The sequence below is a fragment of the Choloepus didactylus genome, chromosome 18, assembly GCF_015220235.1.
Source record: "Choloepus didactylus isolate mChoDid1 chromosome 18, mChoDid1.pri, whole genome shotgun sequence".
NCBI lineage: Eukaryota > Metazoa > Chordata > Mammalia > Pilosa > Megalonychidae > Choloepus > Choloepus didactylus.
In genome coordinates this window covers 48458195-48584729 of record NC_051324.1, presented here as the reverse complement: position 1 = coordinate 48584729, position 126535 = coordinate 48458195, and the positions used below count along the sequence as shown (strand labels likewise).

At 48.7% G+C, this 126535-nt stretch overlaps 6 protein-coding genes and 3 non-coding genes across 19 annotated transcripts; 6 read left to right on the top strand and 3 right to left on the bottom strand.

Annotated features, from left to right (window-relative positions):
• Positions 1 to 1954: 1954 nt before the first annotated feature.
• C18H17orf98 (chromosome 18 C17orf98 homolog) lies at positions 1955 to 4711 on the top strand. The gene is made up of 3 exons (XM_037810040.1): positions 1955 to 2162; positions 3534 to 3633; positions 4454 to 4711. Exons 1-3 carry the CDS (start codon positions 1956 to 1958, stop codon positions 4609 to 4611), a joined length of 465 nt encoding a protein of 154 aa, XP_037665968.1. The 5' UTR covers position 1955; the 3' UTR covers positions 4612 to 4711.
• Positions 4712 to 5826: 1115 nt separating this feature from the next.
• On the top strand, positions 5827 to 5898 carry TRNAC-GCA. The gene has a single exon. It is a non-coding gene; the product is annotated as a tRNA-Cys (tRNA).
• Positions 5899 to 20726: 14828 nt separating this feature from the next.
• LOC119515068 lies at positions 20727 to 20830 on the bottom strand. The gene has a single exon (XR_005212963.1). It is a non-coding gene; the product is annotated as a U6 spliceosomal RNA (small nuclear RNA).
• A 5008-nt stretch (positions 20831 to 25838) lies between these two features.
• Positions 25839 to 46708, top strand: CWC25 (CWC25 spliceosome associated protein homolog). 3 transcript variants are annotated; one of them, XM_037809465.1, is made up of 10 exons: positions 25839 to 26003; positions 28287 to 28459; positions 32807 to 33043; positions 34257 to 34326; positions 35355 to 35482; positions 36173 to 36233; positions 36925 to 37136; positions 37532 to 37630; positions 44604 to 44765; positions 45278 to 46708. In XM_037809465.1, the coding sequence occupies exons 1-10, from the start codon at positions 25986 to 25988 to the stop codon at positions 45390 to 45392; spliced, it is 1275 nt and encodes a 424-aa protein (XP_037665393.1). In that variant the 5' UTR covers positions 25839 to 25985; the 3' UTR covers positions 45393 to 46708. The 3 variants fall into 3 exon arrangements, with proteins under 3 accessions (XP_037665393.1, XP_037665396.1, XP_037665395.1); XM_037809468.1 differs by lacking the exons at positions 25839 to 26003; positions 28287 to 28459 and adding an exon at positions 28471 to 29933; XM_037809467.1 differs by lacking the exons at positions 25839 to 26003; positions 28287 to 28459 and adding an exon at positions 28471 to 32564.
• Positions 46709 to 47586: 878 nt separating this feature from the next.
• Positions 47587 to 74827, top strand: PIP4K2B (phosphatidylinositol-5-phosphate 4-kinase type 2 beta). The gene is made up of 10 exons (XM_037809093.1): positions 47587 to 47863; positions 58121 to 58218; positions 61744 to 61840; positions 64267 to 64419; positions 65361 to 65507; positions 66497 to 66535; positions 67005 to 67118; positions 69239 to 69497; positions 69918 to 70021; positions 70699 to 74827. The coding sequence occupies exons 1-10, from the start codon at positions 47705 to 47707 to the stop codon at positions 70777 to 70779; spliced, it is 1251 nt and encodes a 416-aa protein (XP_037665021.1). The 5' UTR covers positions 47587 to 47704; the 3' UTR covers positions 70780 to 74827.
• Positions 74828 to 75988: 1161 nt separating this feature from the next.
• Positions 75989 to 83906, bottom strand: PSMB3 (proteasome 20S subunit beta 3). Its single transcript, XM_037810248.1, has 6 exons — positions 83781 to 83906; positions 83297 to 83481; positions 81002 to 81109; positions 78647 to 78824; positions 77079 to 77173; positions 75989 to 76112 (listed from the first exon to the last, which is right to left on the bottom strand). The coding sequence occupies exons 1-6, from the start codon at positions 83781 to 83783 to the stop codon at positions 76064 to 76066; spliced, it is 618 nt and encodes a 205-aa protein (XP_037666176.1). The 5' UTR covers positions 83784 to 83906; the 3' UTR covers positions 75989 to 76063.
• An 838-nt stretch (positions 83907 to 84744) lies between these two features.
• TRNAN-GUU lies at positions 84745 to 84818 on the top strand. The gene has a single exon. It is a non-coding gene; the product is annotated as a tRNA-Asn (tRNA).
• A 3036-nt stretch (positions 84819 to 87854) lies between these two features.
• Positions 87855 to 99919, top strand: PCGF2 (polycomb group ring finger 2). Of its 6 annotated transcripts, none has more exons than XM_037808099.1 (10): positions 87855 to 88056; positions 94458 to 94609; positions 95208 to 95304; positions 95612 to 95667; positions 95766 to 95816; positions 96030 to 96168; positions 96353 to 96407; positions 96494 to 96592; positions 97560 to 97640; positions 98199 to 99919. In XM_037808099.1, the coding sequence occupies exons 2-10, from the start codon at positions 94462 to 94464 to the stop codon at positions 98574 to 98576; spliced, it is 1104 nt and encodes a 367-aa protein (XP_037664027.1). In that variant the 5' UTR covers positions 87855 to 88056; positions 94458 to 94461; the 3' UTR covers positions 98577 to 99919. The 6 variants fall into 6 exon arrangements, with proteins under 6 accessions (XP_037664027.1, XP_037664030.1, XP_037664029.1 ...); XM_037808102.1 differs by lacking the exon at positions 87855 to 88056 and adding an exon at positions 88403 to 88555 and having other exon boundaries at positions 96060 to 96168; XM_037808101.1 differs by lacking the exon at positions 87855 to 88056 and adding an exon at positions 88403 to 88555 and having other exon boundaries at positions 96497 to 96592.
• A 137-nt stretch (positions 99920 to 100056) lies between these two features.
• MLLT6 (MLLT6, PHD finger containing) lies at positions 100057 to 125458 on the bottom strand. Of its 4 annotated transcripts, none has more exons than XM_037808094.1 (22): positions 125229 to 125457; positions 123914 to 123993; positions 123407 to 123461; positions 123056 to 123165; positions 121821 to 121924; positions 121475 to 121568; positions 119246 to 119395; positions 118549 to 118647; positions 115890 to 116106; positions 114733 to 115347; positions 113955 to 114136; positions 113614 to 113722; positions 112424 to 112490; positions 112086 to 112231; positions 111404 to 111589; positions 111217 to 111305; positions 109711 to 110060; positions 109174 to 109264; positions 107975 to 108331; positions 102563 to 102598; positions 101884 to 102003; positions 100057 to 100413 (listed from the first exon to the last, which is right to left on the bottom strand). In XM_037808094.1, exons 1-22 carry the CDS (start codon positions 125335 to 125337, stop codon positions 100234 to 100236), a joined length of 3546 nt encoding a protein of 1181 aa, XP_037664022.1. In that variant the 5' UTR covers positions 125338 to 125457; the 3' UTR covers positions 100057 to 100233. The 4 variants fall into 4 exon arrangements, with proteins under 4 accessions (XP_037664022.1, XP_037664023.1, XP_037664024.1 ...); XM_037808095.1 differs by having other exon boundaries at positions 115971 to 116106; XM_037808096.1 differs by lacking the exons at positions 100057 to 100413; positions 101884 to 102003; positions 102563 to 102598 and adding an exon at positions 105534 to 107467 and having other exon boundaries at positions 125229 to 125458.
• Between the last annotated feature and the right edge of the window lie 1077 nt (positions 125459 to 126535).

The following is a 126535-nucleotide window of genomic DNA, read 5'->3' as shown; positions in this document are numbered from 1 at the left end:
GGGTAATTAATGCAAAATGAGTGTAGGGTTTCTGTTTGGGGTGAAGGGAAAGTTCTAGTAATGGATGGTGGTGAGGGTACTGCGACATTGTGAATGTGATTAATCCCATTGAATGGTACGCTTGAGGGGTTGGGATGGGAGATTTATGTTGTATATATGTTCCCAAAAGATAAACCAAAGAGATAATGAAAATGCAATACATGATATATGGAAACTAAGAATGGAGGGTGAATGGATGGAATCTAAGAATGGATGAGAAAAGTCTCAAAAGGACATTTTAGGGGCATAAGGAAAATTGGAATAGACAATGTAAGCTTTGTATCAATGTTAAATTTCTTGAACTTGATAACTGCACTTAAGGTGAATATCCTTGTTCATAGGAAATGTATATGGAAGTATTATATGTTAAAGGAATATGATGTGTGCAAACTGCTCTCAGATGTTCAGAAGATAGAAAGGTAGGTAGAGAGAGAGAGAGAGAGAGAGAGAGAGAGATGGATGATAGGGTATCTGGGGTGGTGAATGTATGTTGGAGTTCTCTGAATGGGATTTGTATTATTTTTGCAACTGTCCTGTAAGTTTGAAATTATAAAAAAAATAAAAAATTAAAAAAAGAAGCCATTTCCTCATTTTCATCTTGTACATGTGTATGTATGTGGGTGTGTTTGTGTGTGTAGGGGCATGTGTGTAATGCCTCATATAATTTCTCTCACACCTCCTGCTGCTTAGGTTGTGAGGGCTGGGGCTATGTCATTTATTTTTATATCCCTAATAGCTGTCATTTGAGACTTTGCCCTATAGGGATTGATTTCTTGACTTGGATTGAAACCTTGGTGTTTAGATTTTTTTATTTGTCCTGTTAGGTCCCCCATGTTCTTTCTAGATAAAAGGTATTAACAGAATGGACTCGAGGCTAGACACTTTTTACTTACTAATTTCAGATTTGATTTATAGGACCTTGCCTGCTATTGTGTATGAAGAGATGAAATATTCTGAGTAGTGAATTGCCAAGATTATTGGATTTTGTGTATAGATAAAATTTAATCTTTTTCTAATTAAAAAGTAGTGGAGGTACCTCATACCATAGCACCTCATGAGCTCGATGTGAGCAGCAGAGAAGTTTATATAAGGCATTTTGATATATAAAGCCATCTACATAGAAATGTCTTACTATTCAGGGGGAAAATATGGGAAATCAAAAGTATGAAGAAGAAAATAAAAATGAATAGTAGTCACAACCACTTGAGAAAATAGTTGTTCATGTTTGCCTGTATCCTATACGGAACATTCGCCAGAAGAAAAATTTGGTAGTAAGTGTCAACCTACTGTTTTTGCTTTTTTACAAGAGGAGGAAAACTTGCTGATGAAAAGAATTGAGGTGAAGTGGGGTGGGGAGCAGTGCTCTAAGAAAAATTACCTGACTGGAACCCAGGAGACCTGAACTCTAGTTCTGGCTCTGCCATTAACTTGGATTTGAGGAGTCTTAGAAACTTTCAGAGCTTCAACTTCAGCTCTGTAAAATGGAGAGGTGGAAGAAGATGCCAATCTGAACTCTTCTCTGGGTACAAGCTTTTCAACAGAACAGAGTTGAGGGGAAATATAACACCGTGGGAGAAGAGAGCACCGACCTTCCTCTCTTAAAGGAAAACTTGGAGAGCTGGGCCGCATCGCGCTCCACCTGTCCACAGGCGGTCATTTCCTCCTCTCCTCCCGTTCAATCTCTGATTCCTCTTGCGTGGTCAGTCTGCTAGTCACCTCTCACCTCAGAGCCATGCCGGCCACTTCTCCCACCGCCCTGCGGCCCACCCTGTCAACCCAGGGTGGAGGGGGAACCTTAGGGTTTGTGTCGCCAGGGTCCTTGCTCCCACGTAACAATGTGCGCGATCTCGGAGGCAGCCCCCGCCCAGGTTCCTCCACTCACACAGGAAGGCCCTCCTCGGGCTGCGGGGCTTGGGATGGCGCACTTGTGCGAGTGTCCTCTGCGGCTGGAGAAGGGCTTCATCTTGGACGGGGTGGCCGTGAGCACAGTGGCCCGCACCTATGCCAGCCTGAGGCCCAAGCTCTGGTCGGCGATCCCACCCTACAACGCGCAGCAGGACTACCACGCCCGCCGGTACTTCCAGAGTCGCGTGGTCCCGCCCGTTCTGCGGAAAACCGATCAGGTAGAGGAGCGCCAGGAGGACGCCGCTGTCTCCGCGCTCAGCGGTTGGCCCTGGTGGCGGGGCCGACTTCCAGGCACGCACTTCCCCGAATGCCGGCGTCTCCCTCCAGCGCCCTAACCACCAGCGAGGCGCCCTCATTCCCACCCTCTCGGTTTTCCTAATGGAATCCCGGAAAGGAGGAGCGGCGTGACAGGTGTTGCGCCTTCCACTCCTGAATAGGAGACGAATTTTATTTGGGTTTCTGCGGGGCGAAAAAGCCTCTCCCAAATTCCGCTTCTCCCAAACCAATCGGTTCAGTTGTCTTTTGTGACGTCAGGGACCGGCCCTCCGGGGAGACCTTGCCTCGGCAGATCTCCTAAAAACGCGAAAATCCGCGTGCCGTCTGTGAGCGAGACAAAGGAAACTAACGTGACACGCCAGGCCGGGCGTCTCGGTGCTGTGACGGCACAATCGCCGGGGCGCTGGCTGCCTGGGAGCTTTGTTCCTCCAAACTTTGCGGGCCCCAGCTCCCCCCAGGCCCTTCCCTCGCCCGTGGTGGGCCCCACCCTGGCCGAGATGTCCATCGGATCAAAGTCTGAGGCCGTGTGCTGATGGTTCCGTTACCCCCTCCACACACACACACACACACACACACACACACACACACACATTTTTGCCTCCGTTATTTGCTTGTTTATGTGTCAACGTTGTGGGGAGGGGAATCCTGGGTATTTTGTGTCTGTGTGTGTGTGCAGTAAAGGTACACGGACACACATTTGTGGGTGCCATCCTTGAGTGTGCACCTGCTGTCCACTCATGCAACTTTTGCAACAGAAGAAAGGAGCTGAGTGGGATGGGGGTTGGGGGGTTGGGGGGGTGGGGAGGTGGAGGGGACTTGAGTACTTAAAAACTTTAAAGTATTATGGTGTACACACTTTTGGGACTTTTTACATTCAATTTTATAAGCATTCTTTAATGCTCCTAACTACCATTTGTGGTAGGTATTATTTTCAATTAAGTAATGTTTATTGACCCTTTATTATGCCAGGCCCTTTACCTGAACTATCTCATTTAAATCTCACAGCCATCTTTATTTTATTAATGAAGAGACTGAGGTCCAGAAAAACTGTGTCATTGCCTGAGGTTGTGCAGCTTGTTAGTGGCAAAGCTGAAATCGGTCCCCAGTCTTTCCAGCAGCAAATTGTACCCTTAACTGCCAAGCTAGGCTGCCTTTCCCTGAGTAGGAAGAAGGTGAAAGGTATATTTAATCCATCCAGCCCAGTTCCCCCTGACTCCCACCTCTCCCCCCTCCCCTCAATAAGCTCAGGGGCTTTTGTACTGCAGCCCCCTCCACACCGCGCTGATGGGTTTCTGTATCTTCCTCATCCTCAGGATCATGGCGGTACAGGAAGGGACGGTTGGATAGTAGATTATTTCCACATCTTCGGTCCAGGACAGAGATACCTCAACAGGAGAAACTGGGCAGGGGCAGGCAAGTGCCACCTGGTTTTCCAGCTTCACCATGGTCCCTCCTAGGAGTGGTGTGCTTTCCAGAGTTGGGAGGGAGAAATGGCCGAGAGAGGCCTGGTTGGGGGGAGAGGCCCAGGGACTGTATCCTCCAACTTTTCTTCTCACCCATGGGAAGACAGTGCCCCAGAGCTTCCTGACAGTTAGTACGCACCTACTGTAAGTCAGCTGCTTTTTACCTTCCCTCTAGCCTCATGGTAAAGCTGGGAATACAGGTTTAGGGAGTTAAAGTGATTTGCTAAGAAGCTGAGCTGGGATTCAAATTCCATTCTCTAAAACCTGTGCTCCTTTCACTGCTCTGAAAGCTGGTTGTGTCCTGCTCATTTTCCAGGACTAATTTAGCAGAAATGCTCTTCTGGCAGGGCAAGCCCTCTTCCCACCCCCCACCTTTTGGCTGGACCATTAGTCATATGCTCCTTTGCACCATTTGGCCAAATTCATCTCAGCCATTCTCTCCAGTGGGTCAGAGGCAAGGGTGAGGTTTTCTTGGTTCTCCTGGGAGCCAGACCATTTCAGCCAAGCCCAGAAGATCCTGACTCCTCCTGTCTCAGCACATAGCATTCACCCTCTTCTTGTAACTATTTTTGGAACAAGGGTTGGTTTCTAGGAAGACTTCTGTCTCCTCAGCTTCACCAGCCTTTGGATTTCCGGTCAAGAGGCTTGGGACTCTTGAGGACTGAGGGGTCAGCTCTGGACATGGGATCCCATACCGGCGCTTCGGGCGGGTAGGAGGAGGCAAGAGGGGGCTGAATACAGGCTCAAGCCTCTATCTCTGCCCCCCCAAGGGCATTCCCTCCAGCAGGTGACCGGGCATGACCACTATAACACAGATCTGAAACTGATCAATGGGTACAACGGTCGATTTGGCTACCGCCGGAACACCCCAGCCCTCCGTCAGCGCCCATCTGTCTTTGGAGAGGTCACCCAATTCCCTCTCTTCTAACAACGTCTGTTTCCTTCACGGCCCTCGATCCGGATTTCTAAGACAAAAGTTTAAATGAACTCTCAAAGTTATGTTTTATTAATATAAATTTTTATTTGTGCCTCCCAAGTGTGCTGTTTTTTTCTGTGAGGTTGGGGCATGGTGGTCAGGCTAGTGTTCCCACCCCCAGCTCCTTTACCTTTTGGAGACAATGTGAGAGGAGAAAGGGCTTCCCAGGTCTCCACCCTTATAGTCCATGCCAGGGAATGCCCGGCTTGAAAGGATAGGCCCCAGCTCTCCCCTGATGGTGTGACAAGAAGGAACCACACTACTTAGCTCAACAAAGCACTTCCCCAGGCATCAGTAGGGCCCCAGGTCAGGAGCTGGCTACTGTACCCATCTAGAGGAGCAGGCCTTAGCTGTATCCCTCTACCCCATGATGTCGACACCCCTTTCCAACACCATGACGTTAGAATGGTCATTGCCCAAATATCCCTGAAGATTGAAAGAATGATCAAATGAGAAGGAGGACTTGTAACAGAGAAGATAGGATTTAACAATTGATTATGACTGCTGAATCATTATATAGATACTTCTCTGTCTCTGATGTATTGGAACAGCTAGAAGGAAACCTGAAATTGTGTAACTGTAACCCATACCATACTTTGAAATTTTCTGTATAATGACTTGTTAACTGTACTTTGAAATCTATCACTTTTCTGCATATATATTTCACAACAAAAATGTTTAAAGAAAAAAAAAAAGCAGAAGAGCAGGCCTTAGCCACAGGGATTCGCGTTCATTGACCTGAGAAAGATTTCCTGATTTTCCTGATAGATTCATCCCATTCAAAATAACTGACATCTTCATTTTCCTTCCCACCCTCAATACATCAGGAGGCAGGGAGTGAACAAAATGACATCTGGGGGTGTTTTTTAGCTCAAGGATTCTGACACACTGATACTGAGCTTGTGGACAGCTAGGGACTGTGGAACGTAATTTCTCTGCTTCTGTTTATGGCAGTTTCCTTTTCAGCTATTTTCCAGGATGTCATTTTTCAAGTGCCCCCACCCAGTTTATTGGTGGCCAGGAGAAAAGCCAAAGCACATGATGGCTACAAAAGAAGGTGGAGCTTTAGAACACAAAGCTTGCCAGAATTCTGAAGTGGGTGGAACTTGATTGTATTGAGTCACCATAAGTGGACAAGGAAGACAGAAGTGACAAAACTCAGAGCCAGGGGGTATAGCTCAGGGGTAGAGCATTTGACTGCAGATCAAGAGGTCCCCGGTTCAAATCCGGGTGCCCCCTTCAGGTACCATTTTCGTTCCTTGAATTAAAGTAAGATTAGTAAATGCCTCTTCCTCCCAGCTTCCTGACCTTCGCCAGAGTCCCTAGAAAAGGCAAGAAATTTTCAACTCATTCTTGTCCTTAAATATCAGTCCTTCCCACATCCCAAGTGACCACTTAGGACAGGCCCCTGTAGGATCCCCCGGGGTCTCAGTTAAGTCAAAACCCCTGAGGAAATTCTAAATCTAACATTAGGTCTGAGGGCTGTGAACACGATTTGGTGATCTGTCGTGTGGCAAAGTAAAAATGCATACATTCATTCAACACATATTTTTAAGATCCTAAAACATGCAAGGTTGCCAGCATCAAAAGATGAAAGAGGAGGACCCTGTCCTCAGGGAGCTTTCAGTCTGATGGGAGGTGACACATTCACACACAGCTGTGACAAAAGTTCAGAGGAAGAGCATTTGTTTCTAGCGGAGAGATATTTTTTAAAAATACTCTTTCCAGATATAATTTCTAAGCTAATCCTAAAATTCGAAGGGATATTTCTGTTTGATCCGAAGACTGTTATTAACCCATCACTTGCTTTACCTCTCTACAGGGTTAGGGGCACTTTATTCTTGGTTGGTTGTTACGCTGGTCAGAGTTCTTGGAATGGAACAAATACCCACTCTGGCCACTCTAAGCAGTAAAGGAATCTACTGGAAGCATAGTGGGGACTCACAGAGTTGAGGGGAAGGTTGGAGAACCTAACTGAGAGAGCAGGAACAATGAGGGGCCGCGGACAGGGAAATCCCGCCCAAGTCTTGTGACCGGAAGTGCCTGCTGCTGGTGCCGCCAATCCCGGGCACTCAACACTGCGCATGGATATTGTCCCAGCAGCACCTGATCTGCAGGACAATCCCTTGACTTTCAGGTGGGAGCATGTGATTGGCTGAGCCGTGGTCTGTCGCATGTGCCATTTTCTGCCAGGGAAGGGGAGGAGAGGGGGGTGGGAATGTTACCTCACCAAGTTCCCAGCTCAGGTATTCCCCCAGATTAGAGAGGTGTTCGGGTGTAAAAATAGACATATGGCCCCAGCATATTTTTCCTCCCCAAGCAACAATTGTAGGAAAAGAGAGTGATCATTTACCTACTGGTTTCCAGTTCTGACAGGCAAGGATTTGCTCCCTCACACCCCTTCCTTGCTACCTACTTGCTAAAAATAAACATTTTGTATTGACTCAGTTATGTTCACCTTATCGTCAACATGTAAATACTGCTGTCAAGTTAATCCATATCTACCAGGTAACAATATTTTCTTGTACAGCTTTTTTTTTCCTGAATAAAATTGCCACGTTTTTCATTTGCTTGTTTGTCTTTGTGCATAGTGACCATTATTTCCAAATCCTTCAACAGCCTCTCAGAACAATCGTGAATCGGTCCAAACCTATCAGATAATTCATCAGTTTAATTTTTCGAGGCAGCCTTCCTCCTGACACCTTCTACCCCCTGCTCGGGCTGTCCCTTCTCCTTATTGGGTTCTCTCTGTTTCCTGGACCAAATCTTCCTTTTTCTTGGTTTTCTCCTTTTCATTGGTGGAGAACAATCCCCAGGAGTTTCCTGAGAAAGAATATATGGGAGGTAAAATGTTTGGGTCTTTACACATCTGAAAATATCTTTATTTTACCCAAACAGTTGAGAGATCGTCTGGGAATAGAATTCTTAGTGACAAAAAAACAATTTCTCTCAGAAGTTTGAAAATCTCCTTTGTCATCTAGCTTCTGTCGAGAAGTTTGATGTCATTCTTTTTCCAGTGTGTGAACTGTTTCTCTAAACCCTTGGGCTCTTTGAACTCTTGATCTTCTGAAACTTTTCAATGAAATGTTTGGTGATCCCTTGCAAACTAGAGATTCAAGTCCTATTTTAAGAAGTTTTATTAGGTCTTAATTTCTTCCCCATCATTTGCTCATTTGGAGACCTATCTTTTCTCTTTTCATCTATCTTTTCATCTCCTTGTCTTTTTTTTTTTTGTACTTTCTAGATTTCCTAAACCCTATCTTCCAACCTTTTTGTTGGCTTTTTAATTTCAGTTGTCATGTTTTCTGATTGTTCCTTTGCAACCACATCCTATTCTTGTTTCATGGGTACAGTTTTCTTTTCCTCTTATTTTTCTAAGATTATGATTGGTTCTGATGTATTCTTCTTCTCCCAGTACTGTCTCTGGGTTCTCAGTTTCCTTTCTGCTGTTTGCTTTGGTCCTGGACTCTTGTATTGAGGGCATTTGCCAACTAACTGGCAGTCCACAGGGTAAAGGCCATTTGAAGCTCTGTGTGCTCTGGCAGGGCTTGTAAACTGGGCGACCTCCTTGTGGTTACTCCAACAGTGAGCAAACCTTTTCATTTGGGAACTTCCAAATGTCTGTATCTGTGGATTATGCTCTTCCCCTCCCCGAGTCATTTAGTTTCTCCAAAGAAAAATCCCTAGATCTCCAGCCTGGAGTATATGCCTTGATGCTGGCATTCTGGGAGTAGGACAAGGAGTAGGAAGGGAATTGGTGACCCAACTTTTCAGTAAGCAGCCTTTCACATAATCTCCACTGCAGTCCTGAGAGTTTGTGTCCAGGTGGAAGTGAGGTAAGGAGCAGGGAGCATTCAGTTTTGGATTCAGTTTCTCCAATAAATAAATCTTTCTTCTCTGGGAGTTAGGATCTTAACTGCTCCTTACAGTCTTTCACCAAACTTCCCTATTTGCAACCCAATTCCTCAACCCTTCCTGGTGATACCAAGTTCTTAGCTTTCCTAGGGTTCCTTGGGTATTAATCTTGGACTCCTCTATCCCTCTCCACAGTTCTCATTCTTGAAATCTCATCTTTGGAATCACCTGGAGAGATTTTTAAACTTAAAATGCCTAGTAGGATCCAGGCCTCAGGATCTGTTTATCTCCCCAGGTAATTCTCACGTCCACCCAAGACTGAGAACCACTGCCAGTGCCAACACTTAGGTTTCAGCGTCCTCTTCTCTACAGAGTCACCCCATGCCCACTGCTTTCCATCTCCAAAAGCTGTTTGACATAGCTCTTTTGCTGTTGTGCCCTCTCATGTTGTCTTTGTCCTTGTAGGACTATATGCTACTGTCATTTTTGTTGAGTCTTGGGAAGCAGTGGAGATAAATATACCTGTTCCATCAAATTTGTTTCTTGATGAGAATTATTTATATGTGAATATTAAAAATGTACACAAATGTGGCCTATTTCTTGGGGCTGGAATTCCTTAGGACCAACCACTTCAGTGCACTTGCTTTCCTTACACTGCCCAGTAAAGAATTTTCTTGCATTCTTGCATTCATCTGTTCACTCACTGGTTCAGAGTCACCATGATACAGATTGCCTACTACATGCTAGGCACACACTGGATGCTCCATACACAATGGCAGTTGTTGGCTGAACGGTAGACGTAACTCCACCAACACACGCATTTGGTCAAATGAAGGCTGTCTTCATCTTCCTACCCTGTTGGTGGTGTCTCTGTATTGACAGACCCATGCCAGGACAATTTAAGAAGTTGCTTTCGACGTGCTGAGTTACCTCCACACTTTCACCTTAGTAATTAAAAGGCCACTCTATTAATTAAGTGCCGCAACACTTAACACAATCTCGGCAGATTGCAGCAGAAGTAGAATCTTTCACCATACAGCAGGAGTCCTAACTTCAAGTCCTACTATTCCCTATGGAATCATGTAATCCTTTTGCCTCTCACAGTCTCCAGAAACCATTATGGCTTTGAGTCCAATTCTCCTTGGTGTTGCTAAGAAAGTTGTTGTTTTTTTTACAGGCCAGCTCATTTCTTTATTTCTCTCATTTACAGTACAAACAAAACCCTTACACTTTTTTTGGGCAATAGAAATGTATACTGCAAAGAATAAGAAAGTACATTGGGTAGAAAACAGTGTTTGGTAAGCATTAAGGTCTAAAATAAGAATGATTCGCTGCAAGCATTGGATATAGCCATCATTAAGGACCTCCTTATCCAGGCATCCAACTGGACTGTCCCATGGGGCAGATTATTTATACCTTCCTCATCTACAGATGCTAAGGATTATTTGTAGCTTACACAAGATTCTGATCTATGGTCATCTCTAAACAGTAGGTTAAATAATTAGTTTGGGCATACAGAAATCTCTTTTTTGGGAAATTGATTCACTGTCAACAATATTTTACTAAACTTTTTTTTTATAAAGGAGTATAAACTCACCCCCTTCCTTCTTGCTCTTATTGCAAAGAAAATTTGCTGCTAACCCACACACAAATTTCAAGAAAGAATACCCTTACCACAAATGCAGGCTCTCCAGCACTATTAATTAAACCAAGAAAATTTTCCCAAAATTCAAAAATCTTAAAAATCCACAAGCTAAGAAAGGTTTTGAGAAAGGCACGCTGGAACTCTTGCAAGTTATCTAGTAAAAATTAAAAAATGAAGTGTAGAAGAGGAGACTTGCTGTTCCAATTTCCTCTCCTTTTGCTCTCTCAAGATCCTCTTGGGGAGAGAGCACTTCCTTTCAATATTAAAATGATGAACTCCTCAGGAAACCCTTCACTGGCTAGCCAAAAAAAAATGAAGGTCCTCTACTTGTCTCGTTTAAAAGTCTTCAACTGATTGGATCAAATCAAGCTGATTGAATTCTCTCATTGTGGAAGACGCACCCTTCGTTGATGTAATCAGACACAGCTGCAGCCAATTGACTGATGATTTAATAAACCAGCCTTCTGGTTTATTAACCAGCCACAAATGTCCTTGCTGTAATGGTTAGGCCAGTGGTTGCTTGACCAGACACCTGGACACCATCACCTGGCCAAGTTGACACATGAACCTAACCATCATCGTCCACCCCTTGTCAACTTGGCAGTTATACATATCACCTTAAACCATACCTTATCTCTAAGTAGGGAAAAATAACATATATTTCGCCTAACAATACTCCACTGTCCTGCATACAACCGGAAACACACTAAATCTCTCTAGAATAAGGTGCAAGTCCTTGGGTGACATTAACTCTTAAATGTGATTTCATTTAATTTAAATACTGCAAAATGAACAATACAGCTTATGTCATATGATAAGGGGATAAGATAGGGAAGAAAACAAAGATATTTGCTTTACAGACAAATATAAACATACTCATAAAAAAAACAAAGAAGAAATATTCATGCCATCATAGTCATCGTTTCTGTAACTGGTCACATGGTCATAGTTCATATTTATCACGACCTTCTTCCACTATCCATTCCATGTTCCCTTTGCTCCCAGCAAGCACTTCAGCTGGCAGTGGTTCTTTGCCTGGTGGGTTGACCCAAATCTTCATTCCTGAAGTTTCTTGGCCATTGGTAGTCCTGCCTGGATTAGGTTGTTGCAGTTTTCCATTGACTTTAAGCACAGGGCACCGTAGTACTAAGAGATGCCCTAGGGGATCTCTTGTATTCCAGGAAAACTCTTCTTTACCTCCATTTTGTATTTGCAGTGCTATTTCCCCTTGATAGGATCAATCACCCCAGCCAGTATAGTAATCAATCCCCTTCCTTGCCTGTTGATTCAGAGGCCTAAGAAGCCCAAAGTGGCCAGGTGGCAGTCTTATCTTCCAGATCAATGGAATTATTGTTGTGTTTCCTGGTGGAAGCACTCCTCCTTTTGGAATTAAGACTTGTAGACCATCAGAGCTTAAGCTTGCAGGAACAGGAAGCAAAAATTTTCCTAGTGGATCACTAGGAGTGATAGTGAGTGGTGCCACTCCTGTCTCCACCCCTTGATTCCTGGACCGTGAATCCTGGCTATGGGAGAAACAGCCCCATACAGTGGACACTGATTCAGAGCATAACAGCCTGCTGGACAACACTGTCCCTGCCCTGCAAGGTATTGCCACCTAGTTGGCACCATAATTGAGTCTTCAACAGGTCATTCCACTGTTATATCAACCCAGCTGCCTCTGGGTGATGGGGAACATGGTAAGACCAGAGAATTCTATGAGAATGTGCCCATTCCCTCACTTCATTTTCTGTGAAGTGGGTTCCTTGGTCAGAAGCAATGCTGTGTGGAATACCATGATGGTAGGTAAGGCATTCGTAAGTCCACAGATGGTAGTTTTGGCAGAAGCATTGCATGCAAGGAAGGCAAACCCATATACAGGGTATGTGTATATTCCAGTGAGAACAAATCACTGCCCCTTCCATGAAGGAAGTGATCCAATGTAATCAACCTGCCACCAGGTAGCAGGCTGATCACCTTGGGGAATGGTACCATACTGGGGGCTGACTATGGGTCTCTGCTGCTGGCAGATTAGGCACTCAGCAGTGGCCGTGGCCAGGTCAGCCTTGGTGAGTGGAAGTCCATGTTGCTGAGCCCATGCATAACCTCCATCCCTACCACCATGACCACTTTGTTCATGAGCCCATTGGGCAATGACAGGAGTTGCTGGGGAAAGAGGCTGATTGGTATCTACCAAACAGGTCATCTTATCTACTTGATTATTAAAATCTTCTGCTGAAGTCACTCACTGGTGAGCATTCACATGGGACATAAATATCTTCATGTTTTTTGCCCACTCAGAAAAGTCTATGCACATACCTCTTCCCCAGACTTCCTTGTCACCAATTTTCCAATCATGTTCCTTCCAAGTCCCTGACCATCCAGCCAAACCATGAATCAGTATACAAATGCACCTCGGGCCAGTTCTCCTTCCAAGAAAAGTGAACAACCAGGTGTACTTCTTGAAGCTCTGCCCGCTGGGAGGATTTCCCCTCACCAGTGTCCTTCAGGGACATCCCAGAATGGGGCTGCAATGCTACAGCTGTCCACTTTTGGGTGGTGCCTGCATATCTGTGCAGAATCATCTGTAAATCAGGCCTGACTTTTCTCTTCCTCAGTCAACTGATTGTAAGGAACTCCTCAAGGCACCATAGCTGTGGGCTGGGAAAGAGAAGGTAAGGTGGAAGGAGTGGGTGCCATGGGCATTTGGGCCACTTCCTCATGTAACTTACTTGTGCCTTCAGGACCCCTTCAAACTATCTCGTATATACCATTTCCATTTTATGATGGAGTGCTGCTGTGCACGCCCAACTTTATGGCTTGGTGTGTCGGACAAAACCCAGCTCATGATAAGTAACTCAGGTCTCATGGTAACTTGCTGGCCCATGGTTAAGCATTCTGTCTCCACTAGGGCCCATAGCAGGCCAAAAGCTATCTCTCAAATGGAGAGTAGTTACCTGCAGAGGATGGTTAAGGCTTTACTCCAAAATCCTAAGGGCCTGCATTGTGATTCTCCTATAGGAGCCTGCCAAAGTCTCCAAACAGCATTTCTATTTGCCACTGACACTTCCAGCACCAATGGATCAGTTGGATCATATGGTCCAAGTGTCAGAGCAGCTTGCACAGCAGCCTGGACCTGTCACAGAGCCTCATCTTGTTCCAGTCCCCAATCAACACTGAATGCAGAATCTCTGCTTAGTGGGCCCATATCAGTAAATTCAGCCTGATCCAACTTTTTTTTCCTTCCACCATTATCTCACACCCTTAATATCCATTCCCACACATATTCCCCTGATTTCTGTCTGTATAAATTGGGAAACTCATACAGTTCTTTTGGAGTATAGTGTACTTCCTCATGGGTCATACTCTGTACCTCACCCTTTGGGGCCTGTTGGGAATTTAGTCTAGTTATAGGTCTTGAAGCAAAGACTGGTGGTAGGGGTGGGTCATGAAAAGAATTAGAAGTATCCCTCAAGCCATTTACCACAGGACATTCTGTTGCAGTTTCACCTTGTGAAACAGGATTAATCTCTCCAGACAGAGAAATGAGGGCTGCTTCCTCAGGGGTGGTGATTACAGGTTTAGCAAGCACGGAAGAGTTAATCTCTTTAGGTGGAAGTGGAGGCAGGCTCCTCAGGGCAGACTACTACAGGTATATCTAACAAAGAGTCAGTAGAATCCAGGGTTCTAATGTCCTCACTGCCATTATTATCAATCCATATGTCCCCATCCCAAGTTTCAGGATCCCATTCTTTTCCAATCAATGCCTTTACTTTAACAGCAGACACCCTGCTAGGTTGAGATTTTAGTTTATGTTGTAAATCTACTCACACAATGAGACTCTGGGTCTGGTTTTCAGAAATCTCAAGTCTTTGGCCACAGGAAATAAGCTTTTCTTTCAGGGCACACATAGAAACCTTTACATCTGTCATACAGTGCTTAAGTTTCAAATTGAAGCCTTTGTCTCATACTTTATTCTGTGTATCTAAGAGCATCCAGCTAACATCATTATACTTCTTAACTCTGCAAAACTCAGTTAAGGTATCAAAAACACTGACACCCAGAATCTTGCCTTGTAGAAGAATATGATTAGGAGAATCAAATGGTGATATTTTGCATATCACCATTGCCAACTCATGCCATGGACTGTCAGTGCCATCTTGATTATTGGAAATGGAGTCATTAGTGCCTTTGAAACTAATCAGAGTAGAAAACCAATTGTAAAAGCCCATTCTAAGATTCTGTTTCTCAAGAACCACCCCACTCTGATACCAAGTTGTATTAGTTAGGGTTGCCTAGGGAAACAGAATCAACAAGAGATATCTATAAATATAAGATTTTATAAAAGTGTCTCACGCAACTGTGGGTATGCATGAGTTCAAATTCTGTAGGGCAGGCAGCAAACAGGCAACTCCAATGAAGGTGTTTCATGAACTCCTCAGGCAGTGAACTGACAACTCCAATGCAAGTGTTTGATGAACTCAGGAAATGCTTTGCTCGGCAGCCAAAGAAGAAGTGAAGGTCCTCTATCTGTCTCGTTTAAAAGACTTCAACTGATTGGATTAAATGCAACTGATTGAATTCTCTTTTTGTGGAAGATATGCCCTTTGTTGTTGTAATCAGTCACAGCTGCAGCCAACTGACTGATGATTTAATAAACCAGCCTTCAGGTTTATTAACCAGCCACAAATGTCTTGCAGTAACAGGCGAGTGCTTGCTTGACCAGACACCTGGACAACATTACCTGGCCAAGTTGACACATGAACCTAACCATCACAATTTATTAGCAGCAAACAACTGGAAAATAAAATTTAAAACACAATTCCATTTACAATAGCATCACACAAAAAATAAAAATACTTAGTAAATTTAACAAATTTAACAAAAGACGTGCAATACTTCTACCCTGAAAATTACAAAATGTTGCCAAAATTAAAGAAAACCTAAATAAATGGACGAATATGCCATGTTAATGGTTTGAAGACTCAGTGGTAACACAGGAATTCAAATCTCAAACTCAGATTCAGCACAATTCCTATCAAATCCCCACAGGCTTCTTGGTGGAAATTAATAAACTGATTCTAAAATGTATATAGAAATAGATGGCTATGCAGCAGTAAGAAGGAATGAGGTCCTGAAACATATGACAAAATGGATGAAACTTGAAGACATAATGCTGAGTGAAATAAGTCAAACACAATAGGCTAGATATTATATGTTATCACTAATATGAACTCCCTGAAAAAGGTAAAATTAGTGTCTTATAATGTAGAGTATAGAGGACCTAGAGCTAGACAGAAGCTAGTGAAGGGGGATTGATTACCTAATATGTACAAACACATTAATGAAGATAAACTTAAAGGTATGGGAATGGACAGGGGTTTTGATAGTTTGTTAATGGCATTATAAGAATCAGTGTCACATTGAAGGCAAATACGATTGAAAGGGGTTATTTAAAGGCATGTATCCTACAGATTAGCACTACAAATATAAATAAGTGTCTGCATGATCAACTTCTAAGGTATGACACTGGCACAAAGAGTTAACAACCGAGTGGTATATGGGAAAAACTACCTATTGCATATTATAGGCTATATTTAACAGGAATAACTTACCAGTACCACATTAATACTAGGGATAAAAAATCAGGGGCCTATAAGAGCTTTGGGGTTCTTTGGGTTATGATAATTGTCTAAAATGGAGAGTAATGATGATTGTATAACTAAGTGAAGATAATGTGAGAGACTGATTGTAAATCTGTGATGGAAAGTATGCTATATGAACTTAGGAACCCCCTACTTAATAAGTCAAGCCCTCGATCTTGAGGCTTGCTTTTGTGAAACTTATGGCTGTAAAGGGGAGGCTAAGCCTACCTATAATTATGCCTAAGATTCACCTCCAGATAAACTCTTTTGTTGCTCAGATTTGGCCTTTCGTTCTCTAAGCCCAACTTGGCAAATAAATTCATTACCCTACCCCCTACATGGGACATGATTCCTTAGAGAACCCTAACTAATACATCATTTTTCTATGTATATGTTACATTGCATAATAAGGAAATAACTGAAATTGTGGAACCGTAACCCATAACATTCTTTGAAATTTGCTCTCTACCCACTTGTTAAATTGTATTTTGAAAGTTATCACTTTTCTGTATATATTGTTATATTGCACAATAAAAAATAAAGGAAATACATGGAACCTAGAATATCCAATGTAGTCTTGAGGATGAGGAACAAAGTTGGAAGATTTAATGTGATCAGATTTCCATACTTACTATAAAGCTACAGTAATCAAGACGGATAGTGTTAGCTTAGGGATCAACAAATAGATCAGTGGAAGAGAAGAAAGGGTCCCGAAATAGAACCACATTTATATGGTCATTTGATTTTTCTTTATTGTGGTAAAATATGCATAATGTAAAACCTAACCGTTTTTAAATAGTATTTTTAAATTGTAGAATATAACATATATACATAAAAGTGATAACTTTTCAAGTTCAATTTAACAGGTTGTTAGAGAGCAACTTTCAAAAAATATTGTGGGTTACAGTTCCACAGTCTCAGTTATTTCCTTATTGTGAAATATAACATATATGCAAAAAGGTAATGTATTTCAACGTATGATTCAACAAGTAGTGATATAGGAAATTTCCAAAACGTTATGAGTTACAGTGCATAGTTTCAGTTATTTCCTTATTGTGAAATATAGCATATATACAAAAAGGTGATAACTTTCAAATTACAATTTAACAAGTAGCTATAGAACAAATTTCAAGGGATGCTTTGGGTTGCAGTTCCACCATTTCTATTCTTTTCTTCTAGCTATTCTAATACTCTAGCAACTAAGAAGAAGAAAATTATATAGAGATGCAGTATTCATAATCCTTTGCTAAATTTCATCTTTTCTGTTGCTACCCCTTCCTCAAGTTTAATTACTTTCCTGATCCTCAGGGCTGTCTAGGCAGTGACCACCCTAACTTGTTCATGTTGGAAAGGGGTGTCGACATTATGGGAAAAGGGGACACACCTAGTTGAAGTTCTTGAAGAGACTGTTGCCTCTGGGTGTTGGGACTTAGCTGCATAGGAGTTCTATGGAGGATTTAAGTTTCCAGAGAATAAACTTGGTGAGTGAAACTTTTATGGAGTCTTAGATAGGGATCCAGGTATTCTTTAGGGTTTTTGGGACTACTGTTGACTTGGGCTTATCATACTGTGGTCATTCGGCTTATCTAGCTGAAGCTTGCATAGGAGTAACCTCCAGGACAGCCTCTTGACTCTATTTGAATTCTCTTAGTCACTGAAACTTTATTTTATTGCTGCTCTTTTCCCCCTTTTGGTCAAAAATGCATTCTCAACCCCTCGATGCCAGCATCAGTCAGGCTCATTGCTGGAATCCATGTCCCACGTCATCAGGGAGACTCATTCACCTGGGGGGTCCTGTCCCTTGCCAGGGGAAGGTGATGAATTTATTTGCAGATTTAGGCTTAGAGAGAGAGAAAGTCCACATTTGAGCAACAAAAGAGGTTCTCTGGAGGTGACTCCTAGGCATAAATATGGGTGAGCTTAGCCTCCCCTTTACAAACATAAGCTTGACCAGAGCAAGCCTTAAGATTGGGGGCTTGACTTATAAAGTATGGCTTCCTAAGTTCACATAGCATATGTTATGTCCGTGATAATCCATTTGTATCTCATATTATCATCACTTAGTTGTATAATCCTCATCTCTCTCCATTTAAAAAACCTAACTATTTTTAAGGGCCCAATTGAGTGACATCAGGTACATTGACAATGTTGTTTAAACTTCACCACTATTTCCACAGCATTTATATCATCCCAAACAAAAACTCTGTACCCATTAAGCAAAGCTCCCCATTTGTCCTTGCCCTGAATTCCTGGTAACCACTATTCAGCTTTTTGTCTCTAAGAATTTGCCTATTCTAGAAATTTCATATAAATGGAATCATGCAATATTTAATCTTTTGTGCCTGGCTTATTTCACTCAACTTGCTGTCTTAAGTTCATCCATGTGGTAGCATGTGTCAGAACTTCAGTCCTTTCAATGGCCAAGTAATATTCCATTGTATGTTTATACCACGTTGTGTTTATCCATTCCTATGTTCATGGACACTTGAGTTGTATTCACCTTTTGGCTACTGTGAATAATGCTGCTGTGAATGTTGGTGTGCAGATACCTATTCAAGTCCCTGCTTTCGATTCTTTTGAGTATATACCTAGGAATGGAATTGCTGGGTCATATGATGATTCTAATAACTTCCTGAGGAAGTTTTCCACAGTGGTTGCACCATTTTACATTCCCACCAACAGGGCACAAGGTTTTCTATTTCTCCACATCCTCACCAAAGCTTCTTGTTGTGTGTGTGTGTGTGTGTGTGTGTGTGTGTGTGTGTTTAAATAATAATCATCCCTAGTAGGTGTGAAGTGCTGTCTCATTGCGGTGTTTTTTTTTCTAACTTTTTATTTTTAAATACTTTCAAACTTATAGGACAGTTACAAAAATAACAGAAACTGCATACAGAGGACTCCAACATACCCCTACCCCTGCCCTAGATACCCAGATCCACCATATTTAACCTTTTGCTACATTTACCGCATCATTCTGTCATGTATCTATCTATCCAATATCTATTAATCCATTTTCTGAACACCTGAGTGTAGGTTGCATACATCATGCTCCTTAAACACAATACTGCCATGTGTATTTCCTAAGAACAAGGATATTCACTTTTGTAACCACCTTAAGGGCAGTTATAAAGTTCAAGAAATTAAACATTGATATGAAGCTTACAGTCTACATTCCAATTTGTCATATGTCCCAATAATGTCTTTTTTGTGTGTGCTTTTCTCCTCTTTCACTAGATCCCATCCAGGATCACATATTGCATTTAATTGTCATTGTCTCTTTAATTGCTCTTTCTTTCTTTTTTTTTAATTGTGGGACCATATATATAACATACATTTTCCCATTTCAACCCCATGCAAGCATACCATTCAATGGGATTAATCACATTCACAATATTATGGTACCCTCACCACCTTCCCTTACTAAAACTTTCCCATCCCCCCAAACAAAAACTCCACACACATTGCCCCTGCCCCCAACACCTGGCAACCTGTACTCTAATTTATGTCTGTATGAGCTTGTAGATTCTCTGCTATTTTCTTTGTAGTTACATGGGGCTTAAATTTAACATTCTTAGTCTGTAACAATATCATTTGTTTTGATACCAACTTAACTTCAATAGTCTACACAGACTATGTTCTTACCCCCTCCGTGCCCTCACCTTTATGTAGTTCTTACCACAAATTATGTTTATACATTTTTTTAGTTCAAAACCACTGATTTATCATTACATACATGCATTTGTGTTTTAGATCCTGTAGGGAATACTGGATGTAAACCAGAAATACAATGGAACTGGCATTTACATTTACCCATGTCATTACCCTCACTGGAGATCTGTATTTCTTCATGCAGCTTCTGATCTATTGTTCTTTCCTTCTACTTGCAGAAATCTCTTTAGCTTCTCCTGGAGGGCAGCCTAGTGGTGACAAACTCCCTCAGCTTTTGTTTATCTGGGGTGTCTCAATCTCTCCCTCATTTTTGATTGAATTCAATTTTATTGAGATTGTTCACATACCATACAATCATCCAATGTGCACAATCAGTTGCCCATGGTATCATCATATAGCTGTGCATCCGTTATTCCAGAAAATAAATAAAAACAAAAAAGAAAACTCAAATCCTCCTATACCCCTAGCCACACCCCTCCATTGTTGACTCACAGTATTGGTACAGTACATTTGTTATTGTTGATGAAAGAACATCAGGATACTATAACTGTAGTACATAGTTTGCAATAGGTATATTTTTTCCCTATATACCCCTCTATTATTAACTTCCAGTTATAGTGTCATACATTTGTTCTAGTTCATGAGAGAGATTTCTAATATTTGTACAGTTAATCATGGACATTGTCCACCACAAGAGTCACTGTTTTATACATTCCCATATTTTAACCTCCAACTTTCCTTCTGGTGACATATGTGACTCTGAGCTTCCCTTTTCCATCACATTCACACACCATTCAGCACTGATAGTTATTCTCACAATAACATGCTACTGTCACCTCTGTCCATTTCCAAACACTTAAGTTCAACCTTGTTAAACAATCTGTTCATAATAAGCAACTGCTCCCCATTCTTTAGCCTCATTCTATGTCCTGGTAACTTATATCTCATGTCTTTAAGTTTAGTTATTATAATTAGTTCATATCAGTGATACCATACAATATCTGTCCCTTTGCGTCTGACTTATTTCACCCAATATAGTGCCCTCAAGGTTTCTTCATCATCCCGTTTTTTGTTTTTGTTTTTTTTAAAGTCGGTTTTGTACACCCACCATACATTCCATCTTAGGAAACAATCGATGGTTTCCTATATAATCATGTATTTATGTATTCACCACCATCACCACTATCTGTATAAGGATATCTCAATTTCTTCTACAAAGAAGGAGGAAGAGTCAAAGCAGGTAGACAGACAAAAGAAAAAAAATATAACACTTCACAAATTTGCATGTCACCCTTGCACAGGGGCCATGCTAATCTCTGTATTGTTCCAATTTTAGTATAAGTGCCGCTGAAGTGAGCACTCTCCCTCATTTTTTTTAAATTCAGTTCTATTGAGAAATATTCACATACCATACAAGCATCCATGGTGTGCAATCAACTGTTCACAGTACCATCTTATAGTTGTGCATTCAAAACCCCAATCTATTTTTGAACATTTTCCTTACACCAGAAAGAATCAGAATCAGAATAAAAAATAAAAGTTAAAAAAAACCCCACCCAGATCACCCCCCCCCATCCCACCCTATTTTTCATTTAGGTTTTGTCCCCATTTTTCTACTCATCCGTCTGTATACTGGATAAAGGGAGTGCAATCCACAGGGTTTTCACAATCACACTTATTGTCACCCATTGTAAGCTACACTGTTATACAATCATCTTCAAGAGTCAAGACTAGTGGGATGGAGTTTGGTAGTTCCAGGTATTTACTTCTAGCTATTCCAATATATTAAAACCTAGAAAGTGTTATCTATATAATGCTTAAGAATGTCCACCAGAGTGACCTCTCGACTCCATTTGAAATCTCTCAGCCACTGAAGCTTTATTGCGTTTCATTTTGCATCCCTCTTCTGGTCAAGAAAATGTTCTCAATCCCACGATGCTGGGTCCAGATTCATCCCCAGGAGTCATATCCTGTGTTGCCAGGGAGATTTATAGCCCTGGGAGTCAGGTCTCACGTAGTGGGGAGGGCAGTGAGATCACCCGCCAAGGTGGCTTAGTTAGAGAGAGAGGGCCATATCTGAGCAAAAAGAGGCACTCAGCGGGTGACTCTTAGGCACAATTATAAGCAGGGTTAGCCTCTCTTTGCAGCAACAACCTTCATAGGGGCCAGCCCCAAGACAGAGGGCTCAGCACATCAAGCCGTCAATCCCCAATGTTTGTGAGAACATCAGCAACAATCCACGTGAGGAAGTCCAACACTTCTGCATCCTCCCCCAGCTCCTCAGGGGGGTCCCAAATATATATTTTTATACTCCATCCAAATTACTTTAGGATGTGTTGTTATTTCATTCTAATCTATACAGACCTACCATAGCTCACTTCCTATTCAAAGTTCCATGTAATTGTAGTGTTTGAACTAACTGACTGTAGAAGTTACATTGTTTAGAAAATATAGATCCTACACCAAATAAACACCTCTTCCCTTGGTCTCACATGGAAGTTGAAGTTTGAACACAGTCAGTTGCAACCTTTACCCTTTGGCCTGATTTGCTCTAGTCTTAACCAGAACTGCTTTATTCATATCTCTCCCTCATTTTTTAAATGAATTTTTATTGTGAACTTTAACATATGTACATAACAGTGATAACTTTCAAGGTATGATTTAAAAAGTAGTTAGAGAGCAAATTTCAAAGAATGTCATGGGTCACAGTTCCACAACTTCAGCTATTTCCATTATTGTAAAATATAATATACATACAGAAATGTATTAACTTTTGATGTACAGCTCAACAAGAAGTTACATAGGTAATTTCAAAAATTGTTATGGGTTACAGTTCCACAGTTTTGGTTCTTTCCTTATTATTCAATACAGGTTATATACAGAAAGGTGAAGACTCAAAGCACAATTCAATGAGTAGCTATAGCGCAAATTTTAAAAGATATCGGTTACAGTTCCACCATGTCAATTACCCCCTTCCAGCTATTCCAACACCCCAGCATCTAAAAATATGTATATATTTATATAAAGTTTCAATATTCATAGACCTTGTTAAAGCTTATCTTGTTTGTTGCTACCCCTTCCTCTCACTTAATCTCTTGCTCCGTCTTCAGGCAGTGAGCACCCTAACTTGTTCATATTGAAAGGGGGTGTTGACAGTATGGGGAAGGGGGCTGCATCTGATTGTTGTTCTTAAAGAGGCTGTTGCCTTTGGGTTTTAGCACTTGTCTGGCATAGAAACACTCTGGTGGATTTAAGTTTCTGAGAGAAAAAACTTAGTGAGTGAAGCTTTTATAGAATCTCAGTAGGGACCTAGGTATTTGGGGACTACTTTTGGTAAGGGCATGGCATACTGTGGCCATTTGGGATGTCTAGCTGGAACTTGTATAAGAGAAACCTCCAGGATAGCCTTTCAACTCTATTTGGGATCTCTCAGCCACTGTGACTTCAGCTTGTTGCCTCTTTTTTCCCCGTTTTGGTCAAGTAGGCATTTTCAATTCCTTGCTGCCAGGGTCAAGCTCATCCTGGGAGTCATGTCCATGTCCCCAGGGAGATTCATTCCCCTGAGAGTCATGTTCTTCATGGCTGGTGGGGTTGGGGGAGGACTCTTCCTCATTTTTGATAGAACTTTTTGCCAGATATAGATATCTTGGTTAGCATTCTTTTTTCCTTTTGGACAATGAATTTACAGAATAGCTCCAGGCCAAAACGTAGGGGTTTCCCTGATTCTTTCTGCCCATGCATCTTGTCTTGGGCATGCATGTGTTGCCCTAGGAATTTGGTTATGAATGTCCCTGCTTTCCTAAGAAATAGTTTCCTCATTGTCCCGGGCACTGCCCTGGATGTCCTACAGCCAGCATTGCCTTGCCCAAGGCAGCACGACTCGACTGCTCTCCCACAGTGTTGTGTAGGAATGCTCTATGAGCCACCTTCTATCTGCAGGGCAACTTCTGGGACAGTGAGTCCCTCAGGCCACCACCATAAAGATTGGGCCAGACACACATGCTCCCACTATGTGTACAAGTGTTACTCTGCTCCCTCTGGAACTGGGACCAGAGATCTGCATCGGGAGCATGGGCTGTCTTTGTAGTAGTTAGTGAGGGGTGGAGGAGGGGTCCAACAGAGCACCACGAGATCCTACTGGCTTTATGTGGGCTTTTTCTTGATTTTCTTGATTTGAGAAAAATGTTTTTTGCCCCTTCTTGCTGGTTGTTCAAAGTTTCTGTAGGGGAATGGAGCCCTGGAGTGTCTAAGTCTGTCTTGAATGGGGCCGGGTCATTGTGGTTTTGATTTGCATTTTCCTAATGGCAAATGATATAAGCATCTTTTCATGTACTTATTGGCCATTATGTATTTTCTTTGGAGAAATATCTATTTAAGTCCTTTGGGACTCTGAAGCACTCTGAAGGATTTAAGTTTAACAATTGTCACCCCTATCCATTATCATACCTCTGAATTCACCATCATTACCATATCTGAACATATTAGATTGTCATTCCCCCTCACTAGCTACTAGCTCATAAAGTGGTAACATACAATTTCTCTCCTTTTGTGTCTATTTCACTCAGAATTTTATCTTCAAGTTTCATTCATGTTGCCATGTTTCAAGACCATGTTTCTTTTAAGAATGTTTTTAGGAGTGTTTAATCAGGGAAACCAAAGTGTGGCTCTAGCATAGGGAATGAGGGGTAGGAATTGCATTTAGGTTGGAGAGGTAATAAGCCGCAGACTGTGAAGGGCATTGACTGCCTCATTAAAAACAGACACTTTACAGTATGAATAACTGGGAGGGAGGTGCTGGCGAAAGGTTTGAAGCAGGGGAGTGATACGATCAAATTTGCATTTTAGAATGATGTCTCCCAGCTATAAAATAGTGAATAGATCCATAAAGGATAAAACTGAGATCAGGGAAATAAGACTTCTACCCCATGAGATATTATGGTTGCCTGAACAGGCTAATGATGAATGGTGATGGAGAGGTGGATAGATTTGAAAAATTTTTAGAAGTTAGTATCTCCTCGATTAGATGTTGGAGGTAAGGGAGAGGTTTAGAATGATGCCTAGATGGAAAAGTGGTGGAGAAAAGAGATGGATCGGGGCAATGGAGATAGGGGAAATAATGAGTTCAATTTCAGTGCCTTCCCATGGATGCCCAATTGGAAATGCCTGACAGCCAGGTGTAAAATCTTGGAGCTTGAAAGTGAGATGTGGCTGGAGATGATGGACTTGGGAACAGCATATGGAAGGTAACTAAAGCCCTGTGAGTAGATGATATCACCTTGGGAGAGCACAGAGTGTGAGATGACCTAAAATTGAGCCTATGAGACAGAAGGAAGAAGAAGAAAATGTTCCCTGAAGAAGGGTCCCGAGAAATAAAAGGAAAAGCTGTTGAGCGTTGGAGAGAAGTCAAGAGAGGAGTGTTTCAGTAATGAAGGAGTGGTCGTAAATATTAAACGCTACAGAGTAGTCAAGATGAGGATGAAATGTATCCATTTGATTTAAATACAAGGAGATTACTGAATATCATGGGAAGAATAGTTGAGTGGAAGGATGAGGTTCAGCGAAAGATGAAGTGGAGGCAGGCCCTGATTGGAGACAACTTGTTTCTAGTTTGGTTAATAAGAAGAGGATAGAGGGCAGAAGCTGATAGGAAGATATGGGATTTATTTTTTTTTTAAGGATCGACTGGACATGGTTAAAATGGTAATGACAAATAGCCAATATGGAAGGGGATTGATACAGTAGAGAGGAAGGAATCTAGTAATAGGGAGATCTCCCAAGATGTGAGAGATGGAATCCAGAGCACAGAAAAGCCCCTGGAAATAGACATGAGGGATGTCTCCTTCAAATTAATCGAAGGGAAAAGAAATAGGGAAGCTGGCAGATTCTGCAGGTTTGGTGCAGAGAAGCTGATGGAATTTGGGTTTGATGGCTTCTATTTATCTCCGCAAAGTAGGCTTGGAGCAAGGCAGCTGGCTGAGGGTCAAGGTTTGAAACGGTGCTTCGGGTAACCGGGGTGTGGAGGCGTGGCGGTGTATGTGTGGGGGCGGGAGGAGCGGCCTTTGTCGGTCCACAGTTGGGTCTAGCCCAGGAGATGCTGGGTCAACCTTCGAGAAAAACACCATGGCGTGCCACGGCCGTAGATTCGCGGAGGAGGTTCACGGCAAACTGTAACTTTACGGCGTCTTAACATCAGATCAGGCAACGTGCCAACCTGAGGCGGCCAAAACACAACTACAACTACAGAGGAAGCGGAATTAGGGCCTCCAACACTGCAGAACTGCACGTGACGCTACGTCACACAGCGCGACGGAGAGCTCTTGCGTCATCGTTCCGCGACGAAGACGCGGCAGTATGACGCTTTCCCGGAAGTGGTCTTTAGATCGGGCTGTGAAAGTAGCGACTGTAGGTCCCCGGGACTAAAGTCGGGGAGGCAGTACAGGAGCTATTTCTCTACGTTTTCTCTTGATCCTTCCTGATTCTTCCTATTCACGTTGTGAGGAAACGTCTCCACTATCATGGGGGGCGGAGACTTGGTAAGTGAAGGAAGGCCTTGGCCGGGGAAGACTGAGGCCGAGACCGACTGGGACTTGGGACGAAAATTGGCGGGGGGGTGGGTAACCATGGCAACGGAGCCTGTTCTTAGGCGGAGAGGACCCTAGCAGCAAATGCGCGGACAGTGCGCTAGGGCCATGGAAGGACTGGCTTGAGACTTGGGAAGGTGTGTCACGAACGGTGGCAGGTGGTGTTTGTGTGTTGGTGGCTTGAAGTTCTGGAAGGGTCGGGGAGAGGAACGGTTAGAACCATTGCTAGGAAAGGAGGGAGATATCCGGATGTGTCACGCAGGCTTTTGTATATCTTGTCTTGGGGCACATCTCTTTTCCTCAGCGTGGGGTTCAGAATCATGTCCTGGACTGTAGCAGGGGTATTTTGTGCCTCATTCTCCTGGCCCCTGAGCCATGCTCTGGGATTCATTTTAAGCTTGAAGGGATCTTCATATCCACTGGTCCTTTAGTGGTGCATCACGATCTGTAGAAACAGACTGTCTTTTTAAGTAGTGGCACTTAATATAAGTTACACGGCAATTTCTCTTAAACTGTGTAGTTCATTAGTAGTGGTCTAAGGCCCAAATAGGGTAAAGTTACCCACAAGAGTGTGGAGCAAGATCAGGAAAATGCCAACCTCCTGAAAGTGGAGCTAATTGAATCAGCAAATAAATCAGTTTAGTCATCTGCCAGTAATCTGCTCTGTTATACTCTGTCACTTGTTCTTGAGTAGTTTGAGTTCCAGGACTCCATCAAGGATAGTCTAATTTAGTGTATTCTTCAGGTTAAGTATATTTCGAGACAGGAAAGCTCTAACCCAGGGTTTCTCAACCTTAGCAATACTGACATTCTGGCTGGATAACTCTTTGTTGTGTATGTGTGTGGTGAGATATTTGGTAGCATCCCAGGCCTCTAGCCACTAGATGCCATAGCATCCCCCCCCCCCACACACACACAGTTGTGACAACCAAAAATGTCTCCAAACATTGCCAAATGTCCCCTGGAGTCCAAATAGCCCATGGTTGAGAACCACTGTTCTAATCTAATCAATAATGGCATGATCCAAGTTAAGAATATGTTAACCTGAGTATAGAGTTTCCAGATTAAGGAAAAGTAAAGAAAAGAGAGAGGGAAAGGAGGGGGAGGACAAAGGCTGGGGTGGGGGAAGAGGAAGGAAGGAGGAAGAGCTGGACAAGGGGAAAGGGAAGGACAAGGGGGGAGAGAAAAAAGAGGAATAAGGGAACTCTTGTTGGCTGAATACCTTCCACATGCCAAGTACTTTGTGTACTTTATGTGTTTAGACTTCTTAACTGGTCTGCTTGTCTCCAATCTTGTTCCTCTCTAATCCATTCTTCACATGATATCCAGTCATGCTACTCACCTGTATTTGACTCTTTAGTGTTTCCTAGTGCCAACAGGATAAAGCCCAACCTGTTAACACGGCTTGTGAAGCACTCAATCTGTTCTTTCTTAGTTGACTTCATCTTGTGCTCTCTCCCTGTGAGCTTGTACTCCCATCTCCAGCCACACTGAATTATTTGTGCTGTGTTTTTTCTCATTACTGGGCCTGAAGTGGGTTTGCTGTTCACTCTGGAAACTACTCCCTACTCTCCCCTTACCATCTCACCAGGATAATTTATTAATAATCGTTAAATGTTATGTCCTCCAGGAAACCTTCCCTGACTGGGACCCGAACCAAAGCAGAGGAGAAGCATTCCTTGAGAGTAAAGGGGAGATCAGAACCAAGGGGAGATTCCTGGGAAGGGAAGAGAGGAGAAACTATTTATTCAAGGTTGAAAGAGGCATTAGGTGGGGTTGTAAACTATGCAAGTTGAGGGCAGGTTAAGTGCACTCAAGTAAAAGAAGGTTGCGTGTATAAGAGTGAATGTCCAGGGCCCAAGGCACTTGAGGCCTGCTGCCTTTCATAGTATATACCCTTCCCCTTCCATTCCCCATTCCTTCTGGATTGTCATCACCACCCCCCACTTCAAGTGTGGCCAATGGAAGTCAACTCATATGCCTTTAAGGTTAAAACTTCTTAAAGGGAACCTAAGAAAGGCCTCTTCTATCCTGAAGCTTTATGTACTGGAATAAGAACTTCCCAGATATGTGGCTGTTACTGGGTGCAAACCTTGCCATTGTTAAGGACTTCTTGCCCTTTCCACGTCTGCCTTGGCATGAATGAGAATTAGAGGGGTGGGTGAGGTAAGGCCAGCTTTACCCACCATCCACCCACTCCCCAAATTGTTTTCTCCCTTCTTTCGTTTACCATAGAATCTGAAGAAGAGCTGGCACCCGCAGACCCTTCGCAATGTAGAGAAAGTGTGGAAGGCCGAGCAGAAGCATGAGGCCGAACGGAAGAAGATCGAGGAGCTCCAGCGGGAGCTGCGAGAGGAGAGGGCCCGTGAAGAGATGCAGCGCTATGCAGAGGATGTGGGGGCTGTCAAGTGAGGGTGCAGCAGGGAGATTTGGGCTGGGGAGGTCCTGGTGTGTCGAGAATTGCAGGACTGGCCTGCAGGTGCAGCCTCTGGTTTGTGTCTTTGTAGCTGAGTGGTTACCAACATGAAATTTGGATTCAGGCTGACCTGTGTCCTATGTTACACCTGGCTTTGCACCTACTAGCTGTGTAACTTGGGGCAAATCTGGGAGCCTTGGTTACCTCAGTAGAACATGGGAGTGATAATAGCCAACCCCTTAAGGTTTGTTGAAGATCCAGTGAGGTGACATGTAAAGGACTTAGTATAGCCAAGCCTGTAGGTGACTGAGGATGATTTAAACCCCAGGCTGCCTCTACCCTGCTCTCAGTTTGCATTGAGCTTCACTGTCCTGCTTTGTGTTTGTTGATGTATTGCAGGCTCATTTCAGGGGTCAGTGAGGGCCCGTGGAAAGAGGTGGGCACTAGAAGTTAGATATAGATTCAGATGGTGTGTCTGTCAGTAAAAGCTGTGTGACTATGGACAACCCCACTCAGTCTTACCCTGCTTCAGTTTCTTCTTGTGTAATATTGAGGTAGCAGTATACTCCTAAATCAGAATTAAGCCAAAGCTGCAGATAGATTAAAATGAAATAATCTCTCTACTGTCATTCCCCTTGTTAATGACAAGACTTGAGGGCAGGTTTCCAGGATGGTGTGTGGGACACCCCCCACTGGGACTGTGGGGCTTTTCCTTAATAATTTCATGACAGGAGGATTTGTGACATTTAGTTGTTTTGTTTTGTTTTGTGTGAGACTTAGTTTTAATTCATGGAAATGGTATTTTGGAACTTCAGGAGGAAAAAGAATCACATTCTTTCAGGAAAATGAATTGGGAAGAAGTTGATTCTGACTTAAGAATGAAATTTGGAATGTTTAAAAATAAATGGAGTTTCAGACATTAAATACCACACAGTATATTTAGGGCATTAATAACAAATGTAATGGGATAAAAAGAATGACATTTTAAAACTTTTTAAAGAACATAGATCCATATTAAATAATTTTACATAATTTAATACAAATAAAAGATCTATTACATTAGAATTAATTGCTGAGCACCTTATAAAGTAGACACACATTGTGATATGTGATGATTTAGAGTTTGTAAACCCTTGATTTTAAAACAGACACTGATTTTAGACAGAATACACCTTAGTCATAAGAGTTTACTTTCCCACTAATACTGAAGGGTAAAAAATTAGTTTGAAGTTTTTTATTCAGCAAAGCATCACATACCATGTTCCTGATACGTCAGAGATTTGGTCTTTGTGAAATCTAATTAATGATGTCAGAATGTAGATGAACAGCGTTTGGGCTGGAAATCACGTGTGGGACTGCTAGCCGACCCTTGTGCCTGCTTTTCTGTTGTGAGTGGGAGGAAGATGATTTTTTTATTCTTTTCATTGTTGCCCCATTCACATATCCTCCAATATTAAAACACGAAGGTGAGCATGTAGGTCTTTTTTTTCCCCCGTCTGTCTTTACCCCAGATGTATTTGAATGATCTGCTTTGAGATGACAGAGACTTGTCCATCTGGCTAGTTTGTATAGTTCTTTGCATGCTGTCATACTTTTAGGATAGTTTATCAAATGAAACACCAGTTAAAACCCTTTACTATTTAATAATTCACTTCGACTTAGGTTCAGCACATCCTTTCTATGTTTGTAATGCTTCTCTCTCTTTTTTAAAGTTAAAGCAGCACTTTATTCTTTTAATTTATTTTTTCTCAGATTTATTTTATTCATTGATGCAGACCCTGCACTGTTTTAGTGTTTCTCTCTTAGAACAAATAGAAACCTTAATACACATATTCTCCTGATTCTCCAAATCCCTCTTTGCAATAGTAGTTAAGTGTGAATCTTAAGAAATTGTGTTTCCTACACAGTGGTCTATATGGGTGTTTATTAACCCTTGCTCTTTGGAGGGCACTTGTAAGCTTAAAAAAAAAAAGAAAGATAGAAGTGGTTCCTACCTCAAACTGTGTAGGGCAAGAGCATCTGTATGTCTCAAGAAGTCCCCAGGCGAGTCTGATGTGCAGCCTGGATTGAGAACCTGGTCTGTATCCTTAATGATAGAAACAGCCAAAATCTGTAGTTCACTTAGGCTTTCTCCCTAAATATGTTCTCATTTAAACCTCAGAGAAACAGTGAGAAACGGCAGTTATTAGCTCCATTTTAGAGATGAGGATACAGAAATGCATAGAAAAGTAACTTTCTCAGAGTTACCTACCTGGTTAATGGTGGAACCAGAAGCCAAGTCCTGTGGCGTTGGATCTCAATTATACAACCTGTTCTTTTACTAAAGGGCCTGAGTACAATTAATATTAGTTGAGTCCTTTTAAGATTAGGTAGAGCCATACAAATGACTACTTTATGGAAGTATCTGTCTTCATTTACCGTATCCTTTATCCAGTTGCCCTTCCTCTAGAAACTTTTTCCTCCACCTACGGGTTCCTGGTCCTCCTACCTATTCATGTTATCCTTTCTCTGTCCTTCACTTACTTAGCTTCCTTCCTCTCATCCCTTAATTGTGAATGTTCCCTAAAGCTTGTCCTCTTCCCCCTTTATTCTCTCTCAGAGCTCCTTTCCTCTAGCACCAGTTTTCTACTTCATGCTGTTGACTCTGTCCACACAAACTGCAGTGTCTCTATATTCAGCTGTCTATCAGATAGTTCTACTTTGGGTGCCCCAGAGTCACTTCAACTCAACACATGCTTAGCTCTCAGCTTCGTTTTGTGATTTGTTCCCAGGGGTCTCATCCAGTAGCCTACAAACAACTCCGTTGCTCAAATCTTTTTCATCCTTCTGGCTTTACTATCTGCCTGACATAGAGAAAGGGTGCTGAGGAAATGGTTACAAATGAATGAGTGACTATTCATCCCCAACTTCTCCATAGCTGTTAGTGTAAGGCACACATAGGCATAGCCCCTTAAGTCATCTTCGACATGTACTTTTAAAATTTTAAATTCCCCCCAGCCCCAATCACCGAGACCTGCTTTTCTTTCAAAAAATACTGCCCAGCTCAAGATCCATTGCCCATAAAATGTCAACAAACATTGAACACATGTTTTTTAGGCAACTAAAAACTGCTGTCTAGGAGTTTAAAATCTGATGGGAGAGCCAAGCACATGCATAAATAATAAAAAGCAGAGCTTACACTTATTTAGCACTTACTTTGTGCCAGGTGCTTTTCTGGAATGCCTGAAAAATCCATTAACTTATTAAATCCCCTAACAATCCTCTGAAGTAGGCAGTATTTTAACTGTTTTACGTTACCTGGCTTTGAAGCCAGGATTCAAATCCATGTTTCCGGACTCTAGAGCTTGTGCTTTTAACCGTTATGTTAAGAGCTTTGTGGAATATTCTAGTCACCGCTGATCTTCCTACACAGACCTCCTTACTATCTGATGTGGACTGCCCTTCACAATCATTCTTAATTATGCACTATAGTAGTTTTCAAACCAATTCTTTTTTTTTTTTCTTTTCAAACCAGTTCTTTTAATAGAAAAAAATTCTAAAGGACCGTGGATCCTCTATTGTTGGTTTAAATTATTTTTATTTAAAGTGTTCAAAATACAACTAGGAAGACATTCTTTATGCTTGTAGTTGTTATACAACTTTAATACAATAACAAATGTACAAGTGAAACAAAAAAGGTAACATTTGAAGAACATTTAATTGAATGTTATGGATGATAATGTTTTGCTGAAATTAGATTGCTGCTTGCAGTGTGAGTGTGGTATTGTCTGCTTCAACATGTGCTCTTAGGAATTCAGCATGTCTTACTGTCTGTTGTATGAGAATTCAATTTTCTCACCACTTTTTTTCTCACAGAACCACAGGGAAATATTTATTTGTCATGAAACTGTGACATAATTTGGCCCCCCTTTTTGTCTCCAAAGGATCATTTACTTATAATGTTATCTCTTGTCCTTTTTCATTATCCCCTCCAAATGCAGTATTACCAGTGGCTCCAATGTGACAGTAAGCACCCAAACACACAGTAAACACAGCTGCAAATGTGGTGACAGAAATTGTTCTTGGTGATAAGATGATCCAGAACATCCACATCGCAGGTTGGGGAACACTGTTTTTCCTCGTAAATTACTTTATGTGCATGAGAATTATCTCCACGCTAAGTTGTAGGCTCCGTATGGGTAAGCCCTGTTTCTTCATGCATGCCATGTGGAGTACAGCATTTAGCCCATGGTAGGTGGTAGGTGACTGCTCTGACTAACTGTGGTTATCTCTCTGTGTTGTAGGTTTGCAGGGAGTATACGTTTCCTTTAACTGTATTTGGGATTTTTTCTTGAACCAGGAAAAAGGAAGAAAAACTGGACTGGATGTACCAGGGTCCTGGTGGGATGGTAAACCGTGATGAGTACCTGTTGGGGCGTCCCATTGACAAATATGTTTTTGAGAAGATGGAGGAGAAGGATGCAGGCTGTTCTTCTGAGACAGGACTTCTCCCAGGCTCTATCTTTGCCCCTTCAGGTGCCAATTCCCTTCTTGACATGGCCAGCAAAATCCGGGAGGACCCACTCTTCATCATTAGGTACTGATGAGGGGCTGGGAAGGGGGTTTTGTTACAGAGATACTTTGAGACTGCTAAGGCCATTGATTCTCTTGCTTTACAGTTGGTTTCCCCTGGACTTTCATCTGCCATGCAAAAGGATTTGTCCCCTTGAGCTCCTAATATTGGGAAGGAAGCTCCATTAAGGGTGTTTGATCTAGGCCATATGGGAAGATATTGACAAAGGTACCATACCAGTTGAGATTTGTTCATTTACCTTTGGTCGGTCCCTTAAACAATAACAGGGCACAGAAGCAAGGCGAGAAAGTCTAGCAGCTTCTTGGTGATTTGGATATGTTTAGAGTTGGCTAAGTGGGTGAACAGCCCCCCTACCCTGCTTTATTTTTACAAAAGAATCCTTTAAAAAGAAACTTTAGGGTCTTACTTGAAACCCTAATTTGTAAGCAGGGTTGCTCTTTGGGTGCAGGTGCTGAATGGGATCATACCGTGCATATTATTTTATAATCTTTTTTTTTAATCTAAAAATACATTTTGAACATCTGTGTCACTAAATATGCTTCTATGACTTGATTTTAAATGTCTGTATTGTATGGATATACCATCATTTATTTTATTGATACCCTTCTGTTGGATCTTTAACTTGTTCCCAAATTTTCATTGTTACTATAAACCAATGTTGTATTGACCTTCTTGGTTATTTGCTTACAGTAACAGAGTCGAGAGGTAGAATATGTGGGATTAAAGAGTATATGCAGGCTGTGATAAGTGTTGCCAAATTGTCTTCCAGGAAGGTTGAACAGTTTACCTATACAATGAGCAGTGTATGAGAATAAAAATTCCTGAAAGAGAACTCTGCTCCCTATATTTCCCCGATGGTTATCATGCTCCATAATAAAGGTATTATTTGAAATGTTGCTTTTCGGCAACCCCTTGACACATAGGATGACACCCATTTACCTGACCAGTTGGGAACCTGAGCATGAGGTAGGTGTAGCAAGAAGCAGGCCAAGTGCACCTTCTTGTATAGCCCAGAGCCGGTGTGGACTTTCCTCCCATATTCAGTCCCTTATATCAATGTGGGAAGTATTTCCTCCACACCATCATGTAGACCTCGATGAAGGACCTGTCTCCGTGCAGCTGGAATAAGATTGCTGTGTAGGCTTGTGGAGATGAGAATGACTTAATCACCTTTGCAAAAGAAACGGTCATGATTTTTATAGTTTCTTCTCTTTAGGAAGAAAGAGGAGGAGAAAAAAAGAGAGGTGTTGAATAATCCTGTGAAAATGAAGAAAATCAAAGAATTGGTAAGTAATGCATCAAATAAGTACTAAGAATAGCTTTGAGCAAGTTCATGTAAGAACTTCTCTCCACTTACTGTTAACTTTTGAAGGGTAAACAGAACGGCTTTTTTGATTTTTGTCTTTTAGAGATGATCTCCTGGTGATTTTATACAACCTTTATTAAGCTCAATTCCCCCTTTTATGTCATTTGGTTGGTAAAAGCAGCGCGTGATAGCATTTTCCCAGAAAAAGAGGCATGTGGGATATGCCTGTGTAGAAAGAATGCGCATAGAGACTGTTAAGGATATCGCAGCGTGACCTTGGTTGTGGTCTAAAGCTTCTAGGCCCCCTTATCATTCACATGACATATTATGAAAGTGTTTCTTGAATCTTTTGGTAAGGAAAATTTAAAGATTAATCCTACAGTCCTTGATTCAGTGGAGTTGGTGTCCACAACCCCCCCCCCCAAGTCAGTTTTGTTTAAAGTAAACTTTTTATTTTGGAGTAAGTTTAGATTTATGGGAAAGTTGTAAAGATAATACAGAGAGTTCCTGTATGTGTCTCACCCAGTTTTCCCTATTGATATCTTAAATTACCATGTTAGATTTGTAAAAACTGTGAAACCACCAACATTTATACATTACTAGTAACTAAACACCTAATTTTATTTGGTTTTGACCAGTTTTCCCGTTAGTGTGCTTTTCCTGTTTCAGCATCTAATTCAGGCTACCACGTTATATTTAGATGTCATGTGGAGTTGGCATTCTTTTGAAATAGAGTAGAAACTTCTTGGCAGTGGTTCTGGGGACAGTTTAAATATATAAATTCCTAGCCCCACCCTCCAGAGATTCTATTTGGTGGTCTAGAATGGGTCTGTGTACAACCAGGGTTGAGAGCCACCACTTTGTCAACAGGGAGCCCCTGATAATGTCCTGGACCCCAGTAGACCCAGAGACATGTAGCTGGGCAGTTTGTGCATGACCAAGTCCCCTCAGAGGGGACTGGCAAGGGATCTCACGAATCTTGTTGGGTATGTTCTGGGCGCTTTCTAGTTGCAAATGAGTCTGGAAAAAAAGGAGAAGAAGAAAAAGAAGGAGAAGAAAAAGAAGCACAAGAAGCACAAGCACCGAAGCTCGAGCACTGAGCGTTCCAGCAGTGAGGATGAGCGTAGCCGGGGGAGGTGAGCATGTGGATGGGCCTCCCTCTTCATTGAGTCACTCGCTTATTCACTCATTCACTCCACAGATACTAACTGAAAGCCTGCCCTGTGCCCGGTACCGCCAGGTGCTGGGGTCTCAGTGGTGAACACTCAGAGGTGGGCCTGTGCCCATGGAGCTGACCACCTAGCTCTAGAGTTCCTTGGAGATGTTTGAATGTGAGTGAGCCTGTTCACATTCTACTGGAGAGAGACCCTGATGGAGCTGACTTCAGCCGTTAGGTCTTGGGTCAGACATCCTGGGTGTGACTCTAATTCATCTCTACCTTGTGACTCCTCCAAGACTGAAGTGGGTAAAAAAAATGGCTTAGTGGACCCACTTGGACCCAACCTGTGTTTCTTCCCTGTGGGAGCAGTCGGTGTCACTGCTGACTCACTATTTGTCCTCTGAATAGCAGCTTGAAGTGAGAGGAGAATGTGTTTGGGGGTTGGGGCTGAGAAGCTGAGCCCACAGTTTTTCACAGGAAAAACATAACTGTGCTGATGTATCTTATGGCAAAAACAGTCCAAATAGAGAAATGAACTCCCAAGTAATAGCTGGGAAGTGGGAAAGGTCACCTTTGAAACAGGAAGCATGTTTCAGCCTGAGAGATTTAAACTGAATCTTTATGCAGTTTTTTTTTCAATGAACGTGTGTGCTTTTTAATCTCTTAGATCTCAAAAAAGGGTGGCGAATTCTTCTGCTTTGTCGCGAGTCCCTGGATATGGCTTACAGGTAGGGATGTGGGCTTTCCAAAGGGGGTGACTGTGGGATTGTGGAATGTGCCAGCTTGACAACCTTTCTGGAGAGAGAGCATTTTTTAACAGCCAACCAGGCATCATGCTGATGGCAGGGAGTTTGGGCACTGAGGGTTGGGATTGCTGGGGAATAGGCTCATTCCTTATCCCTCAACTTCTTGCCATGACTGAGGCCCTCTGAGCTGAGCAGCTAAACCACCACCAGAATGTTCACACTGTATGCCAGGCATTCTGCTTATCCCTCTGCGTACATAAAATAAAATATATAAAATGCTCAAATAATTTATATAAAATACTCAAATTTTAAGTGTACAGGTTTGACAAATGTACACCATCTGTGTTCTTTTTGTTTTCCTCCTCAGTATTCTTCATTTTAGGTCCTGTCTTCCACACTTGCCTCTTTTGCTTCTCTTTAGGGTGTAGTGAAGTGCCAAACTAGGAAGCCAATATAGGTGGATGGGTGGGTGGATTCTTTTAGGGGGTTCTGAAGCTTACATTGCTAAGTTGGTATGGTTCTCTGTGATAGCTCCATGTGATCAGATTGGTGTGCCTGTGTTTGTCTCTTTACAGAGTCTTGTTGCTCGTTCATGTCCTTGTTTCTCTGAATTCTCTCCTGAATTACTGGGCTTTCTTATGAATAGCCTTTCTTCCTTTCCTTAATGATTTAGGTCAGGGACTCTGACCATAGCAAAGGACGGCATGGTCCTCTGATGGCCGAACAGAAGGGAGTGCAAAGGTTGAAGAACCGTTCCAGGTCCAGAAGCTCCTCTCACTCACCCCCCAGACATACCAGCAAGAAAAGTACCAGGGAAGCAGGGTCCCGGGACAGGAGGTCTCGGTCCCCTGGCAGAAGATCACGGTCCCCAAGGCCCAGCAGACCGTGAGTGTGGGAGTTCCCTGGGAAATAATCTTTGAATGTGGGGCCTGGTCACAGCAGGCGTTTACTTCTAATGATGCCCATTTATCGAACTTTCCAAATGTCTTTGATTTGTTACTTCTTTTATATCATTTTTTTTCCCTTACCTCAATGTAAAGCTCAGGTCCCTAAAACCACGTATTTATAGCTGTACTTTGTGCTAATGGAATTTCTCGGGTCAGTTTTATGTGAAATCTTATGTATTCCTGTGCCTTTGTTTTTCTTCTAGTTCTGCCTTCTACTCCTTTCACTTTGTTTTAAAGTTTTAAGTCTATTAGCAACTTGTGGTGTTTGAGGGACGTAATATAAGCTCCTGTGTTGAAAAGGTTTTTCTTCCCTTTGTCCTCTGTCCATTACAGGCACAACTCCAAGTTAAACAAGGGAGAGAGAGGACAAACTAAGAGCCCATCACCTAAAAAAGAGGTCTACCAAAGGCGACATGCTCCTGGATACACCAGGTAAGTCAAAAACTTCAGACTGTAGTCCTTACTCTCAGAGTGGCTTAAACCAAGGCAAGTGGATAATGTATAATCACCTTTTTGCCAAACCAACTTTTACTCATCTTGTCAACTTTTTTGTTTTTATTAATTTTATTTACACACAGTCCATATCTAACAAACATACACACCACCTTTCCCCCTCCTCCTATCTCTTGGGAACCCCTCTAATCTATTTCTGTCTCTGCAAATTTGCTATTTTTAGAGATCTCTTATAAGTGACATCATACCATATTTGTCCTTACGCGTCTTGCTTATTTCATTGAGCATGTTTTCAAATTTATTCCCTATTGCAGCATGTATCAGTACTTTATTCTTTCTTATGGCCGAATAATATTCTATTGTGTGTTTATGTCACATTTTGTTTATCCATTCATTTGTTGACAGATGCTTAGGTTGTTTCCACTTTTGGTTATCGTGAATAACATCTTGTCAACTTTTAACGGTCTGGCCCCAGCACTGTGCCAGACACATTGTAAGGACAAAATAAATAGTTTTGACTTAATAGTTGATTAAGTGACTGTTTCAACGTCTGTAAACATGTTAATTCTCATGGAGTTTTCCACAGAGAAGCTTTTCTTAAGACAGTGTTTCTTGAGGCATCAGCTGAAAGGAAAGTAGAATGCTTCCCTTGAGGGTAGACATCCTAAAGCAGACTTGCTTGAGTTTGGTGTGGAGTAGATCAGAAAGCACAGGGCGTGCAGCCCTGGGCCCTGAGGAGAGTTGGCTGTGCCTGTGAAAGGCTGTCCCTGAGGGTCTAGGTTACCCTTAGGAGAAGTTTAGATGAAGTAGGCAACTTTTGTGAACTTCCCTATACTGCTCCCTGGGACCAGTGTTTTCCAACAAATTGGCTGTCCATTAGAATTGCCTGCAGAGCTTTAAAAAAACAAAAGCAAAAAATAAAAACCATTACCTCTGCACCCTGGGCCATTTACATCAGAATCTCTGGGGTGGACCCAGGCATCAGTATTTTTTAAGCTCCCCAGTGATTCCAGTGTGCAGTCATTGTTGAGAACCGCTGATATCTACAACCACCTCTTTTTCATTCATTTTGTTAGAAGAGAGATGGACCCTTAACATCTGTTTCAACTCTAAATTGTCTGATTCACTAAATTTCCAGAGAACAGAAACTTTTTAAAAAGGTTTAGTTATTTTGATTGGTCACTTGTCAAAGTAAGTTACCTATTTCCCTGCCTTCCCTGACAGAGTATATTGAGCATAATTTAATCTTTTATTGGTGACTTGGGGTCACTTCTTCAGTCATGCTGCCCTTAGAGATGCTTATGAGTGTGTGTGTTTTTTTTACATTTATATATTAAGGCTTTTGGTCAGGTCATGATTATGCCTTCTTAGATCCTGCTTTATGTTTTTGGTTTTTCTGTCTTGCCATCTGCCATCATTTGATTTTGTCTTCCTTTGTCAGCTTCCTTATTTCTCTTAGAATTTGTGTTGAATTTTGTGATTTAAAATGAGTGTGAGCACTCCAGTCCCCTCTCTCCCAAGAGTAGAAACACAGGAATTTTAATGCATGGATTTTGGGGATATCTTTTTGTCTATTTAAAGGTCAATTTTGGTTTGGTTGTTACAGGTAGTTGAAGTTATTTTATGTAACTAAGGTGTTGCTGAATTAAGACAAAAAGAGAAAAATTACGGCTGTAAAACCTTTCCTAGCAGTCCAGCACTGTTTAATCAGCGTTTCTCAGATTGAGAGTCACTGGATGTTTCTTCAAGGGACTCAGAGTCCCTTGAGAATTTAAAATTTTTGTGTTTTCTTTTCATTGGTGATCTAAAACAAGTTTCTTAGCAGTTGAAAAATTGAAAAATAAAGTTTCTTTTTTGTAGTGAGTTCTCAATTTAAAGCTATTTTAATCGATTATTTTTTCTCTTAAAATTCTTTGATCAAGTTAGACAGGTACATATTTTAAAAAGTCAAACAGTATTAAAAGTCTTATAACAAAAAAAAGCTGTTCCTTGCTCTGCCCAACCCCACTTCCAGTCTTGCTGCCCAAAGGCAACCACTTTCAGCTTTTTGAGTTGTTTCTTTTGTTTTCTATTTATAAAAATATGCATACCTTGCTGTTTCTTAATTTATCAGTTTTAGATATTAGATCTTTTCTTACTGTTATAGTAAATGAGGTCTTAGAATAAATGAGCTCTTTTTTTTTGGAGAAGAAATAATTTCTTTTTATTGAGGTGAAATTCACTTAACATAAAATTCACCATTTTAACTATTTTAAAGTATATAATTCAGTAACTTCCAGCACATTCTCAATGTTGTACAACCATTGCTATTTAATTACAGAACACTTTCATCACCCCAAAAAGGAACCCCACACTCATCAAGCAGTCACGCCCCATTACCCCTTTCCCCAGCCCCTGACAGCTACTAATCTGCTTTAAGCGACTGGATTTGCCTATTCTGGAAAGGTCATATAAATGGAATCCTACAATATGTGGACTTAGGTGGCTAGTTTCTTTCACATAACATGATGTTTCCAAGGTACCAAGTTGTAGTATGTATGCCACTATTTGTGGCAGAATAATATTCCTTTGTATGATGTGCCATACTTTGTTTATCCACTCATTAGTTATTGGACATCTTGGTTGTTTTCATTTTCTGGCTATTGTGAAAATTGCTGCTATAAACATTTGTGCACAACTTTATTTTCAATTCTCCTGGGTATATATTTCAGATTAGAATTACTTAGTCATGGTGTATAATAATCCTTTTAATATGTTGCTGGATTGAGTTTCCTGGCATTTTGTTAAGGATTTTTGAATGTGTACTTGTTAGGGACACTGGTCTATCGTTGTCCTTTCTGGTGATGTAGTTGGTATTAGGATAACATGGGCCCTACAGAACAAGTTAGGAAGCATACTCTCCTGTATTTTTTAGCAGAGTTTGAGAAGGACTGCTGTTTTTTATTCACCAGTGATGCCACCTGGTCCTGGACCTTTTTGTTGTTGGAAGGATTTGTTATAAACCTATTCAAATTTTCTAATTCTTCTTGAGTCAGTTTTAGCTGTTTGTTTCCAGGACTTTGTCCATTTCATCTAGGTTATCTAATTTGATGGCATAATTTTGTTGCTCAATTCCTCCATTGCTGCCTTCCCAGTTGTTCTGGTTTACTAAATGCTGCCATTAGGCAAAATACCAGAAATGGATTGGCTTTTATAAAGGGAGTTTATTTGGTTACAAATTTACAGTCTGAAGTCCATGAAAATTAAGTCCAAATTAAGGCATCAACACAAGTATACCTTCACCAAAGGAAGACCAATGGCGTCCGAACCCTGTTAATTGGGAAGGCATGTGGTTGGCATCTGCTGATCCCAGCTTGTGTTCCAGCTCTTCTCTCAGCTTCTGTGTGTTCTTCAAAATGTTGCTCTTGGGGCATTTTGTCCTCTCTTAGCTTCTCTGGAGCAAACACTGGACTAGCCTCTCCAAAGTGTCAGCAAAAGTCTGCTTTCAGTGGCTGTCTCCAAAATGTCTCTCTCAGCTACTCTGAGCTCCTTCTGTTTGTGAGCTCTTTTACAGGACTCCAGTGATTAAATCAAGACCCACCCTGAATGGGTGGAGACCATATCTCCCCAGAGGTTCACCCATAGTTGATTGAGTCACATCTCCATGGAAACACTCAATCAAAGCATTCCAACCTAATCAGCACTAAGTCTGTTCCCACAAGATTGCATTAAAGAATATGGCTTTTGGTGGGACATAATATATCCAAACTAGCACACCAGTTTATACAAAAACTGTTCCTATATAGATCCATCCCCCACCCCACTTATTGTTACAAATTACATCTTTATATGTTGTACATCTGCTGACATTGATTTATTATTTTATGTAGCTATCTTTTAAATAATGTAGGAAAAAAAGAAGTAAATGAGCTCTTATACACTCCTTGTTCCTAGCTTTTTCTCCCCCTATCTTCCATTATGGTTATATAACAAGTTCTGGTTTAATCAGTATGTGGATTCATGTTGTTATGACTATGTAAATATTGTTCACTGATACTGTTCACCGCTACACCAAGCAAAATACTGAAGTTATGTTTCTTTCTTAATATTATTTTAAAATTTTTTCTAGGGTCAGTATTTGCCTTTTTCAATCTGACCCATCAAGTCTTACATAGTTTTGGGAAATTTTCTTGCATTATTTCTTTGATAATTTCTTTGTTCTCCCTAAATTCCAAGAGCTCTTCCAGGTTATCCAATTGTTCCTTTTTAAAAGCCTCCTATTCTTATTTCAATGATGGAATATCTTTCATTTGTTACTTCTGGGTGAGATTTGTATTTGTAATTAAAAAAATAGTTTTGTTTTTTTCTGTGCTTTGTCTTAAACCTTTAAATTCCCTTTTCCATTTATTGTACACCATCTTTCATGTTGGGGGCTTTCCTGAAATGTCTGGTGATATTTCACTGTCTTTTGTGTTTTAAGAGTAAGGCAGGCACTAAAAAGCTGAAAGCAACATATGTAAGGGCAGAGGGTGTCTACTGGTGGGTGATTTGGTGGCAACTGGCTTTTTAGGTGGGAGACACTCAGACGACAGTGTCTTTAGTTCTTTTGTCAAGCAACATTCACTTTCTCCAGAGAAAAATCCTCTTGGTTGCCTGACCGAAGAGTTTAAGTCTGGCTGCTGGCATTCTGGAAAGCAGTACAGATCCCAGGGGATGCTTAGTTTTGGTGTTGAATATGTGGACTTCTACTTCATCCCCTATCTGCAGTCTGTCTGCCCTGCCAGCTCAGCTCCTTCTGCTATGCCTGATGCCTCTGCATCTTTCAGTTTCCTGTTTGTTTGGTTTCTCCTGAGAGTAAAACTTATGTCGAGGAGAGAGACTTTCTGACTTCCCCAAGTTGGGGATGAGGACCCAGGGGCGTCTTAATTGCAATTTATACAGACTTTATAGTCCCTTTGTTCTCAGCACTAAATCTTACCATCATCCTCTGTAGTACGCAGGTGCTTCCAGTCCTTGAACCTTTCCTGAATTTTGCAGTGTGAATCCATTTGCATCTCATCAGTATTAGGTGCTCAGGATTCACTTTCCTCTAATCTGTTAAAGTAGTTACCATTCCTCATCCACTTCCATATTCCAACAGTTTGTTGACATTTGTGCCAGTTTGGATGTATTATGTCCCCCATGTTCTTTGATGCAGTCTTGTGGGGGCAGATGGATTAGTGTTGGCTAGATTGGGATTCTTTGATTGAGTATTTCCGTGGAGATGTGACTCAGTCAACTGTGAGTGAAACGATTGATTGTATAATTTTCATGGAGGTGTGACCCCGCCCATTCAGGGTGGGTGTTAATTGGATCACTGGAGTTGTATAAAGGAATTAACAGACAGAAGGACCCCAGAGCAACTGAGAGACACATTTTGAAGAGGAGCTGCAGCCAAGAGACACATTTTGAAGACCGCCATTGGAAGCTGACACTGACATTTTGGAGAAAGCCATTTTGAAACCAGAATTCCGGAGCAGAAGCCAGCCACGTGCCTTCCCAGCAAACAGAGGTTTTCCAGATGCTATTGGCCATCCTCCAGTGAAGGTTACCCGATTGTTGATGCCTTGCCTTGGATACTTGATGGCCTTAAGACTGTAACTGTGTAACCAAATAAACCCCCTTTATAAAAGCCAATCCATAATGACAGCATTACCAAACTGGAACATCTCATCCGTTGTTTTATCCTTTCCCATTCTTTTTGTGGTTTTATATCTTTTATTTGGTGGGGTTTTTGAAAAGAAGCATAGTCATTTCACTATGGATGATCAGATGTCAGGTTTTAATATCTTAAGTTGGTTTCTCAAAATGCAACTCCTAGTCCTTTATGGGCCTCCAATAATTGTTTCTTTTTAAACGGGGATCCCTTTATTATATTTGAGAAACAATGGATTTGGATGTCTTAGTCTCTGAGCACTGCCATAACAAAGTATCACAAACTTAAAACAATGGAAATTTATTGTCTCACAGTTCTGGAGGCTAGAAATCTGAAATCAAGAGATTAGCAAGGCCATTCACCTCCTGACTCATGTAGGGGAGAATCCTTCCTTGCCTCTCTAGCTTCTGGTGTTTGCCAGCAACCCTTGATGTTCCTTGGCTTGTAGATGCATCACTGCAATTTCTGCCTCCTCCATCTTCACATGGCCTTATCCCTACTTTCTATGTCTGCATTTCCTCCTCTTAAAAGGGCACCAGTCATACTGGATTAGGAGCCACCCTAATCCAATCTGGCTTCATCTTAACTAATCATATCTTCAAAGACTCCATTTCCAAATAAGGTCACATTCATGGGACTAGGGGTTAAGACTGAAACATACCTTTTGGGAAGACACAATCCAGTGTCTGACATTGTTAGTGATCGAGCTTGTTGGTTCAAGCTCTCTTCTTCGTGCTCTAGCTTCATTTGGAGTGAGTGTGAGGGAAGAAAACCTAGCTATTACTTTCAGGCATTCTGACTGTGGCTTCATCCTAAAGTGGTATACTCAAGGGTCTGTGTCCATGAATTTCTAAGCATCTCTGGTGCATACATGATAGATACCAACAGTCAACATGGATAACTTAGTCCTCTGTTCTTCTGTAAGTTGTCGAGCAAACAGTTGGAATATAATTGCTAGAGATTTAGGCTCTTGATTAGTTCTCAGTTTATTTCATATTAAATGTTTCAGAATAATCATTCCAGAGATTACTAAGGGAGATCATGGACTCCTTCACTAAAAGTCTTCGAAATTTGGATGAAACCACCTGACTAAGGTGTTAAAGGAAGACAGGAAACTCATGCTGGGGTCCTGGGCTGGGTATTTCCTTCGAAAGAGAGTAGGGAGCTGGAGAACCAGGAGTTCTACCTGATTTGTGTTCTCCTTGTGCTGTTTGTTTTTCCTCTTTCTCTTTTGCTGGGAGAGGAGACATGAGAGCATGGGGTTTTTGTGTTCAACAGAAAACTCACAGCAGAGGAACTAGACCGAAAACGTCAAGAGATGATGGAAAACGCCAAGTGGCGGGAGGAAGAGAGGTTGAACATCCTCAAGAGGCATGCTAAAGATGACGAGTGGGAGCAGAGACTGGAGCGGCTAGACTCCCGGGATGGGAAGTTTATCCAGTGAGTGCCTCTTCTCCTGCCCAGGGGCTTTCACCGGGGCTGTCTCAAGGAGGCAGTTTAGCAGCTGGTTGATTGTGTTCTGCATTTTTTGGTGCCTGTGTAGAGAGAGCACTCCTCTCAGCATGGAGCTGTCTCCAGACTGCCTTTGCTACTACTCCCAACTTCCATCCAGACATGGGGATGTTTTTTATTTGAGAGGAAGAGAAGTGAATTAGGATTTTCTAAATCATTGAAACTTCTTGTACATCCATTAAATTAATAATAAATGGCTCAGGAAGTCTTTTTCCAACAAGGCTTTGACTTATTTTCCAAAAATGGATATATTTTCCCTTATGGACACTGGTTTTAAGAAATTTGATTCCAAGTGACTCAAAAGTTACCTATATGGGCTTAAAAGAGATTATATTTCTACAGCTGCTTTATGGCTAGCAAACTTTCTTATAATTCTGTAAGATAGTTGACCAGTTGAAAACAAACGTTTTAACTTACATTCTCCTGTCTTGTCTTCCTAGCCGCATGAAACTAGAAAGTGCATCTACTTCCTCCCTGGAGGATCGGGTAAAGAGGAATATCTACTCTCTACAGAGAACCTCAGTAGCTCTGGAGAAGAACTTTATGAAAAGATGAATGTCATCCTCTGTCTTGCTGGTTTTCCTGAGTTTTCCAGGGAGGCTGCTGACACCTTAAAAATTCTCTTTATAAGAGTTCAAATGACTTCTTTCAAAGATGTCAAACCACCACTGTTCAAAGTGACCCTCCTCCATCAATTTCTGAAACAGTTTACTCCCTTTGAGAACCAGTGTGACTTGCCTTGCTGGGTGCAGAGGGGGTTTTTATCAAGTTTTTTAATGGGTGAGCACTAGACCATCTTGGTGTTCATACTTGTCCTGCTTAGGAAGGCTACTCCCTGTGGTCTTGATACTTAGCATGCCCCTTCCCTCCCAGCCATGTGTGTAGATGCATTCCATGGTCTTGTTGTAGACTGGACCTTTCAGAAACCTCTCCAGAGTCACTCAGATGGCTTGAGCTTACTGGGGTGGATGAATATGTCCCTGATTTAGTAAATAATGTGAGAGACTGATGTCAAGTTAATAAAGAGCCAAGAGAGTGAAAAAGAATCTGAAAGGAATAATAATACAAAAAACCCTAAATGATCTTAACTATTTAGTCTTTTGAACTGTAAACGTAGTGTGTATATGTACAAAAGAATAATTTTTACATGCTTTTTTAAAAAATTAGCATTGTAAAAATATCTTGTTTGAAATGACTTTACTATGTTCTGGAACCTCATTGAACCTTGTTAGCAAGCAATACAGTAAGGCAGGTCAACTCTTTTTTTTTCTCTCTGAACCTGGCTGGCTTTGGAAGAGCCCAGGTTTATCTGTAGGATCTGTCTTAAACTTTGCCATGCGGTCAATGCAGTGGTGAAATCAAATGATTTTAGGAGTCAGGACCAAATTGCCAATGTGTTTCCTGGCTCTTAAAGTAAAATAGAAGCTGTTTATTTCATGGCTTCCCTTTTATCATGTAGTAACCTTATTACAATTCTAGCTTTTCAGCAGTTTGCTACTATTTTTTAGTCAGGTATTAAAAACAACAAAAGACCTTAAGGGACCAATTTCCTGTCTTTACTCTTTTCCCCTGCTGTCTTCTTACACCAGAAGCTGTTATTTGTCTGTGAACTACCAGCCACTCACTCTTGACCCACCCATTAGCTGGACTATTTGCTTATTCTGCCAATAACTAGTTCTTAAAAAGTATCTGGATTCCTATTTTTGCACACTTACACCAAACCAGATAAATCTTAAAACCCTGTCTTTCCCCAGAGAGAATGTAACATTTGCTTGTTGTTCATTTAATTACCTCACCCTGCTTCTCTATACTAGGGTTACTTACATTTTCCCTTTTACTACTTGGTAATAAAGGCTACATTTAAAGAGCGACCATGCCAATTCTGTGCGGAGTACAAGTTTACGATTCCCGTACAGAACGATGTTGACCCGTACTTGGTGTGGAATTCATGGAGATCCTTCACCGGAGAGGAATTATGAAACAATGCGTGGGCAGTTTACTCAACGATTTCACGAAGTGAGCCAGAGGACAAAATGATTATAATTCTCTGCTGTAGCACAGCCGTCTTAAGGTGCTAGCGGTCTCAACTCGACCCTTTGGTAGGAGGAGACCGGGCAGCAGGTGGGTGGGTGTGGGGTCCATTCATAAAACGCAGGGTTCCCGGCCTGCTCCTCTTATTGGCCCTGGGGGAAAGGGGCGTGCCCCGCGGGTCGCGCCCCAGGCCCAGGGGAGCGGGAAAATCCACACTCGGGTGGAGCGAGGGGGCGTTCCTTGCTTTTCCAGGGTGGACTTCCTTCTCCCCTTGCTGTGATCGTTCTCTCTCCCCCGGGGTGGGGATGGTACGTCCCACCCTCTTCGCTTTCCCGCCCCTCCTCTCCTCCCGGAGCCGCGGCGCCGCCGCCATCTTGGCACGTCAGATTCAGGGAACAAGCCAAACCCTGGCTTTGGGGGCCCCGGACAGGGCGACCCTCCCGCGGTAGACAGCGAAACCCTACCCATTCCTCCTCCCCTCCCCGCTCCGACGCGGAGCTTAGAGGCGTGCGGAGGCCAGCTCGACTCGGTTCCTGTCAGGCCCGGGGAGGAGGGGCGGGCACGGTGGCCGCTGCCTCCCCGGGACCGGCGGTACTAACCAGGCGGGGAGGGAAGGACTGCCGGGGGGCGGGGTGCGGAGCGGGACGGGCTGGGAGGGCGGAGCGTGGGGCGGACGGAACCACCGGGGCGGGGTGGGGAGGTAACGGGACGGGCGCGACCATGGCGCGGTGAGGGAGCGGGGGTGGGGATCGGTCCCGGGGAGGCCTGGGGCCGCTGGGTTGCGCGCGGTCTCTGCCGCCCCCCCTTTCGCCGCCGCCGCCGCCGCCGCCCCGGGCATGTCGTCCAACTGCACCAGCACCACGGCGGTGGCGGTGGCGCCGCTCAGCGCCAGCAAGACCAAGACCAAGAAGAAGCATTTCGTGTGCCAGAAAGTGAAGCTATTCCGGGCCAGCGAGCCGATCCTCAGCGTCCTGATGTGGGGGGTGAACCACACGGTAACCTACTCCCCCGCGCGCACCCCTCCGAGCGCGGCCCGGCGTGCTCCCACTTCCCCAGCAGACCCCACAGTCCCCGGCCCTGGCCCTGCGGGCCCTGCCGGTGACGCTTGCAACGCCTCGCCAAGTCACTTGCACGCCCACCCCACCCAGGCGCGCCCACCCCACCCTTGCGCGCCGTCCTGGCTGGGTGTGCATTCCCCGCGCACCACGCGAGGCCTGGTGTCTCGGTGGTATGCCTTCTCCCCCCTGCCCCGCCCCACCCCCACCCCCATCCCCCGTCCCTGTGTCTTCCTGCGTCTGGTATCTTGTCTCTGAGCAGCCCCTGGAGCTCAGAGGGAAAGCCTGGGTGCGGTGGAATTGCTTTCATCTCTTCTCCCTCTTTTAGCACCTCGCCCCGCCTGCTGCATGTGTTTTCCTCTTGTTCCTGTGACTGCCAGCGCACTGTCCAGTCGACAGTGTGAATGGCATTGGCCTGCCTGAATCTTTCTTTCTGGTTGTTTGGTCGGCATGGCTGCTCAAAGTTTCCCTTCTTTCAGGCCTTCTTGCCCCTGACTCTGGAAATCCTCCCTGGGTTTCTTTTTTCCTTCTGGAACAAGATAGTGGTATTAACTGGAAAAAGCACAGGCTTCCTCGAATCCCTCCTCCCGACCACAGACACTTTACCAGGGTCTCCCTTGGATTTAGGAAAAGAGAGAATGTAACCATTTGAGAGAAGAGGAGGTCTGATTGTAAGGAGGACTACTCACAGTAGAAATAACGTGTCTTCCTGTATTCTCCTATGGTGTGCATGCCAAAGATGTTGACTTCTCATTTATTGAACTTTCTGTTGTATGGTCCTGAAGGAGGTGATATGGATGGTGATTGGGATGAGAGAGAGGGCCCCAGGATCCTTGGGATTAGTTGGGATTGTCCAACAGCCAGGAAAGATTCTAGCACAGAGTTTGAGCTGGATGACTGTTAATGTGCTATTGGTTTCGGACCTTTCTTCTTCCCCTTCCAAACATGTGTTCCTTGTCTTCTGACCATTTCTTTGTCTGCGAGTCAAAGAACAATGAACAGAGGAAGTAAAAGGACCTGAAACACCAACTGCACCAACTAAAAGTTGGGGATGAGAAAGATGAAGCTAATGGCTTTGAATGACTTGAGCTTTCTGCAGAATCTGGCTTTTCTGAGCATTTGAAATTGCCCACAAGACCAAATGAGGACAAAGCCAGCAAGACTTCCTGCTCTGCTTTGGTAGAAGAACCTTTGGCTGAAGATTGATGAACTATAGTCTGAGCTAGGACTTTAGGTCTTTACATCTGGTATGGAAAAGCACACGTGTATGGTGAGGTCTTTGTTGGTTTCTTGGTCTTGGGCAGCTTACTGCTTTCCTTGTCATCAGTGGGGTTAGTGAGGGTCTTGGCCACGGTAGGGAGTAGGGCTTTTGCAATGCCCAGACCTCCAGGAGTTGCTTCTGGCCCAAAGTCCAGCAAGGTTTGTTCCTCCTGCTTCCTGCTGCCTCAGGGGTCATCAGATAGCATTGCATAGGAAGCTGGGTCATCAGAATGTGCACTCTGCCTGGAAGTCAATCCTTGATTTTGTTCTGCTTTCTCACTAGAAAGCATCCTGTCTTTGTGGAGAACTGGTAGAGGTCCGAGAGTCAGGAATATTACAGCTAGCCAGAGGGGATCGTGGGTCCCTTATTGTACACATGAAGAAACGGAGGCCCCAGGGGGAGGATTAGCTTGCCTGTGGTGACAGCAGAAGATGTAGCTCATTGTCCAGCACTGTAGGGCTGTCGGCCAGTGGTAGTGCTTGAGTGGCAGGTTTTGTTTTCTTTGGTTCCCATTCCCTGTCTCATCCCTCAGCCAAGTCCCGGGACAGATGGGAATTATGGTTGTGCGAGAGGACCTGAATGTATGCTCAGGTATGTGTGTCTGTGCTTGTCAGTTCCTTGGAGTGTGTGTGGTGCTTGCTTTTCCCATAGGAAGGTAGAGTCTGCCCAGTTGTGAGCATCAGATGAAAGAATGCTGAATGGCAGATGGAAAGGTGTCTGTGGAGATTCTTCCTGTCTTGCCACGGCCTGTTGGACAAGGCTTTCACTTTCTGTCTTTGCTAACTTTAAGAATGTTTGTTTGAGGTTTAGCTAAAAGGCACTTAATTTAAACAAGACCCATGCTTCTGGGCATAATGAGCAAGTACCTCGGAGGAAACACACTGAGTGGCTACTGCCCTCGACAGGCTGAGCTTCTGAGGTCAGTTAGTCCTGAGTTTTATGACTTCTTCTTGACCTGCAATATGATCTGGTACTTAAGTGTTCCCATTTGGGAATGCAGACATCTCCCAGAAGAGGAGTGTACAATCTCACAACTCTAGGGGATCAGGACCACACTGTTTGTGGTGGATTACTAGCCTTTCTGGGAGCTGACCTTCCTTCACGAGACCACTGTTGCAACTTATTGAAATCTGAGATTTCAGATACTACCTGTTCTTGGATTCTTTAGGTTCACACCCATTTAGGCTGGTCAGCCACCATGGTCTACAGCTAATAATCTCAGATATGAAGGGTGGATATGTCTTTATCTTAGTGAAGGCCAGTTACTCCATCATGAGGTGGTTGTTTTACTTCTGGCTGGAAAAAGGGGCCTTTGAGCTCAGTGCTGTCACAGGAGCTCCTCTCAAGGACAGTAAATGCGGCCCATGGGCCTTGTGGAGGAAGAGTGTAGGAAAGGAGAGAAATCAGAAGACTTGGGACCTGTCAGGGGAGTATTGTAAAGGGAGAAAACCAGTGTTTTAGTGGATGAGATACAGTTCAGGGGGTCTGGAGTTAGAGAAGAGATGGCCTCGGAGAGGAGAATGGGGACCAGGAGAGGCAGACCTGGCTTGATACCTGTTGGCCACGTTAGGAACTAGGTGTGTGTGATCAGAAGGAGCAGGGGCAGTTAGGTGGTGGTAACTCTATGTGTAACTATTTGAGGAGTTGCCAAATTGTTTTCCAAAGCAGCTCCACCATTTTATGTTCCCACCAGCAGTGTGTCAGGGTTCCCAATTTCTTTGCTTCCTCAACAACACTTGTTATTGTCTGTTTTTTTTTATTATCACCATCCTGGTGGGTGTGAGGTTGGTATCTCATTGTGATTTTGATTTGCATTTCCGTGATAGCTGACGATGTTGAACATCCTCTCATGTATTTGTTGGCCATATGTATATTTTCTTTGGAGAAATGTCTATTCAGATCCTTTGCCTGTTTTTAAGTTGGGTTATTTGTCTTTTTATTATTGAGTTGTAAGAGTTCTTTATACATTTAAGATGCAAGTGCTTTATCAGATGTATGATTAGCAAATACTTTATCTCCCATTCTGTGAATTGTCTTTTTCATTTTCTTGATGGTATCTGTTGAAGTACAAACATTCTTGATTTTTATCAAGTCCAATCTGTTTTTCTTTTGTTGCTTGTGCTTTAGGTATCATATCTAAGAAGGCTTTGCCTAACCCGGTGTCACGAAGATTTACTCCTGTTTTCTTCTAATGTTTTTATAATTTTAGCCCTTATATTTAGCTCCTTGATCCATTTGAAGTTAGTTTTTGTGTGTGGTGTGATGAACAGATTTGTTCTGAAATTTGCTCACTTTCTCTCTTACATTCCACCCCCATGCTGTCCAGGCATTTTCTTTGTTTATTGCAAAGAAATACCTCTTCTCTATTCCTGCTCCTTTAAAAGTTTTCGGTAAATATTCCTGTTCTATTGAGGCCTTTCGATGAATTTGTCCTTTGGCATGGCTTCCCACCTCATAGAGAAGAGTGTGATTCAAATAAGAAGAGAAGGAAAACCCAGATGTAAAAAGGAGGAATAAACACAGGGGTGAATTTATTGGCACCTGTGGCTTTCTTTTCTTCCCTTTTCTTCTCTGAAGTTTCAGGTCTTGCTGAAAGTCTTGCTCTTTGGTCTTGGGAGTATGTTTCCTAGCACATCATGTTTTCTAATGGGACTACGTACCAGATGATCTCCAGTGGTGGCCAGCCCATTGCTAAGCTGAGCTGCCAACGGAAGCCTGGGGCATGCCAGAAAAACTGCATGCCCAGCCCATGCCTCTTGGGTAACATATCCTAGGAAGGTCACACAGGGAAGTGGAGGCTTCTGGAATCAGAAGTTCGCAGACTAGCTCTAGCCGCTGAATTTTCATCTCTACTAGGATCAGCATAGAGTGGACTCTGGTCCTAAGTCTCTTCTCACTCAGCTGGTTTCGCCTCTTCATTTTTTATGCTCATAAATACCATTAATCATGTGGAAAATCCAAAAACCATTTACGTGGCTGTGAGTTACAACAGACTTTCCTTCCTAATATCTTGCATTTAACCTGATATTCCAATGAGTTTGCATTCCACAAGGGCGCTCCTGTTGAAGGTGGGAGAGATTGGCCTAGAAGCATGCTAGGTAGTAAACGAAAGGCAAATCTTCCTAAAACATTGCTTTAGTCATGACCTTTCATGCTTCAAAACTTTTAGTCACTCCCCTTTGTCTACCGAATAAGTTCATTCTTCTCTCCCTTTAAGACTCTCTGCAGTCTGGTCAGAGCTTCAATAGCTAACCTAAATCTCCCCTACTCCTCCAAACCATGAGCCTTTGGCACAATCACCCCAGCTTTGCTGCCTCTTTTCTCGGTTCATTCTAGTGTTAGCCATCCTCCAGTCCCCAGCTCCCTCCTTCTTCCATCTGCCATCCCTCCATCCAACATGTGCCAATCATTGCCCTAGGGACATAAAAATGGGTAAGGCAGAGTCGCTTCCTTCTAGGGGCTCACAGCCTAGTGGAAAAATCAGACATGTAAGCAAATAATTATCCATGTTTAGGATGTAATAGGGTGTAGAGATGTATAGAGGAAATGTGTTATTAATTCATTGTAGGGGTACAGGGAAGTTCTTACAGAGGAAGTGTCATTAGCCAGATCTTGAATGATTCTCATCGCTTTTATCCCTTCTTCTATTCTTGCTGTCCATTCTATCACTTGGACTATTGTAATGGCCCCATAAATGGTCTCTCTGCTGCTTATCTTTGCCCTTTCCAATCCTTCCTTACTTGATTTTGATCCCAGAATTCCCATTCAATATCGCTCATCTGATCATGTGAATTTCCAGCTTAAAACCCAACAGGGCTTCCCAGTGCCCACATAGTGAAGTCCAAATTTCTCATACAGTGGACAAACCAAGGTTCAAGGCTCTGCCACAAGGTATGGCTTTGGAGCAGTAATTTTTTTTTTCCTCTGAGCTTCCTTTTCATTTTCTGTAGAATGGGCATAACACTTTCGTTTCAGGCTTATTAGAATAGAGGCCAGGAATAGAAAATGCTATTTGAGTCAGGGTAGCTCTCCAAAGGAAGGACTGTACAGTACAGTACCAAGCCCAAGTTTTGGCAAGAGACAGACCCGGGCTCACATCCTGGGTCTGCACACACTTTGTGGCTTTCAGCAAGGTACCCAACTTCTTTGAGCCTCTTTTGCAAAATCAGATTAATAGTATTTTACATGACTATTGTTAAGTATTAGAAATAATAGCATAAAATATATACATATAAAATATATGCAATATCTATAATATAAAGTGCTGGCTACTTATAAGCATTCAATAAATAGAAGCAGCTGTTGTCTATTAATAAATAAATAAATAATAAGGGCCCTTCACCTATCTTCCCAGTATTATCTCTCTCTACTCATTATTACCTCTGCCCTACCCTGTTTCTCTCCCCCGCTCCCTGACTCCCCACCCCACTCCTAAAATAGGCAATGTAATTTCACAACTCTGAGGCTTGGTTCTGACTGTTCCCATGGCCTGGAATTCCCTTCCTCTCGCCTATTTGGAGAACTACCAATCTAGGCCTTACTCAAACGTACTTCTCTGTAGCTTCCTCTAGCAACCAACTCTCTCACTCCCATTGCCAGGCAGAATCAATCATTTCTTAATCTGTTTTTCCGTCCCCCTTTATATATAACTCAGTTATAGCTCTCATCACATTGTATTAGAGTGATTTGTTGTCTGTCTTCCCAGCTAAATGGAGACCAAGTCTTTTCAGTTTTGTATCCCCGGCTTCTAGCACAGGACTGGCATATAGCAAGGCTCTCAATAGAGTAAAAGTTTGGCAGAATCTGAGCCAGATCAGGAAATGCCTTGAGTGTCAGGCTAAGGAGTTAAAACTTTATCCTGAGGTTGTTGAGGAGCCATGGAAGATTTTTAAGCAGAGGTGTAACATGATCTTAGTGTGGATTCTTCCAGTTGTCCAGTGCTGTCGGCAGCACTAGGGGAGGCACTAGGTGCCCTGTCTGTGTGAGCGCTGTGAGAGTCTGGCCTTGCCCTCCTCTGAGCCTCTGATCCTGTTCTGGGCGTCTATCCCTCTGTTCTCACTTAATTGAATGAATACTGCTTTGAACTCAAGTTGCACCGAGTCGTGGGTTTGTCTCATCTCCCTGTTAGGTGGATAAATGATAAGCCTCCTGTTTCTTCCGTGTGCACACCCTTTCTCCCCTTGTGCCCCTCTCCTCCCACACGGAATGAAGCACGCGGTAGGGATCTCAATAAGGGCTTGTTCAATTGAAATTCAGAAGAACTCTGGGGATATAAAATTTAGCCCAACTGAAAAATTTGTATATAGTAGAGCTAATCCCTAGAGTGAACCACTACATATGGCCCAGTGGAAATGAGAGGTGAACTCCTAAGAGTCTCTCTTATTCACATACGTGGATTATTCACCAATGTATTGTCCAAGTTAGAAGTTCCTGGTATCAACTTGCATAATCAAGAATAGAGATGAAGTTGAGTACTAAAAGCTGACCAATTTACAGCCATTCACCCCATGTTGCGCCAAGGGTTGTAGAGAGTGAATAAATAGAGCATTCCTGAATGGCTGCTGTTGGAATAATTCATCCTGGCAAAGAGCAGTTGGCCCCTCTCAAGCAGATAAACATCTTTTTAGTCTTTTTAGTCTTTTTCAGTTCCCCCATTATCAAGCCCTGGCCTTGGCACCAAGTCTAGATTTTGGACTAGCCCAGAATCAGTTTGTAGCACATATATTTTGGTATAAAACCATCCTCTTTGAACCCTGAATCTTTTTGTCCCTATTTCCCCTTTAACTGTCAGAGCCAGGCTTGATATGCCAGGAAAAAGGAAGTAGGATGGCCACCATAAATTGTTTCTGTTGGCAGAAAGACAAGGAAATGGAATTGTTTCCTCTGTAGGCAAGGAGTGAACAATCAGATCCTCTTGTGAGCACCCCTGGAATGGAACCTGGCGTGTCAGCTCTTCTCTTTCTTTCTTTCTTTTTTTTTTTTTTTGGCTATAGGGAGGGTTTAGCCAATGGATGGCATCATGGACCTGGATGCTGGGGGCTTTTAAAATTGACTTTATTGATGCATAAGTTACATACAGTAAAATGCACGCTTTTTAGGTGTGCAGTTTGATGAGTTCTGACAAATGTATATACTCATGTAACTATCACTCCAATCAACATATAGAACATTTCTACCACCTTAGAAAGTTCTCTCATGTCCCTTTACAGTCACCTCCCCAACCCAACCTAGCCAGCCTCTTGACTGATTTCTTTCACTATAGAGTCCTCTTCTAGACTTTTATATAAATGGAATCATACAGTATATACTCTTGGGTCTATGCCAGTTAGATTTTAAAATTTTTATTTTTTTTTGAAAAGAAAAAGTAAAATCTATATTTGTAGTGGACATGATTTTCTGTACATAAAATCACAATGAATTTACCAAGTCATCTTGAACAAATAAATGAGTTTAGCAAGTTTACAGTATACAAGGTAAATATACCAAAAAGCAATTGTATTTCCACATGATAACAATAAACAGTTGAAAATTAAAATGTTTAAAGTAACATCATAGCAGTTTAAAAAACATGAACTATTTAGATATAAATCTAACCAAATTTGTGCAAGGTCTGCATGCTGAAAACCCAAAACAGATGAAATAAATAAAAAAGACCTAAATATATGGGGAGATATGTGATGATCTTGGACTGGGAAATTCAGTATTGTAATAATGTCAGTTCTCTCCCAAATTACCTACGGATTCAACACAATCCCAATAAAAATAAGAAAAGGATTTTTTTTCTAGAAATTAACAAGCTTATTTTTAAATTGTGTGAAATGACAAAGAAACTAGAATAGCCAAACGATATATTTTAACTTTTTGTTTTGAAATACTTTCAAACTTAGAGGACAATTACAAAAATAATATAAACCTCATACAAAGAACACTAACATACCCCTACCCTCCCAGACACCCAGATCCACCAGTTTTAACTTTTTGCTGCATTTACCATATCATTCCATCTATCTATCTGTCAGGACCTTATCAGACCATCCATCCATCCATCCATCAGTCCATTTTATGAACTCTTGGGTGTAGGTTGTATACATCATGCTCCTTGAACACTTAATGCTGCCATGAACATTTCCCAAGACCAAGAACATTCAGTTATGTAACTCCCTTAAGTGCAGTAATCCAGTTCAAGAAATTTAACATTGATACAAAGCCCACAGTCTTTATTCCAATTTTTCCAATATGTTCTAATAATGTCCATTTGAGCCTTTTCTCTTCCTTTGTTAGTTAGATCCCATCCAAAGATTATATATTGCCTTTAATTGTTGTTGTCTCTTTAGTGGCTCATTTCTTTTTAATATGGGAACACATATGCAACATAAACTTTCCCATCTCAACCCCTCCCACGCATAACATTAAGTGGGATTAAGTACATTCTCAATGTTGCAGTATCCTCATTACTCTCAATTACTAAAACTTCCCATCTCCCCAAATGGAAACCCTATATCCATTATGTATGCCAGTCAGTTTTTGCCAGCAGTTTATTGAGTCTCTGCCCCATTACCCTTCGCCACCCCACCCCCTCAACTCCTACGCCTTCCTTGATTTCCCCATGAGTAAGTTGGGTTTTTCACCAGCTCTGGGAAGGCATGGTTTCCCAGCTCAGTTATTGTATTAACTTGAACTTCCTCTACCCTCTGGCATTTCTAAAGAAAAAAAGATTTGGAACATAAAAGGGGCAGCAAATTAAATGCCCTTTTCTCCATTTATGCTCCTGAAGGAGCCCTAATGACTCCAGGTTATTCCCTCACTGCCGCATGGGGCCTCATTGAGATAACAGGATTTGGAAGGAAAGTATCTGGGAGACGCAAGGCTGTGCCATGACCCCGCCCTCCCCATCCATTAAGTCAGGACTAAGGTTTCCTAAATCCTGAATGCATTAGTGGCAACTGGGTTGAGGGTCAAATGTCAAATACTCTTCTGTGATGGGAGAGGACATCTGTGGCTAATCAGGCTGCTACTAAGCTGAGGCTAGGGAATGGCAGGGTCTGCCCTCTCAGCTCCACCCAGGTGGGAACCCAGCTCCCTGTCCGGGATCCAGCTCCCTGAAGGGGGATGAAAGGCAATGAGATTTGTTTGCAGTAAGTGTGGGGCAGCCTGACCCATCTTCTCAAGGTCAGGCCAAGGCCAGACCTGAGCTTGGGGAACTGGCCCTGCTTCCACCAGGAGGGTCAGTGAACCGGTGTCCAGATCTCTACCTCTTTTGCTCACTTTAAAGTTAATCCTTTACTTTGGAAATGAGAGTTATGCATCCACAAACCCATCCAGCTTTTTTTCTGCCCCAAGTTGATTTCTTGGGTGACTCACAATTTGTATGAAGATGTTCAGAGGTTTCAGTTAACACCGACTTAGGTTGGGTGACATTTATTCATCCACCCATTTACTATTGCACTGGTAAATATTGAGTACCTGCTCTATGCAAGTCATGGTGCCAAGCATAGTGGGGCTCCCCACATCAGGTAGATGATAATCGCCTTACAAGGATCAGTGAGATGGTCTTGCCTAGTTTATAGTCTAGCAGGGGTATAAGGTTTATAAGCATTAGCTACATTACAAGGGAGGCTGAGGGGTGGCCAGAAAATGGTTACAGACAATGCTTTAGCAATTCCAAGATGGGAAAGAGCATTTATGGTCTAGAGAATCGTGGAAAGCTTCATGGAGGAGGTACCTTTTGAGCTGGACCTTATCAGGTGCAGAGAATTTAAATAGGTGGAGGTGAAGTTGGGAACTTATTTGAAGAGAACAGCAGAAATAAAGACAAGGAGACTTTGTGAACATATTCGTGGTGAGATGGTGGCATCCATATTGTAGTCCTTTTAAAAGCTTCCCGGTGAGGCAGGTGGCCTCCTGGCTGAGAACCTCACTTCCCCCTTGCTTTGCAGATCAATGAGCTGAGCAATGTCCCCGTCCCTGTCATGCTAATGCCAGATGACTTCAAAGCCTACAGCAAGATCAAGGTGGACAATCATCTCTTCAATAAGTAAGTTGCCTGCCAAGTGGACTCAGGCTTTGTGGGCAGTCCTTTCCTTCCAGTCAGAAAGCATTCAAAGTCCCATCCATGGCAGGGGCCACGCCAACACCTGGCAGGGTGTGAAAGCGACACCTGGATCACAAGTCATGCTTTTATTTATGTGCCTCTCCCCCTCGCATTGTCTTGTCATCTCACTGCTTTATTGGCCTCCCTCCAGCGTCCCTTGGGGAGTGTGGCTGGGCCCAGAGTGATTCATCTAGGGCCAACTCAGGTAAAAATGAGCTGCCCAGGAGCTGGGATATCTAGTAGAAGGCTGACAGCAGTGGTCCTATCTCGATCTTTGTCCGAGGCAGGAAGCTGCCAGGCATGTTCTTGGCTTGGGATGCAGCCAAGCTGCTCTTTTCCCCAGCCCGTGTGAACAGCAGACTGAGCATGGTGCCCACTGGTGCTACCTGGACTAATCGTTCCCAGTTTGAGTCGTTGTGGCTTCTTGGATTAACACTGGTGTCTGAAGGTTGTGTCAGACTTTGTTGGAGATGCTCCAGCAGCCATCTCATCTGCCATCGTTTAGAGGCCTTGCTCTTTCATCCAGCCACGGGTCACCCAGGAAACATTTGCTGCTCACACCCACCCTCCTCCTTTCTGCATTTGAATCCTGGTTCCACTCTCCATTGTCCCACAGTCCCCACCACCTCACCAGCTGGGCTCTGTCACCCCACCATTTCCAGATATTAGCCCAAAGGAGAAGCTTGATTTGAAAACATCACTAGCAATAGAGAGCAATAGAGAGCAATTAAGGAAGGGGGAACAATAATCCAAGAAGAACAGATAAACTATTTAACGTTCTGGGGATGCCCAGGAATGACTATGGTCTGTTAATTTCTGATGGATATAGTAGGAACAAGTTCACAGAAATGTTGCTATATTAGGTAACTTTCTTGGGGTAAAGTAGGAACATGTTGAAAGTTAAGCAGTTATCTTAGGTTAGTTGTCTTTTTCTTACTCCCTTGTTATGGTCTCTTTGAAATGTTCTTTTATTGTATGTTTGTTTTCTTTTTAACTTTTTTTTCATACAGTTGATTTAAAAAAGAAGGGAAAGTTAAAAAAAAAAAAAAGAAAAGAAAAACAAGGAAAAAAAGATGTAGTGCCCCCTTGAGGAGCCGGTGGAGAATGCAGGGGTATTGGCCTACCCCACCTCGATGGTTGCTAACATGACCACAGACATAGGGGACTGGTGGTTTGATGGGTTGAGCCCTCTACCATAGGTTTTACCCTTGGGAAGACGGTTGCTGCAAAGGAAAGGCTAGGCCTCCCTATGGTTGTGCCTAAGAGCCTCCTCCCGAATGCCTCTTTGTTGCTCAGATGTGGCCCTCTCTCTCTGGCTAAGCCAACTTCAAAGGTGAAATCACTGCCCTCCCCCCTACGTGGGATCTGACACCCAGGGTAGTGAATCTCCCTGGCAACGTGGAATATGACTCCCGGGGAGGAATGTAGACCTGGCATCGTGGGACGGAGAACATCTTCTTGACCAAAAAGGGGATGTGAAAGGAAATGAAATAAGCTTCAGTGGCAGAGAGATTCCAAAAGGAGCCGAGAGGTCACTCTGGTGGGCACTCTTACGCACACTTTAGACAACCCTTTTTAGGTTCTAAAGAATTGGGGTAGCTGGTGGTGGATACCTGAAACTATCAAACTACAACCCAGAACCCATGAATCTCGAAGACAGTTGTATAAAAATGTAGCTTATGAGGGGTGACAATGGGATTGGGAAAGCCATAAGGACCACACTCCACTTTGTCTAGTTTATGGATGGATGAGTAGAAAAATAGGGGAAGGAAACAAACAGACAAAGGTACCCAGTGTTCTTTTTTACTTCAGTTGCTCTTTTTCACTCTAATTATTATTCTTGTTATTTTTGTGTGTGTGCTAATGAAGGTGTCAGGGATTGATTTAGGTGATGAATGTACAACTATGTAATGGTACTGTGAACAATCGAAAGTACGATTTGTTTTATATGACTGCGTGGTATGTGAATATATCTCAATAAAATGAAGATTAAAAAAAATGGAATCAAACTGACAAAAAAAAAAAGAAAAATGGGGACAAAAACTAAATGACAAATTGTGTGGGATGGGGGGGTGATTTGGGTGTTCTTTTTTACTTTTATTTTTTATTCTGATTCTGATTCTCTTACGTAAGGAAAATGTTCAGAATAGATTGTGGTAAAGAATGCAAAACTATATGAATATACTGTGAACAGCTGATTGTACACCATGGATGATTGTATGGTATGTGAATATATCTCAATAAAACTGAATTTAATTAAAAAAAAAAAAAAGAAAACATCTCTTGGTGGCCTCCCTCTACCATAGTAAGTAATAACAACATCTTGTTCTAGAACCTGCTGCCTGATGACTGGCCACCTAAGGAAGGAGAGGCAGCCCTTGATTCCGAGGCAGGAGAGGAGGTGGTTCTGTCCCAGAAGTCAGGGCCTAGGAAATGGGCATTATGTTAGTGTCCATTTCAGGGTCCGTGGCCTCTGGTGAAATTTCACCACCTTAACATCTTGACCTAAAGCAGAGCAACCAGCCTCTTATTTTCTTTTATCTTCCTTTACTCCCTTTGCCCTTTCAACAAGGGTTTATGTGATATTTATTAGACTACACTGCTATTTATTAAAAGACAGGATTAAATAAGGCATTCTAGGCTCCTGCCCTCACAAGAAGCCATTCCTTTTCATTTCCTTGGGGCCAGTGGGACATGCTGCTGAAAGGGAGTCCCAAAGCAGGGCAGCCGTGGGAAAGATGGAGGGTTTGGCGGAGCCATCACTTCCAGATGATTCTTTTCTCTCCTGAAGTCTGTGGTTTGACTGAGGAGGGGGAAGAATGGAGATTGATGCCGGTAGCCTGCTAACAGGGTTTTGTGAAAAGACAGGATCTCTGTCAATTGACTGAGGACCTCTTCAGTCTAAAGCCCCTCTCTTCCTGTATCCCTGTGGAAGCTAAAGCCAGGGCTTCCTGGATGTGACCGTCTCCAGGATGTTTCAATAAGAACATCCCTAGAGAAGAGGTACATTTCAATGAGAAGCGTCTTTCCCTTTAGCAAGCAGACTGATCTGAGCAGGTGGGCACGTGCAGCTACCCACCTGTAGCAAGTGGGGTGGGGGCCTCTGCTCAGTCTCACTTCCCAGCAGGTAAGGTTTTTTTTTCTCTTCAATGTAAATTTTTTTGGAGGCTAATATACACAGAGGAAAGGAAGCATATCATAAGCATTCTGCTAGATTAATTTTTAAAAAGTAAACACAAGGGGGGTAAAGTATCTAAACTTTTATATGCATCAGAATCACCTGAACTGTTTGTTAAAAATGTGGATTTCTAGACTCAGCGCTAGAATTTCTGGGACCTAAAAACCTACATTTTAAACACTGCAGATTTTTCAGATCCAGGTGATCTGCAGACCATGGTTTGAGAAGTTCTGATGTAAGAGTTAGGATGAGTAAGAAGTTCACAAAGACATTTCTCTGCTTTTCCCTAGGGAAAACCTCCCCAGCCGCTTTAAGTTTAAGGAGTACTGCCCCATGGTGTTCCGAAATCTCCGGGAGAGGTTTGGGATTGATGATCAGGATTACCAGGTATGAGGTGGTTTTTTGCCAGATTGGAGGACTGTGGGTTCAGGAAGCCACAGACAAGTGGAGTGGGGTTGGGTCAGGAAGCCACAGGACAAGTGGAGAAAACAAAAAAGTCTGCTGTTCTTGTGCTGTGTTTTCCTGTCATGTTTAGCTCCAGCCCAGGTCATCTTTTCCCCAGGATGTGGTGGGCTCTTGGAGGGGCAAGGGCCTTAGTAGCGCTTCTGATAATGCCTCACAGGCTCAGGCTTCGTTGAGAGCAAGACCTCAGCTCCTCTCCCTTGGGAGGGAGAGCAGTGGGTGGGAGAGGGGTCTTTGGAAGCTGCTTCATTTTAGTCTGACATTCACAGTCTAGGCTGAAGAACCCTTTTCCTTCGTAGTTTGGCTTAAAAGAGAGAGAATTGTTGCCAGCGAGGGATGAGGCCTCTTAAAGCAGATAAGACAGATTAGAAAAGGAAGACTTCAAGGGTAGTGTAACCTGTTGCCAGGTATGCGTGCCACCTGCTGAACTTGTCCCCTATCTCAGTGGAGGGACGGGGGGATAGGCACGGCAGGGCAGCTGTCCCCTCCAGTGTTTGGCAATGTCATAGGGGGACTGTGGGGTGACAGGTCAGACACCCTTGGCCTGTTGGGAAGAATCAGTCGCAGTCTCAGGGAGATGGTGGTCCGAGGCATGGTCCCGATTGTTTCAGGTATTACTTTTCCACCAAGCAGCTCTCCTTGGACCTTCTTCCCCTGGCAGACAGCCTGGTGGGAAAGGTGGGAGAACTCCCAGTCCACCCTTATAGCAACAGGAAATATTGCTGACTTTCAATTGTCTGTGGGGAAAACAAGGAGGGCACAGCCTAGTGAAATCTGAAATTGATGTCCACATCTTTTTAAATACTGTGATTTCTCCCATCCCACTCCCAGTAAGCCTCTCACAGAGTAGTTCACAAAAAGCAGGGTCCATGTCTATGTGGTACTGGGAGGTTCCGCCACCCCCTCTGTTAGGACCGAACCCTAAATTAAATCACAACCTGATTGGAGCCTGAGGTTTTTTGAAAACTCGCCACTGTTGCAGCCCCAAGTTGCTTGGACTCTTCCATCCGTTGTGGCTCCTTCCCCTCCCCTACCTGTCTAACCACATCCTCTCAGTGTCTGCACTTTGTCTCTAATAGCCTTGTGGGCAAATAACTGTGCTCAAGACTTATGGGGGGCAGGGAGGATGGTGTTCAGGGAAGGGCTCAATACTCTTGAGCTATCAGTGATTTAGAGAGTCAGAATATGCTGCTAGGATATGAGGCTATGAGACAGGGATAGAACTATACTTCTTTCCACAGCATGTAGGTCTCCTGGTAGAAGGGCCTCCTGGTAGAGAAAGGCATGCAGTCATGTGGCCTACTCAGCATTCTGGATGGGGGACACCCCCCCCCCATCCATTTGCAGGTAGGGCAGGTTGCTCCTTTCACTTAGCACCTTTGCCAGGGAACTCTCAGAGCCCTTCAATGTGAAGGAGGCGCGCCCTCCTCTGCCAGAGTTTTCTGAGGAGGTATTAGTTGAAGGATTCAGAAAGAGCAGCTCCCTTATTAAGTAAGAAACAGAAAAAGGGCTTGGGGAGGAGGCATTTCTGCAAGCCCATCCCCATAGGGTCTTTCTTAGCGGTAGGGACATCTGGGGCCTCCCCTCTGCCTCCCAAAGCTCTGCTCCTGCATCTGCTTGGTGAGCACCTTTGGTTGACACACCTTTCCCCACCCTCCCTCTTGAGACCCCTCCTGCTGTCCGGTCCTAATGGGAATGGGCCCTTGAGGAAGAGCAGGGACAGAACCAGATTAGCGCCTGAGGACTCCCTCCTAGCCCTGCACAGATAAGCAGGAGGCTGAGCTGAGGAAAAGGTGTCTGGCAAAGAGATGAGAACCAACTTACCCTTTGGGAAGTTTTCCAGCATCAAGGCCCATGTAGGGAAAAGAAATGACTGTGGCTATTGTTTGTTTTATGATAGACCTCTTGAATATTTCCTAAGCTTTGTCTTTGTCACCCCAAGAGACTGGGGTATCAGCTTGGTCCGCCTCCCTGTGTTCATGGCTCACCCGAAGTCATATTACATGTGAAGGTCCAGATTAGAATCTGGTGCCCAACATCTCGGGCAGGGTTTAGTTTCTAGGGCAGCCCTTGGGTGCAGGATGAAAGGGAACTGCTTCACAGTCATTCCTCCTCCTGTCTCGGTCCAGAAGTAGGAGCAGGTGGTAAGGAGCAGCTCTTGCCACTCTTGAGGAAGACTTTGGGGAGGGATGAGAACTTCCTAGAAAAGGGGTGGGAAGGTCCCAGAAGGGCGTCCTTCTAGTCAGTACTCTTGGCTTTAGAGCAATCGAGTCCTTAAGAGAAGACTCAGGGTAACAGTCAGGACCCTTGTTCCCTCCCAAGACCAGCTCACTTTTGTCTCGGTCCATCAGAATTCGGTGACACGCAGTGCCCCTATCAACAGTGACAGCCAGGGCCGATGTGGCACGCGTTTCCTCACCACTTATGACAGGCGCTTTGTCATCAAGACAGTGTCAAGTGAGGATGTGGCTGAGATGCACAACATCTTAAAGAAATACCACCAGGTACGGTGAGTCCCAAGCCTGGGCAGCAGAGAGATGGGATGGATGGGGGAGGAGAGAGCCCCAGCGGAGCTTTATAGGGAGGGAGTGGTCCTTTCTGGTGCTGGCAGGTGCCTCCTGATAACCAGCAGGTGGCCTGCCCTTGGCACCTTGTTTCTGTGAGGTGAGATGCCCATTTTAAAAAAAAAAAGAGGAGAAATGAAAACACATGGCTGACTCAGTCCCCGCTGAATAGCTGTTTCTTGTCAGAGTTAGGACATTTTCACACTCTGGCACCTGCTTCATTCCTACTAAAAGAGGTCCGTCAGCTTGGCAGATTTGCTTTTTTTCCCCATTCCCTCTTTGCACTCATCTGGAACTTGCCCGTGTGGAAAGCAGGCGGTGGTGTGTTACCATCTGCCTGCCAGTCCTGAGCCTACTCTGGGTCTTCAGGGAAAGCCGGCTCTTTTCTGGGGCAATGAGAAGTGGTGAAGGGAACTTCTGGTCTCTTGGGAATTACAGCCGAAAATCCTGGGGTGTGGCATGAATTCTTACTTTGGGCATGTAGCTGTTCTGTTTTCCCAGGCAGCTGGGTCACAGCCCTGCCCCTGCATCCCCCTCTGCCCTTTGACTTGCCCATATCAGGCCACAGAGGAGAGGCAAGGCCTGGGTCAGGTTTTGCTGCGGTAGAATCCAATTTTAAACAAAATCTTAGGTGGAATCCCAAGAATCTGAAACCACAGGGGCCTGCTCATCTTGCTTCTCACGTTGCCATGCCACCTGGGGTGGGATGGGGATGTAGTTGCCTGCTGTATCTCTGAAGAACCCCTATTGCTTCACTAAAGCCAGTTGGAAAACCACTAGAGTGGGGAGTGAGGGAGTGTTTCAGCCTGTGGAGAGCCCCACCATCCTGCCCAGTGTCATGTGTTTCTCAGCCTTCCCTCCTTCCCTCCCTTCCATTCTAGTTCATAGTGGAGTGTCACGGCAACACCCTTTTGCCACAGTTCCTGGGCATGTACCGCCTGACCGTGGACGGTGTGGAGACCTACATGGTGGTGACCAGGAACGTGTTCAGCCATCGGCTCACTGTGCACCGCAAGTATGACCTCAAGGTAAAGGCTCTGGGGATCCTAACTCTATCACTGCACCCCATTCGCAGCCTGGAGGGGCCACTACTCCAACTTCCACATAGTTGGGAGAGCCGTAGTGTATGTCTTGGTATAGACATGTGACTCTGGAGTTGATATGCCTAATTCCTGTGGATCAGAGGCTGTTTGAAGTCCAAGTGACAGTGACAAGAGGCTATTTCAGCCCTACATATACCTTATTTATGTCACAATCGATGTTCTTCAACTCCTGTCAGGGGGATGTGCACACTGAGGGCAGTAGTACGGGGACTGGCCGTGCTGACATGCACCCTCTGGCAGCTGTCCAGGCCCCTGGGGACTGGCAGCACAAGTGTGTTTCTGGACACTGAGAAGGACACACTTATGGCTGTGAACTGTGGCCTTTTGTTGCTCTTGAACTAAAGCCTTGGCTTTCTAACTTCTTTCACCTCACACCACTCCTCTCAGTCTCTGCTGCAGCCGCGCTGGCTTCCTTTCTGTTTCTGAAGTGTGTGCTCCTCCTCCTCCCCAGGATTTCCAGGATGCTGGGACTGTTTTCCCTTCCAGCCCTGCCTGTCCCCACTGCCTTCCCCACTCATAACTCTGCTTTCTCTCACCTAATTACTCCCTACTTACCCTTCTGAGGTCAGCTCAAACATCACTTCTTGCAGGAAGTGATCCCTGGCCACTGCCCCTCCCCAGTCGGGGCCAGGTCTCCGTGTTATGTGCCCTCCGAATAGCCTGTCTTCTCCCTTGTCCTACTCAGTCCCATTGTAATTAATTGATTAATTGTGTGAGTGCTGCTTAATATCTGTCTTCCCTGTTAGAAGGAAAGTTCTGGCAGGGCAGGGACTGAGTCTCTGGTGTAGTCCTATTTTCTGAGCATCTAGCATGTATTTGTATAGTCAGAACTTTCTAAGTGGTTTGTAACAGAGTAAGTCAGTGAACAAGTTGCTCCCTCCTGGCCTCTCTAGGACGGCTCTTATTTCTTTCAGGGATCTACTGTTGCCAGAGAAGCGAGTGACAAGGAGAAGGTACGCTGGGACCTGTGGTGCTCATGTCTGGAATGGGTCACTTGGAATCAGAAACACCTCTCTCAGCCATCCTGTCCCTTCACCCACTACAGCCCCAGCATAGCTCCCTCAGACATGTCACCAAGCACCTGGTCTGTCCTCGTCCTCGGCCTTGGCTTCTGGCCCTTTACCTTGCCCACCCTTCTGAAGTCCTGGCTGGGTCCTCCATAGTCCTGGAGGGATGGCAGTTTCCATCTTGTGGTCGGCTTGAGTCAGTTAGCGGCTGTCTGAGCCCTGAGTTAGTCTAGGCTTAGTGGAAAAGAAGTCTTTGAGCAGCCCACATCCCGTCTTCCTCAGAGCCTGGGACTGGAGCCTCCCGCACTGAGCTGCTCGTTTGGCAGTTTGCACATCTTTCCCCTCTCGGTACCATCGCCCCAGCAGAGGGCTCCCTGGGTGAAGGCACTAGCCTAACACTGCATTGCTCTCTCAGGCCAAGGACTTGCCAACATTCAAAGACAACGACTTCCTCAATGAAGGGCAGAAGCTGCATGTGGGAGAAGAAAGTAAAAAGAACTTCCTGGAGAAACTGAAACGGGATGTTGAGGTACTTACTAAGCCTCGTTTTCACTTTGGTTGGTCAGGGCCCCTTCTTGTGCCCAGAGCAAGAGACTCTTTCACCTTAAGAAAAATTAAATTCACTGCTTTCCAGCAGCGTGGACACAAGGAGGGACCATGATTTAGGCAGTATGGGTACTCACCTGCACCTAAACTAAAGCTAATGCAAAAATGAATATTCCATTTTGGTGGATGTAATTTGTGGCAGTATAACTTGTGTAACTCACTTTGGAGTGCTGTCCCCTCACCTTTTCACTAATGCAGTCCTCTTCAAACTCCCTTTCAAAGTCACCTTCTGTCCCCACAGTGATGGGGGCATCGGGCCGGCAGAGTGGCACAGTGACCAGCAGGCCCTTCACTGGCTCTGATTCTCCACTTACCCAGCATCTTCCGGTGTAGTGGGATTTCCTGTGGAGAACTTCTCCAGGAAAGGACAGGTGCTGAATAGTGAATGTGTTATTTGGATTGCTGATAACCCCGTGTCCCCTTCTATTTTGATAAATGGGGAGCCTGCTCATTAAAACCAAATGCTACAAACTTCTTTTTGCTGGGAAGCTTTTCCTTAATCACACCCAACCAGGTTCATTCCTGTGTTCTGTCTTCTATGCTCTGATACTCAGTTTGTCCTGAAGTCTTCTCATCCACTTTCTGCCTTTCTCCCTACTCCCTACTTTAGTTCAGAGAAGAATTTTAGGCTGCTAACTCAATTCATTTGTTTTGACTTGTATGTTGCTTTTCAGATGTTCCCAGGTGGGTAGGAGGGGGTTTAGACAGTGCTGTCTCTCTCCTCAGACCCCAGGCCCTTTGCCCTAGGCCTTGAGAAGGCTTTGTCCAGAGGTGCCTAGCATGGTGCCCTCCCGCCTTGTCTCTGCCGAGGCGACTACTGATCACCTGTCTGTGGACTTGTGCTTTTAATTCTCTTCTAGGCCTGCACCTGCAGCCACTCTGATCCTGTTATCATTCTTCTCCTAGTCCCCTAGTCACAGTGGTTGGTCCAACAGTATCCTGGTGCGACAGGCTCGACTTGTGATCATGGCAGAAAAGCCTGGCACATGGTGATAGTGGCTGGCTGGCTGGTTCGCTGAAGATTTGGACCAGAGGCTGTAGCCTCATTAATAGCTAAGCTGGAAAGCAGGTTGGCCATTTTAATTCCAGTATCATTCTCATCCTCTTTATTCTTTTCCAAGTGAAGGAATCCTAAAGGATGGGACCTGAGACACCATCTGCTCCCAGCACTCATTACAGGGATGAAGAGACTGAGGCTTGGCAGGAGGAAGCCCTTGGTGCTGGGGACGGGTTCCGTGTTTTTCCTCCCCGTGCCAAACAGCGTCTTTTGTCCTACAGGGAAGGAGCTGAGAATGTTAGTTGGCTCTAGCTGCCATTTTCGTGTGGTGCTCCTTTTCTTCTCACCGTTTTCACCCTGACTGATAAAGAAGCTAACTTGGAGTTTTTCAGACTTTGATGGTGGCCTCCAGTAAGAAGTACATTTACTTGCAACCCACCACACACACACACACACACACACACACACACACACACACCGTCTACCTTTACTTCATGTGATGCACACTGATATTTTCTATTCTATTCCATTGTATTTAACAAGTAAAAACAAACAAAAAACCATAGTCACAGCCCACCAGCTGGAGTTCAGGACTCATAATGGGCTGAGAGGCATGGTCTGAGAGACACTGCTGGGTTGTATCCATCTGTCCAGCTCCTTCCATGGTGTAACACTCCAGTGTTTCTTTCCTCATGCTCGCCATGGCCTCTTGATCCCAGACCATTTTGGGCTCTTCCCTCTTCCTGTAATGCTCTTTGTACCTTTATTCTCACAGCTTTGGCCCCACAGGATCCTCCTCATCCTTTGGGCTCAGCCTCAGCTCCTTTCCTCAGGGAGGGCCCCCCCCCCCCCCCCCCGCTGCTGCCAGCTGCAGACTCCCACCCTTAATGCTCCTGATACTTGTTGAATGACTGTCTTCCCCATCGGATGCTGAGCTCATTGAGCGCCTGATATCTTTTAGGAATGTCTCGTTCCCTTTTCCATCTGCCGCTGGGATGCCTCTTGTAAGCTCTTCCTTCTGTCTTTCCTTTCCTCACTTCCCTCAGTTTCTGGCCCAGCTGAAGATCATGGACTACAGCCTGCTGGTGGGCATCCACGATGTGGACCGGGCAGAGCAGGAGGAGATGGAGGTGGAGGAGCGGGCTGAGGACGAAGAGTGTGAGAACGATGGGGTGGGCGGCAACCTGCTCTGCTCCTACGGGACCCCCCCAGACAGCCCTGGCAACCTCCTCAGCTTCCCCCGGTTCTTTGGCCCTGGGGAATTTGACCCCTCTGTTGACGTCTATGCCATGAAGAGCCATGAAAGTAAGTAGGAGCCTGGGCCTCCCCTGTTGGGAAGGGTACCTTTGGGTGCCTGGGGCCTCCACCTCCTAAATCGCTGATTTTGGCCTCTTTCTGCCTCTAGGCTCCCTTACCAGGTTTATACCAGTGACTTCTGGGGCCCTGGGTTCCTCTCTGCCTGTCTTGACTGACAGAGGCATGGCACTGCTCTGGTGCATGGGATAGATAAACCCTCATAAATAAATGCTGTCATGTCGCCCCCACAGGATGACTTTGAAAGTCAAATAAGATAAGAGCTGTGGAAGCTTCTGAGAAGGGCCTGGTTGTCATCCCTTTTCTCAGATCCAGAATGGCAGGGGTGGATCTGAGTCTCCTAGCTGAGGGCTGCCTTCTCCTCTTCTCCTTGGCATCCCTTCCTTTTCTCCTGTGTCTCCCCACCTTCAGGTGCTCCCAAGAAGGAGGTCTATTTCATGGCCATCATCGATATCCTCACGCCATATGATGCTAAGAAGAAAGCTGCACATGCTGCCAAAACAGTGAAACATGGGGTGAGCTCTCCCAGTCCTTGTCTGGGGCCCAGCCTGGTGGAAGGTGCAGAATGAGCAGCTGTACTCACCCTCAGGCCCTCTGGGAGGGTGGTCTCAGGGCTCCTACTCTCTGGGAACACTCTCCCCACTTCTCCCCAGCAGAGAACAGGAGGAGCACCTGCCTGCGCTGCCTTATGTTCTCCACCACCCAGGCCCACTCCTCCCTGCCAGCCTGAGTAATGTGCTCAACTTGTTTTTTCCCCAGTTCTTTGGCCCTTGGAGCCCTGAGCCCTGAGCTCCTTTCCCCTGGGAGCCCTGAGCTCATTTCCCGCAGGGCTGCTGGCTGTGCTGTGCACCTTGTTGAGCCACTAGTAATAGCTTTGTTTACCTGCCCGCCTTGCTCCGCAGGGGCCCGTTTCCCCTGGGCTTCAGTCTGCTGTTCTCCAAACAGGGCCCCACCACCTCCCCACCCCCTTTCCCTTACTTCAGAGGCTGCAGGCCTGGGGTTGTGAGTCAGAGGAGTGGGGCCAGCGCAATTCTGAGATGTGAGAGCTGCTTCCTGAGGTGGCCTGCCCAGTCTGGCGGGGTAATCTTCAGCCCTTACACCGATACTGGGTAGCAAATGCCCAGGCTTCTAGGTACATCCTCCTGATTAGGGCCCAGGAACTCGACCTGAAGCTGTCTCTTGTGTGTTACAGGCAGGAGCCGAGATCTCGACTGTGAACCCTGAGCAGTACTCTAAACGCTTCAACGAGTTCATGTCCAACATCCTGACGTAGTTATCTTCTCCTTTCAGCCAGAGCCAGAGAGCTGGGTGTGGTGTCGGGGATCGGGATTGGGAGAGGGTATATTTGGGCTAGAGAAGAGGGTGGGGAGCCAAAGTGGGAGGAAGGGGAGGGTTTTAGCCATGGGGCTGCGGCCTGTGACACTGAAAGGTACACTCAAGCTGAGGGGGAGGTGACTGTGCTGTGTACACGTGCTCACAGGATGTGACCTCCCTGCTGCTTACCTTTGATTTTTTTCCCCATTTGACCCAGGTTTAAAAGGGGTTCCCTTTTTGTTACTAAGATACCTTGGGACTAGAGACGGCTATGTGGGTTTATTTGGGTTTTGTTTCTGAAATTTCATTGCTCCCAGTTTGCTATTTATAATGATGTGTGTATCACCCATGCCCCTTCCCCATCCTTGCCCAGCTCTCAGTGCTCTTCGGTTAAAGGGTGCCCCATAGACCCAGCACCGAGGGTCCTCTCTGAGCAAAGCTCTCTGATGCCAGAGAGGAGAGGTCAGACACCCTAGCTCTGCTGCATTTGATCTCGTCTGGACTAACTTTTTAATTTTATGGAGTATTATACACAAGTTCCTCTGCCTTTCCACCCTGGTTACAAGTGAAATGTTACATTATTCCTCCATCTAAATGCTCTCATCCTGAAGGAACACTCCAGGTCAACACCAGGCATCTTGGATCAGGATCAAAGATCTCCAAGGGGAGTGAGCTCCTCCTCATGGGGCCCCAGGGGCTGGGGGAGCCACTGAGCTCCTGGACAGCTGGTCTCTGCGAGCCTGTCATCATCACCCCAGCCTGTGGGCTCTCAGATGTCTTCTCTGTAAAGCCTGCCTCCACTGGGTCAAGAGGAACAAGAAAGCACCTTTGAATATAACAGGACCTTTGTGTTTTTAAAATGGTTTTTTCCCTTTGGGAAAACCCCAAAAGCTGATGAATATCAAGAGGGGTTTGCACCCTCCATCCATTTCCTTCCTTCTGACCTCCTCCCAGGAATGCTCACTTGTAGCTGAGCTTTTAGCTGGGGGCAGATCTCTGAGCGCCTTGGATGCTCTCTGCAGAGGTACCTCTTCAAGCCCCAGGGCTACCATGTAGATAATCTGGCTTCCTGTGCCCATGTTTGTCACTTGGACAGTTACAGAATCCTGGAACTCCTCAGGTCAGCCAGCAAGGAGTGATGCCTCCCCACCTTGGGTATTGGGGTGGCCAAGCCTGAAGTTGCTTCCAAATCCCTTCAGGACCTGACCTAGGAAATCCAATTTGGAGGCTTGTGGGGTTTCACCTGGCCGCAGCCTTGGGGCTGTCTTTCCTTCATGGCCCCCGTCTAGACTTCTAGTGAGTCTGCTGCCCACTGGCTTCCTCAGCAGAAGGCATCCTGCAGCTTCCTTCAGGGTCTCCACCCACCTTCAGCGCTTGCCTCCCAGGCCCTCAGAATTGAGCCATGAATGGTTTGTGATGCCATCAGAGTAGTCTTGCCTGGCTAGGAGAGAAAAAGGCCCTGTGGCTGTGCAAGAGATGGTAAAACTTGTAGGTATCCCCAAAGATGCGAAGATGGTTTGTAGAACCATTTTGGATGAATGATCAGTTTCCTGTGGCTCCTCCCAAAGCTGGCCAAGCTCAGCTTCTGGAACAGGAACCAGCACTGCCTCTGGTGCCCTCTCTTTGGGAGTCTTTTCACAGCATTTAGATCAGAAAAGAATGGAGACAGCATTCTTGGACTCTGCTGGGGCTGAGAGATGGGGTGGGATTCCTTCCGAAAGAGACAGACCGGGGCAAACCACTGCCCCAGGAAGGGGCCCCATAGCTCTGAACATCTGCAGCACGATCACGAAGTAGCTTGGGGAAGGACTTGGAACCAAGTGGCTCATGAAGAAAACAAAGTTGACTAAGGAAAGGGATTGTGTAGGAATAATCTTTGGACTTGATTCCCCCCATTTCATAATCAAGAATGAAAATTTGGATCTGCTCCTAGTCAGGCCCAGCATCTCCAAAGCTTGGAAGGCTGCACTCCAGTTGCCACCACAGCCTTGGACGCCCACCTGGTTCTCCACCTGGTCTGCGGATCATGTTGCCATCGTGTGTAGGAAAGGTGTAGCCTGATCTTACCATCTAAAGATGAACTACCAGGCATCTAACTTCTTTAACATTGAGTTTTTGTTTTTATGTGTTTCTGTTTTTTGTTTTTTTTGTTTTGTTTTGTTTTGTTTTTGTATATTGTTTACATTTTGAGAGGTAGCACTCTGTTTCAAATGCTCTTTTGTTTTTCTGACAGTATTGTTGATTGGTTCGCGACATTTGAGCTGTAGTTTGGTGGATTTCAGGTTTTTTTTTTAAAGGTCACTCACCTTTTCTCCCTGTACTATCTTGAAGACCTTGGGTTTGTCCCTCTAATTCCTTTGGCATTCAAATGTTTAAAAGCTATTTATCTTGGTTTATACAATTTTATTTTCTTCTTTTTGTAATGATGAAGATACTCTATTTGGTTTGCAATCTAAAGGTAGAGAAAGTGAACTGATCTCCCAAGGTTTTGTCTGCCCCCACTCTTTTCTCCTTGAGTGTCCCACCTTTCCTTTTCTGTGAAAGGCATATGAGGGACAGTAGCTACCCTCACCTTCACCCTCTGGGGCCATGATAGAAAGCTGAAGAGTCTTATAGCCTCCTAGAATAATTTTGGGTCCCCCAAGAACAAAGGCATAAGAACAGGACATGACTGGTTGGCTGAGGCCTGGATGGGGTAAGGGCCGGGCTCCTCACCATCCCACTTAAGGAATAGCATTCAGTCACGACCTCTCCAGTTCCCACCTCCCTTCTTCCAAGAGTCTATGCTGAGAAAACTGTCTCCCAGATCTCCCAGCCAAAGAGTGGTGTTCTCTGAAGACTCCATTTGGAAGACCACTAGATGAAGGCCTCTGGCCCTTCTTCCTGTTAATTAACCACTAAGTCTTTGTGTCCCCAGCACCAGCTCATTCTCTGCACCCTGCGGTTGGGGGGACACAGCATGCTGGGAGCCCCAGGAGTGTGGACTGAAGCAGTGCTCAGTCTCTCCTAATCTAGCTCAGGGCTTACTGGTCTGTGGCTGGGACCAGGAGTCATCCCTGTGGCTGTTTTCAGTGGCCCTCTAAAAGTTCCCACCACAGGCAGCTCCCTCCCCTGTCCCTCTTCCTATTGTGCTTTTCCCTCTTGCCTGCAGGCCTCAGACAGGTCCCCTGGTAGTGCTCAGGGCAGTGCCCCAGACTCCTCCCCTGGGGAGGTGGGCCAGAGACCCAGGACTTTCTCAGTAGCCAATCCTACTCTCCAGTTGTCTGTTGACCATTTCAAGTTGGGAGGGATTCAAAAACTTCAGCACCCCTCTAGCACGTAAGCAACTCAGGTGTTGGGGGCTGGAAGGGACAATGTGTTTAAACAACCCTCGGAGCTCTGGCCTTACACCTGTGTCCTCCACCCCACCCCACCCCCATCCCCCAAGTCAAGGGACCTCACCTCTTTCTGGCAGTAATGTGGAGTTGGGCCCCGCCTGAGCACAAGGATCAAAGGGAAAACAACATTCAGGCAACTGCCCCCAAGTCTGCCAGTTATTCTGTAGGGGGCAGTGACACGGCCCTAGCCCTCCTCTGAGATGTGCCACTTAACGAAGAGTGCCCCTGAGGGGAAAGGGAGACTTAGCCATCCTTCCACAGGCTGTGCTGAGATCCCAGAAGGAGGCTTGAGAGGAAATTTCCAGTGAGGTGAGAGCCACAGGCTTTGTGGGAAGGCCCCATGCTGCTCAGCACACCCCAGCGGCAGGTGGGTCACTGCAGTGAAAAACTGTGAACGACGATGTAGAGTCAACTTTTGAGGGAGCTGGATAAACTACCAACCCATCATATGTATGTGACTTCTTGATTTCCCACTGCAGTTTCCATTTTTTAAATAGGAATTTTCAACCCTCTGTGCTTGTCTAATGTCTGCTCGGAACAGTTCGAGACCCTGTTACTGTTTTAAAATGCATGCCGGTTAAGATGAATCTCCAACCCGAGGGAAAAATAAAACTCAAAAAGCTTTGTGTATATCTCTTGTTACGTGTGTCCTTTGAAAGTGAGCCTTTATTTCTTCAGAATTAAAGGTCTTGGTCCCAGTTTGCAAAGGCAGCTTCGGCTACATTGATGTGTAGCTGAGTCTGGAGAAAGACTGTGACCGCCATCCCACTTTCAGATGCAGTGTAGACTAAGCAGTGGTGAGGAGCACAGGTCTGCCTGTTAGCTGTTACTACCCAGTGTTAGCACACAGAGGCATGGCCAGACCGCCAACCCCTCACCTTTCCAGCTGTGCAGAAGAATGAATGCTGGCTAGGGGCCAGACCCCCTGACTTTGAGGCCCAGCTCTCCCACCAACTAGCTGCGTGGCTAGTCACTCTGAACAAGTCACCTTTGTGTACCTCAGCTACATCTGGACTCTTTCATACCCTTTTAGCTTAAAATCTAGCCTTTCTCAAAGTGTGGTCCCAGACCAGCAGCAGCAGCACCTGGGAATCAGAACTGCACCTGTTCCGATCTCTCTCTCCAGCTACTGAATCAGAAGGTGTCTTAATTAAAGCCCTCTAGATGAATCTGATGGAGGCTGAAGTTTGAGAACCTCTGTACTATGCACAATTTCCACTGTTGCACATTAGAATCATTTGGGTTACTTTCAGAAAAGACCGATGCCAATTAAAGCAGAATCGCATGGAATAGGACCAAGGCATCACTGTGTTTCAGAAGCTCCCCAGATTATTCTTATGTGCAGCCAAGGTTAAACACTGATCTAAAAGGGAAACTACTTGTGAGTACTTAGTCAAATTTCTACCTGACCGATAAAAAGAAATTTAAGGGTTTGCCAGTATAGTTTAGTGAGAAGGATTCTAGGCTTTGGAGTCAAATGGAATATGAGTTTCACATCCTAGCTCTGTGGCCCTGGGCAAGTTATTTAAGTGCCTGAGCCTCATTTTCTCACTTGTAAAGGAGAATAAGGTCTCTACCCTGCCTCCTGGTGACTCAGTTCCAGTAGGTGTGCAGCACGGGGTACAGGGTACACAGCAGGCACTCGGCCAGTGCTTTGTAGACTGGCCACTGGTGTACAAGTAGGAGAGGCTGCAAGGCAAGAAGAGAACCTGAGGGCCAAGCAGCTATTTTTTAGTGCCCAGCTGGGGACAGATCTGCAGTAAAACCACCAAAGACAAAGAGGCAGGAGTGAAAGAAAAACTATTTTATTAAAAAAAAAAAAAAAAAAAAAGTGGGGCGGTGCTCTGGCAGTGCAGGAGGAAGAGGTTAGTCCATTCGAGCCTTCAGTGTCCTGGTGGTGATTTTGTCCTTCTCGCTGCAGAGGGAGAAAGTCACAAGAAAACATCTACACCCGTCTAGACTGCCTCCCTCTCCCGGCCCTTGGCTCCCATCCTCAGCTCCCTCACTTGTTCTAGGAAAGGGAGAACCTCCTGCTACTTCGGGTTAACTATTTTGCTCAGCTGGTATTAAGTAAGGGGAGGAGGGAGAAGGGGAAGGAAAAGGAGAAACAGGAAGACGAGTGAAGGTTCTCCAGAGTTGCAATCCCTAGGGGAGACCTTCCCAGAAGTGAACCACCCAGAATGGAGCTCCTTCAGGCCTAGACTGAGAAGCCCTCAAAAGAAGGGAAGGAGCTCCCCCAGGCCTAGAGAACACTAACGTAGGAAGGTGTGATGCGGTTCACTGCAATGAACATAAATCATCCTTGGGGTCATAAATATGGGTGTCAGCACCAAGCTGTTTTTCATGGTAATTAAGCAGACTCTCCCATAACAATGTAACAGAAAGGGCCTTATTCTGAGATACACCCAAGGAAAGCAGGTGGGAGGATACTTTCTACTCCACCCAATCAGATTCCTGGTGATCCCTCCAAACACATGAGGGGAAGTCAGCTAGAGGTTGGAAAATAGTTCCCAGAGTTCAACACATCACACACTTCTGGGTTCCAGAATGGTGGGAGTTGGGGAAGAGGAGGGGAACCACCGAGGATGTCAATCAGTCCTGGTAACTGCCATGGCTCACCCCTGCACGTATTCCCCGAGACCCCAGGGACACTGTTAAGGAAGGAAAGAAATGTCTATTGTGAGCAAGGGTCTAGAGCCTCACCTGACAGGGGGGAACCTGGCCCCCCAGAGACAGCCTGGATTTCTGCTATCCAATGCCTGCCACAGGCTCTTTCTTATCACACCTGACCGGGGAGTGGGGAAACCAGGTGCATTTTTGTGGGGGTGTAGGTGAGGAGGGTGCCTGCAGAGATTCTAGACGTCTCCCAACTCATACTCACATGACATGGACGATGACCCCCATCCCTGACACCGCATCCCGGTCCACAGCATTCAGCATGGCTTGGGAGATGGTTTCAAACAGGTGTTCTGGATCCTTCCAACAGAGTAGAATCCTTTCAAACCCCAGATCCTTGGGACCCTAACTTGGCCTGGTTCCTTAATTCCCTTTTTTCTAGGTATAGGGCCCCTAGTTCTGGACCCTCCTGTGCCTGAAGGGACAGATGATTCCCTAGATGTGGGAAGCCGCCTCAGCATCTTCCATGGAAGGAGATGGTTATATAAGGAAAAGTGGAAGAGACCCAGAAGACTTCAAGACTGAATCTCCTCCAATAACCAGCAGTGTGACCCTAGCCAAGTCATGTGTCCCTTTAATGAGCCGCAATACCTCTTCTGTGAAATGGGAAGAAGAATCTCTATTTGGTTCTCATGTGCTTTATCAGCTGCCTTACACACTCCTCCCAGTTTCCTCAAACTCAATGTACACATTTCCCCCAAAACTTGTTCCTCCTCCTACTTCTCTCTTAGCCTGGCCGGAAAACCTAGCCATCCTCAATAACTCCACCTCCCTCCCTCCCTCCTGTTTGAATTGACCAAGTCCTCTTGACTCTGGCTGTCCCCTCCTGTCCCCTCCCCACTGCCACCAGCTTTGCTCAGGAGCTCAGGGCCTCCTGCAGGTGACTCCAACAGCCTGGCTCCTCTACCTGCAGCTCTGCAGCTCCTCCGGCTCCTCTTGGCTTTGGCACCGTGCCTGAGGGAAAGGTCCACACTCCCTGGCACAGCACTCCAGGCCCTCGAATGTCTCGAACCAATCCCACTCTCCATCGTCATCTCATCCCACATTCTGCCCACACTCTAGCCCACCCAGAGCTCTCTCCAGTCACTGAACACACCAGGCCTTTCCTGTACTTTGTACAAGTTGTTCCTTGTGCCAAGAAGTCTCTTTCTTCCCTCCTCTTCCCAAAAAACTGCATTTTAACAGGTATTTGGGTGTCTGTCTTGCTTTAGCAGACTGCAGGAAGCTCCCTGGAGATAGAGACTATACCTGGTTTCTCCAGAGTGTGGCAGAGCTGGCATCCAGTAGGAACAGCCAACCTTCACTGCCATGCACAGTTCTCATCTGTCCACTTGTTTCCCTCTCACAACAACACTTTAAAAGTAGGTTCTACTATTATCCCTAACTGAAGCACAGAGAAATAAGGTAAGAAATAAGAACATAACTAATTAATTGGTGGGTGGACCCAGGTTTCCCACCCAGACAACCAGCTCCAGGGCCCACTCTGTGGTGCCACCTCCAACCCTACACCTTCTTAAATGTTTGTTCAATGAGAACCCTGTAAACTCAGAGCGAGGAATTGTGTGTCATTGTAGCAAATATCTGCTGGGGTCTCCTAAGAGAAGGTGCTGCCTCTGGAGCCAGCCAGCCCACACCAAGACCCTGGGCACATGGAGTTTCTTTCTCTCCTACCCACACCAGCCTTCTCATCACCTGCCATGCAAACACATCTGTTCCTGATGGCCAAGGGGTGAGTACCGCAGAGCCTAGCCCCGCTCCATGCTACCAACTCACCATGTCGGGCTCCCAGAGGGACTCGCACATTCCGTGCATTTGTTCAGTGCAGGTGCCACTGACCACAAAGTCGTCGGTCACCATAGGGCAGCCGATGAGGTCCAGAGAGCAAATGAAGGGCTTAAAGGTCTTCGGGTCCAACCCAGCAATGACTGGCTCAGTGTAGTAGGGGCCGAATCTGTGGGGACCAGGACCAGAGATGGAAGCCAGAATTCAAGAATGTTCACCTCCATGTTCAGGCCTATTCAGACCAAACCCTGGCCCAGACACAGGGAGGAAAACAAAGGACCTGCTTGGGAAGATCACCTTTCCCTAAGGTCAGCTGGATTTTAGTCCTTTCACCCTTTCCTGGCAATGCTCTAAGACTTTTCTCTGACACTTACCTTCATATCCTGTTCCTCTCTTCTTCCTCCTTTCTTTGAGAATCCTGCTTTCTTCTAATCCTCCCTAACCCAATGTCCTACCATCATGCAAGCCTCTATTTGTAGATTTATACCCCTGATTCCTTTAGAAAAAGGATTTGGGATGGTTTATAGGGAAAACACTGCAAAATAAAACTAAACTAATAACAGAATACAAGACAATTAGGCTAAACACAAAGTTTTATAGTGAGTTTCCTAGCAGGCAAGGCGAAGAGGGATACTCAGTGGCTGGGTTACTCTCATTGTCTGCACATCAGAAACTTGTTCTAGATCCTGAGCTTTGAGAAGAATCAATTTTAGCGATCTTTATGTAGAAAATAGTCAATAACTCATGGACAGTATCTTCCACAGAAACAGAAAGCAAAGAGAGGCATTATCAATAGGCTTTATCTCATCCATCTCTCAGTAATTTCTAAGGGCATGATCTTAAGTTATAGCTCTGTAAGAAACAATTAAAAAAAAAAACCAAACAATTATAAGGTGGAGGAAGGGATTGCAGGTGGGGTGCTGTGATCTACTGTTTTCTCAAACCCCTGGGTGTCAATTTCTATAAGAAATTTAAAATTTGGTGCTCTCCTCTCAATAAACTGCAAAAAAAAAGTTAATTGTCCAGGTAACAACCATAAAACCGAGTATTACTTCAAAATCAGGGCCTATGTTTGTACTTCCAATCATGTTGATGCCAAGGTATCACCTGAAGGTCTGTTTAACTTTTATTGCAGTATTTCACACAGAGGTGGCAGCATGGATTCTTGTTTAAAAAAGAGTCTATGCATTGCTCAAGTTTGCAAATCACCGCCTCAGCCTGTCCTGCTGGAAAACCAATGTTCTCAGCTAGGCTTCTAGAGGAATGGTTGCATAACTGGCTGCAGCTGTTAGAAATCCAGAATTTTCCAAGTCAGTTTCAATGTCCTGTACTTTTATTCCTTTCAATAAACATGAGCCATTACATATATAACTAAATGTGAGTTGATTTTTACAATTTTGTAAAACTTATTTTTCATATAAATCAGTTTAAAATCCTTTTTTAAGCCCTTTTCTATTTTGGATTTTCATAAACATAGTTCCACATTTGTGAGTATGGCAGATAGTTCTCAGCTAAGGATATTAACCAATATTAACCAAAAAAAGGTAATCTTTTTTTTTTTTGTCTTTTTTGTTTGTTTTGTTTTTAACTTTTTAATACTAAAAAGACAGTATAATACTGCTCCAGGTATGGAGATGGCAAGACTTAGTTTTGAGAGCTAAAGAGTATTTTTGTAACTTCTCAGTACAAAAATTATAGAAAGAAAGAAAGGAAAGGAAGGAGGGAAAGGAGGGGAAGGAGGGGAAGGGAGGAAGGGAGAGAGGAAGGGAGGAAGGAAGGAAGGAAGGGAGGAAGGGAGGAAGGGAGGAAGGGAGGGAGGAAGGAAGGAAGGAAGGACTGGTCTTCTGTTCTTGCCACCCAGTTTTGCCCAGAGGGGTGGGGAAAGTACCTGTGCTGTTCTCCCTTCAATTCCTTCCCATCCTCTGTACTGAATTCTAATTAGGCTCCTTCTTCTCTTATTTTTAAGGCCTCAAGGGGAACTGGCAAAAATGCACATATCCATTGGTAGGTTCTCTGCTATTCCAGAGAATCCAGGGCTGACAGAATAGCTCCGGCCTAAGGGTGGCTCCTGGTTGGGAGACCCCAGGGCAGCCATAGGTGGGGGCTAATTCTGTTGCTTAGATGCAGGTGCATCTGCTATTTACATTCCCAGTGTTCTTCTGAAGTCCCTTCTCTTCTGTTTGTCAGATAGGCCCAGAGAAATCAGACTCATAAAATAAGGATCTCATCCCGGAAATAAGAAATGGGAGAACAAGGAGGAATCCCTTCCCTCCAGACCAATACCACAGGCCTACTTTGCCCCCAGCCGAAGACTTCTGGACTCCCCGGGTCCTAGGCTCCACTCACCGCTTCTCGTACAGGAGGTTGGCCACCATGCTCATGAGGGTGTGAGGTTTGATCGGCCGACCCTCCTTCAGCTCATACAGGTTCAGCCGGAACTTAAGGCGCTGGGCACTGTGGTGGGAGGAGAAAAGTGAATTAGGAAGTCACTGCTGAATGTCCCCTGATGTCCAAGGAGGCAAAAGGGAGACACACAATTTCAATCCCCTCCAAGACACCTCTGTTTCCCTCCCTGAGTTTCTCTCACCAGAAGTCCACCCTTACTTCCAAGTTCAGGGCTCCCTGCCCCAACACTTATCACCTATAAACACACCACTCTGTTAACCTTTCTTTCCATGCTTTATTTATTTATTTATTTATTTTGGAGGAGGGGGTGAGGATGGGGTGGGGAGGAGGGTATAAAATGGATTATTTCCCCTCCTGTTTCAGGTATAATTTGTATATGATAAAATGCACAGCTCTTTCTACACTTTGGGAGGGAGTCTGCCTGCACATATAGTCAGGGAAGGCTTCTAGGAGAAAGGGCAGACCTGGGCTAAGCCTTCATCCTCCCACATAGTTTTTCCATCTATAAGACAGGGACAAAATAAATGACCTGGCAGTGAGATCATATATGGGTGGATGACATGTCCTATACATGTTAATTAGCATAAGCTGTCGCACTAATGGCCTAGCCAGCACCTAAGAAAAAGGGCCACACCTCCTCCCTCCTCCAGCGCTTTCTCAGAACCCCAGGACAGGCCCCTGCATAGAGTAGCCTGATGCCTTACCCGTCAGAAGCAAAGCAATGAGGCACTGGACACCAGACCTGGAGAGAGCCCTAGACACGACCTTATCGTCATCTTACAGGTGAGGAAACTGAGGCCTAGTGACATTAGCAATTTATGCCCACAAGCAAGAAAACTCAATGAGAAAAGCCTCCTGAAGAAAAGGAAATGGAGTGAGCAGAAGAATGTCAGTGACTGGGAGAGAGGAAGGCTGACAGGGAACCCTGAACTGACATTCTCTGATTCCATCCAGGACTGGAAAATAGGGCAGGTTGGGTTAGATCTCAGGAAGGACTTCCAACTTATATGTTCTAGAGACTTAGGAAACTTTAAGGGAAATGAAAGAGAAAATATTCAGTCAAGCTTCCACGTATATTAGTGAACTAGTCTCGACCTTTTAGGGAATAAGTCAAGAGACTGCTGCTCCTTAGGCCAACAGCTTCCTGCAACACGTGACACCTGTGACCACAGTTTTCCTCTTTCAGCCCTATCCTGATTCTTTTCCTCTCATCTCTTCTGGCTTGTCTTCTTCCCCCAGTGCTCAATATAAGATCAGGCTCTGGAACTACAGCTTATTTTTTTCTCTCTACATACTTCATTTCTCTAGAATCTGTTCCCATGGATTGAACAAAACATTAGTGCCTCTCCAGCCCTGAGAGGTAATCAAAACTCCAACTGCTTACAAGATGTTTCTACTTAGCTTGCCTCATCACCTCAAAATTGGTATTAAAATCAAAGTCATCAGCTTACCCCCAAAGCTACTTCTCCCAACTTCTATATTTCAGCCAACATGTTCAAAACAGGAACCATCTTTGAAACATTTCTGGATTGCCCATATGCCAGGTACTATTCTACACAGCAGGAATGCAAATATTAAAAAGACAGAACCTGCCTCAATGACTCTGTCTTTGGCCCTACAATACCCAAGTAGCCACTACAGCTTGTTAGCAACAATGCTCAGAAATTCCTTCCTTTCCTTTCTTAGCACTACCACCCTATTAGGACCACAAACCTCACACCTGGGCCATCACAACAGCTATCTATTTCATCTCCAGTTGCATAACCACTGTGAACTAGATAACTAATGAGGCAGTTAATTAGCACTAGTTCATTGTGAGTTAGTTATCCTTCCATATGTCTGCCTTGCCACCCAACTAGATCTGAAGCTCTTTAAAGACTGAGCTGGTTTTGGTCTTAGGAACACCATTGTTTGATCTGGACTCTGATACTTGCACTTTGGGCAAGACATTTTCTGAAGCCCACAGTTTCTTCATCTGCAAAATGAGACAGCAATATGGTAATGTTGTTAAGAGGATTAAATGAGCCCACGGATGCAAGGTGCTTTGCACAGAGCCCGGCACAAAGTAAATGTTGGTAAAAGTTGTTTAATGTGCATCTCTGAAAGACTGTGGTGTTCAGCAAAGTCTCAGACTCACCAGACGTGTTTAGCAGATGACACCCAGGCCACTCAATCCGCCAAGAAAGGCTGGTCCTAGAAGAGGCCCGGGTACGGGCGAGGACCCCCGACACTTACACGGTCTGGACGTCGGTGGCGAGCCCGGCCAGGCCGATGTACAGCCGGTCGCCCATGGGAAAGATCTTCTGGAAGTCGGTGGTCACCATCTGGGCCTGGATCCCGAAGCGCCTGTCGGCCGCGATGGCCACACAGTTCTTCCCCTTCATGGCCATGACGGCCCCTCCGTTATAGGACATAATAGACTAGGGCAGACAGAGGTGGAGGGACTCAGCGCAAGAGGCCAGACACCACCATAGCCCGCGACCCAGCTCCTGCTCTGGACCCTCCTGGACGCCCTGTGCTCCGCTCTGTAGGTGCCTGGACCGCTCCGTGTGACTGCGAGGGGTCGCACACATCCTCTGGATCCTCACCGCAGACCGCTCCCCTTCAAACTGAAGCCGCTTCCTTCCAGTGACCACCAGGCCCCCTCCACCTCCCAAACTTCCCCCGACCCCTTCCTCAATCTCTATCCCATGTCCCTTCTCCTTGCTCCCCATCTCACCATGATTGCGGTGCTCTAGGACCCCCAATCCCCGCTGCGACTCTAAGAAACCCGCTCTGGACCTCACTGCACAACCATCCTCGCTGCTTTCTCTCCATTGGCTGAAAGGCTGACTCTTCCGGGTCATTCTGACTTTCCGTTCGCTGTATGTCCCTGTCAGTCACCAGTACAGGATAGTTTGAATGAGAAGCCAAAGCCCAGGCAGAGGAAAGCCGAAAGTGAAAAGTCACCGTGAGTGCGGAAGAGCCTTGCATGCTGGGATCGCGGAGGACCCGGCCTAGGGCGACTGTAGACTAGGGGCGGGACCCGCGCGCACGTGGCCTGGTGCAACGAGGATTCGCTTGGGATGGGGTGGAGGGTCTACGGGTTTTGATGATTATCAACATTCTTGTGGGTCGGATAAACTCATGTCGTTTATCCATTCCAGAAATCTTTACTGATCACCTGTTGTGTGCCAGGCACTATGCTAGGTTCTGGATGTACACAGCCCTAGAACAGTGCCTGGCACCTAAGGAAGCGCCCAATAAATGCATTTTTAATGACGCGGTAGTGGGGCGAAGGGAAAGGGTTGCCGGGGGTATTCCCGCCTGCAGGGATTCAGCTGCCAAAGGAAGGTTTGGAGGCCGGAGTTCGTTCTGCTTTTCGGGAACGCCAGGAGGCCGGCTCCACGTGTCACCAAGTCTCAGGTCACCCTAAAAAGGGATGTTCCGAGCCTCTTCACATCGAGGATAGTTCCCGGCGTTAGCGGGCGCTGATCCCTCCCAGAGCCGATGGAGGAGAGGTGTATACATCCTATTTCCTCCTCTCCCATGGCTCCGTCGCCCCTCTCTAGCGATGAGGCCCCCTCTCTAATACTTTGGGATCAGGTTATTTCCCCCCATTTGCCACGTTTGGATTCTGGCCCGTGCACCGTCACGACCCACTTCCATTGACTCGACTCTGCGCCACTCTAGTAGTCACCACGGTCTCTGTGGCGCAATCGGTTAGCGCGTTCGGCTGTTAACCGAAAGGTTGGTGGTTCGAGCCCACCCAGGGACGCTGTACCTTTTCTTTCTCCCGTTTCAGGGGAATATTTGCCCCTTTCCACCAAAAGGAAAAAACAATCTAAGCATTTTGCTTCCAACGCTGAAATACCAAATTTTGTACTGAAACAACAGAGGCAACACTTTTTCGATAGCAGATCAGAGGGTCATTATCACTGAAAATTCGTTGTTTACATAATGATGGGATAATTCCTCTGCCACTTCCCGCAACCGTCCCCTCCCCGCCCCCACCATCACACCCTCCCCCCCTCCCCCAATACAGCCGGGGTCGAATTGCTGTAAAGGCAAAGACAGGTTTTTGTCTCCCTGTGCAATACGTTTCAGCTTGCATTTTTCGTAGATTTAAGATTAAATTTGTACTGCAGGCTGGGCAGTTTTCCATTGTCTGCCTCAATCGATGTTACAGTCTCGAAATATTGCATTTGGAAGGGAAGAAGCTAACGAAAGAGAGAATGGCAAAGACAAACTGAGAGATGAACAGAAACAAAGGTGAGAAAGGAACAGCATAGCTGGGTGGGGGGGCAGAGGGGGACACGACGACAGAAAAATGGAGGAAAGGTCCAGAGAACATGGAGAATGGAGAGAGGGAAAAGGGATGCATTTAATATGAGGAGCATCAGAAAAAGGAAAACAGCAAAACAATCTCTTTTTTTCCTCAGAAATACCGCACACAGCAGTGGGAGGAGGATGGGGGGAAAGAAAGAAGATACCAAAAAAGGCACCGTTTGGGGGAGAGAAGGGCTAAGTAAAGGACAGAGAGCTAAAGACTGTCATAAAAGTACAAGGAGGACCCTCCCCCTCCTACCTCATCATCATCTTTATGGGGTGTCCTTAAGGGTATGTGCCGGAAATAATTACCTGGATTTCCCAAGTTCCTGCCCTCTGGGAGTTTCTACTCTGTGACAGAGTGATTGTCAGCTTGGAGGACCACGTAAGATACTACGATTAACACAAATCAAGGGGAAGCTTTGATACCCAATGACTGCCAGAGGCACATCCCAGGGCACAGGGTGGGAGCATTGGCTTTTGTGGGGGGAGAATATAGCAAAGGGCTCTCTCAAGCAGAGCCAGAAGCGTTCCCTCCCACACTTGGCCTCTCCTCAATCGGTAGCTCAAAGGAGGCCTCTTCTGGAAGCTCTCCCCGCTGCTCACTCACCTTCAGCCACATGAAGGTGGTTCTTGCAGCCCAGCCTGTCCCATTTGCTCCCATGGCACTGTGTAACCCTTAGGGTTTGCCTCCACCAGCCTGTGAGCACACAGAGCCAGCTCATCTGCTTTATGTCCCCTGGGCCTGGTGCAGTGTGTGACACTGGCACACAACAGGTGCTTCTATATAGGGTAATGGAATAAAGACTGGGAAACCAGAAAACCTAAGGGAAGGGTCAGGTCAGAGGTTCTCTTGATATATCAGAAAAGTCAGGATGTGGGAACTGGTTGCCCAGGACAGAAAAAAATCATTAAAATCAGATTCCGGTAGTGGAAGTCTTCATCATGTTTCTTCTCTTTAGCAGCTTCCTCATGTTAACTGGGCACTTAATAACTGAGGAATAAATGAATGGACCCCCAATGAGCAAGATGGCCCCCTAGGAACCCTCCAAAATTAATGGAAATCAGTGGGGAGGCAGAGGGATGTCAACCTGCTTCCCACCAGCCAATACTCCCCTGAGGGGCAGCCCCTGAGTGCACGTGTGGCTCGAGAATGGGGCCGAGATCTTCGCGAAGCCCCTACAAGTTTCTCTTGCCTGGAGTCCCCTTCTAGCCCGAAAGGAGTGGGAGACCGAGAGTTCTTGTTGCACTTGGTCGACCCTCTCTCCAGAGCGATTGGAAGACAGAGGAGGACGCGCCAGTCTTCTTCGGCAGAGTCCAGGGTGTAGACGACACACTTGCCCTGGGGACAAGAGAGCAGGTCACCTCCCGGAGCCCTTCTCCCGCCGGTTCCCGGACCACCCCCTATGGACGGAAATCTCTCCCGCCCTTCCTCTTCCTCCTTGCCCCCATTCAGCTGCTGTGGGCAGAGGCTGAAGCTGGGGTCACTTTACGGCCAGTGTCTGCAGGACTCCTGGTCGCCGGCCAGAGGGTGAAAGCATTCAGTTCGGGGCCCCGGAGTCCCTGACCCTGGCTCCAGGTCGGCCTGAGCTGCGAGCAAAGAGGGAAGACGTGCAAGAAGCAGGCGCTCCGGAGCTTGCCGAAGATTCGTTTGTTAATTTAACTCGAGCCACCCATTCCCGGGGTGCTTAATGGCGCTTCCGGCCGAATAATCGACCTCTTTGGAGGGACAGACGCGGCGTCCATCCCTAATAAATCTTTAAAAACGAATACACGGATCGACTGTCCTAATGAGCCTCACGAGCGGTCGCGGTAACGCAGTATCAATTCGCTTTCCCCGCGCCGCCCTCGGCCGCTCCTCCCGGCTTTTCCAATTCTCCCTCCTGGTTCTCTCTCCCCGGCCGGAGCCACTAGGGACCGTAGCGCCAGCACTGGGTGGAGCCGGGAGCGACAGTCAGAGACGTTTGGCACCAGCCGTCTTTGAGCTCGCCGGGCTCCTCCCGCCGCCGCGGCGAGGGAGGCGCGCAAACCCCGCGCAGCGCGCCTCGGGTGCGCGAGTGGCGCACAAGCGACAACTGCGCTAATGAGCGCTAGGCAGGAAAAAACGCGGGCCCAGTTTCGAGCGCTCGCGCCTCGTTTTCTAGTCCGTCCTGGCCTCTCGCCTTCGGCCGGGTTATTGTGTCCCGGGCGGGGAGACTGAATTCCCATCCCTCGGCTGCGTTCCATTCTCTGCCCGAGTACGCCGGGGGCGCCAATTTCCACCATAGTTAACCGAGCCCCCCGCCACGAGACCTCCTGCTCTAGGGCGAGCGTGCGGGGGCGTCGCCCCCGGCCCACTCCGGGCCTGCTGGGGGCCCGCGCGTCGCCGCGCAGGACGAGGGGGAACCCCAAGAACGCCGGGCCGCTCTCGGGAGGCGCCCTGGTTGAGTCCGGGTGCGCCTCGATTTAGAGCCAGCGATCGGCCGCCGAGAGGGCGCAGCGGGTAGGAGGACAGATGCAGTTATTAATTTTAAGTGTGTGTCAATTTGAGTGAAGGAAAATAACCTGGACGCGTGGCCGGAGGTGTTGCTCCCCACCCGCGCCTGAGCCCAGCGCCCTGAGGTCAAGGCCGAGGCGTGGAGGACTGCGGGGCGAACCACATCTCAGCCCAGCCCTCAATTCTCCATTTTCCAGGCGCCCCAGCAAGGGTCAGTTGCGTGGGGGGGGGGGGCAGGGGCAGGGAAGGGGGGATACGTATTTTGGGGGTTAATTGCGGAGAGTAACAGAGGAGTCATGCACCAGTGGCGGGGTAGTTGTCTGGGAAGGGAGGGGTCGTGTCCTGGTTTGGGGGACCCCCCGCACCGGGTGGGGGGGCAATCGCGCTAGCCTCTCGCTCTCCTCCACTCTCTGCAAACACCCTGAAGGAATGAGGTCACGTGGATGAGTAGTGGGCGGGACTTACTCTTGTCTGGAGGAAAAAAAGCCATTTTGTCTCCCCCCTCCTCAGTCCTAGTCCTTCCCCTCCCCCCTCCGTCCCCTCCCCTCTTTCCCTCCCACCCCAAGCCGCTTTCACAAACTCCTTTCTTACGCTAGGTTTCTCCCCTCCCGCCGCCTGAGCAAGCGACACGGTTGCGGCCCCCCTCCCCTCCCTTCCCTCCCTCCCTCCCATCCCCCCCTTCCCCGAGACCCACCCGACCCCGAACCCAGGTAAGCGGACGCAGACTCCCCCTTCCTTTCTTTCTTCTACCCCATAACTATCTGGGGATCAGGATGCGGGGGATCTATACTGTTTTACAGATCTCTGTGGGAGGGGGGAGGCTATAAGCCCGGCCTGCTTCTCGGGTCTCCCGCCGCCCCCCAGCCCCTATCCTAGTTCGCCCCGTCCGCCTTTCTTTCTCCCTTTTTTTCTCTCCCTTTTTTCCTTTCCTCCCTTCCAAGATGGCCGAAGTGGATTCCCCCTTTCAACGATTTAGCGTCTCCCCTCGACCACCACCTCTTTGTGCGGCAGCCCCCTGCTAGACCTTGCGCCTGAGGTAGCGAGGGGGGAGGGTCGGAACAGCCATGAGGGCTTTGGGGGTACGCGCTGGGGTGGATCTGTCCCCCCAGACTTGCCCACGAGCCAGAGTAGCCCCTGGCTCTACCCGGTTACCCCTTTCGGTCTGGGGAGGGGTCGCTCTCTGCCTCTCCCGCGGGCACTGGGGCGTCGTGGACGCGCGAGGACTCGAGGCCAGGAGGAAGGGAACATGCTTTCTGATTCCTGCGGGGCTGGCAGGGGGGCGCCCTTCCCTGCAGGGGTCTCCATCTTCTCGGGCACCTCCCCCAGCCTGGCCCTTTCCCCTAATCCCAATACTGGGCGCCCCGCCCCCTCCCCGGACCACCCCAGCAGAGCCTCCTTCTCCGGAACACCCCTCCTTGGGCCCCACCGAAAGTTTGGCTCTAGGGAAGGTGGAAGCGGCCGCTGGTAACCCGGGTCCCTGCCCCAACCTCCTGGAAGTCAGGGCGGAGGGGGTAGAAGGGAAACCTGGGGAGATTCATCGCGATATTTCCCATCGCCAGCCGAAGCGGGAGGGATCTGAGGGACTGGCTCCTCTTCCACTGGGAGCCGGGGCCCCCCGTCCCTCTCCAGGCTCTGCTGCCGCTAGCTCTGAGGGGGCGGGACCCTGGGCATACAGACACCCCCGACCCCTCCTCTCTCCACGGGGGGCCCAGGCATACCTCTCCCCCTCCCCCCACGGCCCCCCTCTGCCCGGAATGACTCCCGCTGGCTTGAGGAGGGGAAGGAGGAGGCCTGGGGGTGGTGAATTTGCCTATAAATATTGTGGAAGAGTTACCCCGTGCTTCCGCCTTGTCTTTGTCTCTCAGAGTCCGACCCCCCCACCTCCCCACCCCACGTTACCTCAGCCTCTTGGGGCTTCCTGTCGCCGGGGGTGACTTCTGGTTGTCTCACTCTGTTTGGATGCCTCCTCTGGGCCTCTTGCAGTTTGTGTCTGTTCCTGAAACTAATTTCTCTCCTTCCTCCCCCTCTCCACTCTGTTCCAAGGTGTCATTACTTGGAGAAGGAGCATAAAGCCAGCTTTGTTGCAGCTTTCTAATGGGGAGGTTTTCCTGAGGGGTTCCTCTGGTTTGGCGTTGGGGCTCAAGGCTTTAGAGCTCTTTGGAATGAGGCAGGAAGCAGACCCCGGGTGAGACCTGGGACTCAAGATCCATACCCTGTGTGTAGCAAGGTGGGGTTCAAGATGAAGTCTTGTGGGGTGGGCAGGAAGGGGGCTCTCTGCTGCCTGTGGCCTTGCCAGAGAGATCTTGGTTGATGAAGCTGTTGCCATAGGAATGGAGAGAGCCTAAACAGTAAGAGGTTACATCTTTGTGCAGGTCAGGTGTGGGGGGCTTTCCTGGTCAGATGTCCACCCCAAGCTCCCAGCCTCAGGCCCCTAGAGTAGAGGTTAGGGGCTGTGCTGCTTTTGTGCTGGCAGACTTATATTACAATTTACCTGAGGTGCACAAAAGATGAATGCGTATATGTAGCTCTGGTGCAGGCAGGGATGTCAGGCTGTGTGCTTCTGGCTGGGGTGGGTGGGGTGGCTTGTGCAGCTGGCAAGCATGGACCTGGCTCAAGTCTGGTTGTATGGGTGATAGGGTGTGTCTGACACCATGTTTCTATGTGTCTGGTCCAGTGTCTGTGTGTATGTGTGTGTGTTTGTAGTGTCTATTTGGCCCATGTGTTATGAGTGTGCGAGAGATGGATGAGGTGTGTCTGGCAGTGTGTAGCTCTATGTGTATTTTGGGTTTTTGTCTTTGTTTGATGTTAAGGAGCTAAGAAGTGGTAAGGGAGGGGGGTAGAGTGCGTACAGCTTCAGGAGGCTAGAGACCTTTTTTGGTGCTGGAGGGTAGCGGTGGCAGTGTCCCAGGATGAAGGATCAGGGAAAGTTGAGAGATTGACAGTATCCTCAGGCAGGCCCCCTTGGTCCCACCCACCCTTTGGTCCCATCAAATACAGTTGGATCCATGCAGCAGGTTGACGAGTGGAGTCCTGGAATCCAGGATCTGAGTCTTGATGCTATGCTCTGGCTCACTGTGTTGCCACTGAGAAGTTGCTGCCATTCTGGAAGCCTCAGTTTCCCCATCTGTACCTTGGGGTGTGTGTGTGTGGTGATTAGCTTCTGTCCCCTCTTCCTACTTTAAGGCAAAAACATGTGCTGATGGTGATGTTTTGGCCAGACCAGACTCTGATCCCCCTATAGCAGGATCAAAGAACCATCTTCCCGCCCAGGTAACTACTCTTCCACCTGCCTGGATGGAGTTTGACCAGGTTTATTGGTTGCTTAGATGACTGGGTTGCTTAAATGGAAAGAGAGCTGGAAAGGGAATCAGGCAGTTTCTAGTCCCAGACCTACTGCTGCTTTGCTGCGTGACCTTAGGTAAGTCACTTCTCTCTATAAAATGAAGGGATCGGCCAAGATGCCTTCTAAGATCCCTTTCACCTCTGCAATTCTAGATGTCTGAATGGCAGAGCAAAGAATTCTGTAAGTGGGCATCCAAGTGAGCAGAGGGGCCTCTGGGTTGTCAGAAACTGACTTTTTCTACAGGGGAGAATGGAGAAGCTGACGGTGTGAGAAGCCTAAACTAGGGGACAGGGGGCCTCCAGAAAGAGACTGGTTAAAATAGAGAGGTGTACAGGGGGTGGTCTCTGTTGCGTGGGGGGCTTTGGGGAAGAGGAGAGCCAATTGCCAGTTTTGGATTGGGTGCTGGGTGCTGGTCAAGTTTCTTTCCTGCCACTGGCTGAGACCCTGGGACTCGGGTCAGGAGCTTGGGTTGCCCAAGAATCATCCCCTTGCAAAGACAGGGGACAGGGGATGCTGAAGGACTTGGCCCCAGCTGGGGGAGAGGTTGTGTTGGGGATGGGAGATGGTTCTCAGGTCCACTGTGGGGACACAGTGGAGCTGATCTTTTGTTACAGTCTCCCAAGTTCCATGGAGGCCACCTCCAAAATGGCTCTTGGTCTCCCTTTTGTGCTTTGTGGGGTCTTTCTCTCCTCCTCTTTTTCCTTCTTAAGCTGTCTCCCACCTTCTTCCCTAAAGTGATGACAGCTGGAGTCTTCTCTCTCCATCCCACAACACACCAGCCAGTTGCCGCTGGCGAGGGAACTGGGTGTCAGAAATGTGGAGCCTGGGGGCCTCCTGGGGCGGGGGAGGTGGGGAGGGGTTTCTGTGGGGGAACAGCACTCCTGTTTACAGATCTTGGCACCTGCTGGCAGGGCCCTGCAGGTAACCATGGCAATCAGGTGAGGAACCAATCAGTGCTTCTCCCCACCCCCAGCCCCAGAGATAACAGGCTGAGCCCCTGGGGATGGGGGGAGCAGAAGGGGGGGGCGGGCAAGGGGGCCCTTAAAGAGGAGAGGGAGGAGCAGTTCATTCAACAAGGGCCACAGCCCTTTCTGTCTCCTCACCCTGGCACCCAGAAAGGGGCTTGAGGGATGGTCTTGGTCTGAAGTCTCACAAACACTCAGGGAAGCGAGAGTGTGGGGGGCACAGCCATTTGCACTGGGGGGCTCCTGTGTGTCAAGTCTATCTGGCTGGAACTGGCCCTGGGTGGGGGTGTGGGGGTCTTAAGAGCAAGTATCTGTTTTGAAAACATGATGAGCGTGTGAATGAGGCTGCTGAGGCAATGTGAGGAGCCTACATATTTGTGTGTGCATATGTGCGTGTGCGTGTGCGTGTGTGTGTGTGAGAGAGAGAGAGAGAGGTGTGAGTTACTGACAATAGCCTGGCCCCCCAGCATTATTGGTGCCCCACCTGTTTTGTTGGGGTTGTGTGTGCACACATACAGGTACGTTTGGACACAAACGAATAATACACACAGGACAAGTGGTCTTGTGAAGGACCTTTGGAGGCCCAGGTGGCACACACACGATAGACGTCACACACGCTCAGGGGGACGGCCGCCTGGAAGTGGCTCTCCCCCTTCCTCCTCTGGATGGTTGTAGTAATATTTGGGCATCTTGCCAGGGACGGGGTTACTATGGAAACGACCAACCAGTGGAGTGGCCCGCGAGCCTCCTGCGGAACTGAAGGGTCCCAGGCAGGGAGGGCGGGTGGGGCTGCGGCGGGCAGGATGGGCTCGCCTTCCCCCAGGCCCGGGTTGCGGGTCTTGGGCCGCCTCGGGGGCTCGCCCTGGGACTTGTGGTTCCTCTGCCCTGCAACTTGGTGTCTCCCTTGCATGGCCTTGGTGTCTCTCCGTCTCTTGCAGTCTCTGGCCAGGCTCCCTGTGCCTCTACTGTTTGAGTCCTGGCCAGACTCATCCCAGGGTCTCTATAGAAACTGCTGATCCCGGCTGTGAATTTCTTGTCCTAGAAAGCTCAATGTGGTCGCTTTAGAAATGTTTCTGGAAAGGAAGGAAGGGTGTGAGTATGTTGTAAAGGAGCTTTCTGGCTTGGCCACCCTCCCAAGCCCCACCCCTAGGGCTTTTACTCTGGGAAAGAGGGAGCTAGGTTTGCTTTCTATACCGGTCTGGAGCTGGACTTTGTCTTACCTCCTTACACCCTGCCAAGGGCCTGGCTAGGCGTTCGGGTGGGCTGGGGACAGAGAATGGTCTCGCTCGCTTTGGCAGGCATCCACGAGAAGCGGTGGTCTGTCCCAGACAGATCCGGAACAGTCAGGTTGCAGAGGTGTCACCCAGGTGGGAGACAGTGGGAGGTTTCAGTGCCCAGTGGGGAGATTCCCGTGAGTGTGAAAGGGTGTGTGTGTGCTTGGAGGCCCAGTGGGAAGAATTCCTGTGGAAGGGGTGGTGACGGGCTTTTTGTCCTGGCTCCTTGACTGCCTTTATCTGTAGAGTCCAGGGCCAGGCCTGCGTGGGGCCGGGCCTGGGGTCTGGCTTGAACCACGTGTTCCCAACCGCAGGTGGGAAGGACCATCCTCTATTCCCTGGCTGAGCGCCAGGCCTGGAACCCAAATGATCGGGGTTTGGCGATTTTCCGGGGGATACCTGTATCTGTCAGGCCTATGTCCGTCAGACCTTAGAGGAAGATGCTCGGGGCTGGGCTGAACACAGGGCCAGAAGGGCAAGTGACGGTCGCCCCCTTCACAACTAGGAGCCCACAGCATCTAGGGAAGGCTTCCTGGCGGAGGTGTGGAACGGATGGAAGGAGGATATGGGGTCAAGGGTCTTCCACCCACGTAGAGTGGCTGAGGGGGTGTGATAGTGTATTCTTGTCCTTTCATCTGTTTCCTCATAGCCCCCCCACCCAGCACTTCTTAAATGTTTGACCACTTGAGTGAATATGGATGGGCGCCTGGGAGATTTTAGAAAACTGTTCTCTTCCGTTTCTCTGCTTCCACACATCCTCTGGAGTGTTGGGTAGTACTTTTGTGGTCTAACCTCAGTTCTTCCTGCTGCTCCTAAGATGGAACCCAGCCTTGTTGCTCACACTTGCATAAATCTTCAGAGTCCCCAGCACCTAGTGAATACTCCGAGGGGGGCAGAAAGAACCCGCAGGTCCATGCACCCTGTCCCTCCCCAAAGGCGGAGAGGAAGGGCCTTGAGCTCAGGCGGGGATGTTGCCTGGGTGGCTACTGTTGGTTCTCTAGGTTTCTGACTCCCAATTTCTTTTTCCCAGGGTGATGCTCCCCAGTCCCCTTGCTCCCCAGCCTGGCATCATGCATCGGACCACACGGATCAAAATCACAGAGCTGAACCCTCACCTCATGTGTGCCCTCTGCGGGGGATACTTCATCGATGCCACCACCATCGTGGAGTGCTTGCATTCCTGTGAGTTGGGTGCCGGGATGTTGCCTGGGGAAGGCAGAAATGCCAGCCCTGCCCTGCCCTGAAGAGCAGACGTGGGCCCGGTGTCTGATGGGGACCTCAGGTCACAGAGAGGTTGCCCAGAAGGGGAGCCCGGGAGGTTTCAGCTCAGGAGTGAGTTCATTTCCGGGATTTTCATCTGAAATCTCAGTTCTATCCTGGAATCACTATGGCTGAAACTCCATCCCCTGAAAAGGCAAGTGGGTGCCCTTGTTGTTTGCACTAACGTGGTGGCAAGGGGTCAAGGATGCAGGGAGGTGTCTTAAGGGCGGCTCTTGTTTTGTATCCCATAAGGGGACTTGGGACTCACCTTATACGTGGTACACGACACCAGGCTGTCTACACACACACACACACACACACACGCACCTGTGGGCGCATGAGATCTGTCCTCCCCCAAGGATGGGTGAGGGGTAGCTGTGACTTGGGCAAAACAGACCTCACCATGTTGGGCAAAACAGGCCTAAGTGGAGAAGAAGGGATACCGGAATCTTAGCAGAAGGCTGGTCCTGGGTTGGGAAGGGGGGCTCTGACTCTCCTCTTTCTCTCCACAATCCCCAAGTCTGTAAAACCTGCATCGTACGCTACCTGGAGACCAACAAATACTGCCCCATGTGTGATGTCCAGGTCCACAAAACCCGACCACTGCTGAGCATCAGGTGGGCCTGGCACTCCCCCTCCTGCCTGTGCTGATCTTCTGGGTCCCCTAGGTGCTTCCCGCTGTACCCCTCACCCTCTCCTTGCTTCCTGTAGCCAAGGTGGCAGGTGTGGGAGAAGCCCCTGCCCTCCCTCTGGGTTGCGTCCAACTTTTGGGCTGAGAAATATGGTCTTGGTCAAGACCAGACCCACAGGAACCCCAATGCCTGGGCTCTGGGTCTAAGGAAGGGAGGTAGAAAGGCGGGGGGCCCAGGCTGGGGAGATCAGGCTGAGGTGGCTGCTGACAGGCCCCTGTATGTTTTTCTCTAGATCCGACAAAACCCTCCAAGACATCGTCTACAAATTGGTCCCGGGGCTTTTTAAAGGTATCTGCTCCCTCTTCCTCCTTCTGTCCCCACCCCCCACCCCCCACCCCCCGTTGTCCCAGCCTGCTGCTTTCTCCTCACCTGCTTCCCTCTTCCAGATGAGATGAAACGGCGCCGGGATTTCTATGCAGCGTATCCCCTGACAGAGGGTGAGTATGCCCATGGGCCTGGGACTGTGTGAGGGTGTGGTGCTGCCCCCAGACACAGGGCTGGATGGACAGTGCTGCCCCCTCCCCTTGCCCTCTGACTCTTCACCGAGCCTCCTCCCTATTCCAAACTGCCGGCTCACAGGATTGCTGGGCTCCACCACTGATCTACATGATCCCTGGGTCCGTGGCGGGGGCTCCTTTCCCCCACCCTAGGCCACCCCCTCGGAGCTGCTCTTTCCGCAGTCCCCAACGGCTCCAACGAGGATCGCGGCGAGGTCCTGGAGCAGGAGAAGGGGGCCCTGAGCGACGACGAGATTGTCAGCCTCTCCATTGAGTTCTACGAGGGTGTCAGGCAAGTCTGGCCTGGGCCTGGCCCTTTTGGGCCCCTAGGCTGGGTCACTCACCTCTCCCACCCTGGTTTGTTCCCCTGGGAGAAAAGGATGCCTCTGGGGGGGCCCTCTGGATGTGTGATGACTAGGGTGTCCTGCTTTCTCCAGGGTCTCCCTAGCTTCATTCTTTACTCCCCACCCCCTCAGGGACCGGGAGGAGAAGAAGGGCCCCTTGGAGAATGGGGATGGGGACAAAGAGAAGGTGAGTGCTGGGGCCTGCCTAGGAGCGGGATGTGGGCTGGGAGGAAGTGGCCTGGGTGGACCCACCCCCTGGTGTGTCTCCCCCAGCAGACAGGGGTGCGCTTCCTGCGATGCCCAGCAGCCATGACGGTTATGCATCTCGCCAAGTTTCTCCGCAACAAGATGGATGTGCCCAGCAAATACAAGGTGAGCCCCTGGCCTCTGTGCCCATTCAAAAAATGAGTTTGCCCTGGGAGGCTGACCAGATGTGTATGTATGTGTGTGTGCGCATGACAGTCTGTACCTCCCGGGCTTTGTTCAGGGCTGACTGGGTGTCACCAAGGGCTTGCATGGATGCATAATTGAGCCTGTGTAGAAGGGTAGAAGCCAAGATGAGGTATCTGGGGAAGTCTATGCAAAGGTGCACAGAACCAAGGGGGATGATGCGTGCATGCATGCACACTCACGCACTCAGAACCATGGTGGAAGTGTGGAAGTGTGTGTGCAAAACTATAGGGCCTTATCTGGGGCCAACTGGCTGTGGAAAGGCCAGTCTGAAATTCCAGAGGAGCTCTAGGACACTGCTTCTCACACATGAACATGTTTATGATCCCCTGGAGAGCCTGCTAAAATGCAGATTCTGATTCTGGAGGACTGGGGTGGGGCATTTCTAACAAGTGCCCAGGTGTGCTGATGCTGCTGTTCCATGGCCCACACTTTGAGGAGTGAGGCTCTAGAACAGTGGATCCCAAACTTTGCTGCATGTTAGAATTACCTGGGAGCTTTAATTAAAACTCCTGATGCCTGGTCCTCATGTGTGCCAATTAAATCAGAAACTTGAGGGTTGAGATCCAAGCATCAGTCTTTTAAGCTCTCACCTTGGGCCTTTTCTTTGCCCTAGGAGGCTGTACAGGGGACTTAAAACAGCTGAGTGGCTGGCTTGAGGGGGTGCTAATGATGTGGGCATCTTCCTTGGATCCCTTCCCACCTGGTAGTGAGGTTGGGGCAGCTCTGATAGGAAAGTCAAATCCACAAGGAAACCCTCTGAGGAATGGGGGACCACCTGCCCATCCATCACCCCCCTCCCAGACTCCCACTCCCTTTCCCTTTTTGGCAAATAGACCAGCACCCTGAACCTGGCCGGGGTCATGGTGTCCTCCACTTCCTCCCTCAGGTGGAAGTTCTGTATGAGGATGAGCCGCTGAAGGAGTACTACACGCTCATGGATATCGCCTACATCTACCCCTGGCGGCGGGTGAGCCGGGTGGGGCTGTCCAGGACGGGGCAGGGCAGGGAGGGGACCCCTGCAGGGTCTGCCGTTGGTCTGTGTCCAGGGTGGCCTGCCACACCACACCATCTCTCCCTGATGACCTCCACACACTCAGAAGGAGGGAAAGATCCTTTGGCAGATTACAGACCCCTATTTGGGGTCACAAAATAGGGTCATGAGGCTGTAGTGGAGTAAATGCTGCTGTCTGCTTGGCTGCCACCCTCACTGTAGCTCTTTTTGTCTTTAACTTTGAAAAGTTCAAGTCTTTTTCCTTCTGCCTCCCTCCTCTCTTTTTCTAAGTCTCTGCTCCTTCACTTTTGCTCTGCTTGTGCAGGTCTTTGTGGTCTCACGTTCTATGCTGTTTGTGTCCCTGTATCTCTGCCCTTGCTTGCATCAGTCTTGTCCTCTCTCTGCCATGACTCTCTCCTCTCTGAGGCCCCATCTTCCCTTTTTTCTTGTTGGGGCACTGGGGGGTGATGGTGGGTGGCTGCCTGGTTAGCCCCTTTCGCCCGACACCCTCCCCTTCCTTGCCTCTCCCCACAGAATGGCCCCCTACCCCTCAAGTACCGTGTCCAGCCAGCCTGCAAGCGGCTCACCCTGCCCACCGCACCCACACCCTCCGAGGGCACCAACACCAGCGGGGCGTCCGAGTGTGAGTCAGTCAGCGACAAGGCTCCCAGCCCTGCCACTCTGCCGGCCACCTCCTCCTCCCTACCCAGCCCTGCCACCCCCTCCCATGGCTCTCCTAGCTCCCACGGGCCCCCGGCCACCCACCCTACCTCCCCAGCTCCCCCTTCGACAGCTGGTGGAGCCACCACACCTGCCAACGGGGGTACCTCGAACTGCCTGCAGACAGCGTCCTCCACCAGCAGGGGGCGCAAGATGACTGTCAACGGAGCTCCTGTGCCCCCTTTAACTTGAGGAAAGGGACCCTCTCCCCCTTCCGGCCACGCCTCTCCCTCCCTCTACTTTCTCTGGACCCTTTCTCCCACCTCTTCTACTTTCCCTAGCTCCTCCCATCTTAGGGGTGGAGGGTGGGTTTTATAAATAAATCTATATATATATGTACATAGGAAAAACCAAATATACATACTTATTTTCTATGGACCAACCAGATTAATTTAAATGCCACAGGAGACAAACCGTGTGTGTGTGTGTGTGTGTGTGTGTGTGTGTGTGTGTGTGTGTGTGTGTGTATGTGTGGGGGGTGAGGTGCTCATTTTTAGGAGGTATTGTGTAATCTCTTCTCTTTTCGAGGGTGCCTGGAGGTGGACTGGAGGGGCTACCTGAGGATCTGTAAAAGTCTGCCCTGTCCTCACTGTCTTCCAAGACAGTTAGGGTCTTGGGGCCCCACCAGCCCCCAAAGCTCCAGGCACAACTCGAACTGGATGTGTATCGGGGTCCACCCCATTTCTCTACCCATCTTGGCTACTGTCCTGCCCCTGACCAGTGTGTCCCCCTCCCCCCCATTGTTGAATGTCCAGAGAATCCCTGAGACAGTGCCTTTTACAAATGCATTTTATCCCCTGGTTCTGGGGAGTGAGTGGGCTGTGGAGATAGCATCTCCCTCACCTCCCCCTCTTGCAGTGGAAACTTTGTGCAAAGAATAGATAGTTCTGCCTTTTTCTCCCCCCTGTGTGTGTGGTATTTGCATCATTTATCTTGTGGAAGAGAAAATTCAGGCCACGGGAGGCCTCAGCCCTTGAAATTCCACTGTGGCTTTAGCTTTGTGAACAGCTTCCCCTCCTCCGGGCCCTTACCCTCACCCAGAAACCCTCACCAGCAAGGCTGGGGGGTGAGGTCTCACTTGGGGGCCTGGAGTGGTGTGGGGCAGGGTTAACCTCGGAGAAGCACAGACCCCATATTTTTCCAAAGGCAAACCGCCCTCCAGCCCCTCCAGCTCCCCACCCCCAGCTGAGGCAGAGTCAGGACAGAGTGACAGAGGCGTCTAAAAGCACAAGAAGACAGAAACCTGTAAGCTCTAACCCCAACTCCATCCCCTGAGGAATTAACAGAACAGAGCCCCTCAGGGACAGACCCCAGCTGTTCCCCGCCCACCTATTTTTCCCCGAATGTACATAGATTGGGTGGAGACAAGAGGGAAGATTCTGGACTCTAATCGCCACCGGGGTATGTGGGGTTAGGAGTCCCCTGGGTGTGTCTGTTTGTACCTTGTCCTGTGTCTAAGGTCCTGTGCCTGTGTCCTCCTGCCCTGGGACGTTTGTATTTCTTGGCTTTGTAATAAATGCTGCATATTCTCCCGAGCCTGTAGTTCTTTGGGGTAAAGGGGAGGGAGAAATGGCGAGTGGACCCCCTCATTGTGCCCCTTATCTCTGAGCCAAGTCCCTCTTGTGCGGGGGTGGTCCAGGCACCCCCCACCAGCTGACCACAAGAACACCACTCTGGATGGGCATGTTGTTTAATGCCATCTGCTCCCAGCTGCCCCCAAGCCAGGTGTGGGTACCGGGGTCCCTGCATGATCCCTTCTTGGGCCAGCACTCAAGTTTCCTTCTCCACAAAGTGGGTGCCTGTCTGAGGTGTGGAGCCAAGACCCCTGGGGCTGGCAGCAGCCACCCCCTCAGAGCGGGGACCCCACTTCTGCCTTCTGTACCCGCTCACTCCTGTGGGTGCCATCGCAGTACGGGGGCTTCTGGGTGGCCTTACAGGTACAGAGAGCCACCGTGCGGGTCTCCTGGGCCTTGAACTTGAGCGGGGATAGGCCAGTGCGCTGGAAGAAGTGGGAGCCGTCACAGAAGGGCTGGGGAAGGAAGAGGAGTCAGAGGCCTGACCCTGTCGGCTGGGGCAGGCCAGGTTCCCCAGAGAGACTGGGGAGCGCGACCCAGTGGTTAGGGCTCTGGGTTCACACTGACCAGCGAACTTTCCTCTCATTTGTAATGTGGGGGCGGGTGGTTTAAGAGTCGCGTTATCACAAGAAAATAAAATTACTAGTTGTCTTTACACACTTTACACTACCTATAGAAAGTGTGAGTCTTTACAGTGTTAATCTCGGGGGGATCCAGAGAAGCAGGAGGCAGGGACAGAATTTTCAAGAGGAAATGGGATCTCCTATGTCAGCAATGTTTACACTAACAGGTTTTGTTTTGTTTTGTTTCTTTTTAAATGGCTCTGAGTCTCCATTGGCTCATGAAGTCCATTTCCTTCCCCATGTTCTTGGTGAGGACAGAAGTCTCTGGGTTAGAGCGTGCCTGAGTGCATCACAGCGGGCGTTAAGGCTGTGGTATTGATTCTGTTTGGCTCCAGGAAACAACAGGCCAGGGAGTGGATGTGGGAGGGGAATGCAGCTGGTGCCTCCCTGCCCTGAGGTGGTTCAAGCAGAGAATGGGTGATGGAAACTGAGGCCCAGGGAGGCGTTGTGGCTTGCTAGTTTGTGGCAGAGCTGAAGCCAAGGCCGCTTGACCATCAGCCAGGGTGGGGTAGTTGGAGAGGAAGCAGGGCAGATGAGAAGTGTGCAAACAGCTATCAGCAACCTGTCCCAGAAGGCGCAAGGCAGGGAGGCCACACTTCTGGCTGGCATGACCTCAGCCCTTTCCAACCAAAAGCGGGACCCAGAGCCCCGGCTGCTGACACCACAACCACCTGCGCAGAGGAACACAGCTCAGAGGTCGGCTCAGAAAGGAAAGGGGCCTGGCGGCTAAGAAGATGGGGGAGGTTCCACTGGCATGAAAGCTCCTGAGATGGGAGAATGGGCTGGGAGCCAGGCTGAGGAGACAGAAGGCTGTGGCAGGGGATCAGGAAAGAGGTAAACTGAGAAAGGGAAGGATTTTCTGGGAGAAGAGGATTGGAAAGGGTACAAGAAAAGCTGGGAAGCTTTGGGGGGAGGAGAGCCTAGGGAGAATCTTCCCAATTTTGGGGTGCGACACCTGGGACCTATAGCCTGGATGCTTCCTGGAAGGAGAGAGGGAAAAAGGCAAGCAAGCCTCCGTGCCTTAGGGCTGGGAGCCCAAGAAGGTGCTCAGAACCCTGGGCTCCGCCAGTCTGGCCATGTGGCTGTTTCTGCCTCTCTAGCCTCATCTCGAAGGGCTGATGGCACAGAACAAGTGAGCTCAGGACGGACCACTGGTGGCTGGTGGCGCTGGGTGAGCGTATTCTTCCCAGTGGTCCCTGGGGCATGTGTGGGAAGAAAAGAAACGTGTTGTGTTGGGTGGGAGATCCTGAAGATGACCATGCTGTCCCCCATGCCAGTGGGAAGGGGGATGGGGTCTCTCACCTGATTCTTGCTGCGGCCACATACACACCACCTGTAGGTTTTCCCAGCCACCAGCTCCACCTTGATAGGCGTTTTCAGGGCCACCACGGGCTTGGCTGGGGCTTTGGGGAACCACCGGGCCTGTGGAGAGGGAAAGTGAGGGGCTCGGGGTCAGGCTCTCAGAGCCCCTGGAAGCCCCTTCCTACTTACGGCCTTGTCCATGTCCCGCTGGTCCTGGCCTGTGGCAGGCTTCCTCCTCAGGGACACTAATTTGATGCCACCCGGCAGGGACATTCCCCTCAGGACAGTAGAAGGACCCTGTGCTCCAGGTAGGGAAGATTTCAAGGTTTCTGGGGTCCAGCTGCCTGTCCTTCAAAGCCTGGCTCCACCCCAGGTGCCTGGGAGGGCAGGGCTGGGATCTGGTTAGCCCTAAGGCAGAGCCGACCTCACTGGCACTGCTGTTCCCAGCACAGCGTGCGCCTGGAGCTCTGCTCTCTGCCCTGTGCCCCCTGGCCCAGCCCACCTCCTCTGGAGTCATCAGGAACAGGGGGTGACTGTGGGAAGAACTGCAGGACATGGGGAGGCTGGAATCTGGGGAGCAGGGCTCTCCCCTTTCTCAATTTCATTCCCAGGTCTCTACCTTTGGGATCTCTGGGCCTGGGGGACTTGTGTGGGGAGGAGGGGAAGCTGGGGTGCTCACCAGCCAGGAGGAAATGTCTCGAGCCTGGTTCAGCTTCTGCAAGGCAGGCAGGCATCAGGACAGACGGTGGTTCGTAAAAAGAAAAATAAAATCAGTGGAAAGGGGAGGACAAGGGAAGCGGTCTGGGAGGGAAGAAATGACAGCGCTAAAGGGAGATGGAAGAGATAAGAGGATAAAAAAGAAAAGGGAGCAAGGAGACTGTGGGCAGGTCCTGGCACCCAGCAGGGGCTCAGGAAGAGGCTGCTGCGGGCGCGCTGAGCGGAGGGCAGGGGGACGCTCGGCGGAGGGGGCGGCGGAATGGACTTGGAAAGAGGCTTCGGGGGAAGGGGCGCCGGGCCAGGAGGCGAGGGGGCCCAGGCCGCGCCCGGGGGATGAAGCTCACCCAGGCGCCGCGCGCCGCGCTCCGCAGAGGCGCCGCGGTGCAGCCCATGGCCGCCGGCCCCTACCGCCGCGCGGAACCAGCTCCGCCCCCCACCCCGCAGCGCCCCGCTCGCGGGTCACCTTCCGGCTTCCCTCCGCCTCCCGGCCCGCCCGGCCTCGCCTCGGCCCGGAAGACGCCGCCGAACACTGCGCCCGGGGCCTGCGGGGTCCGGCCCAGCCCCGGCCGCCGGAAGCTAAGTGGAGCTGCCCGCCCAGCAGCCTCCCCGGGAAGCTCCCGCGCACAGCGTCTTGTTTCTTGGGCTCGCCTTCTGCGGGCTCCTCTCACTCCCAGTTAAGTTTAGGGGGGCTTGGCGAGCGGGGGTGGGGGGAGACGGGGGGGCATCCTCCTGAGAGCCGCTTTCTCCTGCAGAGTATTAGGTAATGTTTCTAAAAGCGCAGTCTGTGTACACCCCATCCCCTAGGGCGCTCGGTAAAAACAGATTCCAGGACCCGCTCCGAGCTACAGATCACAATCTTGTGGGTGGGGCTCAGCGTGCCACCCGAGTGTTTTGTGCACTCCGTCTGTGAACCTCATAGACCCACGCCCTTCAGTCCTCTCTTCCCCTTCGCAGGCTCCGGCAATCCCCCCACCCTTCCCTTCAATAAAAATAAACAAAGCAGGGTCTCTGGATTTTTTTTTTTTTTTTTTTTTGTAAAACATTCTTTTATTAAAAGAACAAGTGCTGTTTACGAACTGCCCTTCGTACAAATAACATCCGTTATACAAAGATACAAGATCCGGGGTATGCACAATTCCAGGCTTGGAGGTGGCTGGGGGCCATTGCATTTTGGACTGAGGATATAAAGGAGGTTTTAGAAAGAATGAAAAAGGAGCCCCTGGGTTTGCAAACTGTAGCTTCCCCTCCCTCTCTGCCCCCCTGGGCAGGGGCTGCTGCTTCTGAGACAGGCTGGGACCAAGAGGGAAGGGGTGGAGGTGGGAGCCAGGGTCAGGGCATTCATCCCCACCACTCGACTTCCAAGTTGGGCTGGAGGAAAAGGAAGTGAACAACGGAGAACAAGTGCACCCCTCAGTCCCCGACTTTTCAGTAGATCAAGTGGTTCAGTAGACAAAGTGGTTGGGGGCTGAACACAATCTGGAGGGATGTGGCTTGGGTGTCAGAGCTACTGCACCCACCTTCCTCCAAATTCCCATTGAAGTTACCTGGACCCCTCCAGGCACCCCTCCCCAGGAAAATAGGCTGAGATGAAGGAGAACTGGGAGCGAGCTCCCTTCTCATTCCCACCACCAAGGAAGATCGAAGCTCGTGGGGAGCCTGGAGTTTTGAAAATCTGTCTGCATTTCCAGTTTGGGGAAGGTGAGGCTGGGGGATTTGTTACCCTTTTTCAGGGCTGGCCCTGGCCCTGGCTGCCCTGGCTAGTCTAGATCCTTCCTGCCTCTGGGCCAGAGTCCCGAGTGAACACATCCCTGGAAGTCAGTACAGGGAGAGGCAAGGAAGGAAGCTTAGAGGTCCCCTCATCATCCTCAAGGTAAGGGCACCTGGAAGCAGCAGTAGACCCAGGAGGAAAAACCCCACAAATAGGAAAAACAAATGAGACATTAAAAAAAAAAAAAAGGCAACCTTTAAAGTGTCATTGTCTAGGAAGAGGATCCGTCAGCTCTGAGCTAAGACAGTCAGTGCTAGGTAGACACCCTCCAATCCAAATCCAATCTGGGACATGGCCCTGCACTCACACATGACACACACACACACACACACACATGGACAAAGAGCCAGCCACGTGGAGGTCCTGCAGTGGGGTGGGAGAGCCGAGGACCAGGAGGCCGGGGTCCTGAGGGCTGGTCCTGGCTCTACCAGGCTGGGAGCTGTTGCACACGAAGCGAGGAGCTGCCTCAAACAACTCCTAGACAGGTCCCTTCCAGCTCTGACACACACACCAGTGGAGACCCCAAGGCTGGACATACTGGTTCTGCGTCCACATCCCACTCACACGTCCTCCCTTCACTCTGATAACGCACACAGCTCCACTCTCATGCATTTGCTCTCCACCCCATAAACCACATCCTTTCCCTCCCCCAGAGAGATCTACAAATCGCATCCCTTCCCACCCCCCACCCACATGCATCCTGCAGAAAGAGACTGCTACTGGGAGAGGGTGAAGTCATTACAGCCAGCCCCTTGCGCTGGAATCCTGCTCCCTCCTGAAGATCCGCGAACCTTTCCTATTAAGCTCCCTCAAAAGGAGGAAATGTTGCTGCCCCGCTCAGGCTCAGCTGGGCCCCAATGGGGGGAGGGGAGCAGAGGGCTGGTGGGCACCAAGCCATACCCATCTGGGCCCCTTCTTCCGATCTAACCTCCAGCGTCCCAGTCTGAGGGATGCGAAGGGCTTGGGAAATTGGCGACTCCCGGGGTGGGGGAGGGCAGAAGCATGTTTGTGGGGGGCTGGAGGAATTGGGGAGGGGGTAGGAGATGAGGTCTTGGTTCCAGTGCACTAAATCATTTGGCCCTCTCTACTGCAGCAGCCTTGGGGTGGATTTGCTTCCCTCACTATCCAGAAGTTAACTGCAGCTCTAAGTAGGCCAGCCTTGGGCAAGGGCGTGGCTGTCAAGGAGCAACTCTCAGTAAGATTCTCTGAAAGGTTTTTTTTTTCTTCTTCAGCAGTTTGGGGCAGGGAATTAAAAAGCTTAATAGATTACGATGAATAAAATGCTCAATGCTATCATTTCTTTCTAACTGACATTTAGCATTAATAAAAAGTATTTCTGAGGTCACCACAACTCCTCCCCCCCACCCCAAGACCTTGCAACTGCCTAAGAAATTGCCTCTGAAGGGTCCCCCCACCCCCCTCCATTTTCAGCTCCTTAACATCTTACAAAGTCTTATCAACAGGAATATTAATATTATTTTCAGTATCAGAAAACAAACCAGTTGAGCAGCACAGGCAAAAATATATCTGCACTACGTTTCTGTCTTTGCCAAAAATATACACATCTTCTTTTCTTTATTAAAAAAAAAAAGCCAACAACAACAAAAACCCAAACAGAAACACACACACAAAAAAATCCACACATGCAAAAAGACTGACAAGATGTGAGCCTCAGGGAAGGCTGGAAACGCCAGCCCCAGCTCCAACCCCAGTGCAACTGAAACACAGACACGGTCTACAACCTTGCCTCGCCTCTCTCCTGACGCATGGGCCCCTCGGTGTCTGCTGGCCCCGGGCAGATGGGGACTCTTGTAAGGTGGGAAGCCCAAGACATCTTGGGGAAATAGCTGGTGAGTCCGGGGACAGTTGCTAGGTCAGCTTAAGCATCTCCCCTGGTTGGCGGGGGTGGGGTTTGGGGAGGCAGACTGGTTAATTCTAAGAGGGAGGCTTCCGCTAAAGGAAGGGGCACTTGACCCTCCCTGGCCCCCTCCCCCAATCCGTGGGCCACCCTGGTGCCAGGGAAGCAAGACCGAACTCTTGGTGGGGTGGGGGCCCTGAGGAAGCAGAGACCTGTGGGGTCTGGGGTGGGGGAGAAGGCAGGCAGGCTATTACCCTGATTCAAAGCCCCCAGCTCCTCTCCAACACTGGAGTACTAGTTTTGGCTTTTGCCAGCCATTCATGCCCCAGAGAGGGACCAAAGTTGGTGAGGTGGGGAGGGTGCAAAAAAGAGCTGGGAACTGCCCCCTCTGGTGCTGCCTCATCTGACCATTGCTCCTATCCCTGCCATCAGCTGTCCCAGGTCCAGGGGGAGACACACACACACACACACACACACACACACACACACAGTGAGTCACACAGCTCCATCTCTCCACCCTCGGCACTCCTAAATCCAATAGTGCAAACAAGGGGCAGGGGCACCAAGGGTGGGGGGTGCCCTAGAGGCAAGGAGGTCTGGGCTGCGGCTGCTGCTGTTCTACCCTTCCTCAGGCCCCCTAATCTCTGGGATTTTACAAGTTCAGCTTGTGACCCTCATTGGGGGCAGGGGTGGGTGGGCAGTGAGAAACAGTCCATGGGACCCCTCCTTCGGCCATCTGCCCAAGTTGGGAAGAAACTGCAGGAAAATTCCAGCCACCCCTTCTTCCTTTACAGATTCCCACATTGGATACGTACTGCCCAGGGCCTGCCTCTCCACTTCTCCCCACTCCAGTGGTGATCCATTTTATGTGGCCAGCCCAACATCAAGCTCCCACATGGGCCCAGGGGATCCCGAGAATTTGCTGAGAGTGGGGACACCTAGGTGGGCTTAGAGCCTGTCTGCCCTCTGCGCCCCTCACAAAGGGGTCAGTGCAGAGGGGGGAGGGGGCCAGGCGGGGAAGGGGCTCCCATCTCAGTCTCAGTCCTCGGCACCAGGGGCGCCCCACACTCCCTGGGACTCAGCACCCGCTTGGGTCGGGCTCTCCAGGGGTCTGGGCGTGGGTGCCTGCTCCAGACTAGGACCCCTCAGGCCAGGATCTGCCCCCTCCACTTGGGGGATCAGGAGGGACGTGGGTGGATTTAACCTTTTTCCTGGTTGGCTGAGGTTCCTTTGTCAGCGGTCTGGAAAGACAGGAAGGGAGGCTGGGGTGTGGGAAAGTGTCTGGTCCAAACAGCCCAGCTGAGGTCAGCTTGCTGGGCCAAGAAAGCTGCTGCAGGGTGCAGAAATGGAGGCCAGCCGAATCCTCTGGCCGGAGCTCTGCTGGAGGCACACCAGGGCCAGTGTGTGGGAGTAGGGAGGCTGCCTTGCCCAAGAGCACTGAGCTTGAATGGGCATGAGCCGAGCCAGGCAAGGCCAAGGCCCTGGGCCTGGGCTGTACACCCAGAGGGGCCATCTTTTCCAACTGGTTCATTTAGAGAAGAAAGCCCTTTCCTCAATGGTTCTTTTACTATTAGCCAATCATAGTCTCTTTCCAGGGTCTGCACAAGGGTCCTCAAGGGCTAGCAGAGGCCCTGGGGTCTCTTCACTGACATGGGGGTTGCTTCCTTTCTCCTTCTGATGATACACCTGAAACAACCTTTGCCCATCCCTGAGAAGGGAGAGAGGAAGGCCCCAGACTCCATACTCACCCCTGCTTTGGGGCCACTGCCACTTGCATCTGTCCCCGACAGGCTGAGGAAGGGGTTGGTCTGGGCAGTGAGCACTGGAGGTCCACCTGCTGCTGCTACTGCTGCGGCCGCAGCTGCTGCGGCCATGAGGCTTGTGTTGTTGCCTAGCGAGGGGGCCACCAGGGCTCCGGCGGGCAGCAGGGGTGGGGCAGACGCTGTAGGCAGCAGGCCAGGGGTGCCCGCAGACAGCAGCGGGGTCGAGCTTCCTGCCAGCAGGCTGGCCATGGGCAGTTGGGAGCCCCCGGCCATCTGCAGCCGCTGCAGCTCCCGCTTCTGCTGGATCTGCTGGATCATCTGGTAGACGACGGTCTGGTGTTCCTGTAAGGGGGCAGACTGCACAGTGGCTAGGGGTCCCTAGGGTCTCTTTCCCGCTGCCAGCCTGCCCTGCTTGGCCTGAGACCCGTCCCATCACGCTGGAACCATGAGACAGGAGACCTGGGAAACAGTCAAGGTTCTGTTTCTACTTCCCTGCTGTGGGGCTCGGTCTCCCCATTAGGACAAGAAAAGAGGTTGCACCCACCAAGCATTTGTCACCTGGGGCACCATCGGCCAAGGGCAGGATCCCTGGCCTTGCCCATTAAAGGGCAATCTGTTCCTCAGTCACTGTGACAACCACAAACGGTACCTTGCTCTTACCCCTGTCCCCGGTGGGCCCCTATAGGTAACCAGTTGTTTCTGTTACTTGTGTCTCTTTCTAATGTTTCTTTATATGAAAATGCTTGTTTTTCCTATTTTTTCCAACTCCCCAACTTTTAAAAGGCAGAACTCCCTTAACAGAACCCAAAGGAAGCTGCTCTGGTTGGGGGGTGTTGCCTTCTCAGCCCCCTCCCCACACAGTCCCTGAAGATCTTCCCTGAAGATCCTTGGGAATGGGATGCTCAGTAACTGGGGACTAGAAACCCTCCAGACCTTCTCACTAAGACATGACCTCAGGCCTACAGCATCCCCTCACTGATGCCCAAGAGGGTCCTGAAAATCATACTTATTCTGCCCCTTCCACCTCTGCCCCATACGGGCCCAGCTCCAGAGCCTGATAGCTCCCTCCCTCCCTCCCTCCTCCTCCCCCTCCCCAGATGCTCTGAGCTGCGTCCTGCCAGGCAGAGCTGGACACAGGGGAGCAGGGTGGGCTTCTGAGCTGGCCGGGGAGGGTGGGGCATTACCGGGGTCAGCTGTGGGGAGGCCAGGAGCTGCTGGAGCTGCTGGAGCTGCTGTTCCTGCTGCTGAAGGAGGTGTCTCTGCTGCTCAGTCAGGCTGAGGCAGGGGACAAGACAGACTGTGGGGAAGGGAGAGGCAGCACTCCCACTCCCCACCCCCCACCAGGCTCCCAGGCTCCCTTGGTCCCTGGAGGAGAGAGGCAGGGACATGAGGTTTTAGAGGTCTAAAGAGAAAAGAGACTGAGCTCAGAGAGGGAGGGAATCAAGTTAGAAGGAAGGACTTTCCCAGAATGAAAACCTACTTTGGGGGACAAGAAGTAAGAGGACATTTTATCTCTGGTGAGCTATCACCCAGAGGGTACTTATAGCAATCATTCTAGGGAGTGGCTGTACCTGTGCCTAGAAACCAAGAGACGACTAGGGTTCTACACCCTAAACACCTGAGGACATTTTTCTTTTCTTGGGATTGTGACTGTCTGAGGGATATTCCTCCCAGAGCCAGCCTCCCCCATTCCCTTCCCCAGGGCTGAGCTCTCCCCTCACCTGTTGAGACAACCTGGCAGCTGCAGCGTGGGGGCCCCGCCAGCCTGGCTCAAGCCTGCAGGGTTGGGGGCAGCAGCCCCATTCAACCCCCCCAGGAGCCCATTGAGGGGCAGGGCCCCACTGCCCACCAGCCCCCCCAGCAGCCCCTCAGCCATGGGCATGGCCCCCAGCCCCGCTGCCCCAGGTGCCCGGCCCAACCCATTCTGTGGCTGGGGCGGGAGGGAGGCAGGGGCCCCAGGCAGGGCCAAGGGCAGGGTAGCGGGGCTCTGCTGGAGCAGGGGCAGCGGTGGGGGCGTGCTGTGGAAGGACAGCGACGAGCTGCTGCGGCTCGGGCAGCCTGAGTGTGGGTCCTGGGGAGGGAGGGGAAGGGAAGGGTCAGAAGGGCAGGAGGCCAGCAGGACCCTTCTGGCCCCTGGCCCAGCACCCACCAGCATTCTCACAGAGTACAGCCGCACCACCCAAACCCCTGTCCCCAGGCAGAGCCATCTCGGAGGAGGAATCAAGGCCCAGAGATGATGGCAAAGAATCCAAATAATCTTCGTAAATCACGTGTACCAAGAACTTACAGGGGGCCCAGCCAGCACCCCTGGTCATCCTTGTTTGATAATGCACAACAATGATGACACGACCATCCACTGAACCTGACCCAAGCTTTAGTGCTCGCCCTGCATTATCTCGTTATTCACAATTCATAGGTGAAGCCATAGATTCTTGGACAGGTTAAACAGGTCTGCAGGCAACAGCATGGCAGCTAGTCTGAAAGGCCCAGGTTCAAATTCCACCTCCACATTTTAATGGTTTCTGTGGCTCTGGGCTCAACCACTCTACCTCAGTTTCCTCACTTGTAATACGGGGCTAATAGGAGTAACTATTCCAGGATTATTGTGAAGACTAAATGAACCAAAGCATTAAAAACCTCAGCACAGGGCCTGACACAGGGTAAGTGTGCAATAATGATCGCTACTGTTACGGTTATTATTACCCAAGTCACATAATGAACAAGTGACAGAGAACAAAAACCCAGTCTGTTTGATTCCAATATTAACTACAATACAGCAAAGCAACTGCTATGCAAACCACCACCCATTTACACTGGGGTTATTTTGGATGAGGTGTTATAATAAACCCTTCACCAGTATTTCTCAAGAAGCTTTCTCTAACCACCTTCTCTACAGAAGGATACCCCCCCTCCACTCCCCAATTCTGCCTTACAGCCCTTGGGTTATTCTAATCTCAGCACTTCTTCCAGTTTATAATTACTAACACTAATTCCTTGGATTTGGTCTATCTTCAGGAGAAGCACCGTGTCCACCTTGCTTAACCAGTGCCTGGCACAAAGCAAGCACCTGATAATTACTACTCGTTTGATAAATGAGTTGATCAGTCAACCATCAGTCAGCTGCTCGGCCAATTACTTCCCTGCCCAACCTCCAATAGCTGCAGCGCAGACGGACCAGGCGGCCCTTGAGCTTGCGACCTCGCCGCGCCCCTCCCCGCGGCACCCACCTCTGAGGACGTGGACAACGAGTTGTCCAGACCGAGGCTGTTCTTCCCTGGGGGGCTCTTGCTGGTGCTCAAGGAGTCGCTGCTGCCCGCTGAGGAAGGAGAGCAGGGAGGGCGGTGAGGGCCAGGTCAGTCCAATCGGCAGAGGCTCCATCTCCCCCAACTCCCGGGCTCGGTGGGATTCACTCACCCTGGGGAGGCAGGCCGTAGGAGCCAGGGACAGGGCCGTTGGCGGCAGGCAGGGCGGGAAAGGGCACGGAGAGCTGCACGTTGAGAATCTGCAGTCGCTCCTTCTTGGCCGTCAGGCTCAGGATCTGCTCCTGCAGCCGTTGGTTTTCCTTCTGCAGGGCATGCAGCGCTTTCAGCATCTCCACGACTGCGGAGAGAGGGCGACAGCCTGAGCCGGGGGACAGGCAGGGGAAAGACTGGGGGCGGGGCCAAGGGCCAAGAGGCGGGGCCTGGAGGGGCGGGGCTGGCGGGGGAAAGAGGAGTGGGGACTAGAGGGATCGAGGCCAGGGACCTAGAAGAGAAGGCGCGGGCCCAGGAAGGGACACAGGTGAGCTCGGAGAGCCGAGGCCTGGGAGCCAGGGGTGTGAGGCCCAAGCAGGGCCCGAGGCTCGGAAGGAGGAGCGGCCGGAAGTTGGGATTAGTAAGGGCCCCGAAGCCGCGACGGCCGAGGGCAGGATGCAGGGCGGGCTTGGCCAGCGCCGCGCCTGGCAAGGGTTAAGGGCGAGGCCGGGGTGGGGCCAGAGTTAAGGCTGGGGGCGGAGCCTAAGGGCGGAATCTTGAAGCCCTTCGGGGACCTCCGGGAGAAAAGTGTCAGGGCTGGGATCCTAGGGGAGGCCTCCAAGCCCAAAGCCACCCTCCCTCACTGTTCACGCCGGCCTCGCCGTCGCCCTGCTTCTCCAGCAGCTGCTCCATGTTGGTTGTTCCGGGGGCCGTGGGGTCTAACTGGCCGCTCCCGCAGGGCGCGGACGCTGTTTGGTCGAAGAGTGCAGGGAGGCTGCTGATGGGGGACCTGGGTTCGGAAGGGAAAACCGGGCTCAGGCTTACCTCGCGCCCCCACAACAGTCTACCCCCGTCCTCCTCCCACCAGGGATTCCAGTCGTCCCCTGCCGTCCTCCCACTTTCCCCTGCGCCCGCCTCTCCCACTCCTCCCCCGTGTGTCCCTCCAGTCCCCTCCCTCCCCCTCCCCTGAGCCTCCCCTCACATGGAAGACAGACTCTCCTGGGGAGAGGTCCCCCGACACCGGAAGCTGCAGTCCTCCAGGTCTGGCTCTTGGAAGGAGAAGGAGGGCAAGGATCAGCGGGGGAGCGGTGCTCTCCACCATAGGGACCCTGCCTGGGAGGTGGTGGCGGCGGCGTCTGGGACCTCACCGTACACTCCCTTCCCAGGATCTTCCACAGTTCAAGGACGGAAAGCGCTGGGAGCCCTGGCTTGGAAACCTGGCCCCTAGGGAGGCGAGGCCTTGGGATCTCTTCCCCTTTAGGCAAAAAGCCTCCGGCTGCCTCCCTACATTCAAATCCACCTAATTTCTTTCCTGGGAGCTTCACTGCTCTAGGAATTTGCGGTCAAGACTTGGGTTGAACTTTGGTCAACACTTATTCTCTGTATGGCTCTGGGTACATAATTAGCTTCTCTGGAATAAATGTGAAGGATTGAGCTGACATGCAGCAAGCCCTTAATAATTGTATCTATTCTGATTATCTTTGTGGCATAATTTTTTATATTCATAAGCTCACAAGTTTGAAGGAAAAACCCTTTGTGGGTCCACGGAATCCCAATTGTGGTTTTGGAAAATGTGGTGTCACCCTACTCTGTTAGGTCTGGATTCGGCCGCTTTAAGGCGGCCTACCTGAACCCTCGGCTGGGCGATAAGCCCCGCCCCCTCGCCTGGCAGGTGGTGCCTCTGCACCAATCAGCTCCCTGGGGCAGGGTTGACGCTCAAGGGAGACGTTGGGGAACTCGTGGCTCGCCCCTTTAACCCCTAAATATAGGAGACAGGTTGCCCATCTGGTGGGACCTCCGTAAACTGAACCCAAGGACATCCTAGGAGGTAAGGACATGCTAAGAGGCCAGGGAGGGGGTTTTGCTGCAGTGCAAGAGTATTGGGCTTCAGAATTTGAGACCTGGCTCTGGCATTCCCTATTTCAATTGCCTTAAGCAAGTCATTTACCTATGCCTGTCCCTTTTGTGAGATAGAACAGTAATTCTGCCCTGCCGTGCTCCCGCATGTAAAGGTGCACCCTGGTTTTGTAGGGCATGAGACTACTTTTTTTTGCAGGGGTGGCAATGGCCAGAGGAGGGGGCCTCATGCATGTTATGGGTACACCCCCCCACCCCCACCATCCCCACCAGGTCTTTGAGAAGAAAGGGGGATGGGGCTGGACACTCACATACCTGTGTGGCTGCTCTCGGCTTGGGTGAGGAGGGGGTTAACGGTGCCCATGGGGGTTCCAAAAATGTGGGTAGAAGGGAGGCTAAAGGTAGAGCCAGCCAGAGAAAACACCTGAGGGAAAGGAGGTAGAGTCCAGCCTGGTGATTATTCTCGGATCTTAGGGCACAATTGTGTGTACTGGGGTGGTGGGGGTTGAGGTGTGCTGGGGAGGAGAGAGGACCAGAGAGAGGCCAAGTTCTGGTGGGTGATCAAGCCCAATCTATCAAACCACAATTCTCATGGAGGGCTGAAGTCCTTGGCAGCCCACCCACACCAGTGAAGGAGCTCAGGAGTGAGGCCTCACCTGAGTGGTGGAGATAGAAGCAGAGGAGGAGGGGAGGGTGCTGGTGAATGGGGAGCGGCTGAGGCGGGGCAGGGCTGAAATCCCCGGGGGCCCCAGCAGGCTGGAAGAGAGGGGGGTGCTGCAGACTGCCCGCAGCATCCCCCCACCATGGGAGATAGGGTCCTTGTTACTGGTGTAGATGCCTGCAGATACAAGGAGGACACAGAGGAAAGTTGACAGTGTGCTTTGACTCCCCTGGATCAGGCCAGACACACTAGTCTAACCTTTTTGTTGCAAAGATGTCACTTCTCACCTGGGAGACTTCTGCTTGACATGCCTGCTTATTAGACTGCCTTGCCCAGGCCTGGGGAATTCCTAGCTTTTCTAATTCCCTTCCCAAAACTTAGTAAGTCTGCTGGGCAACCCACCCCAAACTCTCCCACTACAACTGTGCAGAAGACAGGTATGGAGGAGTGTCCTGGAGATGACCGTCACCACCATCCTTTACCCCTCCCCTTTGGGGGTCATAATACATTCAAACTGGCACATTCCACCCCCTGGACCCCAAAATGACATTATCTTTCCATATACAAAATACATTCATCCCACAACATCACAGATACTTAAATCATTTCAGTGCAACAGTTAAGTACAAGATCCCATCAAAATCAATTATAGGAGTGGGTAGTCTCTGAACTAGTTTCTATGATGTCTTCCTCTAACTGCTTGTTTATGCCTCTGTCAACCTCACTGGACTGGCTAGGCCCTGAGATGCCCTCTGTCCCCAGCAGTCACTAACCTGCCCCCAGCAGGGGGGACTCCAGGCTCAGGCTAGGCAGGTTCCCAGAAGGCCCGAAGGTGCGGGAGGCCAAACCACCCAGGCCGGAGCTGACCAGGGACCCTCCGGAGAAGGGCGAAGCAGCTGTGGCAGTGAAGCCAGCCAGCTGGGCACTGGGCAGGGAGGGGGCAGCAGGACCCCCAGAGCCCTCCTTGTTACGGCTGCCCTTGGGACGGCCTGGCCCGTGTCGGCTCCTCTTGCTGGCTTTGTGTTTCTTCTCCTTCAGGCCTGTCTCGGGGGTCTCCTCAGCAGGCACAGGGGCAGCACTCAGTGTGGGCATCCGCTTGTGGGTGCCTGCTGAGGCTCCAGACCCCGAGACATGGGGGGATTTATAGTCCCCAGGGGATGGGGCCCGGGCCCGGCCCGAACCGGAGGTGGTGGTGGAGAAGCGCACAATGGGCCCAAAGCCAGAGAAGACTACCTTCTGCTCAAAGAGATCAGCTTTGGGGGGCTCGGGAGCTGAGGGAGAAGGGGGTGCTGAAGGGGTGGGGGCCACAGGCTTGGAGTACTTGTCCTCCTCTGGCTGTTCCAGCTTGGGGAATGCAGAGAAGTCAGGAGAGCTCTGCAGGGACGAGACTGCACAGAGGGAGTACGGCGTCACAGGTACACCCTAGAGCCTCTCGCTCCCTCTCACTCCAAAACAAGACAGTGGTTGGAGGGAGCTCTGGTCAGAGTTGGGAAGCCTGGTCTCCAGTCCTAGCGTCCCAGCTCAGCCAATGACTTGTCCTGGGGCATGTCCATCCCCCTCCCAACTTTCCCACCTGTAATAAGATGGGGAAGAGTAACCCCCACCCTACTGACCTTCTTGGACCACCATAAAGATTATCTGAGATAACATTAGTGTTGGTACTTTAAAAATGGCATCTTCCAGCACAAGTGTAGGGGATAATGAGTATTATTAGGGATTGGAGGGGTGGACCCTGAGAATGAGAGAGGAGAGTTCCAGCTCAAGAGGGAAGGATTGAGGGGAGTCATTTGGTGGGAATCCCCCATCTTTATCCTGAATCACTTTAAGAAGCAAATGAAATGCAAATCAACATGCAAAACCACTATGCAAAGTAAAGCTCTGGGCAAAAGGCTGTTCCCCTCCCAGCCTCCTCCAGGAGCCCCACACTCACCTGCAGGCTGGAAGGGCCCCCCAGAGGAGGAAGAAGAGGAGGAGGAAGAGGAGGAGGAGGCGGAGGTAAAACTGCTCACACCTTTCCCACTGCTCAGCTTCTTCCCCTTGTGACTCAGGCTATGGCTGGAAGACTTTTTCCCCTTTGAGTCCCTGCTGCTCTCAGAGGTCTCCTGACTGCTGGCCTCATGGTGGCAGGAGGAGGAAGCTGAGGAGACCTGAGGGGGGAAAGAGAGGGGAAGGCTCAACACTGGCTGTCTGGGGGGGGGCACAGGCTCACCCCACCAGGAGTGGAGCAGGTCACAGACCCGGGGCTCCACTGGGAGAGCCCAGAGTTAGCTCCAGGAAGGACTTCCGGGCAGGGAAACAGGCAGCTGTGGAAATTCCTGGGTGTGAGGCAGAGGGGGGAGCTCTGAGCTCAGAAGTGTCTGCCCTTTACCCTAAGTAGGGAAGGTAGAGATGAAACAGTTCTGAAGTCCGTACAAACTTAGTGAGATGTCTGTTCATTCAGCCCTCTTAGGCCGGGGTGGGGTGGGAGGCTGGGCCTGTGCTGTGAAGAGGAACCACGGGGAGAGTGGGATTCCTTGGCCCCATCCTTGAGCCCTCCCATTCCCATCACCCTCCTTGCTCACTCCGAGCTGCAACCCCCGGCCCGCTCCCCATTCCCTGACCACTCCTGCTCTTTCTAGACACCATGAGCTCGCATGGGCTGGGCCCTCTGCTAGGAGAGCCTATCCTTACTCTACCAGGGAAACTTCTCATCATCCTTCAAAATCCAGCTCAGAAGTCCCCTCTTCTGGGAAGCCTCCCTGGACACCTGGGGTGGAACAAGTCACTCTGTCCTCTTATTTCCTGGATCCCGTGTGCCCACATCCACCACTTCAACAGTTGCCACCCTGTACTGAAAGAAACTGAGGCCCCTGGGGACCTCTCCAAGGACATCAGGGCGGTGGGTGAAGGAGTGTGGGCTGTGGAGCTGACAGAGTGGGGTGCGAGCCTGGCTGGCTCTGCCCTTTACAGGCTGTTAGATCAGGCAGATCCCTCAACCTCCCTGAGCTTCCGTCTCCTCATGGGGCTAGTCACACCTGTTTGGAAATTCTGAGTGGCATGAGGATGACTCTGATGGTGGTGGTGGCGGCTGCTATTAATTTACACAAGAGGCAGCGTCCTGTGGTGAAGACAATAGGCCCTGGAGCCTGGGTTCAAATCTCAACTCACCAGCTGTGTGACTTTAGGCAAATCACTTAACCTCTCTGTGCCTCAGTTGCTTCATCTATTAAATGGGGTTAATAAAATACCCTCTTCATTGGATTATTCTAAGGATTAAATGAGCTAATCCCCACAAAACTTTTTCCATCTCCCTTCTATAGCCTAGACAAGAGCCTGGCATGTGGGGAATCATTTAGTGCTTTTTATTTCTGCCAGGGATGGCACTTTTCATCCTTTTGTCTCAGGACCCAGCCCAGTCCCTGGAAGAAATTCAGTAAAAGTGTGGTGAATGAACAAAGGCTACAGGATGGATGGGGAGAATGGTAGCCTCCCCTGCACAGCCCCTCCGTGGGCAGAGCCCTGGTCTCTGTCTTCCTCTTTGTTCTTTTCAACAGCTGGATTTCTGAAGGCAGCCAGATGTGGTTCTGAGAGCAAGGGAGGAGAGGGGCTGGGGGGAGGGGTATGGGCAGAGTGTCCCAGCATGTCCAAAAGGACACCCATCCACTGGGGGAGCTCCCAGATCTCTGGCCCTCTCTCTTCACCTGCCTGCAGAGCTAAAGAGGGCTGTGGGCCCCTGGGAAAGGTCAGAGGGCACAGGTGACAAGCTTTTCCAGGTGAGCTCTAGGAAGCAAGGAGGGAAGAGGGTTACTAGAGCAGTTGCCACAGGAACATCACCCAGGAAATCTGATTCCTGAGCCTCCTGCTAAGGTGCCCAGGGCTCTGCCAGCCATCTGAGGGGGGTGAAGGCAACTGGGGCAGTAAAGGGCAACAGGAGGAAGCAGTTTCTCCAGCCCCCATAGTCCTCTTTCTCAGGAGAGGGTGGGTTCGAGGGAGGGACAGAGAGGGTTGTTCTAGCTTGGATTAGAGTCCCTGGTGTTGGGAAGGGCCTGCCGCTCACTAATTCAGATGCTGTCCATTTCTGGAGACAGACCTGACACACCATGCCCCTGCCGGATGGGCAAGATGAGTGGGGTTTGGATGAGCTGTATAAGGGCCTGCTCTCCATGCCACCATGGCTGGGACCCTCAGCCCCAGAACTGCCCTGAGTAGGATTTTCATTAGATGGTGAACTTTGGGTGTCCCCCTGACAGAAGGGAGGGGTAAGAGAGGAGGTGCGCTCTCTACCTTTTGGGGGGTGAGGGGTATGCCCAGGTACCTGGAGAGAACTGGCCTGAATACTGTACCCCCATTCTGTGTAGACAAGAGCCCAGTGCTGAGGCCTCCTGCCTGGACAGACAGATGGAACATCTGGCAGCCAGTGTCCCCCACCCTCATGGGGATTGCTGGGGCTGAAGAGGGCAGGCCCCTTCTCGCTGGAACAGGGAGATGGAAGGGGGCCATGGCAGGGGGTCGCATTAACCTGAAGCCCAGGTCCCTGGATCACCCCTGACCCCTCACACCTTACCATCCCTAGACCAGGGCCCCACCCTCCCGAGTGTGGGCAGTGGTACCTTGTCAGCAGTGGGGACCACAGGCGGGGTGAGGATGCTGGGGGGTGACTCAGGCCGCTTCTTGTGCTTCTGTTTAAGGCGTTCTTTGTCCTTCCGGCTCTGGGAAGGGAAAGGTGAGCAGGTATTGGTGCTGGGGGTGCCATGTGGGTGAGGATAAAATGACGTGCACATGGGGAGCTGGCTCTCCCAGGGAGGGGGTTTTAAGGGCGTCATCTCCCCCTCTGGAGGAACTGGGGGACTCTGGCTGGATGGGAGTGGCTTAGGCAGGTTCTTCTGAGAGTGAGCCCCTCCCCCACCTCCCCGCTTGCTAAAAATAGCCTGTCCCATTATCATGCCAGCAACACAGAGCACCACTCGTGCACATGCACGCGCCTGCAAGGGTGCCCACCCAGGGACACAGAGCGGTGCAGAGGGACAGCGGCCGGCACTGTGGAGGTGTGTGCACGCATGCAGGGCCATGTGACTGCAGCTTTGAGGACACTGTCCTGGCATGGAGCAGGCACAGGAGAAGCACACAGGGCAGCCAGGCCCTCACCTTGCTCTCCATAACCCTCATGTTTACTTCCTCCTCTCGGTGGGCTTGGTGGAAGGGAAGGGGGCAGGCCCTAAGCCTCTGGGGGCACCTCATGATCACTTTTTGGAAGAGCTTTGTGACTATGTGTGTGGGAGGGAGACGGGAGAGGGAAGAGACTTTTACCTTCTTCTGGCCCCTCTCATGGTGGGTAGGGTGCTTCTCCTGCTGGGTAGATGGAGAGGTTGACCGGCTTCTCCGGCCAGTGATAAAGCCACTGCTGCCTCCCCCAGAGCTGCCGCCTCCTCCTCCCCCACTGCCATGCCGGGATGTCTTCTGGGGGAGAAAAGTGAGAGAAGGGCAGATGGTCCTTGAGGCCTCAGGGATGCTCTGTGCCGATGGGCATTCTCCAGCCTGCAAATCCTGCAGCCTCTCAAGCTGGCTAATCCAATGTACAGATTTGGCAACTGAAGCCCAGAAGAGGCAGGAACGTGTCTCAGGCTACCCAGCAAGGGACAGTTGGAGGTGGGATGGGCCCAGGTACCTTGTTCCCCACCCAGCACTCTGCATGGTGCCCAGTTGGCTCACTTTAGGCATATCAAGCCATGGCCCCATCTCCAGCTCCTTCTCTGGGGCAGGGAATGTGCAGAGGAGACCCTCGTGAGGAGCTACTCCCTGCACTCTACATTCCATCCTCCCCTCCACGGACACCTCACTCCAGCCATCACCCTCTTCTCCCTTGTTCCTGGCTCTTCCCCTCCACCAAACACAGAGGTACATCCTGTCCTAAAGGGCATGCTGCCCCTCCTTCCAGCCAGGGCCCACTCCCTCCTGCCCTTCGTTGCTAATGTACTCCATCCTGCCCAGTCTGATGGTTTCCATAGGTACCAGGCCTACAGCTGCTACCTCTAAGGTCACCAACCACCTCCCGAGAGCCAAATCCAAAGGCTGATTTCAGGCCTCACCCCGTTCCAGCACTGGACACCACTCCTACCCTGCTGAGCTCCGGTCCCCTCTCTCCTGGTTCTCCTCACACCTGGGCCCACCCTGCCCTGTTACGCCCCAGGGACTCCAGCCCCAGTCTTAGAAACCTAAGGCCTTACCACCCTGCCCAGGGGGATGACATCCCCGAATCTGAAAGTCTCCACTTGGTGCCTCCTACAAACCAAACGAAGCTTCCACCATGTCCTAAATCATCATCAAACCCTGAAACCACAGTGATTATATAACTTATGACCCAAACCAGGAAATGAGAGGGGGAGCAACTAATAATTACACCAGGGCAAGAGGCCTAAACCAGGACTGTCCAGGGCAAACCAGGGCACAGGTCACCTTACTGAAGTCAGCTGTATCCCTGTTCACAGCGCCCCAGAGGTTCAAGCCCCATCTACCCAGTGTCTAGAGCCTGGATCCTATGTGTCACCCTAACTCATTCTCAGCCACCCCCATGTTTGGGCGAGTCTGCTTGGAAATGGTTCTGGAGTCCAGCCTCAGCTCTTCATCCCCCGCTCTTGCAGCTGTCTCCCAGCCGCCAGCCTCAGCCCTTCCAACCCAGCCTCGCGGCGGCTGCCAGGGTAATCTTCCTAAAGAACAAATCTGATCATGTTACTCCCCAGCTTAAGAACCTCCACTAGCTGCCTGGGGCGAGGTCCAAGCAACTTTCCCAGCCAGGCTGCAGCCTACCTCTCCAGAATACCTTGTGGCTTCTGGAACATGCAGATCTCCCCACAAGCACGGGACAGCACCCCTTGGGTCCCCGAAGACTGCCCAGATCTGGCCCTGCCTGAGCTTTTGCCCTCATCTCCTGCCCTGTCCCCACTAAACACCTTGTTCTTGCATTGTTCACACAGGCTCTTTCTAATCTCTAGGCCTTTGTGCTGGTTCTTCTGCCTGGGCTGTGTTTTTCTGTCTTTTGTTGGCAGCCTCCTGAGGAGCTATCAAACCAGACTGCCTGTCCCAAATCCCTTATACCAGCTGTGAGATAACTTATAAAACCTTAGTGAGCCTTAGTTTGCCCACCTGTAAAATTAAGGTCGTTGGGAGATCAGACATAACACACGTAAAGCACTTAGTCCAGAGACTGAGACGTAGTAAACCCCCAAGAATAAATGTTGGCTCTTATTATTTCCACCTTCCAGACTCAGCTTAAATGTCACCTCTTCCTTGAAGCCTCCCAGACTCTGGCAGGCAGGGTCCGAACTCCGTCTTCTGGGGTACACTGCTTGGTACAGCTTTGATTCACACCCATGCGGCCGTATTTAATTTATTCCTCATCAAATGGAGAGGTCCTCAAGGGCAGGGACTGGGTTCTGCCCATCTCTGTCCTCCCAGCACCATGCCCTGGACCTGGCCCAGAGCTCAGGCCCCCGAATGAGGGCTGGTCGGCCGGCTCACGCACTGGCTGATGACACTCACCATCTTGCTGAAGTGGTATTTGCAGTAGCCGCAGTACTTGACGTTGTCCACCTCCAGCACTTCTTCCTCACACAGCAGGCCTGCCATTTGGGCGCTAACCCAGAGAGGTCAGCCTGAGGGGGGGCGGGGGGCAGCCACAAACCAGACCAGCTGCCTCCCTCCCACCCTCCCGGACCCTTGTTGGGGTGGGGCCAAGACCATCCAAGGAAAGCACTGCCACCATTCCCAAAAAGACAGCAGCTGGAATGAGCCCACTGGGCCATCCATGGGAAACCTCAAGGGAGGTTGTACAGCTGGCCTGGGCTCCCGGAGCACCCCAGGGTGCCCGCCCCAGGCAGGGTCTCACCAGGTGACATGGAAAGCTTGTCGACATCCATGGCGGTTACAGGTCATGCAGGCTCCCGAGGCTGCCTTGCTCTCTCGGCCCTGCTCCTCGCAGATGTAACATGTCTGCAGGACATAGCTCAATCGTCCCCTCCTCCTTGGGTACCCCTGTCCTCTGCCTGAGGGATTCCTTGGCCTCCCCTTCACTTCTTTCCTCTCCCCATGACCCTAGATCAGTGCTGTCCAATAGAACCTTCTGCAATGACAGAAATATTCTATAAACTGCACTGTCCAATAGAATAGCCAACAGCCACATGAGCATGTAAAATGTGGCTAGTGTGACTGAGGAATGGAATTTTTAATTTTATGTCATTTTAACAGCCCCGTGTGGCTGGTGACTACCATACTGGGCAGCACAGTCCTGGATGTTGAGCTCTACAAGGCCAGGGACCATATGTCTTGCTCACTGTTAAGAATATTCCCACTCCAGGCCTTCTGCACATGCTATTCCTTCTGCTTGGAACCCATAACCCCCACACCCCTCAAGCCTGGCTCCTTCTCACCCCTCACCTCTCAGCCTAAATGTTTCCCCTCTCCACCACTTTAAATTAAGCCCCCCACCAGATATTCTTAATTTCAGTTCCTTGTTTGTTTTCTTCACAGCACTTACCACAATTTGCATTTACTTTATTTGCCTGTTTATTGTTATTTACAGTCTCCCCCTGACAAGAATGTATGTTCCATGGGGGCAGGAAGCACATCTGTCTTCTTTTTTTTTTTTTTTTTTTTAATTTTTATTGTGGTAACATATACACAACATAACATTTCCCATTTTGACCACTTTCAAGTATACAATTCAGTGGTGTTAATTACATTCACAATGTCGTGCTACCACCACCGCCGCCACCCATCAAGCACATCTGTCTTGATCGACACTGAACACTCTGTGCCTGGTACTTGCACCAGGCCTGGCAGATAACAGGCACTCAGTAACTAAAAGTGTTCAGTGAATGAATGAAATACTTGCTGAGGTCTGCCCACAGGCAGCACTACTGCCAAGGAGCCTACTACTTCACTTGAGTTCTAGAGCAGGAGTATTTGTCTGTCAATGGAAGGGTGGTTCAGTGGTAGGTGCCCACTAACTTCCTGGGTTCCCTGAGTTGTTGGTTGGACAGACTCAAATTACACTGATGAAGAGAGAGCTGGAAGGACCCAAGGATGGTTGGCGAGGGAGGGGCAGGCACAGGGGCCGCTGACCTTGTTGAAGCGATCATGAGGCACGTACTGCAGCACGATGGGCTCCATGGTGAGCACGTTGGCAAATTGCACCTCGGGGATGTAGAGGGCACACACCACGTGGGCCCAGCCTGGGGCAGGGGAGGGGGTGGCCTCAGCTGTAGGTGGCCAGCCCAAGACCCCCACCCCTCACAACTCCAGGCTGAGGATATTCCCCTCCTCCACAGCCTTCCTATCAGGTTCCAGTGCCATCCAGGGATGGGCAACCCAGCAGCCACCCCCACCCCAGTCCATTCTTGCCTTCCCAGACCCCTGCTCAGGGGGCTTTGCTGGCCTCAACAGATGAGCCCTGGGGCTTAGGGGTCCCCTCACCTCCATTGTCCGTCCTCTTCAATGCCCCGTCCTTGTGTGGGCACAGCTCACACCTCTGCCAATGTAAGGAGGTACAGGAATTTGGGGGGAAGGGGGGTTTTCCAAAAGGGGTAGGAGATCTGCTGAGCTGGGCTCTCCCTGAACACACTCAAAGAGCCCCAGGATGAAATGATATGATGTCTGGGGGAGGGGTGGGGGTAGAGGGGAAACAGGACTGACCATGAGTTAGTAATTATTGAAGATGGGTAATAGAAATATGAGATTCATTACACTATTCTCTCTACTTTTGTATATGTTAAAAACTTTCCATAATAATAAATTCAAGCAAGCAAAAACAAAAGGCCCATCCCGGAGGTGGAGCAGAGTGAAAGAGACGGAGTTAGCGATAGGTGTGCTGGAAAGGGGAAGTCCTGCGTGACAGAGCTAAGTGCCACCCTAGCCTCAGCGGGAGGAGATGCTCAGGTGTGAGAGAGGGGAGGGTGCAGTTTGAGGAAGTCTCCAACTCACCACCCTGGCCGCTCGCTCCTGAGATTCACATTTCCGGCAGAACCAGGGTCCTGTTGGCACCTGGACAATGCCATAGCAAGCTGGGGGTGGGGGCGGGGGGAGGAGGAGAGTCACTGAGCAAATCTGTCAGTCAATGATTTTTCCCAGACTCCACGGATAGGGGGACGCGGGTTGGCTCTAAAGGACTAGAGCCACCTTCCGACAGAGGGGGCTGCTCCCAGGCCTGGGAACCACTCACTAGAAGACAGGACCACACGGAGTGCCCAAGCACTCCCAGCCAGCCCACAACCAAACCAGTCAGCAGGGGCAGGACGTGAGTCCTTGACCTTAAACTTCTAGAAGATCCTCCCCCATGCCCTTTCTGGACTTGTTCCCCAGCTCCTGCCCCAGACCGGCCAGTCCCCATCATCAGAAACAGAAGAAACCAGAAGGAACAACACTCATGACAGTCAAACACGTTCTGTTGTTATTTTTGGTTGGGGGGGGGCATTTCTTAAAGGGCCAGTAAGGGAAAAGGTGGGGAAGTCGGGGGTCCCGGGATCTCATCTTCTGCCTCCAACTATCATAGGAACAGGTCAAAAGTCAAAGCCCCGGGCAGGTGCAGGGCCAAGGGACTGGAGGGAAGGGCAGACAGTGACAGGATTAAGGCTTGTCCCTGGAAGGACGGGAGGGGGACAGCTGGCTGTGCCAGGCACGCAGGAGATGCCAGCCTGCGCCCACGGCAAGATTCCTCAAGGAGTTAACTCCCGAACCATGTGCTACTGGGGGAAACTCCAAACCGCCCTCTTCTTGATTCCCGGCCCCCTGTACAACCTCTTTTCTATGCTCCACTCTTCCCCGGAGGATTTCAGGAGTCCCTCTCTCCCCTAGGGACGCTTCTCCTCCCTTCCTAATTCCGCTCCTCCCAATATCCGGAAGCGGAGGAGAGGGGGGTAAACCCCCCTTGACCTCTCCCTTCGGGAGCCGGGACCAAAATAGCCGGGCGGGAGGGGAACACCTCGCAGGTAAACATTCCCTCAGCAGCCCCGACACTGGCAAAGTGGGGCGTAGGGAGTGCACTCGGTGCCCCTTAGACTCTCCCCAAACTCCCTCAACTTGGGGTGGGGGGCGCGGGACTGAAACAATAGGCAAGAAAACAATGCCTGACCCGGTCCTCCAGGACCGGGCGGGGGGAGCCCCCTACATCACCCTTAGCCTTCAGGTTGGGTGGGGGAGGGGCGCCCGAGCCCCGGGAGGTCTCCCGAGGGCGCGGCTGTGGGCGCCCCGCGCGCGCCGCCCCAGGGGTCCCTCCGCCCCCCGAGGGCCACCCCCGTACCTTGGTGGACGGCCACGCTGCACGCGTGCCCATCGCAGTAGACCAGCGGGTTCTCGGCCCAGCCCCTCTCGTCCGAACATACGCAGCAGCCTCCTACCATCTCCTTCATACTCCCATGAGCTCCCTCCGGGGCTGGGGCGGGGGGCCGGGCGGCGGGGGTCGGGGGTCAGGGGGGGAGGGAGGGAGCGGGGGGCCGCGCGCCTCCTCGCCCCCTCCTCCTCCGCCGCCGCTTCTTTTCTTTGCCTCCTTCTTCCTCCTCCTCGGCGTCCTCCTCCTCCTCCTCCTCGCTCGCTCTGTCTGGCCGCCCCCCCCGCCGTGCTCTCGCCCTCATGCCCCGACGGGCTCCCCCACCCCCCCCAACAATGAGACCGGCGCGCGCGGCTCGCCCCCTCCGCGCCGCTCGCCCAGCTACCAGGGCCGCCCGGCCGCCGCGCAGCCCGGGCCCGGCAGGGGAGGCGCCGAGTGGCACATCGCGGGCGCCCGTCGCCCGCCCCGCGCCGCCCGCTCACGCACCGCCCCCTCGGCCCCCCTGCCCCGCCGCGGCAGCCATGGCCGCGCGCCTCCGCTTGCTCGCTCCCGGCCCGCCTGTCGCCGGGTAAAGTCTTAGGTTCAGAGAACAAAGCCTGGCTTGGTAGGGAGCTTTTTCGCTCCTTCGCTCCGCGCTGCTTTCCTTCTTTCTTTTTCTTTTTCGGGCTCTCGGTTGTCCCTCGCAGCCCTCCCCTGCCTGCCTTTCCGTCTCCGGCCAGGGGTCTTCCACTCTCCAGCCCCCTCCGCCCAGGTCTTCGTCTCTGCGTCTGTTTCTTCAACCTGGAGGAAATCTGGAGATGGAGACCTGGGGAAGGGGCGCTAGAAGGAGCAGGAGCGACGTGGACCGCTCGCCCCTGCGAGTCTGGGAGTTTCTTTTGGACGGCCCCTGGTGGGCTCTTTCCCTGGAGGGTAGGGAACTTTCCGGAGGGTAGAAACTATCACAACTCATTTATTCACTCAAAAAGTATTTATTGAATGCTTATTGCTTACCAATCGCTAGGTAGAGCAGCGCATAAAACAGATTCCTGCCCTCGAGGAGCCTCCCGTCTACTTCACAGACACATACGCACACACAGGGACTCAGACCTCTTAGAGGCACACCGAGGCACCCACAGACACACAACCGCACTTTCAGCCACACCGCCTGACACTCCCAGAGACGCAAACCTGTCCCACAGGCGCGCTTAGAGACACACGCAAATTAGAGACCCACAACTTCAGAGGCGCTCACGCTTAACAGTCACACTTGACCTCTACGCACGCACACAAACACACAACAT

What these genes read in the sequence shown, in the direction of transcription:
- C18H17orf98 (XM_037810040.1), top strand. Translation starts at nt 1,956, where the DNA reads ATGGCGCACTTGTGCGAGTGTCCTCTGCGGCTGGAGAAGGGCTTCATC. An exon ending in TTCTGCGGAAAACCGATCAG is followed by an intron (nt 2,163 to 3,533) that starts GTAGAGGAGCGC and finishes CCTCATCCTCAG; the next exon opens with GATCATGGCGGTACAGGAAG. An exon ending in GAGAAACTGGGCAGGGGCAG is followed by an intron (nt 3,634 to 4,453) that starts GCAAGTGCCACC and finishes TGCCCCCCCAAG; the next exon opens with GGCATTCCCTCCAGCAGGTG.
- PIP4K2B (XM_037809093.1), top strand. Translation starts at nt 47,705, where the DNA reads ATGTCGTCCAACTGCACCAGCACCACGGCGGTGGCGGTGGCGCCGCTC. An exon ending in TGTGGGGGGTGAACCACACG is followed by an intron (nt 47,864 to 58,120) that starts GTAACCTACTCC and finishes CTTGCTTTGCAG; the next exon opens with ATCAATGAGCTGAGCAATGT. An exon ending in TCTTAAAGAAATACCACCAG is followed by an intron (nt 64,420 to 65,360) that starts GTACGGTGAGTC and finishes CTTCCATTCTAG; the next exon opens with TTCATAGTGGAGTGTCACGG.
- CWC25 (XM_037809465.1), top strand. An exon ending in GACCCACTCTTCATCATTAG is followed by an intron (nt 33,044 to 34,256) that starts GTACTGATGAGG and finishes TCTTCTCTTTAG; the next exon opens with GAAGAAAGAGGAGGAGAAAA. An exon ending in TCCCTGGATATGGCTTACAG is followed by an intron (nt 36,234 to 36,924) that starts GTAGGGATGTGG and finishes TTAATGATTTAG; the next exon opens with GTCAGGGACTCTGACCATAG.
- MLLT6 (XM_037808094.1), bottom strand. Translation starts at nt 125,337, where the DNA reads ATGAAGGAGATGGTAGGAGGCTGCTGCGTATGTTCGGACGAGAGGGGC. An exon ending in CTGCCAGGTTGTCTCAACAG is followed by an intron (nt 109,265 to 109,710) that starts GTGAGGGGAGAG and finishes CCCCTGCCTCAG; the next exon opens with CCTGACTGAGCAGCAGAGAC. An exon ending in GTGGCCGCAGCAAGAATCAG is followed by an intron (nt 100,414 to 101,883) that starts GTGAGAGACCCC and finishes TTCCTTCCCCAG; the next exon opens with CCCTTCTGTGACGGCTCCCA.
- PCGF2 (XM_037808099.1), top strand. Translation starts at nt 94,462, where the DNA reads ATGCTCCCCAGTCCCCTTGCTCCCCAGCCTGGCATCATGCATCGGACC. An exon ending in AGCGTATCCCCTGACAGAGG is followed by an intron (nt 95,817 to 96,029) that starts GTGAGTATGCCC and finishes CCCCCACCCTAG; the next exon opens with GCCACCCCCTCGGAGCTGCT. An exon ending in ATGTGCCCAGCAAATACAAG is followed by an intron (nt 96,593 to 97,559) that starts GTGAGCCCCTGG and finishes TTCCTCCCTCAG; the next exon opens with GTGGAAGTTCTGTATGAGGA.
- PSMB3 (XM_037810248.1), bottom strand. An exon ending in AACCTCCTGTACGAGAAGCG is followed by an intron (nt 78,825 to 81,001) that starts GTGAGTGGAGCC and finishes TGGTCCCCACAG; the next exon opens with ATTCGGCCCCTACTACACTG. An exon ending in GGGGTCATCGTCCATGTCAT is followed by an intron (nt 76,113 to 77,078) that starts GTGAGTATGAGT and finishes CTCCCTCTGCAG; the next exon opens with CGAGAAGGACAAAATCACCA.